The sequence below is a fragment of the Lethenteron reissneri genome, chromosome 18 (genome assembly GCF_015708825.2).
Source record: "Lethenteron reissneri isolate LAM-NWPU_2019-01 chromosome 18, ASM1570882v1, whole genome shotgun sequence".
Classification (NCBI taxonomy): Eukaryota; Metazoa; Chordata; class Hyperoartia; order Petromyzontiformes; family Petromyzontidae; genus Lethenteron; species Lethenteron reissneri.
Genome location: NC_083796.1, coordinates 12,564,616 through 12,708,794, shown reverse-complemented (window position 1 = coordinate 12,708,794; position 144,179 = coordinate 12,564,616). Strand labels below are relative to the sequence as shown.

The window sequence follows — 144,179 nt, the reverse complement described above, 5'->3', positions numbered from 1 at the left end:
TGTAAAGCTTTCGTGACTGCAGGGATTCATATTTTTGGTTATTTCGGTAAAGTCACGTAGAAGGGACGTTACTTTACCGAAAGAACCAAGATACGTATGCCTATTTTAGAGCCCATAAAACGCAGGGCCATATTCACAGTTGGTAGAGGACCATGATGCCAGTCTGAATGTAAGTTGAATTCCTGACCAACCTCAACATATTCCATCATTTTCATCGGCAAAGTAAGCACTACCTGGTGACACTGCACCATTTGAGGGGGTCTCAGCAGTGGCTGTGTTCTGTAAAAACTGTTCCAAGCCATAATAATGTGGAATTTTCACAAACCGGCTCAACACTATCCAATGTATGCATGCTTGAGCACACATGAACACTGACTTTTGACGTATGCCGTTTACATCTTGGTGTAACGGAGTAAATAAAGAAGAGGATTGTTAATATTGTTATGATCATGCACACATCCAAATGCCTTACATTTAAATTGTTATGGCTATACTGACAGACATAGCATATACAAACATTTCTCGCAATGGCAGATTTAACTAACAATTTGACATTTGCCAAAAAAGCTTTTGCACCGCATACTTTTACGTGCACATTATAAATCTGTGAATTGCATAAATATCCAGAATTTTGTTTTAATGTTTACGGCACGCAAATTCAATCTCAGCGTACCGTATACACATACAACGCGGTTGTCTCAACGCAGCTGCGTCTCTTTTAAAGCGCGGACGAGACCCTCGTTCAAAAGTGCCGAAATTTTAAATAACTCACACAAACGCGAACGACGCGCACGGCAAACACCACGGGACAACATCCAACGGCGTCCGCATGCAAGGTCGATGCCGCATGCACGTGCGCGCACGGGGAGAGGTGCTTGCTATATTGGCCATGGAATTGATATTTTTGTTGTTGTTGTTGCCGTTGCAATGGCAGGTCGTGGCAAGGTAATTCCACAGCAGTGTCGCTTTGCCTCTCGAGTGTGACAGAGCTCCGCGGCACGGTAACAAAGCAGAGCCTGCGCTCACAAAGCCACCTTTATTAAGTGAACACACATTGCTTACTTCCATATGGCCATGGCCTGTGGGTTACAAAACAAAACCGGGCCATATCGACGGGAAGAAGAACTTCTCACGATACAGGCAGAGGGAGGAAATACGCGTAAATGCATTGTCTTGATTGGTGAATTATTACCGTATTATTATGCGACGGAAAAAAATAAGGGCTTTAAATGGACTGCAAGGGTTTCCCAGGATAGCTTCCTTAAATAGAGGAACAATCCTAGGAAATCCAGGACAGGTGGCATTCACTACACATATATATATATAAATCATGGTGATGTTATGAGCTGTAACAGTAGGGTACTTAATAGTAGCAGGTTACATGATTATACACCTTGCTGATGAGAGAGTTGGTGAGGTCGGTCAGCCAGCCAAAGTTGATTTGGGTACACAAATGAAACATTGGTATCAATGAGTGCTCGATGAAACAAACCACCTGACTTTCTATTCGTTTTATGTACAGCATGCACTATTTACAGGCTTTACAAACAATATGTAATCGTGTGATCATAAATGAAGAAATAATAACTTACAGCCGTTTGGCAATCTCCAAGTTGGATGATGAAGTCTTCCCCACGCCATGGGGGGAGCGGTGGTGTCGCGGTTAGCGCGCTGCACTACGGACCCAGCACCCCGAGCTCGGTTCCCGCTCACGGCCAGCACCTGTGACGATTATCTGAACCGGTCCTGGGCCTCCCCTAGGTCAGCTCAACCTACAATCAGTACCTGGTGCGGTGTGTAGTAAACATCGCCACTAGAGAGACAAAAGGCGACCGGGCATGGTGCTGGCCACCCACCCCCTCGTGTGCCGTGCCGGCCTTCATAGGTGCTCGCTAACAGCACTTACCCCAACGGTCTGTTAAGGCTATACGGGGGATCTTTGTATTTGTCTGTGCATTGCTCAGTAAGTGACTCCGGATTCACCATCGTGCAGTGCTCTGTCCACCGCAGCACGGCTCTCGATTTATATATTTATTTATACGCACGTTTTTAATTGAAATCTGAACACATTAATCAATAAAACTGTGGACTTCCAATGGAATATATATTAAATATATATTTCAAATATATGTATAAAATAGGCGACTTTTTCTGCGGGGGGGGGGGGGGTAATGGGCCTCATTCACAGCATGCAGATTATTTGTGTTTTTTTTTCAGTATGCGATTTAGATTGTTGCAGAAGGCGGGATGTTAATAGCGCTGTCTATGTACATTATCAAGTTATATTTTAAATTTACTTTTTAATGAACCAAATGCGCACAGTGTACAATTGTAGTTTTCGTTGATGAAATGAAATGTAACACACTTTTGACATAGTCTTTTCCTACGTTCTCGTGACATTTACGTTCAACAATTACGACGCATGCATGTGTACGTACTCGTTTGCACAATGTACATGATGCTGCGATTACTGATGCTTTTGTTTGTTTGTTGTTGCTGCCAATATTTGGCCGGAGTACAGGCAAAGCGATGTTCTTGGACAGCCAGCCCCCTGCCTTTGCCTTCGTCTTACATTCGTGGGCAGAATGTTCAAAGGCGTGGACAAAGAGTTGTGCACATTGCCTTTGATATTCGGAGCTGTGGATCAGTCTTCTTGGCAGAACGCATAGGTTGGCAATTAGGCACCTGGGGTGGCTCAGTTTTAATATTTGTACAGCACCGGCAGCATGCTCTTGACTGCCAAACAGTTGTGATTATTAATTTACATTTATTCGGGCCGTTGGCATTTTGTACGATAAAATAAAAAGGAATCGGCCATTATTATCGGAATAAACATTTCAAAACGTATGTTTAAGTGGTCGGTTTGATCATTCAATAAAGTCACGCACAAAATCTGAGCGTTGCAGCAGAGGCACAAGAGTAAGACGTGTTGAAATAAAATCGGGGATAACAAAAAGGCACAAGTCTTTGTCAATCCCGATGTTGAATTAAGACTCTTCCGCAGACTGCGTCAGTCATGGGCGTTATTGTACCGTAACTTCACCACCCTGGTCGGTACAACGGGGTGAGTGTGACGGCCAATGGTTATAGCCGCGGGTAGGAATCAAACTTGACATTCATGGGTTCATAGCGCAGCATGCAAAACACCACTGGTCGCCAGGGCTTTGGAAATGTGTGAACGTTTTATTATACAAGTAAAACTACTAAACAAGTGGAACGTGTGGTCATTTTGGTCAATTGGATTCATGGTGACTTGAGGAAAATATAAAGGTTATTGATATATGAAATAATGTATACTGCATGCAGAGGGCTGCTTCAGCTCTTGACAGTACAGATGTAGGTTTCTCTGTGTGCAGTCAGCCGGGTATTCCAGCCCCAAGAAAGCTGTTTTTGGCCTAGAACATTAAAAGGAAATGGAAAACAAAAAATCTGATCTTTCCAAAAGATTTGTAATTTGTTGGTCCAAAGGAAATTGCAGATGTTATGTGCGGACAGATGAAATGTGAGATACAAGTTGTTTAACAGGCTCGCTGCATGCTGTGCCTTTGCACAGCATACCTGGGGGTGTTTGTAGCAAGGCCATTTCAAGTTCACAAAAACGAGCGAGGGACAATTAATAAAACAAATTGTTTCGATGTAAAGCGTTCGTGACTGCAGGGATTCATCTTCTCGGTTCTTTCGGTAAAGTCACGTAGAATGGAAATAATAAAATAATAAAAATAAAATATAATGAAATAATTCTCACGACGTTTCGGCCCTAACGCAAGCAGCCGTCCTCAGGTGGAGAGCAGGTCTGTCGAGTAGACATTCAGACTCTGTCTACTCGACAGACCTGCTCTCCACCTGAGGACGGCTGCTTGCGTTGTGGCCGAAACGTCGTGAGAGTTATTTTATTATGTTTTATTTTTATTATTTTATTATTTCCATTCTACGTGACTTTACCGCAAGAACCAAGAAGAAAAACAAATTGTATTGTGGAGGCTGATGCGATTGTTTGTTATTGCCGCACAGGGCTCAGAGTCTGCATCAAGCGGTTCGCACGGAGTCGCAAGCTGCGTCCGCGTCTCATAATCAAGTCGTTGTCATTGTAAGACGAAGCAGATGAAAAGGAAGGCAGAAGGAGAGGCGGGGCGCGGTGGTGGTGCGGTCGGACGCGGTGACTCAATGAGCGGAGTGGGGAGATATCGTGCGAGACGGGGGCGGTGTGAAGATGTTTGGCAAGGCCGGCTGACCCCCATTTGAGTGGGACAAACGCGTGGAAGGAGAAGACATCTTACACTTATTTATAGAGGAAACGTATGACTAATTCAATGATTGCTAATCTATTATATTATTACAATAAACCCCCACCCTCCCCCCCCGCCGCCTCTGATCTCTGGACCTGATGTGTTCAGTGATGACGTCGTTGCTGCTGCTCTCGTGAAGACCTGAAGCAGGTGGATTGCTCCACTATTCTGGAAAATCGCCCGATGATGATGCTGGATTTAATTACTACGCAAATTGTAAATGTTGTGGATTTACTCTCCAACACACCGGTGGGCTGAAGTAGTGACTGATTGTCGTATTGTTTATGTGACAAATCCCTTACTAATTGGCTATGTCGGGTGGTGGAGGGTTACGACACATTTATACTTACGCGATCTAACCCTAAATATTGTATTACTCGCCTTTTGCCCGTCCAAGGACGGTAAATCTGAAACTTTAAGCGAAAACCAGATCGCGACGTGATATTCATTGCATCCATTCGTGTGCAATTTGTAAGACACAGACTTATTTAATTTAAAGGTTATAATCCCTTGTTCATCACGACGTCCTTTTTACTTCAATGTATCAACAGCGTTACGGAGACCACGTGACGTGAGGGTTCTGCCTTTGTAGTGAGGGTTGTGAGTTGACGCCGAGGAGGGGGGAGGAGGCGCCTCGCCCCCCCCCCATGTGGAGTGACGACACCCGCTAATTATTATTCATGGCGGAGGGGGGGGTGTCCATTTGGAGGACGTCACCTTATAATGATTATTAATGAGGGGGGCTGTCGGATGTGGAGTGACGCCACCTGTTCATAATTATTAATGAAGGGGGGGCTCCATGTGGAGTAACGTCACCTGCTCATGATTATTAATGAGGGGGGGCTCCATGTGGAGTGACGTCACCTGCTCATGATTATTAATGAGGGGGGCTGGTCGACGTGGAGTGACGTCACACGCGGGACACACTGACATGCTTGGCTCATTATAGTAGTAAATTGAGGGGTGGGGGACAAATAGGAATAAGGGCCAATGCTGAGTAACCAAGGAGGTGACGTCACCCGCTCATGACTATTAATGAGGAGGAGTGGGGGGTGTCCATTTCGAGGACGTCACCTGCTCATGAATATCAATGAGGGGGGCTGGTCGATGTGGAGTGACGTCACGGACGTTAAGGACAGACATTCCTGGGTGATTATAGCTGGTATGAAGTAAACACATACTACCATTATGCAACATTCCCAGTCCTAATTCATACTACTTACGTAAGAACTGTTGACAAAGTCACAGACGACGGTAACAACCTGAACAAAGTTGCTACGTACATTTATAAATCAACGCCGCGGAATTTCAAATCTGAGTATGATATAGATTTATTTTTTACGTACAGAGCGTCTAAATTGTACGCATCTCAGGATATTCTCCATAAACAGTGGGCAGCGGGGATGGCTGATGGCTGAGAAAAGAAGTTCCAGATCTTAAGGACAGCAGAGAAGAAGCATTGACTCACCTTCACTGAGCGAAGGTTGACTGGGGGCTTTGCCAGAGAACCTTGATCGCTGGACAGGAGAGTGCGTGGAGGGGAGTGAGATGAGAGGGGAGAGGTGAGTATGTGTGGAGGGGAGAAGAGTGAAATGAGAAGGGAGAGGTAGGAGAGTGCGTGGAGGGTAGTAGAGTGAGATGAGAGGGTGGCTACGTACGGTGCGAACGAAGTTCAACATACATACATGTACCGCCTGGGAGGTGCGGTATAAATATTAGGTGACGATGATAGTGACTCCCCAATGGGGAGTTCGCCATTCTCTCCAACACCATTTTTTTGTCATTGAAACAAGAACTCCTGATGGGTGTCACGTGACAATGTCTCTTGTGCCAATACCATCCCAAGACGTTCCACGTGCCACATTTACAAGTTGTTTTTTTCCCTTTCCGTGATCAGGCCTCATCACACACGTTACCTCAAAGTTCACTCACAATTCACATGACCGAAGATCACGTGTCCCCGTGCACAGACACAGCATTGGGGCAGCACTGACCTCTAGCAACCCTACGGACGAACGCACTAAGAAGAAGCCAGCAGTGAAAATTCCACGTTTTTACGGCAGAGCCAGATTTAAAGATGCTCTATTATTACGTGGGAATGTGGTCCATCTTGGGAACAGAACTCCGCTTAAACGCGTTCACCCCTATTCGTCTCTGCCATAAATTCTGTGATGGAGGCTGCATCTGAAAAAGCGATCAAACTTTGTTTATCATTTTATTTTATGAGTAATAGGACTCCAACCTTTTTTCTTATGGTGACCGGTGCTTTTGTTAGCGTGGCAGCCAGGCTTCGGAACGCCTTGCCCATTGAAATCAAGAAGAGTCGGTAGATATATTTAAGTCGGCTTTGAAACTCCATCTCTTTAAAGTGGCTTTCCCTCTTCAGTTTGGTCGGTTGCCCCGAGTTCAATTTTTGTTTCCTGCTTTTCATGCATTGCACATTGAGATCTTCGGATGGAACGCGCATTAAACATTTAAATTATTATTATTCCCCCCCCCCCCTCAAATACCACCGCGTTTCTGTTGGCTTTGGACCCACAGTCTGCAAAGTCTGCTTCGATGTTTGCACCTTGAACTCCCAGCAGTGGCACATTTTTTTTTTTACAGAAATATTCCCACGGCATTCACGGGCTCAATCAACATCCATTGTGTACTCTGCGCCCAAACTATTCCGTTAATCGCCAGGTTTTTCTTCACACAAAGAATAGGAAACTAACATAAGGAGACCCGGCGTTCCTGTTGTTCTGTTTTTTAGAAAATTGGAATCGTAATAATTTGTGATATTATGCGCACCGATTGTTTATTGAGTTTTTTATTCTTTGGGTCTTTCGGTAAAGCCACGTAAATAGAAAAATAATCAAAGCTTTTAGTCAATATTTATTGAGTTTTGTTTAAAAAAGAAAAGGCGACTATGGTACGAAACTTTACCTCTCACGAAAAGTGCGCGCGGTGTTATTAAAGTTAGAAGCGATGATGTGGGGGTAAGGTAATTTTACGTGGGGTAAGTATTTGGCCTACTCTTCCACTCTGGCCAGATGTCTTGGTAGCGATGGGGAAACACATAATTTACCCAACAGTACGCAACCTGATGCGGTGTACCCATTTGTTTTTTTACATTGCTGGGTGGTGAAAGGCGGTGAAGTTTAATAAACTTGTCCATTTGTTTCCACTCCCTCGTCGTCGTAGAGATCCTTCATGCAGAGACTCATAAAAAAAAGAATCAGCATTTAAAATATCTAAAGCAACGACGTGCACGCGACTTCACATCCCGTGCATTCCACGTCCAATTGACAACGTGCCCTCCCGCATTCACCAAATTCTTCACAAGGTCACGTAACCAGCCTCAATAGCGTGGCGTCAGGATCCGCAGCAATATCGAGTTCGAAGACACGTGCGTGCCGTGCCGCACAAATAGGGCGAGTGGGCCTTGCCGCCTCGGAAGACGCTGCACGCCTGCCATTGGCCAAGAGGGAGGGAAATAGGTGGGAGTTGACCTTCACAGAGGACGAGCGTTAGAAAGGGTGGGAAGGTTGACGTGACGGAGAAGAAGGGGAGGGAAATGAGAGTATCTCGCCACCGTGGGCATCACGTTGGCGAGATGTTAACTACCTCGCCTGGTATACAGGAGGTCGTGGTGTTCGATCCCGACCCTGATGCCTGCATATTTGGAATTTGCGTGTTCTCCCCGTGGTCGCGTGGATTTGTCTCCAGATCCTCCTGCGGTGTTCACCTCCACATTTAGAAACGTGCATTTAGAGTAATCGGTTGCAATACACACGATAAACCACTTCGTTGAACTATCATATGTGGCCTGGTCGCTTCTTCAAAAGAGCTATATAGCTCAGTGGGCCTTACCTGGTAACATAAAACAAATGTTTCAGTTTGTTTCAATAATTTATAGTGGAGGGGCGACATGACTGCAGCCACCAATTGATTCGTATATGCTGTTGAATTTCCGCACCTCCGATTAGCGTGGTTGCCTACGTACGGTGCGAAAGAAGTGCAACATACATTTAAGTGGTATCCATCATCATTATTCATTGTTAATCAATCGCTGGATAAACGCCTGCTCATGCCGTTGCCGTCCAGTCACGGTCTTGCGACACCACCATCAATGCCACTCTTGTGCATGAGCTTATTTCATCGCTCAATCTCCAGGGCAGGCATCCTTCCAGGCATCTTCTATCCTTTAGCTGCCGGTCTGTCACTAGTCTCGTCCATCGGCCACCATTTCCTCGAGTGACGAGTCCTGCCCATTGCCACTGACTTTGATTAATGGTCAATGATGTATCCAAAATTGTGTTTGTTCCCTGATCCATACATTTCTCTATTCTGTCTCTCATTTTATTTCAAAGCATCACATCTCTCCGTACTTCTTTGTAAACTTGTCAGCTTGTGCTCGATTTTCTTTGTGAGTGTCCGCGTTCCTGATCCGTATTCCAGAGAGGGACATATATACATAATCACGTGCGTGGATGCGTGCCCCTTTCTCTCAACACGTGTGCACGGAGCAGGCTTTCTGAAAGTTTCTCCTTTGGTCCAGAAGCAATTTACGATTTCCTTCTCTGTCCAGATGTCTGCAGGTGGAAATTTTTTTTCAAAGGCGGTAAAAGAAAAGGAAAAAAAAGAAAATGGCCCATCTGAGTTCGACAGGAACCCGTGCCGGAGCTTAACAAAAATACATGGCCTGGAGGGATGACCTCAAAAGCCCGCCATCCCCTGTGGGTGACAGGTCAGAGTGTGGACTGTGAGCCCGTCGTGAGTATAGGTCCCCCCACGGGAGGTGGCGGGGAATGGCAGCAGCCACTCGGGAGTGAGGGGGCGGAGAGAGGAATTAGGAGCAACATGTCCACGTGTGCAGCTTTGTGGTTTCGCTGAGGCCTCTCCAAGAAGCAATTGGCCAATTTTTCAGCCCTGAATTACCCGCTATTAGTTTCTATTACATTAAAGTACGAGAGCGCGCCGAGCTTTGATTTAATTTGCTGCACAGTTAAATCTAATCATGCGTGCTAGCCGCACTCTTTGAAAGTAATGCACTTTATTAGCAGATGATGCCTCCTTTTTTTTCTCTCTCTCTCTCTCTCTCCGCGTCTCTGGTGACTCACCGTGGGCCCACTTAACAAGCGTGATGGCACGGTGCAGCAGGGATGAGTCCTGCGAGACAGAGTGCAAAGCAGCGTGCGTGCGCGCGCGCGCATGCCCGGATTGCACGCACACACAAAACACATATTAACACAACAACAAATGCCATTCGCCACGGAGTGTCGGTGACGTCACCACGGCGCTTGTGCCAGGCTATGTGCACGTTAAGGCCACGTGAAGTGTCGAACGCCCGTTGGGAGGAGGTCATGGGGGAGACCCTGCAGGTGCCACGGGTCGACTGACTGATATGACTGGCCGATGCACCACCTGTGCCCCCTACTGTGCCAACATTAACACACACACAAACACACATGCACACTGCATGCACACACAACACACATGTCCATGCACACACGTCCATGTACACACACACACTCTCACATGCGTGCAATACAAATCCATGCACAAGCACCACAGACAAAGCTCCCCCTTATAGCCTTAACAGACTGGTGGGGCAAGTGCGTTCGGAAATCACCTATGAATGGGGGAATGGCACGTGAGGGGGTGGGTGGCCAGCACCATGCCTGGCCGCCTCTGTATCCCCAGAGCTGATGTTTTACACATCGCACCATGTACTAATTTAACGTCAAGTATACCCAGGAGATACCCATATAATTGTTACTGGTGTTGGCCGTGAGCGTGAGCCGAACTCGGGTCGCCAAGAACGTAGTGCAGTGCGCTCACCGCTGCACCACCGCTCCCCACAAACAAACACCCATGCATGTACAATCACATTCGCATGCACACATGCGTACACAAGCATGCACACACACGCATGCAACCACATGAAGGCGCACACATACGATGCATGCACACCGTACACACATACGAGGAAAGAACAAAGATGATGTTGCAACAAGTGTAGTTGGCGAGCATATATTAAGTCTGGCATGGCGGGTGGCGTACACAATTCCCGCCCATCTTTATATCAACATTGCGAATATTGACATACTGCAAGTCAGTATTGCTTTGAGTCTGAGCTGACCTAAGGGAGTTCCAAGTCTATTTCAGACACCGAATGCCACCGGTGTTGTTCACGTCTATCGATCAAACGTGGATCGCACCACTACACCACTACACACACACACGAAAATACATCGTCCCATTTTACCGTCACCCGTATAGCCCAAAGAGACAAGTGCTGTTATTAAGCACCTTCCAAGAGTAACACACCACCGCCAGGGGTGGTTTGGCCAAGCCTGACTTCCCTCCTGCACCATTCACTCCTTCGAGGCTGAGCCCACCTGGTTGAAAATATTATTTATCAACGACCGCAGAGATCTCCCTACAGCCGTGTCGATCGTTTAGGGGCAAGTGCTGTTAGCGAGCACCTATTAAGACCAGCAAGGCAAGACAAGGACAACAAGAACAACAACAACAGCAGCAGTCGCCGTTTGTCACAAAGTGATGGTGGACTAACAACAGCACACTTGTGATGTGGTATGGGAGGATAATGGAGCTGATGGAGTTGCTGATGACTGGTACCAGTGTTGCCAAGGTCGGCCTCTGTGGAGGAGGCTCCCAAACGGATGTTACTGGGCATCCAAAGCTGCCATATCATCGAAAAAGCGGAGAGGCATATCAACTACGGTTGGATTGAGTTACTTCTAATCCACACTGCATTTTGTCTAGATCTCACTGCAGGTTTGTTAAATTCCCTTCGCGACAAAAAAACACTCGCGCAATTGGCTACGGAAGCAAAGGGGAAAACAAACTTTAGCCCATCTTATGTTTTTTTTTGTCCCAGTGGTTTATGACGCCTTTGGCAAGCAGGTCTCTCTGCACGAGGTTACACTTTGTTATTAGGAACGGCAGACAGATTTTGGCGATTGCTAAAGTTCCCATGACAATGAGAGTCATTTTCCAATTTCCATATCCTCAGGCACCGACTCACTTCAGACAAGGGATCTTTTTGGAACGAAACTATTGCTGCAGCCTCCGATGACACGTTAACTGTTTTGAAACGCATGCTCGGTTGTGATATTATGATTTAATGGATTTACACAATTAGAGCTTATCGCTGTTTCTCGATCGGTCTCCTTGCTAAACTAATTCTGCAAAATGGATCACACTGACACATTTTCAGTACGTATTGTGCATTTTATTGTCTTTAAGTATAACTTAGGGGAGTTCGGCATGTGTTACAAATTATTACGTGGTTAGCTGCTTTAAGACTTTTTAAAATGAATGTTCAGAAATATGCTCTGAAAAATGCTTTGATCCAATATCATTTATTCAAAATGTGCACGCTTACAATAAATGTAAGAAAGACCTGTGTTAGTACATAAGCAGAAACGTTTGATGTATTTATTAGACATTCGTTGTACACAGTTATAATATGCATAATCGTGACTGTGGATACCACCATAAGATGGCTTTATTTGTGTCAATTAAAATGCGAGAACGAGTAAAGGATGGCAATCCGTTTCCACTCAGTTTCAGTTTTCAGTTTAATTTATTTGGCATAGCCATTCGGCTCTTGAATCGGGTGCAACCGCAACAAACAAAAACATGAACAAGAAACATCTTAAAGTGACTACGTGCAAACAGAAAAATCCAGGAAAGCACAGCAAAGATTCAGTGGTGGCAACTGCACATTCCCACGACGAGGACCTGTACATACCGAGCAAGGCCTCCAATGATGTACCACCATGTGGTGGTACCTGTTCTTTATCAACCATGGAAGGATTATGGGCAGAGCTGACTCCCAACGGGAATTCGAACTGAGGAGCTTGTGATTTTATTGTGAGTCAATTCTCGTTTGCCACAACACCACCCAGCTGGATTACTTTGTACATCGGTCTCATTAAAAACATTCCCTTTCGGTATAGTACGTATAACATTGCACGCTGATCTGTTTACATTGTGGAGAAATATTCCTTCCAAAAATACTTGCAGGTAAAAATACATCCATGCAAGGCAGTGCAGTAAATCATGCAACTTACAAACTTTTCCTTAGGTGCAGAATTGCACGTTGTTGTGATGAATTACAGTGCATTCTTTCCGAGGAAATGATTAAGCAATGCATGTTTATGTTCGGAAATTGCTCGCAAGAAAATAAATGCTAAGAAAATAAACTTTTCTGAGCACAAAACACAACTGTTCACAGCTGAGCATTTAATTTATTATCTGCAAAACAGCACTGTTAAGAGTTTTGGAGTGGGCTCGAACACACACGCTGCCGACGTTTTGCTGGCAGGAGAAGGAATATCTTTTCATTTCTCTTGGCGACACTAATCTATCTATCCGGTAGAAAATTAAACGAAATATTTCCCGAGTACACCACCGTTAGTCAACTGGCAGGTCGCCTGCGGTGGAGTGAAGACACTGCTACGTCGTCCAAGACGTCCAGCCGATGTGGGGAAGTAGGCCGAATTGGAGCTCCCGCTCGTGAATAGCATCAGTGGTGTGAGAAGTTCATTGCAGCGCTGCATCTCCACTCCTAACATTTACAAAGGCAAAGGCCCCCCGTATAGCCTCGACACACTGTTGGGGGCAAGTGCTGTTAGCGAGCAGCACCTGTGAAGGCCGACACGGCGCAACAAGCCGGGTGGGTGGCCAGCAACACGCCCGGCCGCCTTTGTCTCCCCATGATAACCAGGTACTTATTCGAGGCTGAGTCGACCTAGGAGAGGCCCAAGAACCGGTTCAGATAATCGTCACTGGTGTTGGCCGTGAGCGGGAGTCGAACTCTGGACCAATGAGCACACACACAAACACACACACACACAAACAAAAAACACACACACAAACAAACACACACACAAACAAACACACACACAAACACATACAAACACACACACAAACACACACACACACAAACATACACAAACAAACACACACACAAACAAACACGCACACACTAACACACACACAAACCCACACAGACACACACACAAACAAACACACACACACAAACGCACACACAAAAACGCAAATCACATTCAATTAGGTTTTGCACTTAACTTGGTTAAACTCCAGCTCTGAGTGTTTGACCGCCACACGAGGACCAACTTCCCTGAAACGTTGCGTGCGATGAAGTGCGCCTCGAAGCGTGTGGCGAATGAAGGTTCCATTCGAGGCGTTTCAGAAGTAGTCCTTGTGATGTAAAGTGTGGCCTTGCACTAACCCCCCGCACTCTTTATCTCAAACACCATCGTCGTGCGTACAATTTAAACACATTCCTGCGGAGGGAGCTGGTAGGAACGTTGGGTTGCTCGGTCAATGGCCAGGGTCAACGGCGGCGTGGTGTATTCCGCAAATATGGCCGACTGTGAGGGCGGGCACAAGCCGGCGTGAGTAGGTTAAACGTTGAGTTTTATAAGGGCACCACGGGATGACCAGCCCCTCCCCACCCAGCCCCACCCCTCCCACCCCCACCCTCCCCACCCAGCCCCTCCCCACCCTCCCCTCCCCACTCAGCCCCTCCCTCCCCACCCAGCCCCTCCCTGCACGACGAACGGACACAATAATCCCCTGTGGGCTGGTGTAACCAGGAGGTTCCTACCAGTATTACTGTCAAAGGTCTTCGAATCAGGCTCTGTATACATCTGTAGACGATAAGATATTTAATGCCATGGGATGTCATGAATACGGGATATTGAACAAGTGCTGTCCGAGTTCCAAGATTTTGTGTCACAACACAAATGCCAAGGGCACCGTTGGAATGGAGTTTGGAAAAAAATTTAACGGGAAAAAAACTCCATCTGCTGAGAATGTTATTAGCCCACTTTGCCTCATTGCCAAGTTAGGAAATGTGTCAGTTATTTTCATGCGCGTGGGAACGACTTTGATTATAAACTTAATTTGGAGCTTTCGTGATTGCAGGAATTACTCTTTGGTTCTTTCGGTAAAGTCACGTATAAAGATAAAATAATAAATTAAATACTAGCATACGACGTTTCGATTGCAACACAAGCAATCATCATCAGGTATAAATGAAATAGAAACACAAATCTAGTATACTTAGAAATGTAATGTAATACAACAGAGAGTCGGGTAACATAACAGTCAACACCCTACCTGGTTGATTAGTTCTTCCTGAGAATGATAAATTTGAGAGAGAGAGATAAAACACAGAACCAGAGACATATAGACAGACATATAAGCAGACAGATATCACAGAGATACATAGAGAGAGAGAACAAACATAGGCACACAGAGAAACAACGCCTCTGTGTCGAGGCCTTAAATAGAGAGAGGGGGCCAAATGATGATAATAATTAATTGAGGGGCACAACACGAGGCTTTTGCGTCTGCCCACAAGTTTGCGCGACAGCCATTCCCTTCCGACTAGCTGTGTTCACGTGAGCGTGAGCATCACCTTCTTGGTTCTATTCGGTAAAGTCACGTAGAAATAAAATAAATAAAAAATAAGGAGACAGAGTCTTCGTGCCGTGACTCTGTCTCCTTGACAGACCTGCTCTCCACCTGAAGACGGCTGCTTGCGTTGTGGCCGAAATGTAGTGAGAATTATTTTATTATGTTTTATTTTATTATTATTTTATTTCTACGTGACTTTACCGAAAGAACCAAAAAGATGAATCCCTGCAGTCACGAAAGCTTTAAATCGAAACGTGATCATCACGTTCAGCAGAATTGAAAAGAGGGCTGGGCATTGGTTGTTATTCTGTTAAACACGTAGGAAGCTTTCGCGACCAATATCATCCACAATAGAAGTTTTTGGGGGGGGGGGGGGGTTAGACCGCGTAAATATATAAATGTGTCGTTAAAACCCGCCACCACCCGACACAGCCAACTAGTAAGGATTGTCACGTAAACAAAACTTGGCAATTCGTCACTAGTACAGCACACCGGTGTTTTGGCGGGTTTTAACGCCACATTTATATATTTACACGATCTAACCCAAAAACTCTATTATGGTTGTTATTCTGTATAATATTAATTAAAAAACCACTAAATTCATTTATTTTCATTGTATCGATTAAAATCTAACTTAAGGTCAAATGTTCAAAATATACTCCCTTTCTCAATTTCTAAATAAATATATACCGTATACCGTGTTATAAGGCGTGCGTGTTTCATCTGTTAAAGCAAAAGATGGTGATGAGTCTTGTAATCCAGTACCTGGGTGTGCGTGATGTGGTGTGGGGAGTGGTGGTGTAGCGGTAAGTGCGCCGCGCTACGAACCCGGTGGCACCAGCGACTATTATCTGAACCGGTCCTGGGCCTCCCCTAGGCCGACTCAGCCTCAAATGAGTACCTGGTGCGATGTGTAAACATCGCCACTAGGGAGACACAACAGTATGTTAAGGATATACGGGGTGTCCTTGTGTGATGTGTATAGCTGTATTGACACATCTTACTCCCCAAAGAGTTTTATAATCTGGACAATATGATAGTGCACACGTAAAAAAACACTAAATCAAATTCTTTATAAAGCTGACTTATATCACAATCATTGTTTATAATCAGTTTTTAAAAAATTCAAACCGTTCTCAGACAGCTGCTGCATATACTTTAATAGTGCGTCGTGCTTTAAACAACAACAACATTATGCTTTTTATTGTGTCCCAATGAAAGTCTCACTGAGCCTCAAGACGCATTGTCAGAAGTGTCTTGCATTGGGATGTTTGGCCAATTCCATTAATGAGCGTGAAGCCATGTTGGAGGAATTTTGGAATACCGGAGATATGTCGAACCCCATGCGAAAGGGGATTACACTAAAAAGCTACGTTCTCTAAATACGAGCTCAAGGTATTCCTCACACAGTCAAATGCAACCCGCAGAGACTCCCACGGCAAAAGTTACAAAGGCACAGTGTGAAAAGTTATCTGCCGTGTGTCTTTCTGGGAGATTTGCGTGCTGTGTGTTTTTGATTAGATAGGAATGGAGGCCTGACAGACTGAAAGCCCTTCATAATTAAGAACGCATTGACATGCGTTGTAAAACAAAAGGACACGTGAGTTAATGAATGAGTAAATAAACGAACAGATGGGCAAATAAATTAATAAACGGCGGTACAATAACACACCGGCTTAATCGAATCCAACCGGGCCTATAAAACAGGTTTGTCTGTCTTGGTGTGATGTCCTGTTCTTAACTTACAACAACAGTAAAAAAAAGGGGCAAACCCAGCGACCAACAAAAAAAAGACATTTACAAGAAACTGTAAATTCAAAACAGAATTCTCCCTGTCGGCATCAATGAGGCAGCATTGTTATGACAAAAGGTACACCACGTGACTCACATAACAACGATTACTTCTTGTGTCCAGGTGAAATGAACGAATTCAAATGCGCCGAGGGCATTCTCAGTGCTGGTGTTCGTGTACACCGCTTTCATATTTTACTCTTCGGCTGTATAACCTCATTCTGTTAAGAGGTCATTACTTCAAATGACTGTTTCTGGACAAAGTTTTAACGTTTAGCTTCCCATTTTTATGGGGCTATTTATTTATTTTTCACGAACGGTCAAACGCTTGTATTTGTTTACGCGGGCATTGTATGAGGTCTGTCTGTGACTGTGGCAGCAGAGGAAGAAGAAGCAGCGTGTTTACAACACCACGCAAGGGGGGGGGGGGGGTGGTGGGAGAACAACAGCAGCAGCACTCACAATAGCGGCAGCAAAAATAGGGAGAACAATTCACTAAACAACTCTGACATGAAATCAATCTACGGTGAAATAAACACCGTTCGTTTAACGGGCGTCATTAAACACCCCGTGTTGTTGTTGATTTGGGATTCTCTCTCTCTCTCGCTCTCTAAACATTCCACGTGGAGCGGGTTTTCACGATGACAGCGGAGAAAACGTGTAACAGACATTTGTACGAATTATGAGCAAAAAATCGACTCCAATATTGAGCGATGACAGCGAGACTAACTCCAGCGGAACTGGATTTCTTCTCGAGCACAAAGGTGGTCAAGGCAGCGCCGTACGAAGACATTTGGTAGAGTATCAATAATAACAATCAAGACCGCTTGTGCGGAAAGCTAACGGCGATTAGTCACATATTCACTTTAAGATGTTTTTTTTCATGTTTTTTGTTTGTTGCGGTTGCACCCGATTCAAGAGCCGAATGGCTCACAGGGCTATACCTAATAAATTAACTTGAATGAACTTGAACTTGATTAGCCTGTGGATATTGCTGCCTTCTGCCTTGGGAGTGTGGAATTTCCTCCATTGGCTCAGGACTGCCACAAGCGCGTCCCACAATGGGCCACTTGGGCAGGTTTGACGCGTGGGACGTGACGGGGAAGGAGACTGCCGAACTCTACCCCCCCCCCCCAAGTCTTACGCGTGTGTGGCGTTTTTATTTCCGTTTCGTTACGTTCCAGCAGAGGGAGACGATTTAGTTATTTATTTAACACGAGAACCATCGAAGCCGTCACGTGGAATAATTCAACACCGTCAAAAGTAAAATCTGCGAGAATTCAACGAGACGCATTCTCGAGAAGCCATTGAGGGATGAGCTCTCAGTGCGAATAATGATATTGCATTTGGAGGGAAAAGTATGGGTTTTGTGCGACCATGTACCTATCATCATCATCAGCTGTGGTCAATCCACAGCTGATGAACGCCTCCCCAAGCCGCCGCCACCACCACCATCATCAAGCACAGCGGTCAGCAACCAAACCAACAACAACTTCTAGATTTTAAGCTTTCGTGACTGCAATAATTCATACTCTTAGGGTTTGTCGTTAAAGTCACGTAGGTAAAATATAATTTTTGTATTATTATTTACATATTTTTGTTTTTTTATTATTACTTATTTATTTTTTACCTACGTGACTTTACCGAAAAAACCTAAGAGTAACAGCAACAACATTTCAAGAGCCAGCAATGCGCATGCGAATACGAGACGGTGGGTCCCCCTTTATAAATAACCGTCACGAAGCAGTCCTTCAAAAAGCCGCGGGTTTGCCGAGCCCTGACCGAGCACGAGCCCGTGCTGCGATCATTCACCAAGCGACCCACACGCGAGCTGATTTCCTCGATCCGTTTCCCTTGGCGGATGTCCTGAACGGACGCATTCCTTGCATTCCACGTAACTAAACTTTACCTACAATATTTGAAATTCCCGCACTCACGTCACCTTTGTTCTGTACCGATATTGCTCAGCGTTAGCACGCGTCACGGCGAATGCGTCTCGTCATCACGTGACGCTCTCCGCATTTCGTTGTGATGTGTCGTAATACCAACGTGCAAGTACAGCGTGCTTCAAATTTTTTTTTAACACTTCTGATAAATTTGCAAACAACGCCACCGCCACCACGAGAAATGTGCCTGAGGGCTCTGGAGACGACCTGGAGAAGACTCCAGGCCGTGCGTTAACAACGATGGCGAGCAAGTGGAGACGCTTTGACTTTTTGAAGCTATTAACATGACATTTGGTATCATGTTACAGTGTAATACCCGTTCTCTTTTCCCATTAAAGAACGATCGTTCCATATCAGTGTTAACATTTTTTTAAAGCGCCCTATATATATTTTGTTTATTCTAAGGAAGAAGAAAAAAACCCAGAAAGACTAATGACAGAAGAATAAGAAGATGAAGGGCCCCTGCTCTTTAAAGAGGAAGCCTTGAATCTGCAGAGCCGCCAAAACAGGAAAAGTGCTTGGACCGAGACTCTGGGCCAGACAGATCACGTGGGGCTGTGGTTAGAATGGGCACAAAGGAAGAAGGGTTGCTGGTGGTGGTGTTTGATGTGAGGTGGTGATTTAATTGGGGGGGGGGGGGGGTGGCAGGGGGGGTAGGCGATGGGAGCACGTGACGAGGCGTAAACAGTGGCCGGAGGAAAACTCCACGGAGCAACTTCGTTGAAACCTCTGGGCCACGTGTTGCCTTCCTACCGCTTGCCTCCCTTTCAGAATGCCATGCCTGGCCAACGCACGCATGGATTGATGCCGTGGCCTGATGTTCAACTCAGCCGGGGTTGGGTTGGTAGCGCAGCGTGGCTCACCTCTGCGGTTGTTCCCTGACGCGTACACCGGGGCGAGTGTGAACGCACAAAGTGCTAATGTTTCCGGGAAGGCTTCAGGAGCAAGTGCTGTTGGTGAGCGCCGAGTGTAAGCCGACAGAGTGCGCGAGGTGGGGGGTGGGGGAGGGGGGTGTAAACGGCACCACCTTTGTTTGCCTTTCCAGTTCTGTTGTTTCCACACCACGACAGGTACTCAGTTTAAGGTTGAGTCGACCAGTCGAGATACCACTCGTCGCTTATTGTTAGCCGTGGCTGTGTGCGGGAATTGAACTCGGGTCGCTGGATTTGTAGTATGGTGCACTGACCACTACACTACCGCTCCCCAGGCTCCGCCACAAAGACAAAGATCCCGCGGATAGCCTTCAACAGACTGTTGGGGCAAGTGCTGTTAGCGAGAACCTATGAAGGCCGGCACGGCACACGAGGGGGTGGGTGACGAGCACCACGCCCGACCGCCTTTGTCTCCCTAGTACACACTGAACTAGGTACTCATTTGAGGCTGAGTCGACCTAGGGGAGGCTCAGGACCGGTTCAGAAAATCGTCACCGGGTGTCGGTCGTGGTCGGGAATCGAACTCGGGTCGCTGGGTTGGTAGAGCGTGCCCGCGCCAACCACCGCACTACCGCTCCCCCATCACACATGCAGGCAACAGTCACATAAATAATCTGCAGTGGACATAGTGGTTGTCTCCCTGCAGAGGAAAGCTAAAAACAAAAGGGGGCTCTTTGTGCGATGATTTGTGGACCGTCCGGGTAACAACAAACGGAGAGCAGAGGAAGCAGAGGTTCAATGCTGTATATTTGGGCCAAATCGCCTTGCAGCTGGTTATTGAATATCATCTGAAACCACCAAGCACCGAACCAGACATTGTGCAGTCTAAACAGAGATTAACGTCCACACATCTTTATAGTGGCTCCAAGTTGGCTTTTGTAGAGTTTTATTTTAAAAACAATTCTAATTTTGAAGAACAATGCCATACATCTGCAATGAAAAATATATATGGGTGGAAGTTGTTTTAAGTTCATTCTTGGCTCTTTGGAAGGAGCAGGACAGACGCAAGTGGCAGGATATTAACTTAAATGATGATTTATTGAGTCGCGGAACTCGCAGACATTGGTGGCCCACTCGCGAGGAACACAAGACGAGATATTTAAGACCCCAAGGGTTAACAGGGCTGCATGGCTCACATCCCTCCCACTCTGGCTGGTTTAGCAAAAACGTCAAACTAAAGCTGAGCCGTGCAATTATTTAAGCGATTGATCACTTTGCCAATTATCATTTGACTACTCGTCTAATCGGATAACCTCTGTTTCCACATGTGCCACTGGACGGGAGGTGATGGGCGGGGCTTGGTGACATCATCGACATCTGTGGCAGCACCACATAGGGCATGGCTTCTAGGGGGTTTCGTGCACTCCGGAGGTAGAACGTGGGGAGGTGCCATCATTTTTTACGTGGCCTGAGTAGTCCACCAACAAAAAAAAGGTTCATCTTCTTGGTTCTTTCGGTAAAGTCACGTAGAAGGGAAGTAATAGGTGAAGACCAGGTCTGACGCTGTCTCCCCGACAGACCTGGTCTTCACCTGAGGACGGCTGCTTGCGTTGTGGCCGAAACGTCGTGAGAATTATTTTATTATGTTTTATTTTTATTATTTTATTACTTCCCTTCTACGTGACTTTACCGAAAGAACCAAGAAGATGAATCCCTGCAGTCACGAAAGCTTTAAATCGAAAAAAAGGTTGCTTACAACTTTCTGTCGATTTAATTAATCGACAAAGCATCCCAGCTCTACTTTAAACTGCAAAAGGCTCGGTGGCGCATTCTGGAGGAGAAACCCCTCACAGTTCCTGAGGGCACAACCCTTGAGTGGGCTGATTATGAAGCTCCACATGTTCACGAACGTGTAAAGATGCATGCGCAAAACACCGTTTCAAATGATCGGCTCGTGCAGTGTGCTCACCAATCCTTGGAGCCGCAGAGGGAAGCAGACTTTGTTAACGTCCGTCAATATGTTCGTTCCTCGTCGTTGTCATTTTCTTCAGTTTAATGCCGTCGTTGGTGCCATTTGGCGCCGTTTGCATCTCGAACACAGCAGTGCCGCCCTCTGCCCACTGAAGCGGATATCAGAAATGTGGTGGAGGGTTTCCCCCCCTTCCCCCCCCAAAAGTATTTTATGAACAAAACGAAATGAGGTACAAAAACAAATGATATGACACCAGCACCAACCACATTACGGATTACAGTGGAATGAAAACCTGTCTGAACCGCACAATTCAATAAACTGTTTCAATACACCCTCCAACCCCGTGGTGTCTTCCTAATGTGAGGGGGGGGGGGGGTTAAACAACACCAACTTCCCCTTTGTTTATATTCTTGGTTCTTTCGTAGAAGATACGGTAAGATACGGTAGGTTAAAAATACGTGCATTGTGAGTGTTCTAATTTAAATGCACTTTGAAGTGTGATACCAGGTTTTTAATTTAAGTGGAGCCATGCATTTAGATTTGGAGGAATTCTGTGATCTAACGAAAGGGTTCTTATGCCTGTCACAGAGGTTTTACGATATTCAATGTAAAGGCAGATTTAAAACAAAAGTGGTGTAATTGCCATCAAATGCTCAATTCATTGCTCCCTCCTAGAATTACAGACAGACCACCTTGAACATGTGTTAACGATTCCTGAGATTTAATCCCTTGAGCCTTTTTTAAACTTTCTTTTTTCTATATAAACTGTACTATTTCCATGCATGCTGAAGCCAAGAGTTCACTTGAATAATTGAAAAAACCATCATGATTTATGGGCTTGCGGTTTGTTACCACAGCTCCTTTTCATGAAATGCCCGTGTGGATTCATGAGTCTCATCACAAAGTCATATCGCCTTGGAGCTTGAGTTCAATTGAATTGTTGTGAATTTGGAATTTTCACTGTCATGGTGCTGCTTCGTGCTCACTGAAACAGCTGAGATGGGCACTCGGCTGGCACATAAGACGTAGGCTGATAAACGCAAGGTGCTTGGTGGAGGAATATATTAAACCTCTTTGACATCGACTAAATCCAAGCACTTTGTTCAACAGGCAGATGAAATTACTGTTGTCCAAACAGATCACTGCAAGCATCAACTTGCATACCAACACCATCATCCACTAGTTGGATGTATAGTAAGGTCATATTACGTGCACAAAAACACGCATTCTGACACAATGGCTTCACGTGAATTGCCCCCTGTATACAACGCAAAAGAGTCGAATTGACTCTGCACATTGCGGTGTGAGTTTGTTCCGCCTGTACGTACACTTGAGAGTCAACATCTCTCCCACGTGCTCAAATCAGCAGTGGGCAGTGCGAATCTACACCGGCCGGTGGGTGGCCGTGAGCCACCAGCGGAAATTCGACATCCACACGGCAGGACCAATTTCACCACAGCAAAGTGGTGTTTATTTGATTGACTAATGGTGGGGAGCGGTGGCGCAGCAGTTACCGCACTGCACGCTTGCTAGTCACGGCTGATATCATTGGCGAGTGATGCCTGAACTGGTTCTAGCTCCCTTTACCGTATGTATGTACGTACCTTGTGTGCATATCCAACCATGCTCATCGAAGGTGCGGGGAAGGACAACAAACTAAAAGCATAAAAAGCAAGTTTAGTTGTTTTCATTTATTTTATTTTTTACCTCCGTGACTTTACCGAAAAAACCAAAGAGTATGAATCTTTGCAGTCACGAAAGCTTCAAATCTAGATAAAGCAAGTTTACCAACCCGCACACAACCCCGATGACTGACACGGCTTAGAGAGGATGCTATCCAACAGCAGACTGACAAAGAGCTCTAAACGTTTATTATTATTATTTTTACGATGATCGGCTACGTTGACCTTTGACCTGGATTATAACTTGCAACCTTCCAATTGCGTGTTGAGCACTCAGCCACGCTGCCATACATTGCGATATACTGTTACATAAGCGTTATACATATATTGAGTACAATGTTCTTGGCTTGCGAATTATTAAGCTGTTTTTTTCTCTTTCTGATAAATGGCTCCATAGCGTTTAGGACTATGTGGCCGAGGAGTCCAGATTCATATTAAATTTACAGCTTTATTATTTGCTTTCAAAAATCTGGCATGATCTTGCTCGAGCATATCTCTGTGATCTCTTGAGAAGGCACTTTGTCAGAGTGAGATATTGTTCTGGGACACAGAGGTTTTTTTAATCATTCCCCATAAAAAAAATCAGATTCTAAAAGTTGTTTCACAAACATTTTACAGAAATATTTGCGACGTGAATAATTTTCATATCTTTAAAATCGTGTAATTCAATTTTAAATTTGTAAATATAATTGAGCTAACACGTGGTAAGCATCGTCATCATCCTTCATGGTCAATCCGCTGCTGAAAAAGACATCCAAAATCCGCTGTCACCTCTCACGATCGCGCAGTGAAACAATCATCCTAGAACCCGCACATTAACGGATTCATTGCTCCATCTCCTCGCCTGATGTGCTCCTGGATGCATTCCATTCCACAGCTGCCACTGTTATTATTGTTTGGGTTACATGTCCTACCCAAACCCACTAACCTTTTTCAATAGTTCGGATGATGTCACTAACCGGTGTATCTTCTCGAATCCACGTGCTCCTATTTCTGTCACTCAACGTGATTCGAAGCGTGCATCTCGCCACGATTCTTTGCGCACTTCTCAGCTTTATTGTTCCACGTGTCTCCTTCAATGGCCATCTATGCCTTTCGTCTTTTTTGTTTTCTTTGACTTTTCACTTTCTCAGTTTTCCTTGGTTGAGTCATCTTCATTCGTTGTCAAATCGGTAACCAAGCTGAACCGTTGCATTGTTCCGTGTGGAGCTTTGATCAAACGTGCATTTATAAAGGCATCATCGTTTAATCTACATATTTCACAGAATACTAATCCATCTCCAGCTCTGTTGTCAAATATGACATTCCCAAAGATAGAGCAAAGTCCTACCAGTGCATGGGCCTCCTCGTAACCTCCCATTCCTTCTCTGCAAATGCACAAACGGTGTCAATCTGTGAAACCCTCGCCAAGCTCTCTGTTAAATAATCTCTAGATACTGGCACCAAATGGCCGATGGATCCACGAGTCAGAGAGCACGCGAAACCCAACAAAGGATACGTGGTGGCATTAGCAGGAGTCGGATGAGCATGGCGTGTGGAAGCACGCACGCACAATCCTATTCCGAGCCAGCGTGGCAGATTGCGTGAGTAAATGTGTGAGAATTGCAATTGTCGTTATTGTGTGTACCAATGTGTTTCCAATAACCCGAGGTTTGTGGCTTTCCGCTTTAAAACGTTACACATCTGCCGATGCTTGGGCAGCCAAATGGTTTTGTTGGCTTAAAATCTGAGCTCTTTTTTAATGCGAGGTTTTTTTCTCTCCCCCCTCTCCCTATAGCCGCACTTTGTAATTCACAAGTATGGATATTGCCGAGACCGAGTGCAAACATCTGCAGGCAGTATAGTGTATGCAGATCACAGTTTAGTAGCCGGATATTTTAGTTTTTTTTTGTCAACGCTGGCGAATGGAATAATGTGAAATTTAATATGACGGCACTTTAGTTTGTCAACGGAAGACTTGCATCGGTAACGACCATCATTTACAGACTTTGAAACGCTTTCAATGTATAGCGTACTTCGTAATAACTCACAACGTGGAAACATTGCAGTTGTGCAGCTAATTCATAAATTAATTTGTTCGTTGCGCAACATTCCTTAAGGACCTTGTATTTGTTATCTGCAATCTTGATTTTGTTTGTATTTGTGTTGCTGCTGTGCTCACGCAGCACCACAGATCTCCCGTGTAAGACAGCCGGGCAACTGGCTGAACGGATCCATCATCATCATCATCCGTGTAACAGTTTCAAATAAACTTCACATTTAATAAACGTGTACTTTTGTTGGCGCACTTGTTAGGTCGTAAAAATTGAAGAAGGGCGTTTAATGTTTGTTTTATAAATCATGCATCGCGCGCTTTCAGATGTACCTGTGCGGTCGTCTGGAATGCTCTTCCTTCCGATATTAGGAAGCTACTGGAGCTATGCACTTTTAAATCTCGATTGAAAACTAATTTCTTTAAGCACTGCTTGTTGTTTTTAGTTTGTTGTCCCTGTCCCACCTCCGATTAGTGCGATTGGCTACGTACGGTGCGAAAGAAGTCCAACATCCATACACACATGCAGTCGTTGTCGGCGTTTTGCAGCAACTCCCACGAATAGAGGAGAGGCACTAAACATAGAGAGGATATTATTCTTTGGTTCTTTCGGTTAAGTCACGTCTAAAGATAAAATAATAAATTAAATAATAGCATATTACGACGTTTCGATTGCAACACAAGCAATCATCATCAGGCATAAAAGAAATAGCAACAAAAATCTAACTAGAAAACTATAGGCAGACATACAAGCAGACAGACATCACAAGGACACACAGAGAGAGAACACATCGGCACAAAGAGAGGATAGAGAGGATATTGATATTCAGTGCAGCCCAGGCTACTCAAACGCTTCACTGCAGAGGTTTGCAATCTGCATCTACTTGCACGTCTCTGCTCTTGTGTCACGAAAATAAGTAAAATATACATTTATGTGATTCATATTTACCAACATTTCCAAATTCAAATCGTGTTTTTCTCTCTCGGTTACCCCCATGTGTCATCTAATGGTTATGCAACGTGTGTGCACACACCCTGCATTGTTGTATTGATGTGGCTTACAGACACGTTTAAACATAATTTGGTAAAAAAAACGACTGCCTTCTATTATAGGGTGGCATTTATGTATTATTAATATGTGGTTGTTTATTTAAACAGTGTTTTAATTATTCATACACGCTTTTTTCATGCAAACGTTATTCATACAAAAGGTTCTTACCAAAATTTAACTTCACTTTTACAAACCGTAATCACATTATTGCTTATTTTCCAACCCAGCAACAATTACAATAAGTTCCACATGTGCTTTTGGAATCGTGCAAAGATATTACATTTTCATTCGCAAATATCGCAGCTAACAGTGCATCGCTGAGGCAGAGAATGGCCGTGTGAGATGATGGCAAGGAACCGGTGCTCATGTCAAGCTCAACATTCAGCTTCACAATTCACAGGGGATACAAGAAGCTAAATGTGTTGAAAAATCTAATTCAAGATAATGTTTTTTTTTGCACAGACGTTGGTTATTTGGCTCATGCCAACAACTGACGGCATTTGGAAAACGCTGTTTTGTCAAGGGTAGCTGTCTGGACTTGAACCCAGGCTGTCAGCCGTGCCAGCTCAGTGGTCTGACCCCTTTGGCTGCTGTCACTTCTACGGATTGTGTTGATAAAAAAATAAACTAATTTTGCAAGATGGAACTGTGGTTAGAGTGAGTGATTTTACATGCATACGATCGAGAGTTTAGTTCAGCACCCAGTCAGTGGTCGATTTAGCCCATCACTCCTCCTGTGTTGATAACAAAAAATTGAAACAAATGGAAACCCGGCTATAGTCATGCCATGGACTTGATGGCTTCTGCCATCGGAATGTGGAATTGTCATCACTCACTCGTTGACACTCATAGAGATGAGTGCTCGCAGTTGCTCATTTGAACAAGGGGACTTTTTTTATTTTGGCTGAAAATTAGGGTATTACGTCAAAGGTACAGCTCTGCAATTACCTGGTCGTGTTACTGCTGGTGGAAGGGCCTCCATTAGAACGAGCTCTAGAAAACACTACAGGGGATATTTGTCTTACTCTTTGATGCTGGCCAGACGTCTTTTAAGAAGTGGAGATTACCCACACCGTACTCCACCGCACGTGCCCTGCTGATTCGACTGACTGTGCGTGTGTGTACAATTATGCCGTTGGGTGGACGGGATGTGTGTGGGGTGGGATGAAAACAAAGTTGAGCATTGTGTCAACTGCTTTGCTGGGAAATGTAGCCGGTTACCTCTGGATGGTAAGTCCAGTGTGCTGACCATCACACCATGGTAGATAATAATTAAATAAAAATAAACCTCCATAGGTATAGGTATTTCACGACCAATATTATCCATAACAGAGGTTTTTTTTTGGGTAAGATCGCCTAAATATAAATGTGTCGTTAAACCCGCCACCACCTCTATTACGATCTCCATAGGTATACTTGCATTAATATCCTTTAGATCTTCCAGAGTGAGAAAGGGGTGGGTGGGTGGGTGGGGGGGAGATAGAGCGATATATAAATGGATGAGGAGATTATCAACAAAGTGAGCTGATGTAAATTATAAGAGAACGGGTGCAGTAATACTGTAATTTGTTGCAGGTATGAGAATAATCGCTAAATTAAAGGTTTCCAGCAGCCTTAGACATAATGCCCACTGCCACTGCTGTACATCAAAAAGTCCCAGAGCCGAGGCACAGTTTGACTTGGGTGACATGTTTCCCTCGCAGCAGCCCGGAGTGGGTTTGAGTGGCGCTCCCTTACGTTGGACCGCGTCGGGGCAGGAAGCCCCCACTGCGATTGAAGTCACGACATTTTTGATCGCCGGCCTCGAATCTGTTATCCGCCCCCCCCCACCACCCCCGTGCCCAAAAGCTATTCTCAATTGATGTCATTAAAAAGTCATCTCGATGGTAATGCATTCAAAATGAAATCCTTTTTTGGGTGGGGGGGAGGGGGGAAGGATGGGGGCTAGAGCTGGGTGGGTGTGTGTGGTGGGGGCTTTAAACGGAGGCACAGCGTTTGATGTGTGCTTTATAAGGCACCGCGATTATCTTAGCCGCTCCCATAAAGGGGACACCTGTGAAGGGTTCAAGGGTCAAGTGGTTTGAGGAAGAGGACCCAGGGGACTTGCCGCCTGGACCCACGCACACTGGGTGTTGGCTACCCCTACAAATGCCACAGATATCAGTGGCTTCTCGTTGTCCAGTTCCGTTCGCTGTAAGGGGAACTTGCTATGTGCCTGTCTCGGGCGCAGCGCTTTGCTAATTTACTACTAACAGCTGCACTTTTGATGACACTGATTTGCAATGAATAGTTCATAGTCTATTCTCTTTCTCGATGGTAGGGGCTTTGTCTGGCCTGTTATGGAATCTATGTATCTAGCATCTGTATACACTTAGGGCACAGCTGTCTAGGCTAGATCGAATGCTCTCCTAACTGCACATTTGACAGTGTAAATGACTTTTCCTTTTTCATTTCATTAGGATGATAAATACTTTCGGGCAGTTGAATAGCCTTTGGCCAGCGCACTTGCCAATGCGCCAGTTTCAATGTGATCGACAGTTCGATTATTCAGCCATCTGTTCATGCGGCAGGACATTGCAAAGCATGCCGTCTTCAATAAGAGTGGATATTACAGACCCTGTTACATTATTCTCAAGAGCGGGCCATTATTTAGCAGTGTTTTCAGCCCAAGATGTAGAACGTAAAAATGAATTGCATTTAAATTGCAAAACAACTAATTAGATTGTAATGGTATTTTCTAATACAGTTACCCAGATGATATTTGTATCACAGATGTTCCACAAATATCGACTGACTCCACATTTGTTGGAAATACACTGAAAGGAAATGCAAGATAAATGGGGCAGTGAGGAAATGCCGCAACTCTCAATGGATTTTAGTAGGAAGAAGCACCGCGTCTTACCCATCCCCACAACAGATCGACAGTGCAATTCACTTTGGATATACAGTATCATACAAATGCAACTTGCAGCTCAAAATTCTGCAAACAAATAGTTGTGTATCCATCGCTCGGATGGAAATGGGGGATGTTTCTATTGTCAAAGGAGGGTAGATTACACTGCTCAACACACTTTTTCTGGCATGAGGTATTCCAAGGGTGCTAAGGTAATTTTGGGGTGCTGATTCCAAATCTGGCATCAGTTTTTGTCTATCGCATCAGGTTTTTGAGATATCAAATATTGCATTTTCAATAAAAACTGCGGAAGAAAAATATTAAATAGATGTTGATATCTACATAAAATTATATTATAAACGCACTATCCTAAAAATACACCACCATATTTTAACACTAAAGCAGTCACTCACTCGCAACAACTTGCAATCATAAGTGACAGAGTTAATTTCGGGTAAAATCAATGAAAATGGGGTATGCCGATAGCATAACAATGAGATGCGATAGAGCAAATCTGAGATCAGATTTAGAATCAGCACCCTAAAATTAGTCTAAAACAGCTGCAAAAGTCCAGGCCAGAATTTTTTTTTTCTTGACCAGTGTCATTGAACTCGCATTGTAGATAAAAGACGGGCACATACGGGGCAGAAGAGGGAGGCCTTGAGCCTAGACTCGAGCAGGGGCAGGGCATCAGCAGCACGGGTGGCTGGGGCGGTGGGGGCGGAGAGCAAATTCTATACAACGTGGACAACAGCAAAGAAGGAGCAATCTTCCATTGAGTGGCGGTAGTTTGAGGGTTTTACCACGAGGCCCCGGCTGCTTGCGGGGAGAGAATGCCAAGGAGGATATTGAACCTCCTTCAGAGAGTCCAAAGTGCCCCCCCCCCCTGGCCTTGTACCAGAGCAGTGATACCAGGACATCAATAAGAGCATTTGATCAAGTACGTGGGGTTTCTATTGACTTGTGTGTATCATTTTCCATACCCCCCCCCCCCACTAACCCCAACAAAGTTACATAGATCCGTCAAATCAAAAAAGGTTCTTTCTAAAAAAAATAAAGTCTCATTCAAACTATCCCAAGCGACTCTTTCAAGTTCTGATGTATTTACCTCTTACGCATATTGTAAATCATACCGCAAGAAAACATGCAAACTTTTGCTTCGGATAGTGGAGGGGGGAGGGAAAAAAGACCCGTTTGCATAACAAAGTTGTGAACACTCTTCAACACGCAGATCCGGTTTCACCCCAGTGCATGAAACCTCACTCTGTGCCACTATTGCTTAGGCGAGGCCCAGGACCGGTTTAGATAACTGGGTGTTGGCCGTGAGTGGGAATCGAACTCGGGTCCCTGGGTTCGTAGCACAGCGCGCTGACCGCTGCACTACCGCTCCCCACATGTATGCAAATACAACAACAACAACAACCGCCATTCGCCACTAAGTGGCGGTGACGTCACTACGACGCTTGTGCCAGGCCAAGTGCACCTTGAGGCCACGTGAAGTGTCGAACGCCCGCTGGCAGAAGGTCACGGGGCAGACCCAGCAGGTGCCACGGGTCGACTGACCGAGATGACCGAGATGACTGGCTGATGCACCACCTTTGCCCCCTACTGTACCAACTTGCTGTGCTTTAGCCACCCGGCGCTCCGCTCGTTGTTGTGAGCGTCGCTCCTCCGCCCTCCGTTGTTGTTGTAGGGCGACTGCCTCCAACTAAACTACGATATGCAAACACACACACATACATACACACTCTGCAGTATACACGCTGCTATATTACATTGTATAGTTCCATAATTACTGCTTGAAACCACAGTGCTGGATTTGATTCCTCTTGTCAGACTGAGCGGAGCAATACAAGCGCTCAGGCAACAATTTGCATCTGTTGCCTCCTGCAAAAGGAGCGATCACTCCTAGTCCTGTAATCAATAATTACGTGTTTGAGGAAGGGGGCCGCCTTATTTATTTTGGCCAAAAGAGAATTGCAGGTTTTCACTGAATGCCGTGGTTACGCAAAAAAAGAATTGTACGTTACACGGCACCGACATTGTACGTGCGGTAAACATCCCGGAGGCGAGCAAAGTCGTCTCTACCATTGCTGAGCAGCGAAAGCGTAACACCGTGCAGCGGGCACACTGCTTCGCACTCTTACTGACAACGTTAACCCCCCGGGGTCAAGGGTCACGTGGCAGGGTCACGGGGTCGGGCCAATCACTGCTACGCCACGCGTTGTTCTTGTGACACGAGTTAATTGCATTGTACTTTCTGATTAATGTAGTTACAGTTGGAGTCATGAATGGGGAAAATGTTAACAATGTTGTATATATATATGTTAGATACACATTTTTTTTTATAACGGGGCAGTTGCGCATTAATTCTAGATATGAAGCTTTCGTGACTGCAAGGATTCATACTCTTAGGTTTTTACGGTAAAGTCACGTAGGTAAAAAAATAAATGAAAATAAATCAATTAAATCACGACGTTTCGGAGGCAACACAAGTCTCCATCTTGCAGGTGGAACCGTCACAGCCAAATTACTTGATACAGTAAATTTAGCTGTTACGTTCCCACCTGAAGACGGAGACTTGTGTTGCCTCCGAAACGTCGTGATTTAATTGATTTATTTTCATTTATTATTTAAAATTGTATTATTTTTTTACCTACGTGACTTTACCGAAAAAAACCTAAGAGTACAGTGGCGCATTGGTGAATGCACTGCACCAAGTGAACCCGGCGTCCTGAGTTCGATTTCTGACAATGACTAACATCATTGGGGAGGGGTTTGTGAACCGGTCCTGCACCCCTCTGTCTTTACCAACCGTTGTTGACCAGCATGGTGAAGTATGGTCAAATAATCCCCATGGATGCATGAGGAGGATTGTTGTCCAACAGTGGATAGACGAAGGGCTATCAAATATTTAATTATTATTGAGACGCAACACTTTGGGTGCTATTTGTCTCCGTTGAAATTTACATGTCGTTTTTTATTCACAATCAGAGTATTTATTTATACTGGAGAAATGCATACGCAGTCAGAGATTGACTCAGACTATCACTGCTTTGCAGTGAGTAAAGTCAGTATCGCTCTGTGGGAAGTCTTTTATAGTTTTCTTATGTAGAGAGGGGGTAGGGGGGGAAGTAGAGATGCTGTTCCCCCCACCCCCATTCATAGATGAGAGGTATGTGTTAAGAAATAAGGGAACGTGGGAAACACGTGGGATTACTTGTAAAATTAAAATAAATCAACATTAAATTTTGATTTAAAGCTTTCGTGACTGCAGGGATTCATATTCTTGGTTCTTTCGGTAAAGTCACGTAGAAGGGAAATAATAAATAATATAAATATAAAACAATAAAAAAAACTCACGACGTTTCGACTGCAAAACAAACAATCATCATCAGGTGTGAAATCCACAGCAAAAAAAAAACAATTCTTCCTGTGAATTTTTTTTCTTCACATTTTCTTGCTGTGGATTTCACACCTGATGATGATTGCTTGTGTTGCAGTCTAAACGTCGTGAGAATTTTTTATTGTTTTATATTAATATTATTTTATTATTTCCCTTCTACGTGACTTTACCGAAAGAACCAAGAAAATAAACATTACCTGAAAATATAACGGTTTGTTTAAGAAGACACCATTGGCACTGCATGTTGAAAGTATATTTTTCGTTGAAACTACCATTATTATTATTAAAGTGCCACAGCATGTTAAAGAATCCAGCCACGCGCCACACTCCCACCGATGGCATTGACCCAATGTCCCAATCGATGCAGGACTCCCTTGAGAGCGAGTGAGGATCCCGGGTAAATAAACGACGTGATTATGAGCGGAATTGCGTTTACGAGTGACAAAAAATAAACTTACTTCGAGGCTAAATCAAACAGTGCCCCTTACTGTTAATGTCTGGAATGATTCGTTACCGATTGCATCCAGCAGAATGACCCACTTGTGTTGTTACAATGCCACTGCACACTGATGCACGTTGTTCACATTTTTCCTTTTACGGCAGTTGATTATGTGTTCGAAGTATCATCAAACAAATGCTCTTTTCTAAAATCTATTTATTGAGTAAGATAGGGATATAATCGATTTTTGGGTCAGAGATAAATCTGATCCAAAACTCAATTTTGAATCATATTATTAGTTGTGAACGCCGATGTGTTCAATGCTACTGACTTTTTTTTTAAATGTCAGTCAAATTCTGTTGGAAGCAGTGCACTTGCATTGACTTAAATTGTTGCACTGAATATTTAAAAATCGCATTAAAAGTAGAGGCATTACATTGAAACGATCCGATACACAGCATATCCATGTCGAGTTGGAATAGACACGAGGACTTGATTTGAAGCTTTCGTGACTGCAGGAATCCATCATGTTTCTACCCACGTGACTTTACCCAAAGAACCAAACAGTATAGACATGAGTACTATTTGATCGGTCGACACACAAACCACATCTCCGATGGGTTGTACCGCGATGTCGTTCGGCACAATGTCCAACGTTTCGTTCGTATGTACGTACGTTGAACTTCTTTCGCACCGTACGTAGCCAGCCGTGCTGATCGCAGTGTGCGGGGGAAGGACAACAAACTAACACTCACAAGGCGCTCTTCTTCCCACCTCCCCCCTCCAACCCAGCAGCTTAAATAGACGCTCCAAGCTTGGTGGTGTTTCATTCTTCACCTGAGGACGGCTGCTTGCTTGTGGCCGAAACGTCGTGAGAATTATTTTATTATGTTTTATTTTTTATTTTTATTATTTTATTACTTCCCTTCTCCGTGACTTTACCGAAAGAACCAAGACGACACACAAAGCAGTTCTAAATAAATGTGTATTCAATTTCGATTTCATTTGTAAAAGTGCATAACTCCCGTGGCTGCCTAATATCAGAAGTAAGAGCGTGAAAGCGCGTGATTGCGGTGCCCGTCTTTGTACGCTGGCCAGCCAAAAGGTGCTGCTGCGAGGATGAGCGGAGTTCGCGTGATGGTGGTTCATGCTCCTTGGCGAGATCAGCGAGGCACTGTGGTTCAGTTGCGGCGAACACTTTGCGTTTAATGAGTGCGACCTCATAATGCATTCGAGGACCGGACGGACACGGTTGGATTTTGCGGTACCCGTGGCGACACGTGCCAGAGGACTTTGCAACAACGTCGCAGCAGCTTGCCGCGTTCCACGTGCTCGGAGCGTCTTCGCGAAGCCAATGGGGGACCTTTGTCTGCGTCGTTCAGCCCCCTTTGACCAGCGGTTGCGTTCGCGTAAAGGGCCGTCCATAAATGACGTCACGCGATTTTGGACGATTTTTTACCCCCCCCCCCCTCGTCACACGGCGTCACAAAAAGTCAGACCCCCCCCCCCTCCTCAAATATGACGTCACAAAGCTCTGCTCCACCCCCCCCCCCCCAAATATATGAAACATGCTTCAAATCGCTTTAAACTATTGTCATTGTAGTGCGCATTTAATGTGGCGCTGCACTCTGATGTTGTCGGAGATAACATTTATTAAAAAGTCTATTTAATTAAGTAGAAAGTGTTGTCTATATTTATTTAAAATTGCGCATTTTGATGTGACGTCACATTTCTCACCCCCCCTTCCTCGTCACACATCGTCACAAATGTCTGACCCCACCCCCCCCCCTAGGTCATTTATGGACGGCCCCAAACTTCTTCTGCGAGTTCAACAAGGGTTTGATTCACCCGACAGAGTCTGTAATTATTATTTATTATTGATGTTTAGTGGGTGGTAAACGGACCTTTAAATAGTTGATGTAAATTTTTAATTAGCCTTAGAGAGGCCTGGGTCTAAGCACCCAGCTGAGCTCTGTTGTCTGGACTTTAATTAAATGTTGTTTTTGTTTACTCAGATAATATTCCCTAATGAAAGGTTTTAGTAAGGCTCTACAACTACATCGTCATCAGGAGCAGCAGCAGCCATGGTCAATCCACTGCTGGATGGAGACCTCTCCAAGCTGCCATCACCTCCCACGATGCTGCCATGTAACAATCCACTTAGCGCCTGCACTTGAACTGAAGTCATCGCTCCATCTGCAACATAACCTCTGATGACAATCATCATCATCATTATTATCATCCAGCCCCTTGTATCAATGTATCGCTGGATGGTCTCCCATGACAGATTGGTAATTGGGATTGTTTGACCATATTTAACCTTCATCAAAATCAAAAGTGAACTAATGTTACTTGACGAAAGTGCAAATTGTCACTATTATATTGCACTCGAAATGTCAGTCTCTCTAGCGTATGGCAAGGCTGTGCAAATCACACGTCCAACTTGAAGTCTGTGAGCCAAGCGATTGCTTCTGGAGTTCGGCGACTAAACACTGCTCAGTCCGCCGGAGAGCGGGCGTAGGATGCGGTTGTTAGCGATTCGGTGGTTCCAATGTCCGGTTCGAGTGGCGGCAGTCACACTGGGTGGGTTGTCTTTAATTCTCCAATTATGGACGATGTGTGCGCAGCGACCAGTTGAGAAGAGATTGACGGAGCACCAATTCTCAGCGGTGGCTTTATTGCAGTTTATACTCACGTTAGACGCCTTGTTTTGCGACACTGCGTTGATGGCAGTGGTGCACGAGCACCAGCAACAGCTCTAAACTATTTAGTTTGTATTTTACCAGGCGAGTCCCACTGAGCTATATAGTTATTTTTCAGAAGCGACCTGGCCACAACTGATAGCTCGACGAAGCGGCTTATCATCATGTGCAAATCTATAGCAGCCAAATACTCTGAACGCGTGTTTGATTCTAAATGTGGAGGGAAAGACAGTAAGACCCGGATAAAAATCTACGCGACCGCCGGGTGAACATGCCAACTCCAAATATACAGCAGGCGTCAGGGTCGGGAACGAACCCACGATCTCCTGTACACCAGGCGAGGGAGTTAACATCTCACCACCGTGATGATAAATAGTTGGGGCCACTGCTTGAGAAGTAGCCTGTTACGGGCGTTTTCCCATTAGGGCAGTGTCACTGTTGAATGCGTTGTCCATCATTGACATTAGCATCGCAACATTTTGGTGCCTCTCGACCAGGTAATTGAATCGTACGCATAAAGCTGCTTGTGCCTACATGTGTGTAAATAATAACAACAACAAAGTGGCTGAGTTATTCCATACAGCAGGAACAAAGCCATCGCAGGTGCAGACGTGTGCTGGAAATGATCATCATGCAGACCCAAGATGTATAAAACTGATCTTCAGAATTTCACAAAAGTGCCGGGGAGCTATCACGGTACAGAAAGGAATCTATAGAGGGATAGTTTTTTTTCTTCAAATGTCGCAAGCTGCACTTAAAGCTGATTTTGAACATGAGTAGGTTGCTGTGTGAATGCCTCTAACTCCCCCTGCCCCGCTCACCCTCCATTTCCACAAAAGAGTCACTTAGACAATGTTCCACGTGACTTCATTTGAAGCATCGTGAAGACAACATTTGTCACTGTTATTAGCATTTTGACGGGCAGATGTTAATGAAAACACACAAATATGAAGGTTTGGTCGTGAACAAACAAATGGGATCAGTTACTTTGCAAACGCACCATTAATCGGATGATGCAACGCAGCAATGAAAGTGATTTGAGAAAGGATGTGATCATGGCAGGATGGGCTAACGGTAAGTGCAGTCGGCCCACTTGTGGTGTTTGATGTGGAAGAAGTGGTGAGCTATTAGGCCAACTCGATGACTTTGGTTTTGTTGATAAGTGTGAGTTGCGCCGAGCCAGTAGCACATCATGATGTTGTTGGTTGGGATAAAACTATCACGCGCATCGGTCTGACGCGAGTCGCGTTTGTTGTAAAAGTTCAGGAAGGTTCCAAGTGTGACTCTCACATCGATGATTTGTTGTTTAATCTGTTTTGAGCAAAACGTATTGAGGTGATGAGGTTTGTGTTTTTACCAATAATTCCTCTGGTTAAAAATAAAATGATATCACACAAATTTCTCCTGCTGTCAAATATATGACTATATTATTCAGTGACTGCAGGATAAGTCTAAGATGTCGTTTGCAAATGGGCAAACTGTGTGACATGATAGCCAAGCTATAGAAGGGCACGGCAAATCTACATCTCTGGGGGAAAAAACAAGTATTCGAGAATAGATTTGATTTAAAGGTATCTCTAGACATGTACTTACAAGTGAATTTTGTTGTTTAATTTGTTATATATTTGCAGAGCACATTATTTCCTTCCCTGAAGGATATTTACATAATGAGAAATAATGCAGAACATTGAAGTTTATATTACATTGTGAACAAAAATAATCATTTGATCATACCATGTATTAATTCCCAACACGAAGGCTCTTACGTTGTATAATCTAATTAGCAAATGGTATTTGGATTAAAATTAGTATCTGAAATAATGCCAATACACGATGCGTTTGCGGCTAGCAAAGTGCACGAGACAAAATTAAACGATTCCCCGCCCCATTTTCTTGGAGTTCCACATCATCAAAGCACATCTTTTTTTAGTTTGAACCTAACACACCCACGGTGACAACGTGTGTGTGTGTGCAGTTTTTCTTGTTCCTTCCAGAATGACGGGAAATCCCGAGGAGCTGTGGTGGTTATCCACTCGCCGTGTCACCACGATGCTCACCGACTTTTTCCAAAATCAATTTCCGAGAGTGCCGCTACGCCGCGCGAGGCCGACTGCTGTTGGTTGTAATTTGCTCGTCCCCAATTTAATTCGGCCAAATCGCCCGCGATTACGCGCGGGGGGAGGGTCTGAAAATGAGGGCAGTCAAAGCTCGCTTGATGAGAACGCCGCGCATCACCAAAACACAAAAAAGCCGGGGTTTTTTTTCTCTCCTTCCAAATGCTTGCCAGCACGGGCAGATGGAAACTATTGTAAACAGAGCTTTCATGTTAATAAAAAAAAGACAAAACAATAATTTAGTTTGTTCCGAAGCAATGACTTCATGAAGTTACAAATATAAACGTTGACACAAAAAGTTCAGCTCGATTTGAATAGAACGTCGTGAATATCAACAAGCGTAGTTCAGCAGAAGACTTGAAGACGTACACGGCTCATGAACTTACTTGCAAGCTGTTTGAAATGGTTCATGTTTATATAAGCACTACTGTGATATGGCGTGCATAGTGCATGCAAAATGTTCTTCCTTTGCAGTTTAAATGTATCCTTCTGCCTGCTTGGCAAAACTTTTCTGGCGAGGAAATTATGCAAAATTGAAAGCTGAAAAACGCAGAGATGCAGGACATGAATGAGAATGTCTGCTTATCATTGTCCAATATATAAATTGTATTAATTAAAATGTTTGACTTTTTCTCACCCAATTATATTCCAATCGTAACCACAGGTGTCAGGTAATAAGAGGAGTACATTCTCAGTTGAAACCGTCTTCTCGGCGAGCAGTGAAATATCACCGCTTCGAGAGCGAATACTCCCTGAAGGGACCACATCACGCAACAACTTCTGCAGTTCTTTCGATCGTTTCCTGTAGCCACACAAGAGTACACGCGCACGCACCACTTATACACTCCGGTTTGCCATCCGTTGCTGTGGGTTTGCGGTTCGAGGCACGCGGCCGCCCTGGTTAATACTGCGGGTGTACGCACTGAACATGGAAACTCATCTTCCGTTACAGTAGAAGCCCTCCTCTTAACGACGGTGATTGGTTCCACGAAACTGGTCGTTAAGCGAGTATAGGAAATACGTTCCGATAGCATCGAAATTCACCCCTTTTCACCCAAAAAAGAACAACATATGGCTTTGACGTAAGTAAAAATAACAGACATCAAAACCGTATCAACCCACCTTGCCATAATTATATAATCATGTATATTTATGTATATCATATATGCACAAGTATAATACATATACTACACATATTGTACAGTCAATGCGCAAGTATAGGGCATGGCCTCGTCGGATCGCGCTGACAGATCACCCAACCCACACTCAGAACAGTCTAAGTTCAAATTCCAGTTCGGCAACAGCTGAGCCCATAATGCCACCTGTCGTGGATAAAGTGAGTACCACTTTCACTCACTAGAGCATGAGGACACTCTTCCTTTGTAATGATGATTGGAGATCTTTGTCAATCCACTGCTGGATGAAGGCCTTTCCACGCCGTGTCAGTTATGGGGGTTGCTTGACCATATTTTACCACGCGGGTTTGTGAAGGTGGGTAGCATAGACACGAAAGCATATAAAACACATTCCTGCGGAGGGAGATGGTAGGAACGTTGGGTTGCTCGGTCAATGGCCAGGGTCAACGGCGGCGTGGTGTATTCTGCAAAAATGGCCGACTGTGAGGGCGGGCACAAGCCGGCGTGAGTAGGTTAAACGTTGAGTTTTATAAGGGCACCACGGGGTGACAGGCCCCACCCCACCCAGCCCCACCCTCCCCACCCAGCCCCTCCCCACCCAGCCCCTCCCTCCCCACCCACTCCCCTCCCCACCCTCCCCTCCCCACCCAGCCCCTCCCCACCCTCCTCTTCCCACCCAGCCCCTCCCTCCCCACCCAGCCCCTCCCCACCATCCCCTCTCCATCCTGCCCCACCCCTACTATTTTTGGATGCACGACGGACGGACGGACGGGCACAATAATCCCCTGTGGGCTGGTGGAACCAGGAGGTTCCTACCAGTAAAAGCGTGACCTGAGGACGCTCCCTCTCTCTACTGATGCACACATATCAACGCAGGTTTCCCTCGTTTTATGTGGTAGATGTGTCCCTAAAAAGGGCACGCAAAGCAAATCCGCACGAGGAGTGTGCTGCCTGCCGAGTATCAGAATCAGAAGCACACACACGGTACACCCACAGCACACACACACAGTACACCCACAGCACACACACACGGTACATCCACAGCACACACACACGGTACACCCACAGCACACACACGGTACACCCACAGCACACACACATGGTACACCCACAGCACACACACACGGTACATCCACAGCACACACACACGGTACACCCACAGCACACACACACGGTACACCCACAGCACACACACACACAGTACACCCACAGCACACACACACGGTACACCCACAGAACACACACACGGTACATCCACAGCACACACACACGGTACACCCACAGCACACCCACACGGTACACCCACAGCACACACACACGGTACACCCACAGAACACACACACGGTACATCCACAGCACACACACACGGTACACCCACAGCACACACACACGGTACACCCACAGCACACACACACGGTACACCCACAGCACACACACACGGTACACCCACAGCACACACACACGGTACACCCACAGCACACACACACGGTACACCCACAGCACACACACACGGTACATCCACAGCACACACACACGGTACACCCACAGCACACACACACGGTACACCCACAGCACACACACACGGTACACCCACAGCACACACACACGGTACACCCACAGCACACACACACGGTACACCCACAGCACACACACACGGTACACCCACAGCACACACACACGGTACACCCACAGCACACACACGGTACACCCACAGCACACACAAACAATGTTGTCCCACGTCTGACCACATAGCCACACATGAGTGAATTTAAACCGCATATAGCGAAGTTTGGGTAGAAATAGGTTCGCTGTTTGTATGCGAAATCGCGCAAACCGAACCCGTACAAGAACATTCGACTTACACATTTTCAGAGATACGAACAAACCTGTCCCTACGTCCAGTTGTCTGTTCGGATCTTGAGTCGTAAGTTCAACCGCCGTGCAACAGATGGCTGTGGTGGCATCTACATATGCAGAACGTGAAGAACCAGTGGCATCTACATCTCCAGGAGATTATAGAACTATTAAAGGAATTCTCCGTGTTTAGTGTACATGCCGTACAACATGTTTTGAATAGACAGCAGTAAATGTGGACTTACGAACAGACCTCTGAACCCTAACTCGTTCGTAAGTAGAGGAGTCCCAGTATCGCTCACGTGACATTGAGACTTGAGTTATCAGCTTAACGCTTCAACTCGAGTGTCTTCTAAAGGCAATGTCAACCAGATAACTTAATTATCACAACTTTGGCCTTCACATTAACCTAGTAATAAATGTACGCGTGTGCCTAAAAACTTTAGATACAATGTCAAGGATGTAAATCATTATAATAATCATGATTGATCTCTGATGACAGCGGGCAAGTTAAAGATAATTGAGCTACTCTTTGGTTCTTTCGGCAAAGTCACGTAGATAGAAAACATAACTAATATTTACGTGACTTTACCGAAAGAAAGAACCAAAGAGTATTAATTCCTGCAGTCACGAAAGCTTCAAATCAAGATTTTAATTGAGCTAGACAAAGCAACAACAGCGGCAAATGTCAAGGTTGATGAAGATGTCAATAAATTATGTTGACGATGACTGTGCATCAAGGCCGTAGCCATGGAGTCAACATTGGGGGGGACCAAATCTTCCAGGGGGTCTGGGGGTCACCCCCCAGAAAAAAAATAATCTGAATTTGAAAACGAATTTCCTCCCATTTCCTGCCTAAAATCTAAAAAAAATTCATTAACACATGGGATGGACTTTTAATTATTTTTTTACAACAATGTCTAATAGTGTATTGTATTTCATTGCTCTGTTTTTTCTTTTTTTACCTTTTCTTGTTTCATTGTATGTAATGGCAGAGATTAGGGATTCATAAAGTACAACCATAACCACAATCATATTAACAGAAATCTATGCATTGTTATATGAAGACAAGTCCAGATATTGTGGCCAAGGTTTAGCAAATTGTTATTTTTATTTACATAGCATCGCAATTTCTTTTTAATTTATCCTTTTATAGCAATATATTGGGAGGGACATTTTGAGCATGTTTGAATATTAGGGGGGGGGAGGGGATGTGCCCCCCCCCCAATATATATTATAATGACGGCCTTGCTGCGTATGGCGATTTTCGCACGCACCCTCACCAACAACCCTCACCCACGATAGGTGGATTTTAATTCCGCGTCAAACATCGTGCGGATTACAGCACACGGCGGCCGAAGCGCTGTTGTTAATGACAGCACCTTGGCTGCAGTTCAGTTTGCCGCAAAAAGAAAAAAGCTTAAACTATTTATTCGTGACTATCATTTTTTATTAAAGCATTTACTGGCACCCTAGGCAGCCGACCAATTCATTGTGCTTCGGAGCAAATTTTATGCGCCAAGAGGATTATTAGGAGACACGTCATTTTCCCCTAGTTTACCCCTCCGGGGCTTATGCTTTGTATTAGTTCAGCAGAACGATCAGCAATTACAGTGAATTGCTTCGTGCCTGCATTAAGTACCTCTGACAACACACTTCATTATCTTTTCATAATAAACCACCCCACTTGTACCCAGTAATTAATTTGAGATAAAATCGTAACGGCAGCGCTGGCCAAAAGCTCCTTTTGTTATTTATTTAATTGCAAATGACGTTGATTGCACTTTGGCATTTTAAATGCATATTTTTTTTAGTGCAGTGGGTTTGTGTGCTGTAAATAGGCACTCACGCAGGGAAGAGCTTGCAAATTACCATGTTTGTCTAAGAATGATTAAATGCAAACTACTTTACTCATAATGGGGTCTATGCGATGGGCATGCGGTAAGGAGATAATTGTGAGAAAAAATAAAAATAATGAAATTCACATCGCAGAAGACCTTACAGCATTTTCCTCATGAATATTCACCACATAATTAATGATGAAAAACAATGATGAATCACTTGACTTTCTACGTACGTATACCCAAGACGGCAAAACAGGCAGAAGAACAAAAAAAACACAACTCAACGTTTCTCCTTCTCAACGGCACGTGAACACTATGATATCGCCTTTACCAGTGGCAAAATATAGTAATAGGTTTTTACCCTTTTAACTGGTACAAAATCTGACACCTTTATACAAGGCATCATGTTTGCAATAACCTCAACACAAGAAGTCAAAATGCAAACAAAAATAAACAACTCTGATGATGATAATGATATGCACTGTCCTTGAAGTTGATTGGTCCACACCCGAGACAGCTTTCTTTAGAGCCTAGTCTCCATTGGTGTTGGACCAGATGACGCCAAAAGGCGTACAACTCAAAGACAGTGCACTATCAGAGTATTGAGAGCTCGGGGTAAGCATTTACACTATGAGATCTCATAGTGTTGAGGTTATTGCAAACATGATGCCTTGTATAAAGGTGTCAGATTTTGTACCAGTTAAAGGGCACGTGAACACATCGCCGTAGTCGCAATGTCGCGAATGTCAAAGCGTGTTCGTGCGACAATCAGCACGTGAGCGATGCGCTTGTTCCCATCGCTCTTCCCATAGCCGAACGAGATATACAAACTCTTGTGGAGCGGCCCCATTCATGAGCACTTCAAGCCTGCACAGAGCCCCTGCGTGACGCGTGCGAAGGTGATTGTTTCGAGGGAATGTAGCGCACGTTGACGGTGCCGCGCACGTGTATTTAAATCCTTTATATTAAGTTCACTTGCTTGCTTGCTTGCGCGCTTACGACCGTGCAAATCTTTCGGTCGTTTTTTAACCTACTTCCCGTGATCCAATCGAGCTGACATTTTGCACACAGACTCGTTGTGCGTGACAATCTATTTTCGTGAAAATGTTTTTTCCCAAAATTTTCCATTTTTAGGAAAAAAAACCCGTCATATTTAATTTAAAATACCAATGTGATAAAAATGAAACTCTTACTCAAGAAAAACAGAAATGAATAATACAATAAAACCGATGCCACGCATATAAAGGATTTATAGTGAAAAACTTTGTTTTTACGGGTTAATTTTTTTCTGCGTGAAGAGCACAGTGGTCAGTGCACCGGGGTTGCGATACTTCTGACTTGTTGGTCGATTTCCCGGCGTGGCAGTTGAAGTAATGGGGACGTTTTTTATTATTAATATAAATCACCCCCACTCACCCACACATCCCACGCCCCGCTTATGTCCGGCCAGCAGTATTAGAATCAGAATATGTATTTATACTGGAGGAATCCGATCAGCTATTAAGCTCTTTTTTCACAGATGTCCAGGAGATGTATGGGTGCTCCACCACTTTCAAGACATCTGGCCAGCGTGAAAGAGTAGGCCAAGTACTCCCTAGAGGAGCACGAGAGTTCCATCAAGTGGAAGCACTTCCACTAGCAGTGGCGCGGGGAAGATATTGCACAGCCGCGCCTTTACATTTTTACCACTGCTCAAATAGTTCCACGATATTTAGATGAAATAAAGAAATTGCCCAAAAACATTAATCCTCTAAAAAAATTAAATTAGGTTAATAAAAAATATGATTGGCCTAAGTACTACCCGAACGAGCGAGTGAATTGATTGAAGCTTCAATATGCCGTGCAAATTGTTCCGAATTAAATTAATATTCTTTATTAATTTAGGCATCATCGGGCTAGATTTCTATGCATCCGAAAATGAATCATCTATATTAAACTGCCCCGAAATGATCATGTAAGGAGATAAGTGGGTTTTTTTGCACAGAAGTCTAAAATACCAGAAGATTAAATTGGCACTATGGGAAAAAAACGAAAACATTAGGCAATGATTGTCATTCATTATTTAAAAAAAACTTTAATCTCACTTTGCCTCTGTGCAACTCTATAAAACTACTGCGCCCATAATCATTCCCTCAATCGCGTCGCCACCAAGTCCTATCATGTTTTTGCATTGGTGTTGTTGTTGTAACGTTCTTTCCTGCCCCATTGGACATCTGTGAAAAGAGCTTTCTAGCTCATCGGATTCCTCCAGCAAAAATTCTGATTCTGATTATCTCTCTCTCTTTCTCGTTTTCCAGCGAGATGTTCTCCAACATGGTGGACCTCCCCATTCCCCATTGCCAGCCTCACCGAGTTGGTGAATATTTGAGGCAGCAGTGAAACGTTTTTAATGGACCTCTTTGCGCTCCACTTTGTGTTGCCAATGTATGTATGTATGCATGTATGTTGAACTTCTTTTGCACCATACGTAGCCAACCGCGCTAATCGGAGGCGTGGAACGAGGACAACAAACGAAACACACGGAGCCGTTTTAAGGATTCGAGTTTTCAATCTTCATGTAAGAGTGCATAGCTCAAGTGGCTCCCGAATATCGCAAGGAGAGAGCGTTCCAAACGGCAGTTGAAGCGCATCCGAAAGCGCGCGATGGCGGTGACCGTTTTTGTTCGATGGCCAGCCAAAAGCCCTAGTCCAGAGACGTTCACTACATTTATCGAGTGCGTGCGACGAGCACAGCAACATTTTGGTGGAGAGGTGGCTTCTGAACCATGCAACAAATACCATCGTGTCTTGTTGCATTCCTGCTTCAAAAAGAAATTTAAAAAATCTTGTAAATGAAAAAAAGTCTGCATTGTTTTCCAGGGATGGCTAAAACATTATTTACAGAAAGGATGCTCAGATGTGGACGGTGCACTCAAATAGATCGGTGAACGGCATTTTGTAGTTTATGCACAAAAAACTGTCATCATCCCTGTGTGAACACTCAGGGGTGCTTCAAAGAAGAATACGCTGTAAATAAAGAAATAAAATGTTATAACCAAAAATAATAACAACGTGTTCACTCTTCAACGATGCACGACTCGCTGAATCCAATCTTGGCACAGCCAGCTGCAGAGATGTATAATTTGGATAATTGGCACCGCAGAAAACGTGTACTTTTTCATATGGATTCACCGACGTATGAAGCAGCAGCCTGGCTGTGTAAACACTGCCACCGTGCATTAATGGCTCTTCCGAAGAAGAAACGATCCCATCGAGACGACCACGAGCAATGCAGGTTTCGCGTTTTTGCAAACGGAGGTATCGGCGGTACACCGGTGCCAGCAGAACGCACCGGGTCCTCATAAAACAGCGCCACAATCAAAGTTCGAACTGACATTCGTCCTCCCGACTGTGTCCGACCTCTCGAGAGCTGATTTTGACGGGATAATGAATGATTATTGCGAAAAAAAAAATCATTTTTCGTAACACCGGTGTAGTACCGCCAATAAGTAAATTTCAATGCTCGTTCGGTGCACGTGGCGGTGACGTCTGTAACGTCTTTCCTCCACCTCTTCCTCCTCGTCTTCTTTTCTCTTACTTGTCGTGCTCCATCCAACAAGAGCGGAGCGTGCCGCTCTTATCGGGCGAGCACGACGACTTGGGATCGCGCGCCGCACACCGCGGATAACGGGCCGAGAAAATGAAAGGGAACAATGCCGCGATTCTGTCTTTTTGTTGTTGTTGTATCTAATTACGACAGCCAGGCACTCGAAAGAGGACCAGCGGACAATGGAGTGACGAATCACGCAAGGATATTATATCTTATATATATTCGATGAAGGGCCCACTCTCTCCACCCCCCTTGGGGGAATTGTTACACACAATATTGTCTTTGGTCTCTGCATCAGTAAAAGCGAGTTGAGATAAAACAACAACAACATTTGCGACGAACATCATAACAACTTTAATAAAAGGATTCAAAAGGGGGATACACAATTCTAATTCAGATTGACTATTGTCACAGGGATTAAAGCTTTGATGGCTGGGTGTGTTTGTTGAAAATTGTGGGACCACAGAGAAATGTCATTGGATCGTTCACCTTCAATAATCAGAATATTGAGCAGTGTCCAACAGAATATTGAGCAGTGCTCATTTATATTGGCAGCCCCCCATTAAGGTGAGTGGAAATTCCACATTCCTAGGGCAGGGGCCCAACCAATGAGTGAGTGTTTTTATACTGAAGGCTGTTGTGTCCTGACTTGCTGTCATGTGTATGCATATTTCCAGGTGTCTTATGTGCATCCAGTTAATACAAACCAGGGACAGAATTATGACATTGACACTTTGAATACACAGTAATAATATAAGCTCGTGTCTAGCTGTTTTGTCAAGCCACTGCTAGGTGAGGACCTCCCCATGCCGGGTGGAGTGTTTGACCATACTTCACCAGGCTGGTCAGTATGGGTTGGGAAAGATGGTAGGGGGGGGGGGGGAGAGCAGACTTAACTAAAAGTATTTTGCTGCGTGGCTCCCTGCTGCTCGCAACGCCCACTGCACCCTGGTGTGTCGAGCATGGTGGTCACACAGACCAAGCACGAGCCAGACTCGACCACGCTTGGCTTCTGAGAATTGATGAGATTGAGCACAATCTGGGCGATACGGTGCGAGGCTTTGAAGACAGTCGTAGTTATAATATTAATAATGCTAAATTATTATTGGGGTAGAGCAGTGGTTACCACATTGAACTATGAATCCAGAAACTTGAGTTCGATTCCTGGCCTTGTTTAACACGATGTGTGGGTATCTTGTCTCTCTTCACCATCCTGCACTGACCAGTGTGGTGAAGTTTGGTTGCAAAAAAAAAAAACACCATGGCCAATGTAGTATTGGGAGGGCTTCATCCAACAGTGGCTTGACAAAGGGAGGAGTTTTATTGACGCTCTTCATCTAACCAGATACAGCAACTTTTATGGGAACATGTGCACATGTAATAGACGAGTTAACGAATTCAGTTGTTCAGTTTTCTGCTTCATATCACGGTCAACATAGACATACAGTCCAACCCGTAGGTATGTGGATGATCTCCACTGATTGTATTCGTGATTTGGGTACAGAGAGGTCACTCAGCACCATTGTGGCACTAATGATGAACGTGCAGGCAAACACACTGCCTGGGAACAGTGGACTTGTTTTCTTCTCTGCGGATTGAATTGTTTTAGCGCTACTTGTGTTAAATTATAACCAGTGTGGGGGCCGTTACCGCACTGATAACGCCGATTAAACCCAATTATTCTCGAACAATGACGATCATTAATACAAATTCCATTTGTTTTATTTTCTAAATGCCATGTTTTTTTCTTTGTTCAATATTTCACGTTAACCACAACAATTGCTTTATTGTAAAAAAAATAAACAGCTGCGTGGACCCAATTTAAATGTGTGTTGTGGGACATTAATGTCCCGTGGTGTATTTGGCCAATAGCTCAAATTGGTCATTATCTCTCTGGTCCTGCCATTGACAATCCTTTAAATTTATTCTCAACTGTTTAGACGGGGGCGAATAATGCAGTTTGTTTTCCCACACTTAGTGGCCAAATTAGGGTGGGCAAGGGAGGAGAAGGGTAAATTACATTCACAATCACCATATGCGGGCCCTTACGGCTTGCTCGCCGTTCGTAGCAATTTGACGTCAATTTGAACGCACGCCGTAGGCTATAGATATTTGACCTCGGCCCAAAAAAAAAAGAGAGGCTCCATGGAGGTCGCTAAGAAAACTAAAATTAGAAGCATAGCCTCTCAGCATTGGCCGCGTCACGCTTTTAGCTTGCAACGTCAATCATTTTTATTTATGAAAAAAGACATGTGGGCGCCATATGTTGACTGTGACTCTGTAATTCCGTTGCGAATAGAATAGCATGACCTGGCACTTGCTTGCGATAATTAATTGCGCAGACCTGCCACGTGTATTTTTATTTAACGTGCATAGCCTTCATTTGATGCCTATGTAAATGATTATGGAGGGGGGAGGGGGTGAAATGACTTTGATTTGTTTTCAAGCATACATTGATACTTTTAATTAGCCGTTTTCTAAATGTCTGAAAATCAAAAGCAATAGTGCTGATGACTGAAATATAAGAAAACAACCATAATTGATGTTTTTTTGGGTTAGATCGCGTAAATATATAAATGTGTCGTTAAAACCCGCCACCACCCGACACAGCCAACTAGTAAGGGTTGTTACGTAAACAGAACTTGTCAATTCGTCACTAGTACAGCACACCGGTATGTTGGAGAGCCAAGGTACAACGTTAAGAGAACAAAGAAAAAATACTGATGAGTAAAAACTCTGTTGTTTACATCATAATAAAGACTCGCAATAGACAATGTACATCTTTGCTACTTAGTCTCTGGGCTACAAATTAAACTTGTTTCGTGTGTTTTCTCTGGGCTCTGGGATTGTGTTTGTGCCAGCTCGGATGAATTCCCTTTGGGTGAACACATTAAACAAATAAGTTACGGTGAAGGCTGAATGAACTTTCAAAAAGTACACTCAGTAATGTCATGGTTTAAATAGAATCTGGTGTGAGGGCAGATGCTGGGATGTGTCAGTCTGGGTAGATTAAGGGTCTAATGCCTATGTCCCAGCACTTGAGCTGACACACCACACACACACTGATCGAATGAGTGCAGCAAAGTTGATCGGACTTTGTCAGTTAATAAACAGCAAAAAAAATCTTCCAGAAGAAGCACCGTACACATGGGCGCGCGGGGGTGGGGGGGGGGGCGACGCCTCTGTGCCGAGGCCTTATGTGACTTTACCGAAAGAACCAAAGAGTAATTCCTGCAGTCACGAAAGCGTCAAATCAAGTTTGAAATGTTCGTGAGTTTGGAAAGTACACTTTAGCGGGGCATAACGGAATTAGACCAAAATTTCCATTGCAGTGATTTAAGATTAAAAAAATGTATATTTGACGTTACCCTCAACGTGCCCTGCCCTGACAAGACGCGTTACTGCGCTCGCTGCGTTAGTTCTGAGTGGAAGTTTCCTCATCTTGTGGCATGATGCCAGCAGCGAATTTGGGATATAATTGGTAATAAAAAAACTGTATGGAAAGTTAAAAGAAAACCGCAAGCCGAGATTAGAGTGATTGAAGAGAGAGAGAGATAGTGGAGGATAAAGATTCGATTTACTTTGAAGTTTTAAGGATCTTTATTATAACACAAGGGCAAAACCTATGGGCAAATATTTGCCCCAACCACAAGCCTGCTTGCGAATTACGCTTTCCTTTATATCACCTTCAGTGTCAACTGCCCTCGAGTCCGCATGCGAATGAATGATCACAAATTAAAAAAGAGAAGTGGAAAATGTTTGGAATAAGTGGGGTAGTTTAAAAAAAAACAATGATCAGAAGGCAATAGTTTTTTAAAGTGGGAAAGTATTGTAATCGAAAATATGCAGATACAATATAACTTTTGACAGCAGAGAAAATATTGCGCTAAAGTTCAGACTCAGGAAATACGGTGGACAGTAATGAAAAATAACCTCAGTAAACCAAACCAAAACACAATATGGAGCGGCGCAGTGTATTTAACAGAGGTCAAAGTGATAATGATTGCGCTGCTATAGCCAACAGCTATTGCCGTACCGCCTTGAGCGCCGTGCTGAATGCTACACTGAGCTCACAGCCACACGGGAGATCTGAGGGCAGCCGACCGACCCTAAGGCTGATGATACTTGCTGCCCCCACCAGTGAATCCCAGCAAATGCATGATTACAGAATAAATAGAGAAATGTACATCTTAGAGTTTTTTTTTTTAAATGTCTCATTCAAATAATTCACGATTCTGCGTTATTTTCTCGAGCCGCGCATTGCCCGCCGTGTGCTCATGCATTGACACGGGTGGCCGTATCGTCCCATGATGCTAAAGTCACCTCTGCACCCCTTGTATTCGTCGACACAGTCTGTCAGTAAATGAATGAATGTCGGCAGACAACGCAGAGAGTCTCTGGTGGACAATGCATCGCAAAGTAAATTACTCCGCGGGGAGAATGTCAAGGCTACTTCTGTCCACGCAGCCGCTAATGCTACGGTGAGATCAGTGTCTGGCCAGAGGAGGAAGTAGTCTTCCATCACCGCGTTGCTAATAGATCTTCCGATCTGAGTGGTGGTCGCCACGTAAGCGACAGAACAGATCTCATCAATCGGACCCGTCCGTTTAGGATTAACAGGTGCAAATTAACCCGGCGATATTATCCCAGCGCCAGCACGCCAAGCAGCCTACTGCTGTTGCTAAACAAGCGCGCATTGACATCGCTCTATTTGTACGTTAATAAATTTAAATAAAATATATAACAATAATAATACGATTACAGCAAATATTTTTTTATCATCACGGTCTTTTTTTAATACAGTATGGAAAGTGTACGAAAAAAAATGGCGTTCCCTTTAATGATTTCCAAAGCCCTGCTGGAAAACATCTGCTGGCTTCGTGCTTTATATTCGTGCCAAACAATTTTATGGCCACTGTGCCATGAAACCCTGACACACAAAGATTCATCACGCTGAATGATTAAGGAGGGGGGGGGGGGGTGCAAGGCAGTGTTACTAATTATAATATTAACCATGACGGGAATTTATCGCCGGAGCTATCGGAAAGTTCAGGTGGAATCAGCAGACTCGAAGAAAAAAAATATATAAAAACGTGTCCAAAAGGCAATGACTCGGCACAAAATATATATGTATCTCGGCCACTAATTGCTGCCCGATCACGCGAACCGGCTGAGCCATTATAAATCTCTGCCAGGCCGAGCAGATGCGGGGAGTCGTAAGTTTTTGGATTTTACGATGCACTTTAGCAGCATAAATCACGTCCGGTAATGGCAACGGCTGCTCTTCATTTGTGATGCAAATTCACTGGGAAGAGATTGCATTTCCGACTTTTCCTTTTGGCTACCGATCAAGATGCACAGGTACAAGCGGCGTGGCGGTACGCGCGCGGAGATGGCGAGAAAGGGATGTGAGCCGGAGATCGTTTCGAGGAGGAAAGCGATTGAAAATGATAAAGCATCTTCTCCGCTATTCCCATCTGCTTAGAATACTTCCATGGGACGCGAATTCTGGCTCGCGTGTTCAATTTTAACTCCAACGGGCACTTACTGTGGAGCGTTCCAACATTGATTAATAATTTATTGTTGTCGTCTACATATTTACCGGGGCGAATTTGGTAAAAAAATAATCATTCAGAATGCATCAGGCAGTGAAATGTAATGAAGAATCTTGGCTAATTGAGGGATGACTGGTACTGGGGTAGGTGAAATGATCACTATGGTATGTCTATATTTAAACGCATCCTTAATTTATCTCTATCAGGTACACAATTTCATAACTTCCATACGAGTCCACCCACACCGCACGAGGCCTTCCCGGAATGTGAAGACGGTTTAGAATGCGGGCGGTGTACCTTGCGAAGAGAGAATTGTCCATCATAAATTGCCCATGACAATGGGCGACTGCTGGATTAACCCCTCCCCGCGCCGCCGTCATCCTGTAGGACCCTACAATGACGCATTCCACCGATCATCGTCCTTTGCCATTGCTCCATATGTCACAGCAGATAACACGCACTGATTGAAAAGGTTCTTTTTGAAGCACAGCGTTACGTTGCTTTTCATAATCATTATCAAATTACATTTTCCAAAAGCGTCCCATTCTGCCCTCCTTCACCTCTCTTTGTGTCATTATTTTGATCTCAATCTACCATCAGTGGCTGCCCATAGTAAACTGATTAGGCGGTGTTTTCCAGTAGCGTCCTGCCAACAATGATGTTCTGTTATGTTGAGAAAACTTGTTGCATTTGACCTTTGTTCGCTCGCATTCAACTTGAGTGTGACCCTTTGCAGCCCTCCCTTTAGTAAATTCTTCATCTATGCCCTGTGGTTCATTCACATCGGATGTTATGACTGTCGTGAGCAAATATTGAAAATGTTAATATTCTCTCCACTCTGATTTTTGTGTTTATGTATTCAATATAATTTTCAGAAAACAGGCAACAGCTTATTTATCAATTAGTTTTTTTGTTAATTTATGCATGCAATCTCAGTGTCGATGTTATATATTTATTATATTAACGATCTTTTTTTTTTATAAAGGCCTTGGTCCGTGAGAACTTGAATGACTGCATCAATTCCAACTGAGAGAACTGCGACGTGGCAGTTTCCATTGACGGTGAATGATTAGGACATTAATGACGTCACGCACCTAGGGGGGGGGGGGGTCAGACATTTGTGACGATGTGTGACGAGGGGGGGGGGTTTAGAAATGTGACGTCACATCAAAATGCGCAACTTTAAATAAATATAGACAACACGTTCTACTTAATTAAATAGACTTTTTAATAAATGTTTTTTCTACAACATCAGAGTGCAGCGCCACATTAAATACGCACAACAATGACAATAGTTTAAAGCGATTTGAAGCATGTTTTATTTGGGGGGGGGGGGCAGAGCTTTGTGACGTCATATTTGAGAGGGGGGGGTCAGACTTTTTGCGACGCCGTGTGACGAGGGGGGGGGGGGGTCAAAAATCGTCCAAAACCGCGTGACGTCATTTATGGACGGCCCCTTACGGAGTCGAAATTCCACGTCGAAGAGAAATTCACGACGGCACGCGCCATGAGATCATCAACCGAGGAGCCGCCCGGCTGCCTGTGTCGTCATTCATCCGCGAAAGCGTCACGTGCCCCTGCAGTGCAGCAGCAACGCCTCCAAACGTCATTCCAACACGCAGATTTTGTTGACGAATTGCCCTAAAAAGGTGAATTATTTAGCTTTAAAATTGTTATTATTCAATCGTTTTCATGCTCGTGTCATTTATATATATTTTTAATCTTGTTAAAAGTGATATGGGATGTTGGCTATCAACAACAAGGCAACTCCTATGACTAATTGGGCATGGGACGCAAGCGTAGGATTGATCACCCTGTCGCTGGCCGCCTTTGGGGAGGGTGTATAGTGTGAAAGGCCGAAACACCCTAGGAACCAAAGGGTCACTACTGACGATGCGCTCCCCAAATTTCACCAGGCTCACTGTTCATGAACTCTTGGAAGTGCTTGCACAAAGGATAGTAACATCTCATCCTGTGTTCTTGGAATCTGAATAGATAGGTGGGATTTTTTTAAGGTTAGGAGTAGAGTTGGAATGATTGTCCAAAACACACCCCTTATTTTTAAATCCTTTATATTAAGTTTGCTTGCTTGCTTGCGTGCTTACGACCGTGCAAATCTTTTGGTCGTTTTTTTAACCCACTTCCCGTGATCCAATCGAGCTGACATTTTCCACACAGACTCGTTGTGCGTGACAATTTATTTTCGTGAATTTTTTTTCCCAAAATTTTACACTTTTTAGGAATTTTTTTAAATATTTAATTACCAATTGCTTAATGGTGGCAGGCAATCATCTGACCCATAGGTGGCAGCCATCTCAAGCCAGAGGACGAGAGGACTCTCGCCGCCACGCATGTAAAGGATTAATAGTGAAAAACTTTGTTTTTACGGGTTAATTTTGTAGTATTGAACCTTACGTGGTAAAATGATTTTTTTTATCGTTAATAGAGATGGCGATGGCTTAGGAAGGCCCTTAACCAGCAGTGGATTATTAATCACGGCTTTTGATGATAATGGTGAGATTTAATTATTTGTCAATTCCATAACAACATTTATTTTTGTAAGCTCCATGACCTTTTGTGCTTGCAACAAAATATTTGTTAAAGCTGGATGACTGATGCCACTTTCATCAAAATATATATTTGAAAGCTTGCTTGACATATTGCACTTTTAAGCTCATTACTGTCCGTGTATTATTTTATCATGTAAAACTTTAAATCCGGATTTACCATTAGCCCGTGTGTTTGAAAATAAACCACGGCAATCCTCGACTGACACTACGATGGTCAATCCTACACAAGGACGCAAGTGAAAAGTTTTTGTTGCGTTAGAAACGTTATTCCAGCATCTTCATCACACATGACTAGAATTACGACTCTTCACATGTCCGGCTTTAGGACATGGTCAGGTATTCCTATGCAATCACAAGAGATGGCCAGCGCTTAGGAGAGGCCGTCATCCTGAAGTAGATTGAGCATGGATGATGATGATGATGATCCCAGTGAATTAGTAATGCCATATGTTACGTCACGGTGGGACCATACTTATAGGCAAGCTTTGTGAGAACGTTGTATTTGTGTAGTTGTTTTATAAGAGCTATATCTAAATGTATTCAGACATGATTCCTTTTATATCATCGTACCTTCTAGATGATAAAAAAAATATAAAAGGTGGTTGGAAGGAAATTCTCGTTACAATTGTTTATACTTTCACTACTTTCCCAAATTTGGTCATTTTAATGGGTGCAGAATGCCTCTCAGAGTCTCATTCTGCAGTCACTAATCGCTTTATAAGGAGCGGTGTGTGGTGGTGAGATGTTAACTACCTCGCCTGGTATACAGGAGGTCGTGGCTTCGATCCCGACCCTGGCTCCTGTATATTTGGAGGTTGCATGTCTATCTCTCTCTCTGTGATCACGTGGATTTTTCTCCGAGTCCTCCGGTTTTTCCCTCCGCAATTAGAATCAACGTGCGTTTAGGGCATTTGGCTGCTACTGTAAATTAGCGCAAGATAAGCCACTTCGTTGGGCTATAATTTATGGCCCATTCACTTCTGAAAAAAAGAGCTATATAGCTCAGTGGGCCTTACCTGGTAAAATAAAAAGTAGTTTGGTTTATATCTTTGCTTGTACAGTGAACCTGATTGTATTAATACTGTGACGTGTGTTCATGCTGAATATACTGCTTTGACAAACAAGATTCACTTATTTTTTATTGTCCTGAATCGTACCTGAGTACCATTCTCAGTCAGAGTTTAAAATTATTCCTAAATGTGTTTGTGAAAAAGGTCTAATTCACGAATACAAAAATATATATTTAATTGAATGTAAATTCAACTAAGAAAAACATTCGACTCAAATGCATTCAGTCACTTTGCGTAAGATTTGTATAATATGACACTCATAATGACAAGTGTCAAATGATCTAATTGTAGGCTGTTATAGACAGCACATACATGCACTTGGCTTCACAAACATGTATGCGTACAAGCTGGTAACCAGCCCAGCCTATGAACGGGGTAACGATTTTTTTGTCTTTCTTCTAAAGCAGGGGTCGGGAACCTTTTTTGACTGGGAGAGCCATAAAAGCCAAATATTTCTAAATATATTTCATTGAGAGCCATATAGTATTTTTAACGTATAATAAATTAAATATGTATTACTTTTAATGCGACTTCTGGTGTTGCATGGTTTTGCTGATGGCCTTGTAGTCTGGTTCATACGACGTGGTGAGGTTGAGCTTCGTGCAGGCGTGACCTGTGAAATGTATCTTCAAAACTAATTTCTGTTTACTTTAAAATTACACAAATATTATTGAGCAATATCACAAGTATTTTTAAATCAGTTCCAAACTGATTTTTTTTTATTTTTTCAACTCAAAATTGTCTGGGAGCCATATGCCGTCACTGGAAGAGCCATATATGGCTCGCGAGCCATAGGTTCCCGACCGCTGTTCTAAATCAACAACGCAGCAGAAGCGATCCGAAACCTCATTTTGGCTCTGCACTTTTACGCAACCACCCGGTCCGTTTCTGTGCGTTGAGCGCAGTGCCACAATTTGTCCGCCAGGCGGCGCCACGGCTCGCTGCGATTTTGAACGATATACGTTTTCAGTAGAGAAATACACATTTAGTTTTTTTGTTTTCTCTCATCTAGGTCCTAAAGCCAAACGTAGTTCATCATCGATATCATATGCCCTTGTTTCCTTCTGGTAAAAATGAGTCATTGACTCAAACCGGTAAGCGCATTGACTGACGTCAGGGCCGTATTATCCAATGAACACCGTGCCTAGGGTCTACGGAAACAAATTTGACCGTGTTTTTCTTTGTACGATAAAACCAGTGGCGGATCCTGCAAAATCTCTCAGGGGGGGCAAATGTCTGGATGATTGATAAGGATAAGGTCCACCCATGCAATGGATAAATTAACAGCTTAAGCATGTAAAGGCAACTTCACTTCTTTAATATTAATGAAAAATAAAGTGACTCTTACAATACATCTTGTTTGTTTCTATACTCACTATTAATACAAACCACTCAAGTTTACTTTATTAAAGATTCCACTAGGTGGCCACAAATTATATTGTTGGATGAAACGTGCTTACGTATGATGACGTAAGCACGTATGATGACGTAAGCACGTTAGGGCGAGCCCTCCCGGAAGCCATAGAGAATGCATTGGAGCGCCCCCCGGTCGAAAAAAACCATCTTTGAATGTAAGTCTATGGGGCCACTCGGGGCGATTCTCAGCCGGAGTGAAATCGCCCAAAAAGAGGCGGTACTCCACAGAACGTGACATGACGCTGATTGGACTATATCCAGAGGCTGCAGTGACGGCTAGCGTGACTCTGTGGTTCAATGACATTGGTGGTGCGTCGCCCAATCGCCCTAATGAAGAAACCGCCCTTGGATAAAACATTTAACCAAACATATCTCCATGAATAAATATACATATGTAGCAAGGATAGGCACAGTGTATATACACAGAGGCAGAGTCATGTCAATGTCAATCGTTTATTATTTCATAAGGTGAGAGAAATTAAACACCCGACAGTAACTTTTAGAGATTTTGTTGTTGTTGCAAAATTAGCAATCAACATCTTCCAATGGTGTTTTTCGCACAATCTCATTCTCAATACAAGGGAAGACAAGCGTTGTTGTCCTACGGTTGATCGGAGACAGTTTTTTTTTAAGCTATCACCGAATGCCTACAAAACAAAAATGCCCAGGGCCTACAAGAACCCTAATCCGATCCAGACTGATGGACGAACTTGACCTTGACCCTGTCGGGCAAATGGAAGTTCTGCGAGGGCCAAAACACTTTCGTGGCTCCATAAAACCATGGAAGTGTTCGACATAAGCCTCCACATGTGACGTGGTGGATGAGTACCAGAAGTCCGCCAAAATAATGCTTGAAAAAAGCATAAACTTTGATCGAAAATGTCTCAAAAATCGTTATCCAAATGCTTGTGGGCCTCTTGTATGGACGATGTAGCACAGGTACTGTGGGCTGTATAGTGCATTACGAAATTGTTTGCTGGCACGGCTTTGCCCTTTCGACACATTTCCGTTTTGTTAGCGCACAAGCATGAACAAATATGATTGTGTACGGTTAATATGCTCTCGAAGCCCATTTACAAAGTGCTGAAAAATAATTGGTTTACCATTTCAAATGCATAAACGTTGGGATGGCAATCGCGAATCTATAATTACAGCTTAACATTTATTAAAAATACGTTCACGTGTTCGGGTAATGTTTTCAAATGATTGTACACTTTCACACAACTATGGAAACATGTGGGACGAGTGTGGGTGTGTGTATGCATGCAAGGGGGAAGGACAACAAACTAAACACAAAAAGCACTTCTAAAGGAATGCGTTTTCAATCTCTATTTTAAAGTGCCACAGCTCCGGTGGTGCCCTCATATCGGACGGAAGAGCGTTCCAGACGGCCGCAGAAGCGCGTCTCGAAGCGCGCGGATGTGGTGACCATCTTTGTTCGATGGTTTGATGAGGTACCTGCACATGATTATTGGTTTTTTACCCTTTTATCTGGCAACAAAACTGACACCTTTTTTTACAAGGAGTCATGTTTGCATTGACCACAATACCTGCGGTCGGAATGCAAACAAAAAACACAACTCTGATAATGTATGCACTGTCCTTGAAATTGATTGGTCCACACCCGAGACAGCTTTTCTTAGAGCCCAGTCTCACATGGTGTTGGACCAGATGACGCCAAAAGGCGCATTCCGACCGCAGGTATTGTGGTCAATGCAAACATGACTCCTTGTAAAAAAGGTGTCAATTTTGTTGCCAGATAAAAGGGTAAAAAAACAATGATCATATTTTGCTACTGGCAAAGGAGGTTCCAATGGTGTACCTGCACATGTTGACAGTTGTTTAAATGGAGTATTGTGTCATTGAGTACTGCGTGGAGGTATGAGGTGGAGCAACTAATCTGCTTGTGGAAGGTTTCATCCAGCGGTTGATTGACCATGGTTGATGATGATGATGATGAATTAGTTACTGTAATTAAGTTGTGCAGGCCTTTGAGGCGAGAACTACACTGCGCAGATCTTATTAAGGAGTTCAGTAAATTGAGTCATTGTTGTGTAATATAATCTGTCGATCAAAATTAGTACTTTAAAAGAGACAGCCTAGGTTATTCTTGTGATAAACGAATTAATTACACGTTATGCTTATAATATGTAGTACCTTTGAATCAAAATCACAATACAGGTATTTAGATTAAAGATAACAAGCTCACACTTATGTTTCCAACATTTTATATAAATCACCGCAGATGCGCCGGTTCATTTACATGCTGTCAACATCGAAAAAGTAAAGTCCTTGGCTGGCTTTGTTGTTGTTGTTGGAGTAACAAGTAAGCGTTCATTGCATCTGACACCACCTATCACTGTTTCTTTGTTGTCTCTGTGCGCATTGTTGATGTTTAAAGTAATCCCAGAAGATGCAGCCTTCCGTTGTGCGTGTTTTTTTTGTTTTCCAGCTGACAGACGCAACACAGCATGTGACTTTTAATCTGCCAATCCCAGAATTAATTAAAATTCAACTGTTTTATGCTTTTTTAATCCTTGCCTATTTGCTACATAACTTTCAAAAAACCTTCAAAATTTGCATTTATATGTAAAATAAAATTTCCCTCAGGTATATTAATTTCTACCTGATAATGTGTGCATTAATACATTCCATCATCAAAGTACTGTCCCAAAGGCACGATAAAACAATGTGATATACAGGCAATAAAATGTCATAACGCTTCATCAGCCAATCATATTTAATTGCAGTATAATTGAATAGTACACATTTTACAGCACAGTAACACTCTTATAGTGCACAATTTATTCTTTCAATAAAACTAATTTGTGACGGTGACAACTTGCGTGATATGGCTAACCACTGTAAACAGGGCTTACTTATTCCACAATGTAAGACATCGTGACATATTTAGCAGGATTATGGTCTTGGGTCAGGAATGAATTCTATATATATACAAACACACACACAGCATTTATTAGTAGACTGCAAAGGAATTTGTGGGAGATGATAAACTCGTGGTGAAAGATATGGAATCCCACAGGATTGCCTGCCGGATATTGAGTGCTGGCAACGGACCCAGAGTTGTGCTGAACTTGAATTTCTCTCCTCCTGGGGACCCCCCTGACCTCTCGTGGTAACCATTCTCAGAGCCACAAGAAGCTTGTGCATAGCTGGCCAGCACATGCTGTTTTTGGAAGGGATGCAAATGCTGTGTAGCTTGTGGCTGCCAAAAAAAATGAAAGTCCAGCGTGCAGCCAGCTGGAATAGGGAGCGAATGACGACGAGACAGAATGTACAGACACACAACGTGTCATACGCATTCTTATTTTCAGAGAAGACAACAATGGGCTGGTGTGTGGGACACGCTGGATACGCTCAGGGCTCGGGTCACCCCCAGTTCTGGATGTGTCAGGAGGGGTCCTCGTTCTGAGAGGTCGCTGACTTGTAAATCAAAATCCAGAACATTAAAAGCACTGGTTTTTGTCAGTTGTCAAACAATACACCACTCAAGACAATATATTTACATGTAGTTTTTTCTCTCTCTCTGTTTTTGTGAAAAATAAATTCCCATGGTATGTCCTGTGAAGGCAAAACCAACTCAAAACGAGTCGCCAAGTTCAAAAACGTGGCGAATAGAAAAACAAAGTTAGAACAATCCGCACTCATCAACTCTCTACACTTTTACCATCATTAAAACAAGTGACAGAGAGAAGAGAGAGGGGGGGGAGCACACGAACGGCTAGGAGCCAGAGTGGGAGGCGGAGATCAACAAAGACATAAAAAAATGCGGGGGGTGGGGGGGGAGGCGAGAGGCGGACGGGGAGGGAAAAGCGCAGCGAGGATGGAAGGTAAGCGTCGCTAATATGCAGATCCCCCTCGGTGCCGCAGGCTGCGGAAAAACAATTCGTACAAACGACCCCGCCAAGATGCCCAGCGGCAGGGCCAACCACCGCGGGCACAACAACAAAAATTGGTTGCAGCGGGATGAAGATCGGTCAGCGGAGCCCTGGGTTTTAACGAAGCACATTACAAGTCTTAAAAAAAACACACACGCGCCCATTAGCTGCTGTCTGCGAAGTTCGTTCACAACATTGACACGACAGCAAGCGCATCGTCGTCTTGTTAAGGCGCCAACGATTTTGCGACGAATAGCAGGGCCATAATGTGCGCGCAGCAGCGATGACGGGGTTTCTCCACCTCTGCACGTACGCAGTGCTGCAGGATTAAAATGACGCTGCGTCGGTTGATGGGTTATGATTTAAAATAAAATACGCGTTGAGTGAAAGAATAATGGCATTCTTCAGAGGCAGGGAAATGGCTTGTTTATTGTTGTGCTTGTTCTTTGCGTGTACACATTTCCTACACGGCTAATACATATGGAATGACAACATCAGTTATGAAAAAACATGTATAAGACTGCATGAAGGACATTTTGGTTAAAATTAGTTTTTTGGTTTGTTGTATCATATAAAATAACTAGTATTTTGTACTGCAACATTGATATATTCGTCTGTGTTTTTTATAATTATTCTAAAAGTAGCCAAACAGTCGATACTTGATGAATCTTTATTTAATCACAATAGCATTCTTTTTACACGCAGTAGGCTCTCACAACCAATATTATCCATAGAGATGTTTGGGGTTTGATCGCATATAAATATAAATGTGTCGTTAACCCACCACCACCCGACACAGCTAATTAATGAGGTTTGTAACGTCAAACAAAACGTGCCAATTAGTTACTACTTCAGCACACCATTGCGTTGAAGAGTAAACCCACAGCATGAACAATTTGAGCGCGACGTTTGGCTGGTTAATACAACATCCAGCTCCAGGGGATTTACCAGAATTGTGCTCCATGAAATGCATTTGTCATTGCAAAGGGATTACTGGCAAGGTGGCAGTGTTACTTTGGTTTTACGTAAAATGTTTAAGAATGCAAACTAAATAATCTCACCTTAGCCACCAGGATAAATAAAATGTAAGGTTAGAAATGACAAAATACGCAAAAAACTATTACAAATAACATCATTCATAAACAGAACAAATTACTAATACGCTTGAGCAATGATTACAAGCGAAATTTATATATTTAATGTTCTCAACTATTTTTTAAAAGTCAATCAAATGATGCAAGTTCATTGCTTAGAAAGCAGCTATGGAATGCGAGGGATACGTTTGGAACCTATAAGACATGCCAAGCAGGCCTCTCCTGCATCACTCCTGGGAGTGGGTTGCGAACTTCCCTGTATAAGAAGAGGATAATTATTTTCGCTTAAATATATAAATTAAATAAATTAACACGTGGAGGTGTCTTTTGGATTTGCCTTCATGAGCCTCGGGTCCGCTGCAGACACACAAATCATTCTAAAGAAACTATTAACACTCACAGAGACGGGTATGCGCAGTGTACCTGCATTTGAGTTGACACAAGTGCTGACAAGCAGCTAAACACACATTAGAACATCACACGGCACGATTTCATTAGCAAGGGGATGAACCGCAACACATTATTATGGCTCGGCACTCTCCTTCAAACATCACAAGGAAAGCCTCCTGTGTGTGAGTTGTGTACAATTCCAATCAAAGTGCCACTCCGCGCATCTCATTACCGCGGCGAAGCGGGTCTACTCGTGGGTATTTGGCACCGATTCGGGTCTTTTTTTTCTTCTTTATCATTTCAGCCGCCCCCGTCCACTTCTTGACGGCGGAGAGGAGTCTCCTCCGGGCACCGACGCATGGGGCTCGTAATTAAAACGGAGCTGCGCTGAGATGCCTCTCGGTGTTACCAGGCGAGGGAGACCGCCCTTCCCATCTGCACTCCACCCTTGCTCGCTGGCGCGCGCGCCGTGTGTGTGGGGGGTTGGTGGACCACTAAACGGAACGAGATGAATCGTTTTACTTGCGGCCTCGTGAGCGGACTCGCTTTGGGCAAGTGGCCGTTGTCATAGTAGATCGAGCTGTTCTATCAGATCGGTCCTCTTGGTCTCAGTGCAGATCAAGGACGCGGATACGTTGTCTACTCAGCGAACCAGATCGGTACGGGTAAGTTCTAGATTTAGAAAGAGGGGCGCGGGGGGTGGGGACATCTCCAGTCACGATCTTAAGTCGGAATAATTCGTCGCACATTACTATGACAAGCAGGAGTGATTTTTCGATTTAAAGCTTTCGTGACTGCAGGGATTCATCTTGTTGGTTCTTTCGGTAAAGTCACGTAGAATGGAAATAATAAAATAATAAAAACAAAACATAATAAAATAATTCTCACGACGTTTCGGCCACAACGCAAGCAGCCGTCCTCAGGTGGAGAACAGGTCTGCTTGCGTTGTGGCCGAAAAGTCGTGAGAATTATTTTATCATGTTTTACTTTTATTGTTTTATTATTTCCATTCTACGTGACTTTACCGAAAGAACCAAGAAGAAGCAGGAGTGAATCGATTCGACACCCGTTGATGGCTTTCAACGCAAAAGTGATGCAAGTGGAAGGAAAGCGATCGAGAGGAAGGCAGAAGAACAGCTGGTGGGGGGGGGGGGGGGGCAATGTGGTGCCATCGGACCACGGTGGCCCAAGGAGTGGAAAGAGAGATGGCGCAGGACAGGGCAGCATGGGCAAGGTTGGTCAGGGCAGCAGAGCAACTCCAAACGAGTGGGACGAACGCGTGGAACAAGAAGCAGAAGCAGAAGAAGGTGTCTGATTTCGCTCATCGGGAGGGGATGGAGGGTTGTATTGTGTCCGCTGCTACCAACAACTATTTGGCCAATGCTTTGAGCACGCACGTTCACTAATGTGCACGTGTATTGTTATCGCGCGCGGTTCTATTGACGCAGGCATGTATAGTTCACGTGCACATCTACCCTGCCAGTTGATGGCATTCACATGCAAAGCAGGGGGGTGGGGGGTTTACCTCCATCTATTGTTGTTAAAAGCATGTCTTTACGCATGTATTTGCCTCAACAAATCAGGCACAACTCAAAACTCGCATTCAAACCGGTGTACCGTGGCAAACATAACCATTTAGCAACAAAAAACAATAATCGTAAATTGACCCAAATGTAATGCAATCTAACTTCACTTCCCAGAAATGTGCCGATTCAGAAACCATTCCATTTTCATTCGCTCCACACTTCATCCGTTCCGCAACCTGCCCCCCACCCCCCACCACCATTCCCCTCCTTACATCCAAAGCAATGTGTTTGAATTAGTCATGCAAAATTTGGGCTACGTTGTATGCGATCCCCTTCATCAAAGTGGCAGTCATTTGTCTCTGTGCTGCACCTGTGCTTTGTGTAAGCACCATGGCTGCTTACCACGTGGGACTTGCTTGATTCAAATCAGCGTCCTTCTCGGTTAAGCAACGATCCCTACGACTGAACACAGCTCACTCGCTCCCCCCTTTAATTAATGTGATCCCCTTGCCTCTCTGCTCAGCCTCCCATCTTTCCCTCCGCGGCGCTCTCTGCTGTAATTACCTGGACACTATGCGAATGGAACTCCCCCCTTCTCAACGCAGCTTTGGCTGGACTATGGTGACATTCACTCGGCCAAGTGCACGTGCAATTCACGCGCGCGTTCGTACACGCGCGCAAGTGCACGCTCACTTACACGCATATTCATTCGTTTTCACAGCCTTGTCAATACACCGCTGGACAAAGGTACACACAGTGTCTGTCGGTCATGGAAGTTGCTTGGTTATACTTCACCACGCTGGTCAGTGCAGGTTTTGGTGTAGGAGGGTATCCAGGATCCGGCAGATATCACTCGCCACTGATGTTCAGCTGTGCTCGGGTTCTCTAGCGCTGTGCCCGGGATTCTGTGGCGCAGTGCGCTAACCACTGCGCCACCGCTCCGCCGATACGGTACTTAATACGTATGCATAAATAGATGCCACTGGCTGGCAATGCGGACCCAATGCTCAACGCACACGCGCGCGCACAAAATTCGTGCGCAAGTGCATGCATTGTGAGCCCCTTGTGGTGGCGCATGGGTTAGCCTCCGTGCCAGCATGACGCTTAATTACCGGAATGCAAATGTGATGGTCTGCGTGCATGCGTCTCTTCGGAGATGGTCTTGGCAACGGCAAGACAGACGTTTACCATTTTCCCAGTTTGCTCCGACATGCAGTAGTGTTTTGTATGGAGAATCAACATTAGTTATGGGATTAGAGCTATAGCTTGTTTACCATAGCGTTCACGCAGCATGGTGTCACTGTAGTCGAATACTTAATACATATTTAAGGCTACGCATGCACGTTATTGTTAGTCGATTCTTTTGATAAAAAGTACATCGGTAGCATATCGTACACGTGTGTGCAAATGTGCGGCATTCGTCCGGTACCCTGCATTTGCGTTGCATATATAAAAAAAATAACCGCAAACAATTGACTAAATAATGCGACCTACTGAGGGCACTGTCTGTGGAAGTGAATACGGCAGTGGATCGATGGTCTAGGACTCTGTGTCCGTGCATTGGGCTACAGATCCGACGAACCATCGCTAATTGAACTAGTTGTGTGCTCGGTATGTATGTATGTTGAACTTTTTTTGCACGGTACGTAGCCAACCGTGCTAATCGGAGGTGTTGGGGAAAGATAAGGAACTAAACAAAAAAATATTTCACCAAGACCCACTGAGCTATGTAGCTCTTTTTCAGAAGCGACCTGGCTGCAAATAATTATAGCCCAATGACGTGGCTTATCACGTGCACATGTTTTTGTAGATACATCTTTTTTTTAAACGCATGATTCTAAATATGGAAGGATCCGAAGAACAATCCACACAACCACGGTGAGAACATGCAAACTCCAAATATACAGGAGGCGTCAGCCAGGGTCGAGACCGAACCTACAACCTCCTGCATGCCAGGCGAGGTAGCTAACATCTCGCCACCGTGGCGCCCCAGACTGAACACCGACTACCCCTTCATCAACATGCACTAAGCAACTTGTGGTTAAAACGAATAACCCCATGACCAACACGGAGAGGGGATGAAGGCCTTAACCCAGGATGGAATAATGTCGGAATTTGAGTGATGTACTATTAATCGGTGTAATATACCAGTTACAAGAAAATAACCCCGGGTTTTCCTATGGTAATATTTATTGTGAATCTCATCGCAGTAATTTTTACCGCGAAACCCAATACTGCAAAAGGATAAAACCCAATTAATATCCTGTGCAATATTTACTGGCAATAAATATTGCACAATGTTTAGTTCAACTTCAAATGAAATTATCGGAAGTCTCGTGTATTCCTACTCATCCGGTGTAAAGTCAGCGCACACACACACACATAAGCAAACGTAGCCCGTGTGTAAAGTAACCCAGCTTTTGAAAATCATCGTCAGAAAAAAATATTATAGAGGCCATTTCCTCAAATGTGGCGACCACGTGGGGGCCGGTTGCCACATACACCTGATCCGGTTTCACTCGCTGTCTGGCAAATGCAAATTAAAAAAATCTCCCCACTTTCTTTGAAGTTCATCCGAAGTCTACAGGGGATTGTCAATATACCTACAATATGGGCGGAAAGAACGATCGCGAATTAAGTGTAATGGCGTGCCTCCCAATTAGCATATTTCCGTACTTGTTTGGCAGGCCTGTCACACAACAAGGATAAACGTTCGGCATATGTTTATTTGACATTTCATCCAAAATTCCCAAAGGAGATCCTTAAAACCGAGAACGAACCCACAGGATTAGTGGCCAAATATTTGCTTACTCTCTGACTGGGCTTGTATATTCACTGCATAATAATCATCATCATAAATTTGGATTCTTAAATACAATCTGCGATTGTGTACATAGTGCTAGCAGTGGTGTGTTTCCTCACACGTATCACTATGCTTCAACGATTTGCACACACAAGTGCGAATTTGGTATCTGAATATGTCATGGACCTCCGCTAGGTTAACTCAGCCTAGAAAGGGCACCCGGCGCAGTGCATCAACAATCCACATCGGAGATACAAAAGTGCCTGGGCATGCATAGTCCTGATCCCACCACCGTTTCACACGCATGCTATGCTAATCTTGATAGGTGCTTCCAAGAAACCCTTGTCCTGACATAGTATTGTGATGCATCAATAAAAAAACCAATTGATAGTTGAAGAGGCAGTCTACTCACACGAACACGTGGCGCTGCTCGTCTCTGTTGATGGCCCTGAAAGAGTGGTCGAAATTCCACGTTTTTATGGTAGGTGCCAGTCTATTCATAGAAGACCAAACGATGTGGCCAAACAACACCCATAGCCGACGCAAGTTGGATAGGCCTTCATCCAGCGGTGTCTTGACAAAGGACAGAATTTATTTTCAAATATCATTGCTTTTGTTTAGACTTTTCCTCCAGAAAATCATGGTCCGAGTCCACCCTCAATCAGGATTTTGAACCTGTGCGTCGAGTGCCCTTACCGGAGGACGATGCTCAATGCCATCGACATCCTTCTGCCTCTCAATGCGACTGCTCACAATTCACCAGAAATCAGGCGCCGGTTGCTCAACATTCATTGCGCTCTTCGACGCGTCCTCGGCTTGCGCGCCGCGTCGTCCGGGCACGCTGCCTGACATATCGCTTCACGCGCTCAGAGCTCCTTCAGAAATGGTGCGAAATCTGCTGTTGCATGGCATAACATGAATATGGTTAAATTTCGATTTAAAGCTTTCGTGACTGCAGGGATTCATCTTCTTGGTTCTTTCGGTAAAGTGACTTTACTGAAAGAACCAAGAAGATGACTATGGTTACACACGAAGGTTAGTGGTTTATTCCCACCCTTTGTATTACATTTCACTCACGGTTAGGTCATTATAAACTATTACGTAGCATACATCTCCGACAGGGTGGAGCTCTAGCGCAGTGCTCAGTGCACCGTGCCATTGTACCCTGGCGAACCGAGTTGGATTTCCGGCCAGGGCAAACATTAGTGATATTGGAACCACTTATCTGTGTTGATGGCCCTGAACGAATGGTGGTAAATCACGCATTACGATGGTGGCTGCCAGTCTCGTCATAGAGGGCAGCGGTATGGTCACCATAACTGACACAGTGCAAGAACGACCTTAACTGAGTAGTTGATTTATAAATGGTTTAACTAGCTTTGAAAATGTTATTACATTCAGTATGATACGCGAAAATGTTGGTTGGAATGTCTATCCCCTTGCACACGTACACACACCCACTCCCATATAATACATGTATGGGGTGTACGCATACTGCATGCTACTGCACACACGCACACACACATAAGTATGTGCATATTAATATATGTATATGCACGTATTAAAATGCCAATGTCTTGTGCATGCATGTGATATTAGCATTAGCAGAAAGCCAGAAAACGGAATATAGAAAAGACATAGAGGCAGAGGCATCGGTGATGAAGTGTGCCCGGGAGACAGATTGATTGCACAGAATACCAAACGAAATGAAGACTGACAGATGGTCACACGAAATTGCACAGCCTTAGCGCCGGCTTTATTAATATCACTGATGCAGACGAGTAATCACTAATTTGCGTTTTATTGCCGCTCCGTACGCGGCTACACATATCCAACAACAAGCGCGTGGTGTCTCTAAAGTAATTATGTGCATTCCATTAAAACAATTAACCCCTCACAAAACAATTGGCAAAACATGTTGTTGCACTGGGGCACAGAGAAACCCCCAAACCAATATCATGAGTATATGTTGCCGGCGACCACATATGCTTTATGTTTGCACGAAAACTCTTAAAGAGCCACAAACAGATGAACAGCGGCTGTTTGCAATGCCACCGTTCAATGTAAATGTTATTTAGGAAAATGGTTGGAAAGTTTATCCGTGTGCATTTGTTACACTAAATTTGCATTACATTTTCATCCAAACTGCACAGAATTCCCTGCGTACACACGCGCACGACATGACAGATGCCATATAACACTGCACCAATTGATTGCTGCCACAATGGGGCCAATTATATTAATTGTTGCATATTGTTACAATTGAAGTGCCGTGTGAAAATGTATTTGTGAAGTTGGAAAATGTTTTAAACAAATTCTGATGCCAGAGTTGCCACCAAAGACCCAAAGGCAAACCCTTGGTAACTACCTTCTCACAAGTCCCATGGAAAATTAGTTTTTTTTTACTGACAGAACTGTCCATCCTTTTGTTATTTTATGCACCACCAGCTATTCGGCAACACTATATTTATATCACCCATATAAACTTGGAGTGCTTAGCTCACAGACCTTCTGAGGTTATTTCTTACAAGATGGTGACCGCAGTGGCCTTTAAAAAAATCCCCGCATATCTAATATTTTTTTTTCATTGATGTCATTTTTTCCAGCAAAATCCCATTTATTAAAAAGTAAATCCACCATAACCTAGGCCAGAACACATTTGTTGTGCAATTTTAAACATTACGCTGCTAAAATGTGTTTAGTTATTTCTCTCTCTCTCTCTCTGCAGGCACTCAGTACTTTGGAATGTATTAAAATGTCATTTCCAAACAAGTTCTGTGGACGAAAAAATATGATGTGTTGAAGACCTTGTGGTTCTAGCCACACAAGCAGTGCTACAGGCGGTCTGTGTGATAAGGACCCATCCTCCACACTCTCAAATTGCATGTAACCAGGTCTAGCATTGGTAATTACAGAGATTACATACATATTTTTTTCTCCTCGGAACTTGCCGTGAGATTAATGTTCTGAGGGTTACCTTGCCTTTTGCATACAGTGGCCGTCTTCCTGAAATAACTATTCCCTTTCAGACTTCAAACCCATTTGCCTCAGAGCAGGTCGATGCATTTTCGATAATCGTTTGGGAAAATAATTTAAAGTGAAAATAAAATGTCAGAAATGTTTTCGTAACAAACCTTACGAGAGTTAATTTGCAGCTCCCACCGAGATGAAGAAGCGTGCTTTAAAAAAGAATTACCAATTACCATTGCAGCAAACCCGACTGTAAACCTATCGTGTGCCTGCTCATTTAACAGAGTTTTTCTCGTGCGTGAGACATTTTGCTTCATTGGTTCAAAAGAAACGAGCGAGCAGAGTGGGAATTACGTTGAACACTCAAATACGCTGCTGCGACAACAATTCGCGCGCGCATATATCGGAATGCAATTCCAGAACAAATTGGAATAATATCAAGATAACGCCATGCTGCCGCTCCCGTGACGCACCACGGGCGCGTTTTAGCTCGCATGCAGCTGCAGGCTGTACTGGGAATATCTGCGGCGTGAGTCGGGAGAGAGGGTGGCTTTGGCTCTGTGCGGGCGGGAATCACGGAGACCACCCAGTCTCAGGGAGGAACGCTTCTGTGCGGAAACATCGCGGCCGCGCTCCTTGAGCCGCGTGCCTCCAACGGGGAGGAAGGTGGAAATCTCGGCAAGGGGGTTGAGACGAGGGAGGGAGAGGGGGGGAGAGAACAAACATCCTGTTTAATGACCCGTACGGTATTAAAAAACGTAAATTATAGTCCCGGCACGACTTGTCTACGGGGAAACTAAACAACAGATCTATTCAATGCAATTTAGAATGCAGTACTATGATATGGTATGCTGAAACGTTAACATGTGTATCTCGAGCGCTCTATATGTAGTTAAGACAAATAGGAGATGTTTAGCGATTACAGAAGTTAATTTTTGATTTTGCACGAGGAAACTTAGCAGCCGGATTAACGTTTATGCATGGTTCAACAGTCGGTATGGCCTGACTGTTGAAATGTATTTTGATCAGCACTGCCTTGTCTTTAATATTCATAAGTTAGTGGCAGAGTACGAAATATTGTGCATGTGGTGGCATAAACGTATATATATATATATCTCACCGTCAAAGCAGGGCTTTTTAAATTATGTTTTGTTCATCTACCAATTATTTATCATCTGTATTATTGGTGTCATGGGACAAATAAATTTCCATTTGTATCTCCCACAGCCTGCAGTGCATCACCTTGTGTCAAGAGCTTGTCCCTGGAAGATTAAATCGCTGATCTACTTCTCAAGTGACTTCAATTGCCTCTTTAGTTACACGAGAGGGGCAACCGTTTATATGTCAACAATACCAAAGTGTGTATCATTATCATCCATTATCAGCGATGAGCAATCCACTGCTAGATGATGGCCTCCCCGGACTGCCACCACCTCCAATGATTTTGAGATCCAGAAATCCACCCCGCACCTGCCCGTGAACTGATTGAATCACTTAATTTGATTTCATTCGTCATTTTAATTTGTTTACACGAGCTGGAACAACGAGCTGGAACAAAAAATACAAATGAGGTGGAAAACTGCGATTTAGTCACGTGTGACACTTTCCGTGCAGTCACTGATGGCCGGGTTGAGTCCATCGGCTCATTACATTTGTGAATCCGGTTTCATTACAGCTGGCTGTCCAGATTTGAAACACGTGCAGAGTGGAGACGGCAGGTTGCTGAGCGAGGCATTGAGAGTTGGTACACAGACACACCGACTGCAGGGAAGGTGTCAAATGGACAACAGCTGAAGCGATCTGGCGGACGGAAGGAACGAACTGGGTGGTGAGGCGTCGTGTCATATGCATCGCTTGTTTTGACCTCTTGACCCTAACGCAGACATTGACACACAATCGTCTTTGTACAAATAAAGCGAAACCCATCCGCAATGTGCAGAGGAGGGTGTGAATTGATCCTCAATCCATGGGGGCATTCCGCATTTATCTGAACGACTGCACACTTTGCTGAACGGTTACACGTGCATTCATGTCTTAAACATCATATACTCTGCATAGCGCGGTTGGCGTACGGTGCGAACGAAGTTCAGCATACATACATTCCTTTGTCATCCACTGTTTGATGAAGGTCACGCGAAGGTTTTCAGCCATACTGCACACTGATGAGTGAAGGGTGATGAAGGGGGATGGGGGCGGGGGGTCTTCAGAAATGCTTCAGAGACACAGGCAGAAGAAGCGATACTCTGCCAATTGGTCAGTAATATTGCACTGTGGACTGCTAGAATTTGTTTTCTCGTATTTAGGGGGGGAGGGGGCACTCTTTGAGGTTATGTATAAGCTTCACTGCCGACATTTGTTACCTACACAGTTTGTTTTTCTTGTGCAGATCTTGACTCACTGCACCAGAGACAACTTACTGAATGGCAGTTGTCATTTGCGATTTACATTTTCATAAATGCAACGCAGGTCCCTGTGATCGTTGTAAATTGCATTCCGACTTATATCACCCGCTGTGTCATATGGATCAGAAACATGGGACAATGACGACACATTAACAAAAATCTGCAAAGTTTGAAAAGTAGCATGAAAAGATGCATGCTGGGAATTAAATATAGAGGAAGAAAGAGGAACAGGAAGTTCAGAGAACACAAATCAAGGGACAACATAATGACTGCTAATAAAAGTAAGTGCTCTCGGTTAGGCCACAACATTAGAAGGGACGATGCATATATGTACATTGAACTTCTTTCGCACCGTACGTAGTCAACCGTGCGGGGACGATGATTGCTGCCGGACGACACTGGCATCATAATAGCAGCCAGGGGATTGGATCATGCGTGAGAGGATGACCGTCATGTTGGTGGAGCAATGAGATTGGTTCACGTATGGAATCAAGATGGATTGGGGGCATTGCGGGCACGTAGGGAGAGGCGACGATGGAGGGGGAGGCCTTTATACAGCAGTGGATAGAACATAGCCGATGTTGATGATGAGTTGTATCCTGCAGCACATATTGAAAAACCCTCGTACACTCACTCATATAATGTGCAGTACTGTTACATAGCAGTTCAAGTGTCTCTGTTTAAATACGTGTTGAGCAGGTTTTTTTTTTAAACCATTGGCAATCCTAAGTGTCCCGTGTAAATTCCACATTCCTGTATCTAGAGACACACCACTGTTCATATTCCACAAATTGAAGACATTTTTTGTTGACCAAAGAGGGATGATTGGTAGTATGATGGCCCATGAAATAGTAATTGTTCCCACTGTTTTGAGAAATAGGTTGTGCTCAAATAATGAGAACATTCGGTACGAGAGCCGTTCGTATAGGGAAAGGCTACGAAGAAAAGCGCTGTGTGTCGCAGACGATTATAGTCTGCAGTAATTTCAAAGAAGTGAGCAGTGTTGCAATGTGGCATAACCGAATTAGGTATTTTGCAAGAATGTTTTTTAAAAGTAGACAAATATGGACCGGAACGATAGCATACATGGCCTACTCTTTAAAACAAAGAAAGAACATGGGACCTTTAACATCCACAATGAAGCAGGCGGCGCAGTGTTTTTATAAACACACCCGCAGTATTAACCTGGCGGTCGCCGGGTTTGAACCGCCGACCTCTGCAGCAAGCAGCAAACGCACGAATGCTCTGCCACACCACCGCGCTTCCCCTCGGCCCATGCTACGTGGTAGAAATTAATTGCTGTTGTTGTGGTGTGATTTAATCTGTCCGTAGGACAACCACTGCCGACTTCCCTCCAAGTTGTGATCAGTCTGCGGACTGGGACGTGAACTCCCGACATTCTGATCGCTCACTTTGCCAATTGAGCACTGATTGCCAGATACATAATTTAATTGATTCTCGTGTACATAAACATAACTTGACTTTCAATGTAGGAATGTACGTGACTCAATCTTCACTCCGAAGAAGATAGACTCGTTGTTTCGTGCAAGAGGCACATTTTATACGGCGTCCAGCCAGCGTTTCTCCTCGACAAAAGCCAAAGCATTGGCCAACGATCATCTAATGCTGCAATTCCTTAAAGTAATGAACGTTAGAAAATTCCATATTCTTATGACGGGCCGCGGAGAGGACCTTCGTTCATCGATGGATTGACAAAGGCGCTGTGTAACACGATTATGCATTCTCCCCGTGTGCAACTGTTGCTCACATTGTGGAAGCGAATGCAGAGCCCGTGGACTGGTCGTGGTCTCCCTCTGCTGGATGAGCCCGGATTTCGTAGCAGGTGCCCATACAGTTAAAAAAAAAAATGTTGGGGTCTCCCAAACAAAAAGCAGCTGTACTTGTCACTGGGGCCAGATTTACGACATCCTACTCAAAAAAGGCTGTTATAAAAGCCAAGCGAAATCCCTGTTGAGGGGAAAAGGCATTCATCATCTTCGGCTCCCACTGGAATTGCGAAAAGGCCCCAACAGCAGAGTGTTTCCACTGCAAGACAACAGGCCCCCGTTCCAGCCAACTCCCACTCTTCCCGTCCAGATCGTATTTCAGTTGGTGGAGTCATTAAGGAGATCTTTGGAACAGCTGCGCAATATTTAGACTCTTGAAGGAAAAATTCTCCAAAACCATAAATTACTAGTTAATGAGCTGTAAGTTGCGACCTTAATTATTGAAAGGTCAATAAAATATTAAGGGAGGGTTCACGCCAAATGGATTTCATTGGCGATAATTATCCAACGTATTTAGGCGCTCACAATTGGCAATAACAACGAATAGTATATGTACCGGCATTTTTTTTGTGAAAATAAAGTATATGTACATGTGGTAACAGAACTTGATAAACCTGTTTGGTAATACAAGAAGATAAGATATTCCCTCGTGTAGCCCAAACAGACTGTTGGGGCAAGTGCTGTTAGCGAGCACCTATGAAGGCCGGCACAGCGGCACACGAAGGGGGATGGTCAGCATCACGCCCGACCGCCTTTGTCTCCCCAGTGGCGATGTGTAAACACTGCCACCAGGTACTCATTTGAGGCCGAGTCCACCCATGGGAGGCCCATGACCGGTTCAGATCATCGCCACCGGTGTTGGCCGTGAGCGGGAATCGAACTCTGGTCGCGTTTACTTGTTCAGCTTTACACAAACGCTCATAGCTGCGTGCTTCATGAACTATATATATAAATATACTGGACAGGATATCCATGTCTCATGCATGCATATCGTAAAAACAGACTCCCAATGGGCTGACTCACAAGACGATGGTATTTATACGTACAGTATGTGGTTTACTGGTGTAAATATACGAATTACATTGCCTGCTGCCTAGACCTTGCAACTTTATATGAAGCATGCCTAATATGACGATTTCACGTTGCACATGTTGCCAATAAAATCATTTGCATTGAGCTGTTGTGTGTGTGTGTGTGCGCAATTACAGAACGACGCCGCATCCGAACGAGAGAACGGGGCATTACAAAAAAAAACACCTTCACAAAGTTTGCCTTATTTAACGAATACCGACAATATCCCTCCCTTTTTGTTTAAGAATAAAAAAATAAATAAAGCTTTCTCGGGCGAATCCCCCTGTGGTTGAATTTTCAAACGTGGAGCAGTCAAACTTGTCTACGTACCGGTAAATGTGAAGACAGCTGTAACATGAAGGGGGGGGGGGGGAAAACCACAACATCGAGTGACTACTGCGCAGCTGTCAGGGGTAACGGGGGCCTGGGGTTGGCACCATTGGAAGCGCGGTGGAGGGAACAAAGACAAAGGTCCCCCGTGTAGCCTGTAACAGACTGTTGGGGCAAGTGCTGTTAGCGAGTAGCAACCTATGAAGGACGGCACAGCGCCACAGCAACCGCGCCCGACCGCCTTTGCCTCCCCAAGTCGGCGATGTTTACACACCGCACCAGGTACTCATTTTGAGGCCGAGTCGACCGAGGGGAGGCCAAGATATTCGTCACTGGTGTTGGCCGGGAGCGGTGATCGAAGTCGGCTCGCCGGATTTGTGCCGCAGCGCGCTAACCGCTGCACCACCGCTCCTCCACGAGGGAACGCACGCACGTAATGCTCACGGAATGCACCCACCACCCACCCCACCAACCCACCACTACGCCCAACCACCACGAACCACCATCCACCAACCCTTTGAATTTTGTTGCAATTAATGATGCTTAAAAAAAAAAACATCCCCAGCGGTTGCTCCAAATTCCTGAAGGAACGAAGGCGATTTTAGATTTTTTTTTCGGGGCAGTATTTCGCCGGCCCCCTGTGCGTCTCCCGACAGAGCGCCTGATTGCAGACTTTTTTTTCCGAGAGCCACGAGGGGAAGGGAATGCATTTTCGCGGTGCGGTGTCTCGCTGTATGACAAGGCACAGGCAGGGCAGAGAAACAGGTGCAGCCGTGGCATGCGGAGAGACGGGGGTGGTGGTGGTGGTGCTGGGTGGGGGGGGTGGGGGGGGGAGACGCATTACACTTGTTTAATTTGAATGCTGAAGAGGCAGCGGTTTTCCCCCGGGGGTGCCTTGTCAAGCCATTTAATGCACGGTCCCAGCACTCCAGCTATCTGGCGAGTGTTTTTCCAACACAGAAGCAAATTCCTCTGCAGCCACTGGGAATGTGAAACGCACGAGAATGGCCGAGGAGGCACTGCTTTAGCGATTTGCACCCAAAGACGCGACCAGATACGCGAGCTCATTCCAGGCCACCCGAAGCGAGCGAGCAAGCGGACGCCTATTACCGTGTACGTTACGGTGTTGAAGATGAAGAAAGCCCTCTTGCAAAAGGGTTTATGTTTGCTCAACGATTGAATCGGTGCACTTAAACGAATTCGCCAGGTTTTGTAGGTACCTTACATAATTTATTGTACTAATGTTCATTGTGTTCTGTTGCATGCATAACGGATGAGGCATCCTTCATAATAAATAACCAGAGGAGCATCCCACCGGATGATGAGGCCATAAATATGTATCAGTAACGTGGTTTAGCCAGATGGAAATAATTTACAGTGTATGTCAAAAACCTTGACATCTTTGGCCACTTCCGATCATATTTCATCAATATGACGTCATGATTAAACTAGTGGTCAGTCTTCTCAAGATAAGACCATTTCCTACAAACATCATACTTTGCAATGGGAGCCTATATATATATGCACACACATGTACATGTTATATTTTTTCCCACAATGAGCCAGCATCACGCACTTGACATACGCCTTCTCACGTTCGAAGCCCATGAACAATTTTTGAGCTAAGAAGCAGCTTGCTGTTATTAGATACGTCTGAGCCTCCCGTACTGAAGAATGTGGCAATACTTTATTTATTTACAATGCACCCCTCCCTCAAATGAAGCTATGTGAAGTCATTATCAGCAGCCTGGATCCATCCATTTCTGAAAGAAGGCCTCCCCACGTCTCTCAATGCAAATCCAGAGTACAGGCATTCCTCTACTTACGAACGAGTTAGGTTCCAGAGGTATGTTCGTAAGTCGATTTGTTCGTAAGTCCAACTTGACTACTGTCGATTCCAAACATGTATCCCATGTACACTAAACACGGGGAATTGCTCTAAACGTTGTATATTCTCCTGTAGACGTAAATGCAACTGTTTATTCATGTTCTGCAGATGTAAATGCCACTGTTTCTTCATGTTCTGCAGATGTAGATGCCACTGGTTCATCGTGTTCTGCAGATGAACATGCCACCAGGGACCTCCTGTGTGGGGATGCCAGGACCCAGGGACCTCCCCTGGTGATGACAGCACACATGGACCTCCTGTGTAGGCTGACATTATCCACACCTTGGTATCCGTCAGGTACTCCTCTCACCGCTACCCCTATACACTTCTCCCCGATTTTTCCTTTTGACCCAAACATACTCCTTGGGACATCTCCGATGAAAGTCGGCACGTGATACAAATGCCAAAAACTTGACTCGCGCAGACGGCCCCACTGGATGTTGGGGGTGTTTTGTGAGAATTACTTTGTTGAGTGTTTGGCATGCGAGAGGAAACCGTAGTATCCTGAGAAAACCGACACGTAATCTTGGATACCACTCAAAAAACCATCGCGGTAAGGATCATGAACCCATTTGTTTTGCACTGCCATCTCCTCACCATCCCCCGTGTCCACAGAGTTGTGGATTTACACAAATCTGCTTGTTCCACAAGATCATGGCTGAAAATGTTTGGATTTCAGGCATTTGGCAACCACACCACTATCCACTGCTGAATCAGTTCAGTTCAGTGATATTTGGTGATGCGGGTGAATGCTATTCAGCCATAGGCCATAGGCTGAATAACATTCCTAGAGCTGTCACCGTCTCTCATGATCCTGCGATGCAATAATCTATATAATAATATGGCACCTCCATATGGCAAATTGCATATTGAGCTGATTTGATTGCTTCATGTCCACTCAACATGATAGCTTAAGTTTTGCTGTTTACATTACCCAACACAACGTTGTGGGCAGCAGAGGACAGTGCAGACAAAGCCATCGTTGTCCTGTATGTCTATGCTCCTGCACCAATACTCCTCACTTTCACCATCCCACAGCATGAAGTATGGTCAAATAATCTCTTTGCTTGCATGGCACTGAGATGCCCTCTTCCAAGGGCTTTACATGCACATACATATAGTGCAACATGCCTAAAGTGCAATATACATATAGTGCAACATGCTTATAATGCAATATACATACAGTGTTACATACTTATGGTGCAACATACTTAATCGGCAAGTGACCATAAAAAAGCTGAAAACAGTGCCTGCCTTCATGGAAAACCTGAAAATGGGCACGAGACAGGCACAACCCAAACAAAAGGCCACAGGCTACCGCCATGCACCAAGTCGAATCAATGTTGTTTGCTTTAACACGTGGCACAAATCTGCCACCCATCGCGCCACTGGAGAAGCTAAGTGTGCTTACACACCCTGACCATTCCCCCACTCGCCACCATGTCACCACCTCTAAGCAATCCACTCTCTTCAGCCCACTGTAAACACGCACTGACTTCCGACTCATAGCCCTCCAACCAAGTAAAAAAAACGTAAATTGTAGCTAAAAAAAGTTTTTATTGTTACTCGGTGCAACTTGAGCACATCATAAAAACATCTTTCTAAGTCGGTGGCTTTCCGTTCAAATCGAGCATCCGGTGGCGTTCATCTTCAGTTTACAGCCATGAGCCTGAGATATAAATTTCACATTCCTGTGGTTGTGAGTCGATCTACAGGAGACTCACTATCGATGTGCCAGTAGTGATGCTTATTTTGTTACTTAACTTGGAGGGATTGACTCACACGTGGAAGTTAAACTTGCAACTTTCAGATTGCGAGCCGCACACCGGCCACATCACTATCATACAATATTTTCACGAGAAAAATATTGTACATGGCTTAATCATGGAAAATTCTTGATTGTTCTGTCGCTGTTGATCCAGAGAAATATCATGCAATGGGATGTTTTATTTTGAACGGATGCTTAGGATCGAGTCTTAGTGGGAAAATTGGGGCCGTCAATTTGTTGCAACGCTTCGTGTCAAAAAATGAAAAATTCTTGATTGTTCTGTCGCTGTTGATCCAGAGAAATATCATGCAATGGGATGTTTTATTTTGAACGGATGCTTTGGATCGAGTCTTAGTGGGAAAATTGGGGCCGTCAATTTGTTGCAACGCTTCGTGTCGAGTAACTGCCATCTAGTGGAATCATCTAGCTTGTCAAATGTATGCTTCAAAGTGCCATGTACTAAATACGTCCCTAAGCAAATTACATTTTAAATGTTTTAACATCCAAATTTTTTCAGATTAATGCGAAACACCACCAGGAGTTACTGCATATGCAGGAGCAGTTGTGTATGTATGTATGCTATATATGTATGGGTAAATATATAAACATGCTCTTTACAAAACTAAAAATATACAAAAAATGCAAAGCAACATGTGGCCAAAATGTTTATTTACAACCGAAGTTTTCATTGAAATACGCCATAAAAAATTGCATTATTTACCCAGAGCTGAAACAATGCTTTAAAATTTTTGCACGAATACACAAACTGCAATGCGGATGATTGGCTTGTCAAATTTGGCAATGGCAAATCTATCGAAACACGTACACATTTCCATTTGCAGACACGATTTACATTTTGTATTTAGCAATGGGCTTCAAGTCCAACCGATGGCAAGTTGATTTCAACCAGCCAAATAGTACACATTATCGTTGCTTCCTCAGATCCACTATCTATTTGTCACCCACAATATGCAGGGAGATGGGGCGAGAGTAGTGTAGCAGCAACTGATGAGACTTCTTATTGAAAGTGCAGTCTACACAGACGGCTTGCTGCTGGGCTTGCTCTTGGCACGTATGCCGCTGTCCGTCGACTGGGCTGACGTTGCAGTAGTGGAGGTGGCAGTGCTTGCAGCAGTAGTGCCTGCTCCAGACTGTGACGATGAGGCTGGCATCCCGTGTGTTGCCACATACGTACGGTACGCCTCGCGAATTATCTTAAACGCGCGCGGGTTTGCGTAGGGAATGTCTGTGATGGGATCTCGGTAGAGTGCTGGTTTGTGAGTCACAGGACATATCTCCCGTACCGGCACACGCAGGGGCACCTTGGGCTTCGCAAAGATTTGATTGAAAGTCTCTTCCTCTGTGAACGTGATAAAGTTTCGGGAGCATTTTCCGGAGCTTGTAACCTGTGCAGATTCCGCTGTTGGCTGCGACTCCTGGTCCAACCTAGTTGAAACAGTGCACCAAAAGGTTTAGTGTTTTAAAGTATACACGTAACTTTTTTTTTTATATGGAAACATGCATTTCTTGTGTAAACTGTAAATTGAATGTTACGCTCCACGTTGCATATAGAGCATGCCTATGTCAAAACCATAATTTGGCTAATGTGCAACTTAGATGTTACATCCTTAAAAAAAGTACAACATATTTTAAGGAAAATAAATATTTTTAAGGTGCATTTCATCTGTAGATCCCAATGCGCCTTGTATGGAAAGCAGCAAATAAACAGCATCAGGGTAAACGGCCAGAACCAGGGGCTAAAGGCGAGTTTAAAGAGGTGAATTTTCAAGACACTTAAATAGCTACAACGACTCTGAGTGTCTTATTACCAAAGGGAGCTGCACAGTGAAGGCAAAAGCTACCTCCCCCCCACCATCACCCCAGGAACAGTGCCTTGACCTCGGAGTACTTAGAAGGCGAATTTTCAGCTTATTCACAGAAATACAATATTGAATTGACATTTGTCATATATATATGATTATTGACGAGTTTAAAATCCTTAAGATCTTAATAAGGATGTATGAAACATGTTCTGATAGATTGCAATAATAGTTTACTTAAAAGACAGAAAAACTGTTTTGAATATATTTTTTAACCTACTTATCCAATAACTAAATGTACATTTATTGAAACGTCTTACAAAATGGTATTTTATGAAATATATTTCCAGTACTGTGGACAGCAGCAGAAGGCAGTGCTGAAAAATCCATTGCTGTCAAATAACCACAACTACCCTTAAGAGACAAGGAAGCCCTCATCCAAGCAGTGTATTGACAACGGGGCTACACCACGTTCTTGATCAAACAAAGCATCCGATTTGTGAAATGTGCGCATTATAAATCGTGTTCATTATTATGTACGTGAGATAAAAAAAAATGTAAGAAGCTGTCGACCAAGATTTTAGGTTTTCCTTAAAAGGACGCCGTCGAAACGCAATATTGCCGTGCTTGCTGCTCATGTTATGTTCGGTCGCGTGCAGTGATGCTGGGAGCATACCCTTCCACATCTACATTCTCCTCCTTGATGGGGAGCTCAGTGATGAGTGGCATTGTAAGCGAGTGGTAACGGATCACTGGCCCCGTGTAGTGGTGCTTCTTCAAAACCTGTTTCTTCTTATCTGCTTCCAGTCGCTCATAGTTTTCTGCACGAGAATAAATATTAATGGAAAAATAAAACTGGGAAATATGACAAGCATTAGGATTTACATTTAAATTACAAAACTCACCATGTATGTGTTGCGGCAACGTATGCATCAGTTATTCACAGATGCCCTTGGAAAACGAAACAACTGCAATTTTCTGGTCGTGTTGTTTGTAAAAAGCAGAAACGGGTATTATATTCCTATATTAATGATGTTGAAAAAAACATTGTAAATGGTTAATTTGGCAAGAAATAATGTTATTTCCTCCCAATGCAATTAAATATGTACCATCATTAAAGTTGATACGTAACATGGTATCTCTATTACCTTATCCAAGCTTAACCACACAACTATATTTTGACAGCAAATGCCAGCAACCAACATTCTATCAGTCAAATTTATACACGCAGAAAGTAAATCACTAGTTGGCTGTGTCACGTGGTGGCGGGTTTTGACGACACATTTATCTATTTACGCGATCTAACCCAAAAAAACCTCGATTATGGATTAAAATTGCAGCTGTTCAATGAATCGACCTGCACGAGTTAAAATGAGACTAGCACAGTTTGTCGCCTCCTCAAACTGGAGCCTCAAGCAACCACTGCTGGGACACACAGCTTCACTCAAACACGTGGAGGTGGAAGCAGGTGGAAGCAGGTGGAAGAAGGCAGAGCGCAAAGAGCCACTGCGTCCGTACCCAGGGAGCGAAGGTTGAGCTCCTCGGTGATCTTGGCCTCCGCCAGCAGCTGTTTCTGGCTCACTCGGCCACTCTCTTCATATTGCCTCTTCCGTTGGCGCTTGGGCAGCTCCTCTCGTTCCTTCACTCGCAAGTATGTCTGTCTTGTGCACTCAGCTGTCGAGTGCCTCATCGCCTTCCGCGCTGTGTGAGTGCAAAGACACGAACAGCTGAGGTGTGCTCATTGTGATTCGTTCCTATGACACAGACCCATACTTGAGTAAGCAGTTATTTAATTGTGTCTGGAGGTAAAGGATGCTGGTATGCAGATCAGATTGCAGTGTCCTGATTAAAACCTACCACTCTTTTGAACTTTGTGGAACTTTTATAGCCTTCTTGAGGTTCATGGACCCCTGGTTGACAAGTCTTGCATTGGCAGTTTAGAACGTAACAATAGAATAGCATACATATCCTACGGAGAGCAAAGATAACTGCAACTTTGAATCAAAATAGCAAATTGCAGTTGCTATATATGACGAACCTGCGCTCACTATGAAGGTGATTAAAGAGAAAAAAGGTTCGTGTAAAGATGACACACTTATTCAGGACACTATAAATACTGAAATCAAATAGCAGCTCTTGTAACCCAAAACGTAATATATGGTGATCAAAAATAAACTGCTCATTTAGATAACTGACCAATGTCAGCATGGAATACCAATAAACATCTCAAATACTCTTTCAGATTTTGATCAAATGCACTGAAATATTCAAGTCGCCCCAAAATAAAATCAAGTAGTCAAATTAACCTTATGGCAGGATCCCAGGGTCCCATAAGCCCCCGGCTCTCGCATAAATTGTGTTCCCACGTCATTTTATGTCTGTTGAAGGCGAACGATACGGCAATCTATTCCTCTCAACGAGCTCTACAAAGTTTCAAAGTTTTGTTTCTTCTGCGCATTCGTCCACGCTATGCTTCGACGACATGACAACAGAATGATCCGCGCCAGGTGGGTCGCAGCGTTTATGTGCGCGGTGGGACGGAGTCGCCCAATTTTTTAAAATTAATTATAATTTTGACTTCCGTTTATTCGGGACCCCGGGGTCCCGCCATAAGATTCAAATCCTAACAGCGTGTAATGACGAATGATGAGTGCACACATATCCCATCCGATGACACCAACCTGTGCTTCCACTGAACTCGCTATGCAATTCTGATAAGTCTCTTTTGTCTTCAGGAGAAGCTGGCATCCATTCCACATCATCGCTCGACTTCCTTGTTCTTGATTTACTGGTTGGCTTGCTTACTTTGACGGGCTCCTGCACAGAATAAATTCAGACAATATTGCACATTAGATTTGTGAAAAATAGTACTTGATTCATATTTTGTGCAGTATTAAAATAATAATTTTTTGTCCATAAAGAATTAAGTAGCGCCAATCTATTATTAAACTATACAATTCAGATGTATACAGCATAATGGTTTGATTGAAAAATAGGACTATTTTACCCCACCTTGTATGCCTTTGTAACAACACGTCTCTTCTTCTTTGGGGCATCATCCTCTTCATGGTCACTAGCCGGTTCATCACCCTCATCAATATCAAAATCTGAATCCACCTCATCCTCACTGGCTGACACGTCCGACTTGAACTCATCATCACCGGATTCCTGCAAGGCAAAGCACACGCGTTCTCGATTGTATTGTACTGTTAGGAGAATTTCATATGCCCTCAGTCACCTGTTCTTGTCCAGGCTTAAGACTTAGTTCCACGATTATGTATTTGTATATTTACATCGTGGTCATGTCGCTTTATAAGAGTCCCAAATTCCTAAATTACATAATCCTAAAAGTAATCTTGATTCTGTCCACCCATAAATAAATACTGTATTCAACAGAGGGTGAAGCTTTAATGGTTTGGGATCGTAAGCCCGATTATTTTTTTCAGACATTTATGAAGCATCATTGCAGTAGTTTAAGAGACGATGTTATCAAAGCTCTCCCAAAATCGGGCCTTAATAAGTGGTTCGGTAATGGATTATTCACATTTGTATGCAGTCGTCGATGATCGGTTGAGGCTATCAACTTGTTAAACTTTATGAACATTGTTCAGCCACGGGTGAAGGAAACCCGGATTCGAACTCAGCTTAGCGGTGCCGGCTCAGTGTTATTTTGAGCCACTGACCTTGTTCAAGTGCAAGGTTTGTGATGCGCCCTGAACATCGCAATGTTTGTGTTGTTGTTGTAGCGATCACTCAACGTGAACTCAACTCAAATAACGAGAGCTCTTAACTTAATGTTACATTATGAGACCTCCTTGACCAGTAGCAAAATATAGTACTGTAATAGGTTTTTACCCTTTTATCTGGTACAAAAACTGACACCTTTATACAAGGGATCATTCTCATAGTGTAAATGCTTACCCTGCTTACCCTGAGCTCTCAATACTCTGCGTTGTAGCCGAAACGTCGTGAGAATTATTTGATTTTATTATGTTTTATTTTTATTATTTTATTACTTCCCTTCTACGTGACTTTACCGAAAGAACCAAGGTTTTTGAGTTGTACACATTTTGGCGTCATCTGGTCCAAAACCAATGGAGACTAGGCTCTAAGAAAAGCTGTCTCGGGTGTGGACCAATCAACTTCAAGGACAGTGCATATCATTATCATCAGAGTTGTTTCTTTTTGTTTGCATTTTGACTGCTTGTGTTGTGGTTATTGCAAACATGATCCCTAGTATAAAGGTGTCAGTTTTTGTACAAGATAAAAGGTAAAAAACTATTACGATATTAATGTTGCATTTCTGGCTCTTAGCACACGTGGGCGTAGGAGAGGACAGACGGGGAATAAAGGAACGGCTGCATGTGGAACACACGTTTATAACAATGTCCTGTTACTCTTTGGTTCTTTCGGTAAAGTCACGTAGGTAGAAAAAATAATAGATCACGACGTTTCGATCGCGACACAAGCAACCGTCATCAGGTGTGAAACAAACACACGAGGATTTCTACCTCCGTGACTTTACCGAAATAACCAAAGAGTATGGATTCCTGCAGTCACGAAAGCTTCAAATCAAGAATGCCCTCTTATACAATCACTCAGTGCGCCACTACTGCCACGCGCAACAACAATAATGTGATGTAAATGCACAATAAAACTCTGCTGCAAAAATGTGTCCACAAGAGGCCGCAAAGCCCGCGACGTCGCTCGGTCGGTACGCGGGCTCCGCGGTGCGCCAAGCGGCAGCGATATCTAGGCCAGACCGAGGCCGCAAGTGAGCACAGCGGACGCGTCCGTACGTCATTGAATCCGCCGTAGGTTGTTTTGTAGAAATCGTCGTCCTCCTCCGCGTCCAGCAGTTTGGACATCTTGTTGCCGGCATTTTTCCGCGGCTCTCTCGTCAACGACAAAGCCATCTCTCGGGCGGGAAAGGTTTGTTACAGAAGCTATCGTTTGAGTTGCACTTTCACTCAAAACAATCAGCGCGCCGAAGATGCGCGCTGCTACGGCAAGCCCGCGGTGGCGGAGGCGCTCGGCAGATTTTTGAAACGCGAAATTGGGGCGCTATTTTTTTTATCGCGATATCGCGTACCACGATAAGATACGATATTGACGCGCACGATATTACACAAACCTGTCAACACCTTATCAGTGCCCCCTACCTTATTACAGACCAATTCAGGCCGTATTGGTCACCCCGTGCCGCTTATAAATCGCAATGTTCTTCCTACAAAATCACAAACAAATAGACAAAAAATTTATCTTATTGTTTGAGTCTTTCGGTAAAGTCAGGTGCTGTAGATGGTTAAAAGAAAATAACAAAAAACTACGACGTTTCGATAATCATCCTCCTGATGACGGGCACTTGTATTGCGCCCGAAACGTCGTGATTTTTTTTATACCTACGTGACTTTACCGAAAGAACCAAAGAGTATGGAGACTCTTTGACCATTTGAAGCTATTAACATGCATTTTATATCACGTCTTTTCCCATTAAAAACGATAGTTCTATAATAAGCGTTAAAACGCGTTCCTTCGGAGTGGGCAGGTAGGAATTTGGTTGGACAGCGCATTCGTGCACGACAGACAAATATGCACGACAGACAGACAAATAATCCCTGGTGGGCAGTGTGGAACCTGTTGTTCCTACCTGTAACATTTTTAAAGCCCCTTTACAGAAGGTCGTGGGTTCAATCTCAAACGTGCCACGTCTGTTACGTGTGGAGTTTGCACGGCTCTCTCCTCGTGGACACGTGGATATTTTTGTTTTCTCATTTATAAAACAGGTATTTAGAGTACTAATATGGTTGAATCTAGATTTGAAGTTTTCGTGGCTGCAGGGATTCGTACTCTTTGGTTCTTTTATTTTATATCTACGTGACTTTACCGAAAGAACCAAAGAGTAATAGTATGGTTTTTCCCCTTTTTAAATCCTTTATATTAAGTTCACTTGCTTGCTTGCTTGCGCGCTTACGACCGTGCAAATCTTTCGGTCGTTTTTAACCCACTTCCCGTGATCCAATCGAGCTGACATTTTGCACACAGACTCGTTGTGCGCGACAATTTATTTTCGTGAAATTTTAAAAAAAAAAATTTCCACATTTTAGGGAAAAAAAATTTCATATTTAATTTAAAATACCAATGTGATAAAAATGAAACTCTTACTCAAGAAAAACAGAAATGAATAATTAAATAAAACCGATGCCACGCATATAAAGGATTTATAGTGAAAAACTTTGTTTTTACGGGTTAATTTTTTCGTATTTAGAGTAATTGGCTGTCGTAAATTTCCACGCGATAAGTCATTTCGTTCAGCTATCATTTGTGATAGCATGGTCGCTTGTGAAAAAGAAGCTATACAGCTCAGTGGGCCTTATCTGGTAAAAAATAAACACATTTGTTTAAATAGTTTTTGTTTTGAATATTGAAATCGATCCAGGATCTGGACATCGCTTCGATCATTCAAACCCCCACACGTGAAACAAACAACAAAAAGCTGATTTTTTTTTACTTAAAACTTTCGTGACTGCAGGAATTAATATTCTTCGTTCTTTCGATAAAGTCACGTAGATAGAAAATAAAAAATTCATTTAATTAAAAATAAAGGCAAAAAACCCACGACGTTTCGATCGCAACACAAGCGGTCTTCCTTAGGTGTAGAGAAGCTGAAGACCGCTTGTGTTGCTACAGAAACCTCGTGGGTTTTTCTCTTTATTTTATTATAATTAAATTATAATTTTATTTTCTATCTCCGTGACTTTACCGAAAAAACCACGAATAACAAAAAAAAACCCAGCCACAACTCACGTACCCTTTACATTTCACACATCGGATAGGCGCAGACGCGGCAGCGCGCGCATGCGCAGAGCGCGCATGGGCAGAGCGAGAAAGGCCCGGCCGCCTATCCGCGCTGGGAAATAAAAAACCGCCGCCGCCGCCATTTTCCTTTACGGGGATTCATCGTGAGTGGAGAGACGCAGGCGAGAGGCCGTTCGTGATCGCTCTCCTCAGCAGCAGCAGAGCCTACGAAGCCGGTGAGTGCCTCCGATTTGTCTTTCCTCGTCCCCCCCCCACGTTTAGTTCTTGTAGCATCGGCACGGAGAGGTGTGTGTGTGTGTTGCAAGGTCCTTGACTTTTGTGTTTCGCCCCATCAGCTGGTTTTGTCAGGGCCGCTCTTTGAGGCCCAGCGGCTGAATTCGCGGCCCTTGTCGAATAAGATTGTTTCAAATTTGTATCTTTATTTTGTTCGCACAGCGGCGCTATACAAGTTGGTAAACTAGAAGTTGTTGGGTGAGCTTTGTCGCACGAGAAGAGGGTGACAATGCGGGTTTTTTTTCGCCAGTGCTGAGCCCTACAAGCGGGGAAGTGAACGAGTCCCCTGGCCCCACGTGGGACTCGATTAAAATAACACAAACCAAACTAAGAAGCAGCATCTTTACGTAAACGCATCGTTATGGGTGACAAGTAATTCGGTGGTGGGTGTCTTGCCCGTAGGAATAGCACGGCAAGGGTTGTGTTTGAGAGCCTTCGCGATGGGGTTACTGATGCGCTTTTGCTAATTACTGTACGTGTATGCCCGGCTCTACATTTGTTGTATTAAAAAGGAATCTATTGTCACGAGCACGTTGGGTTGTAGTCGTTGTTTAGTAAAATTGAATGAATGCATTCATATTGCCATGACCGATACGGAATGCGGAGGCTTTCATTCAGCAGGGGATTGAATGGTACCCCCCAATTCTAGAGGGACCCTCTTCGAGGGTAGTGTTTCGTAGGGTGATAAAGGGCTGTAACTTAATAAACGCGTGTGACATGTGCAAGAAAACGTAAGGCATTGACATTGTGCCAAGACATGCACGTATTCTTATTACCAGAATATTATATATCTCACCCAAAGGCAGTTAATGTCATTCATGCAACACTGTTTCCTCGGTGTCTGAAAACCACGTTCATCATCTGTGATATTGTTTTTTGTGATTGTTTGATTGAAACCTAATTGGTGGTAAAATCTGTTTCTCGGGGACTTGTGCTTTCTGTTGTTTTTCTTTGACTTAATGTAACTTTGATTTAAATTTTTTTTTCCTTTTTTAGAAAAATTGTTGAAGATGGCAACTCAACAGGGGGCAAAGGTTGTTCTGAAGAGCACCACCAAGGTTTCCTTACACGAGCGGTGAGATTAAAAAGTCCCAAAAAACTAAAGATGTCCAGAGCAACCCACACAAAATTATCCAGAAGGATTGTGTTACCGTCCAGTCCACATATCTGTGCATGAAGGGTTGCAAACACCGCGACCGATGTGTGCACTGGTCCTTGCCAAGGTAATGCAAAAATGACGGAGGACATCTCTGCAGATTGTCCCAATGTGTGCACAGTCCCCAGCACATGGCAGATGCAAAAAAAACTGCGGAGGTCCGTACGATTGCTCTCGCACTGTCCATGGTCATGCTGCCCACAGGTTGGGTGTAGGCATGTCAGTAAGAGGCATGTGGAGAGCACAACATTCTGTCCGAAGGATCTCTGGGTTCAGAGACCTTGTAAGTGGCTTGCATTTCTTTTACATCTCCCACCTCTCGGTGGTATTCTCCCCACATACATTTCTATTGGTACACGTTTTCATAATTCCACAAGCTGAACAAAACTTGAATCAAGATGAAGAGGTTATGACACTCCATGTCATTGATGCCACCCCACTTCATCAATTCCTTGTCAACTCCTGCAAGTTTCAGTCGACATCCTGACCTTCAAAGTCCACTTTTATAGCATTCTGCCATCCAGCTTTAGGTCTTACCCTTGGTCGTCACCTTCTGGATCTCAATACAATTGCCTGTTTTAGTACATTGCCCTCCTCCACTATTCCTTGCCAATCAAAACATCCTCTTCCCTCTTTACACCTATGATATTTACTTGGCATGTTCTATTCCAATTTCTGAGTTGTGCACCATGTCCTGCTATGAAATTCCTCACATTCTTTTCAGTTGCTTGGTTGAGCTGCCAATTCCCTTGCTTAGATATTGCTTCTGCCTTGAATTAGTTTATTAAGTCAATATATTTACTTGTACAAAGTGCTTTATTCCATCAAGAATTTGCCCTTCTAAAGCAAGATTTATATTAGTACTATCCACTGTGTTGTGGACATTACTACTTTGAGGCAATGGTTTTCTCTGCTCAGAATTTTCAATTGTTCTTCCACCTCTGCTGATAATGTCCTAGTGTGAAATATTATTACCTAATACGATTTGCACTGCCCCAGCCAAACTTATAGAAGCTAACAAAAGCTACATAATATGCTTACTCGAAGTCCTTCAGATGTAAATGAATAGTGCATTGTGATTCCTGGGTTTCCAACTGTCACGAATAAAATCACCTAGTCATACAGTCCTAAATCCCACCATACACATTCTTAAGCACACTAAATCACACCACTTCAAACTCCACTGAAGCTGTATCTCAGATATACCACATTTCTAGTTTTGGTAGTATTTGGATATTCTCCAGTTGAATGTCAACTTTTTTCGACTTTGCAACTCTTTTTTTGGATAGGAAATTTAGAAAAATTTTGTATATAATTTTAAATATTGTATTTTCTAAATTTGTCGTAACAAGTTATGGTTTTAGCAGTAACCTTAAATATTTAAGTGCGTTGCACAAACCTATTTTCCATTTAAATAAATGATATTCTAGTACCCTTGTCTATATGTCTAAAGCATCCACATAACACCTCTAGGAGTGGAATGATTAGCATGGTGTACCAGCCATCTTTTTTAATACCTGTGCGATACTGTATTTTACTTTTCCACCATAATTTGATCACTTTGACTTGTCACAATAAAAGTCCCTTCGTATAACAATATGAAACAAGGATTCAGAAACATCTTTATCCATGACTTTCAGTTTTGCATATGAAAACCTCATTACATTTCTTTACTGCTGTTACTTTTGATGACATTTCTGTCAATGCTGGGGACGGTAAAATGCATCTGCCTCCTGCCTCTAGCAGTGTTTGTGCTGGGGCTATGGTCTTGTGCAGAGACGGTAACCATAGTGCGGAATCGTAGCATTTCGCACCATCGTGGGACACCGATGTTGAAGTTGCAGGGGATTGTGGGATTGTCTGCTGTTCATGTGCAACACTCGTGACAGACCTTCCCCTCGCTTCTGTCCAACCTTCCAACCTTGAAGCTTTACTAACATGATGAGGAATAAGCAACCTGCACAAGTGAACGTTCAGGCTACCCTGCAACAACAGCATGCTGCTAGTGCCAAGAACAGGCGACTGGCACAGCAAATGGAGAATCGTCCTTCAGTTCAGGCAGCTCTTAAAATAAAGCAGGTGAGTTTTAATTTGGTAAACATCCATAATTGTTACGTGTCAAAGTTAACAAATTAATGGCTTGTAATATTTAAAAAATATTAAACGGTGCATATTTGAGAAGAATGTTATAGTGTTGGTAGCCACCTACCCAGTTATTACACTTTTGGTTGACATTGTAATGCCGACTTTAATTGATTTAAACAAACCAATGTGTCGTGAAATGTTTCCATTTCATATTTTGCCATGGTTCTAATTGTGTTCAATAATCTTTTATTAGCAGAGGAGTCTGAATCTGAAGCAGCGGCTGGGCCCCAGTAACATCCAGGCTCGGCTGGGTGGCCCTGTGAACCATGGAGGCATGGGCATGGGAGTCGGTATGCCTTCGGGTGGCATGGGTGGCATGGGCAGCATGGGCGGCATGGGTGGCATGGGTGGCATGGGTGGCATGGGCGGGATGGGCGGGATGGGTGGGATGGGCGGCATGGGTGGGATGGGAATGGGCATGGGTGGACGGGTGGCCATGGGTGTGCGAGGCCGTGGTGGTCTGGGCATCCGAGGTGGCATCCGGGGAAATCTCCGTCTAAACCGTGGAGGACCCCGTGGTGGGATCCTGATGCGCGGAGCTGGACGTGGATTGCTCCGTGGAGGAATGCGCGGTGCAATTACAACAAGAGGTTTGCTTTTTATTTTTGCAATGCCCATGATTACATGTTTAGCTTTGTAAGTCTTGCCAATCTTACATTCTAAACACTTATATGGACATATTTTTTCTGTCGGTTGAGTAATGTCATCACCTACATATGGAAGTTGTCAGAGTTGTAAATTCATTATAAGACAGGATGCTGGATAAAGGACTTTCTTAGCCATTACCAACGCTTATGGTCCTCAAATGCAAACATCCATTTAGCACCTGCACACAACTTTATTTCATTTATCCATCTCCTCTGGTGGACAAACTCAAGCATGTTCCCTCCATTGGCCTCCACTCCATTGTTTTGACCACCATCACTTGTGACATTCCCCATTATCACCTTTAAAGAGTGCAATATGCGAAAACTGCCTTTCTTATAATCCATCTGTTCTTCTTTCTGCCTGTCTATTCCAAGCATGCACCACTTTGTGATTTATAACTTTTGAGCTCGTTCCATTTTTTTTGTTGGTGTCCATGTCAATGTTTGCAAATGTTTGTGCAAGTTCTGGCTGTTAATCTTCCTTGTTGCCTCCAGGCTTGTTACTATGAACACAATGCTGCTTTCCGGTGGTTTATTTATTTATTTTAAACTTGGAACTGGAAAAGTTACTCATTTTAAATCCAGTTATCTGTTGGGGGTTGATGAAATAGCTGCTGCTTTGTAATAAATTAACATTTGTCATACTGGGGTCAGTGTCTCCACTTGGGAGTAGTATACAGGTGTATTGTGTTGTGCTTATACCTCCAGAAAGAGCTTTTGTTTGGTTTGAATCTGCAGAAGGAAAGTGTTCAAACAAAGATTGGGCCATGTGTGATTGTTTTGTGGTTAAGGTGCTGGGCGTGGTGTGGCGCTGAAGTTGGGGCTGAGGAGAGGAGGGATGAGGGGCCGGGGTGTCGGTGGCCGGGGAGGAGATGTTGGTGGCTTGGGGGGAATGGGTGGCAGAGGCAAGCATTTGTAAAACAATTGCTACCAATATTTCACATTCCTATTTCAATTTCCGTTATTTAAAAGCAGGAGGGATCCATATGAAAGTGGAGCTCAATTTTGAATCCCAAATGTCGATATATTAAAAATATGGGCCGTGGAACTGAAAATTTTACATCCTATTTCACAGTGCTATGAAAGAATTGACAGTAATTTTGAATGATGTAGGAATTGGCTCTGCAACAGGTATGCTCGTGGTTTTAGTCTCCCAAGAGTAAACGTTAAATAATGTAACTATACTATATTTGATTCCTACTTTTTTTAATCGATGCTTCACTTTAAAATGTAAATACATATATTACTGGCTACATGAAAAAATTGGATGTTTCCTGTCATTCAGGAAATCGCAGGAATAATTTTTTTTTAAACATCCATCAATAGCTTTAAACACAAAGATGTCCAATCAATACAGCTTTTTAGTCGACTTAAAACTCAGGCAAAATATCAAAGCATTCTTACATTTATTCATTTTGATTAATTGTCATTATTTAGAGTTGAGTTGATTCAGAAATCAATTATTTTAAAATATTGAGGTGAACGTAGCCGCCTCTCGCGGTTTCAAGTGTCACAAGCAACATGCCTATCAAAAATAATCTGTTAGACATGCAATTTGTGTATTAGGGACTTGGAGAATCAATATTTTCTGATTTAATAAATGCATTTTATATCATTAGAATGTAATTATTTATTTCCCGATAGTATGGAAGAAGTGGCATGTGTATATACATGTACATGGCATTTTAATAAAACACTGCGGCTCCGTTGGCTGGGTAGCTAGGCATTTTTGCCTCTGGGTTGTTTTGCCAATTACTTTCTTTGTTCTTATGACAGCTTGAGGGAACCTTAAATGGACACGTTACTAAACAATATTAATTAAACATTGTCCAATCCTCCCTATCATTCTTTCCCTCTGCCCTATTATCCAGTTTCCCCTCTGCTGTTTCTCCTTTACCCCTTTTCTCACAATGGATATCTGAACCAGTCTTAGGCCCTCCTTTTACCAGCCTACACTGATTTGCGTGGTACGGTACGGCCAAATAATCTGCATGACTGATGTGACATGGGAAAGCCGTCCAGCAATGGATTGACAAAGGCTGTCCATTTTATCATGCATATATTAAGTGAATCTTTATTAATTGTACGAGAGCTCTTGCTCAAATGTAATTTCAACATTAACACTCAAACATGCGAGGAAATACGTGTAGTAATTTTACGCTTTATAGAAATTACTATGCATATACAAATAGGACCGTTGTAAGAGAGTTTGCTTGTTTATTTCCATTCTAATTTTTGCAGGTCGTGGTGGAATAATAGGGCGAGGTCGTGGAAGGGGGTTTCTCGCGAGAGGGAGAGGGATCCGCGGGCGTGGAAGAGGTGCCCCGCAGGTCAACGTGACGAGGGAGCAGCTTGACAATCAACTGGATGCCTACATGTCAAAAACGAAGGGTTACATGGATGCAGAGTTGGATGCCTACATGGCTGAGGCTGATGCTGATGAATAAGCAGGTGTAACCTTTTAGACGTGCATACTTTTGTCTAAGTTGTATTCTACAATGGCACACTAGTGTTGAAGATGTGATGTTAGTACATAAAATCAGTTGTAGAGTAACGACAGTTGTGCTTTCCAATTTTTTTGCAGTTTTCATGTGGCTGAAAACACAACTCATAACTTACTTTTTACGGGCAAGACATTGACATTTTGGCAATGTACATTGACTTAACATTTTTGCATGACTTTTGTCTAGGGGTTCACCAAATGGCTAATTAGGCATGTGTCTGGATCCAAATTTTAAGTGGAATAAGTGTTTGTTTTTTACATTGATTGAACCATCCAGCTGCATCCTCCAGCCCACACCTATAAAACATTCCACACCCATGTGCCTCACCACTCTTCACGACATCATACTCTCCGATCGACTACGTACGGTGCGAAAGTTTAATATACATCCCCTGTTAATGTTGTTTTTCTCCCCCTTTGTATTTATCGCTCCCTCACCGTCTAACTTCCCTGGTCATGCTTGTGGTGAGAACTCTGCTGGCCTATTGCTAACTCCTGGCCCAGCCTTCAGCAGTGTGGGCCTTGCTGGTCATGTGAATACAACTATCCGTAGACATTCATATTTACAGTTTTTATATTAAGTTTTACTGGATCTCATTAGATCTGCATTCTCATGAGATATCTGGGGCACTCCTACTCTGATCTTTTTTTGAATCCCATAAACATAACATGCATAAATGTGATGGTATACTGAAAGAGTTGTATTTTCTTCAAATGTTAAAATTGATCATTTTAATTTGTCGATATTTGTTATCTAAATCTATCTCGATATATACAGTTAAAAGTCCGTTAAAGTTTTGCGCTGAACTGCAAACCATATTCTGAAAAAAAGTTTCTTGTCACAAGTGTTTAAAAGCTTGTAAATAGCATTTCATTGTTATAGGTAAACACTGACACAAGTTTGTGTTTTTACATTTGGGGGTGCCACATGTAATGAACTTCATATACAGGATGATTTGCTTCAATACTGTAACCTTTTTTCCAGTGAAACTGCTTCCGTAAATAATCAGTATATTGACATTTAAATGTGGATTTTTATAGAGGCCACTTTTTTACATTTCCAAGGTTTATCAACTACAGATGTGTGGGATGCGAGGTTAAAATGCGTGATATAAAAAGGTCAATACTTGGATTCAAGATTAAGCTAGTAACTCCAACAAATCTGTAAAGCTACATATTTTACAATGTCTTCAAATCGAAGAAGTTCTGAATATGCTTTTACATGATATAAAAGTGTCATTCACCAAGCTATGGTTTTGTGCTTTCTTAAAAATATCTGCCGCTAAAAAAAAATACAACGTATGTATATGTACACAGTGTGTGCAAAGATTCTCTTAAGACTTGTTTTTCATTTTCGATTATATAATTGTTTCTGTCTTGTGTTTTTCCTAAGCTTCAAAGTTCTGCATGTGATTTGTGCTAAATTCTCAGTAGGTGGCAGCATAACATCGTACTTTCATGTTACAAATGACTGCATTCTGTAAATAGCATTTGTAAAAATTACATTTCCAAATTTAGAAGTGTCTTTTTTTAGTTGCTGTTGTAGCAATGTAATTGATACATTACAATAAATTTGGTTTATAGCTTGGTCAAACACCTAGATACTGCAAACTACACGTGGTTAGTTTTACACAAAATGTGCTATTGAACAAAGGAATTCGCTAAAAAGCAGTACTGTATAACATACCACCTGCACGAGACGAGGTTAATTAGGTTCATTGGGAGACTCGTTCACGAATGCAGCCTATTAATATGGAAATTAGCCTGAGGAAAAACGCAGATCAGTCGAGTGATTGCCCCTGGACATTGGAACCCTGAGAAAGTGGGAGGTTTAGGGGGAAAACGTTGACATGTCCAGCTTTGAATTTACATCGATGTCCTATCGAGTCGAAGCTCTGCAAGTGTAAGAACATGGACACTTGTTTAAAATTGGAGACCGTCAAACTGTCCGTGATTAACATTCATCTGGAATCGTAAAGGGAATCCCCATTACATCCATGTTAACAAAATCACAGTTTAAATAACGAGAACTTGAAATAAGCCACTGGATAAAAAAAAATGCTTTACATTTGACCTACATTGGTAAACATTTCGCTTTAGAACGCTTCACAAGTTCGGGGTAAAAAACACTTTCAAATGTTTAAAATTTACATCCATTGAAAGTGACCGAATGCAGTATACATCTGTGACTTTTCTGAAGGCCCGGTACCTGAAACGTTGGGCTAGTACATGCTTCATATGTGGTTTAATGAGTTCACTGCATGCAACATGTGTGCAGACAATGCGAACAACAGTTACAGACATAACATTTGCAGATTAAACGTTCTGGAGGTTACATCTCTGGTTAAGAGCTAAAAAACACTTGGTTTGAGCAGGCACATATGCAGGTCAACCTTGTGTGATATGAAGGTAAAAATTTATCTGATTATCCGGAGCTACAACTTTTGTTCAATGCTCGAGGTAAAACCTATGATGTAGGCATATTTGCTGTCCTGTAACAATGCTAACTGCCTTTGAAATACTGGAGATGCAAACCAATCCAGAGTTTGCTTGTTTAATCCACGGTTTATTAAGAGCAAACTGGGCGATATATTGTGTAACGCAGCTACACAGACGATCCCAACACGGAGCCCCATCTCCGGCTTTGCTACGCAAGCTGTTTGACAAGCGCAGCGACGGAGAGTCTTCCAGAAGATCAGCCACGTGGTCGGAGACGAAGAGATGAGCAGTGACGCAGCCAGGACCCGCAACAGCCACGAACCGCTGGTTCGGTCCCCCTTATATCTGCCCAGGCGCGGTCAAGCTCCACCTCTGGCCATGCCCCCTTTCCAGAACCTTCGAGATGGTTCCCGGAGCTTCTCGACTGACTCCACCTTTACCCCAGATATGCCCCCCTAATAATAAGGCATTATGTAATGCAGCCATGACCGTAATTACCACTCGCGGCCGACAGGTGTCACCCTGTCATTACAGATGTATAGAGATACGGAATGGAACGCGTTCTAATAGGATATCTTCCAATGAGATTTCGCGATGAATTCAGCTCGTGTGCTGGTGTTGGGTGCATTTTTACATGATGCAATGATAAGCGTGCACAATATTTCACGGGCATGAATCAGAATATATTTATACTGTAGAAATGCGATGAGCTTTTAAGCTATTTTTTATAGATGTTCAGCCGGGCGGGTAAGAACGCTACAACAATACCAAAATATAGGAGTGGGAAATACAAGAAAGGTAAACGCATTTAATCCTTGATCGTTTCTGCGTGGATTAAATATCGGCCGTTCTAGAAGAGTCGGAGGGGGGGGGGGTGTAAAAAGTACGCGTGCGTACAGGTAGAGGGGTCAAGTTTTGACAGATTTTTGCGAACCTACTAAATGAATGACCCCTTAAGGGGAGCTTCGATCAGCAGTGACTTGACTGATTGTTTCATGCGAATGATCATCACGACCTACCTGTCAAACCCACACGGTTTTAGCCGTATTTTTGTACGGAGAAATTGGGTTTTCAGGTCCATACGGCGTAGAAGCCGTTCCAATACGGGCAAAAAAGTAGTTTTTTGTCTATTTATTTGTGTTTCTCTCTTGTGATGGGATTTTGTTGTATGAACGTTGAGATTTATAAGGCGCACGGGGTGACCAAACACATTCCTGCGGAGGGAGCTGGTAGGAACGTTGGGTTGCTCGGTCAATGGCCTGCAGGGTCAACGGCGGCGTGGTGTATTCCGCAAATATGCCCGACTGTGAGGGCGGGCACAAGCCGGCGTGAGTAGGTTAAACGTTGAGTTTTATAAGGGCACCACGGGGTGACCAGCCCCTCCCAACCCAGCCCCTCCCCACCCAGCCCCTCCCCACCCTCCCCACCCAGCCCCTCCCCACCCAGCCCCTTCCCCACCCTCCCCACCCAGCCCCTCCCCACCCAGCCCCTTCCCACCCTCCCCACCCAGCCCCTCCCCACCCTCCCCACCCAGCTCCTCCCCACCCTCCCCTCCCCACCCAGCCCCTCCCCACCCAGCCCCTCCCCACCCAGCCCCTTCCCACCCAGTCTCTCCCCACCCAGCCCCTCCCCACCCTCCCCACCCAGCCCCTTCCCACCCAGCCCCTCCCCACCCAGCCCCTTCCCACCCAGTCTCTCCCCACCCAGCCCCTCCCCACCCTCCCCACCCAGCCCCTCCCCACCCAGCCCCTCCCCACCCTCCCATTTTTGGATTCACGACGATGGACGGACGGACACAATAATCTCCTGTGGGCTGGTGGAACCAGGTGGTTCCTGCCAGTAAACGTTTTTTTTAAATATTACTTATTTCGTCTAAAATTGTCTGGGGAGAGGTGGGGGGGGGAGAAAAAAAACCTCTGATCTGGCATCGAAGCCTAAAAGCCCTCTGAGCTGGCATCAGCCCCGTGCGCTCGGAAGTCTTCGCGGTGTTGTCGAGGGCTCCACGCTGGATGCCGTTTCGTCTCCTCCTCCTCTCCCTCCTCTTCTTCCACGGCAGTAACCTGTCTCTCTGCCCGTCTCTGTCTCCGTTCGGTGTACCGCTCAGCAGCGTTGTTGATAAATGGCCAACGAGGAGCGCAGGTTGGTGAGAGTGTTTCGTTTTTTGTTGTTGTGTGAGAGGTGGTTGGTGGTAGTGGTGGTGGTGGTGGAGCGGAGCGGGGCTTTTGTTTACGTTCATCGTAACACACGGCGAGACCACGGGAAGCCCATCACAGTCACTGACACCGGCCACCAAAGGCACCATTGTGTGTGACAACACGTGCCTGTAACAACTGCGGTGTTAGTAGTAATGCCCGCTGTTGATGTGACGAGAGAGAGTGTGTGAGAGAGAGCGAGTGGCTGGGTGGTGGGGGGTAGAAGGCCTTGGTGGCATGGCGGGAGGGCTTCTGGGTTGTTGGCCAGGGGAGCGGCCCCGGGAAAATGCCATGCGAGCACTTGCGCGTCCATCATTTTGATGTTGTTGTTGTAGTTTTCTTCTGTGATAACAAACAAAAACATCCCCCTACTTTCTTATTGTTGCAAGGAATTTTGTCTTCGCGAACGTTTCCGTGAAATGGGCCGTGTCGCGTAGTTGCTGTGTCTCAGTATGGCGCCGCCTCATGATGCAGTTTTGCAAGTAACGTTGTTTTTGGATATTTACTTTTGGAGTGAGTGGGTTTGTGCGAGTGATTTTCGACTTTTGCACGGGTGTGTTTGATGAATAGCCGTCTAATAACGCACGTGAGATTGTCAATGTGATATTGCTGAGGTTTTAATTTGGAAATTTGGTTCAAATTTCCCAGTTTTTTCAGGGCCCCAATCAGTATTAAAAGTGCAATCTTGTGATCTCTCATTTACTTGATACAGCTGTCGTGGCTGTGACGGTTCCACCTGAAGACGGAGGCTTGTGTTGCTTCCGAAACGTCGTGAATTTTTTAATTTGTTTTATTTTACTTTTATTAATTTAAAATTTTTACCTACGTGACTTTACCGAAAAAACCTAAGAGTATGAATCCTTGCAGTCACGAAAGCTTCAGATCTAGAATTAATGCAATCTACAATTTGAATGGTTATGTTTGGTATTCAGTCAAGAGATTAAGGAGATTTGGAGCGAATTCAGAGTGAAATGGCCCATAGCCCGATATGCCAGCCTGGTTTTTTTTTCTTTCTGCCAAGGCAATAATTGCTGACAAATGTTGATGAAGTGTTCACTTACCAATAACATCTGGCTATCCAGCAGAATTTGATGAACGATGCCAGTGTGCTGATGAGACCCAGCATATCGAAACCTGTCCAGTGTTTGCTTGTTGAAATCAATGCTGCTGGATAATATTGGTCTTGAAAACTAATTCGCTGATGTACTAAAGCATACTCTGTATATACAGGGTGTCGGAAAATGTTTTCTCAGAGTTTAAACACAAAATTAGATTAATTATTGTAAATGATGGACGACATGTAGAAGTTGATTAATACCATAACATTTTAAGTGAACTAAAACTTGTAAGTCTAATGCATATATTAATATCAAATTTACGCCAGTATCTCGAATAACAAAAAAAAGAGAGATTCAACTTAATTTTTTTTTCGATTTAAAGCTTTCGTGACTGCAGGGATTCATAGTCTTGGTTCTTTCGGTACAGTCACGTAGAAGGGAAATAATACAATAATGAAAATAAAACAATAATAAAATAAAATTCTCTCTTTGGTATATTACGCTCGTGTGCCACATTGCCGGCCTTTATCGGTGCTCGCCAACAGCACTTGCCCCCAAAAGTCTTAAAGGCTATACGGGGGATATTTGTATTTATCTTTGTCTTAATGTATAGGTGCCCTTTGTGCAGATAGAATGGAGCTCTGGTTTTATTTAGTTTTTGTTAACGAGTGTAGCAAGTTTGTCTCGGCCGCTTTGGTGAACATTCTTGGTTGAAATTGTAGTGGTTTATTTATGGAGTTTGATTGGATACTATGGAGAATGTCACTTTTGTTTAAGTGGTCTAGGAAGTGTTTACTTACGTGTACTTACAGTTTAGAATTATATAAGTCATAGCTTAATCATGCAACTGTGAAAAAGGTGATAGTTTGCGAAATATGCACTTAAAAACCTAACTATATTGGACGAGTGACTTCTTTTAATCGGCTTATTTCCGCTTTTTATCGGCATTAGAGTCAGACTTCACGGAATGTGTTTCTTTTGATAAGTGATGATGGGGATTTGATACGATTACGTTTTACGCACGAGACTTAAAGCAGTTTAGGAATTTTGATTTCACTGGTTTAACGATTTTGTAGTTTTCATGAAATTACTTTTAAGTAGCCTTGGATGAATGGAATGACGTAATACTTCCTGGGCATAATAGAGTATTGCTCTCCTTAAATGTCAGTCATGTAATCTTCAGTATCAAGCTAATGTATTCTATGAAATCGTTGTTGAATGTGTGAAAGCAGCCTGCCATATATCAAGTGAAATCGCATCTTGTGCTGAAATGGTCTCTGTGTCAGGGTGTTGGTGCGTGCTGTCAGGGCAATTCCTTAACTTTTAAACGCACTCATCGTTATGAGAACAATAATTTATACAGCGCTTATTTGTCAGTAACATGGACTTTAAAAAGATGATTCTTAGTTTTTGCTTAAAAAAAAGATCTATAATTACATGCAAATATTTTCAGTATGCATATTCTAATATAAGGTAAGTATTTTTTTTCTATTGTACTGTTTACCTGGCACACAGTGATTTTGTGTTTTATACAGCATGTAAAATAGACATTGTCTCAGCGCATCAGAACACGCTGGTATAATCACTAGCCCAAAAAAATTAATAAATGAATGACACATCACGATATGTTCATGGGAAGCCAATCTCGTGGCGCTTGTCCTTGGCGTGACGCACGTGTACGCACGCACACGTATTGAAAAAGCACGCTCGCTCCGTTTCTCCATTGCAGCCAGAGATTCTTCCCACCGCTGGCTGTACCACATTGAGTGACACCGCCAATTCGGTTGCCACCACCCTCTGGTGGCGTTGACAAAACAAGGTAAGCTTGGAGAGAGGGCTCGCTTGACCACCCCCCCTCCAGCCACCACGACCACCTGCCCCGCAAGCATTGCGACTGAGCGAGGAGAGCAAACGGCACGGGTCGGAGTTCCTTCTCGCGTGGCAACGCAGCGGCGAGGAAGACAATGTCCCTGGTAACGCCGTCGAGCAACGATGCTTGCCTGAGCATCGTGCACAGCCTCCTGTGCCATCGTCAGGGTGGCGAGAGCGAGACCTTCGCTAAGCGCGCCATCGAAAGCCTCGTGCGCAAGCTCAAGGAGAAGAAGGACGAGTTGGACTCGCTCATCACCGCCGTCACCACGAACGGAGCGCATCCCAGCAAGTGCGTCACCATCCAGAGGACCCTGGATGGGAGGCTACAGGTATTATCCGGCGCGCGTGTACACGGTCCGCACGCATATGCCCCAAACTGCGCTCGCTGCGTTTGAATTATTTAAACCGCGTGCCTGCTATGCCAGATGAGTACGTAATAAGGTATGTGTTTTTGCAATTGTTTTACAATTTTTTGAGAATAAGATTATTCGAGTGCTTCCTTTGTTGGGTCATTGATGGTATCTAATAAAATGCATTCACCTTCATATTTGTTTGGTGTTGTCAAGAGGACTTTGCATGTTTACCCGTTTCTACAATTAAACATTTGCTTGGATATAATTCCACTTTGAGTTGTAACCTTATGATAATGCTTTTGAAAAAATATATATTTCAGTTTCATTTTACTGAAGTGCATTTTTTTCTGTTTACTTAAACTATTTAAAGTGCTGAATTTAAACATGTTCAATGTTGCTACTTACATGATTTTGCAAAGTATCGTTGTACCTTGTAGAATGCCGTTGCTGCCAATATCAGTCAAGGAGTAGTATATTTTTGGGATTTTAAATACATGTACTGTACTTGTGTGCGTGCAGCGAAAAGGCAGAGAGCATTTAAAACCTGATTTCTTAGAATATATTTTAGAACAGAAATCATTTATCAAGCTTACTGCTGAGCTCTGACTTTTATGTTCATTTATAATTTATAATGAAGTGGCTGTACAACATAGGAAATCAATAGGCTCTCTTCCAAGCCCAAAAATCATACTGCATTTTACAAACCGCAAGCAATGACACGTGAAAGCGCTTTTTACATATCAACAATGTGAATTTTAATCGCGCATATTTAATTTTTCTAAATATGTTATAAGTTAAAGGAAACCAATACTTTTAAAAAGTACATTGCATTCTATTACAGCAACTTTTACTCTGACATTTTCATTGGCTACTTGCAGATACTAGCAAAACATCTTTCAGTTAAGTGCTTTAATTGGAAAGTGTCAGAATAGGTTTTCATTTCAGGGATATACATAATGTGTTATTCGGATAATTTTTTCAGGTTATGAAAAATAAGACCAAGCAAAACATAGCTTTTACAGAGTACACCACGTCAGGTGTGACCGATGGATTTTATGTAAACCATATGGGAAAACTATCAATCTCTCAAGTAATTGCCAATGTAAGGTGGAATGAAAAATATGGACTGGCTCATTTTTCTTTGCGTGTGGGCTGAAATTGAATCGTGAATGTGAAATGTAAAACATGTTGATGGGGGAGTTGAGCAATAAGAATTTGGCACTAGTTCTTTTTCACATTACCAGAGAAGTGTTTTTTTTGTAATCTAATAATTTTCAGGTAAAGTTACTGGAAAAAAGCTTGTGAAGCAAATTAAAATGATAAATTTCTTCAGATGTAAATAAAATAAATCTGGAATGCCACTTTGAATGTCATGATATTCACATTTCCTTCTATGTATGCTTTGCAAATATTTGAGAAAGCAAATTTTAAATTTAGATGATTATATTTATTTCTTTATCGAGACCTTATTTTTGCAGTACTTAACACCTTTTTTTGCGATGTTATGGATAGGTTCAGTGCTGAAATAGTAACTTAAGGATATGAGTGGATCTTATTGTTGTGGCGTGTGAGCACTTACTAACAATTTGGTAAAATGAAATGCTAACTACACTCATGTAGAAAGGTTTACTGTCGTGCGAGTAGTTTTGCTATCATGCATTTGTTTTTGTCAATGACCTTTTGACTAAAGTTATTCATAAGCATCATTTTATGGGGACGTATTGAGAAATGTAACAATATTCACTCAAGGGACATGTAGAGTAACTGTCAATATAACACTGCAATACTAGACAATGACATTACCTAACTACACCACATTTTATTTGCATAGAATGTATTTTATATACATTAATTGAATTGACTATTTCATTTTCTGAAATTGCAGCTATGCTCTTAACCAAGACTGTCATATTTTAATAAAAGATGCATACTATTTGATCGTTTTGTCATCTAAGAATATGAACTAATTTGTGTCTTTTTCTGGACTGCCACTGCTGACAACAGCCCCATAGCAGCTTCAAAGTACTGTCCAGGTTCAAGATTGCATAGCTTCTGAGATCTGATGAGATTATACACATTCTGGATGATGTGATAACCGGCTTCTTTTGAGTATTGGAACATTGAATAAAGAAAGCCGATGGTGATGCAACTTTTCTCAATTAGTCGTGCACTTGCATTGAACGAGGGACACTAATGCATTGGTAGGCACGTATACGCGTTGTGATGTAAGCCAGGCGCCCTGAGGTCTCATCTCATGAAATGGCTTCAGTGTGACGGACGTTATAATGAGGGCGCTCTAATGACAGTGTGCTTAAAAGTCACCAAAGCTGTGAAATCGTGTTGGAACAGCTTGTGACAACACAGACCTAGGTATGTGTTGTTCACAGTTATAACAAGCTGTATTTTTTGGGAGTTTTGTTTTCCCTTAATTTCTAAAATATATAAGGTGGAAGGGAGGTGTATCTTGAAATCATTCTTATGTAACTCCACACGTTTTGTTGCAGGTTGCAGGTCGAAAAGGCTTCCCCCATGTGGTCTATGCACGCATCTGGCGGTGGCCCGATCTACACAAGAATGAGCTGAAACATGTCAAGTTCTGTCAGTACGCCTTTGACCTAAAGGCTGACAGTGTATGTGTTAACCCTTACCACTATGAGAGGGTCGTTTCTCCTTGCATTGGTATGGAAATATCTCCTTGTTTCAAGCACTTCTTCACTGATACACTATTGAATTGTTTTAAATCCCATTCATGTTGACTGTAATGTTAACTTGTAAAATTGTTCACAGTTGCACCATGTGATTGAATGTATATACAAAATTTGTATTGATTAAGAAAGAAGCAATGGTCTCCATATAGTGTTTACAGCAAGTTATAGTGATTGCAAGTGAAACTGACAAATGTTCTCTAGCCTAATTTATCTTAATTTCTGTTTGTCCCATATACAATGTATTCGAATGGTAACAGGCATAACTGTGGTGAACAATTTATGGGAAGGGAAAAGCAAGCCCATCATGGTCAAAGTCAAAGTAATAAGATAATATTTTTAAGCCAGAAAACCATTAGTTCTCACGGTAAAGTCAGTACCGAAAGACCCAAAGAGAATGAATTCCTGCGGTCACTAAAGCTTTAAGTCAAGATTCAGAAGATGAATGTTATACTATAGCTTTATCAAAGTGTCTAATCTCCATTTGTTATATCTGCTGGTCATGAAGTATTAGTTGGTGTTGGTTGCATGAATGATCTAGAGGAAAGGAATTATGTAAGCTTTCTAGTCTTACTTACACAAGATTTCCCACTCGCTTGTGATGAAGCACCAGGCTGTACATGATAATACTTAGAAAAAATGTCCCAGAAGTTGCGTGGCTGGATTATTTGTTGAGAAAGTCTATTCAAATGTCAAATTATGATGCATGATGGGACTATGCTCCACAATTGATTTATACTTTGAGCATCCATGGACTCCTACCATTGTTATTTTAGCTGACTTGATCAAAACATCCAATCAGGGAATCTTCGTGCCATATTTATACAGGCTGTAAATGTAACAGTACAATTGTTAATTTTTCAAAATTTTACTAAAGCATTTGTTGAATGTGCAAATTGGGTCATTATTTTTATGCTAATATTGTTTTAATTATGTTTCTGCAATGTTGGTACAAAAATACATGTATTGCATTGGTTCATTTAGGTATCGTGGAGTTTTAAAAATGTATAGTGTAGTTAAAATATGAAGTAATCCTCACAGATTTGTTTAAAAAGGTCCTGCTAGACTTATTATTTTTTCTTAATTATTTTGCAATTGAGCACGCATTCCACAAAAAACACACATTTCACTGCGGTGTGAGGTGTTTCAGATGATTGCTCTATATTTTGTCATTCCATCTAATTTATGGAAAATTCATATTCAACGTTATTTGATTTTCATGAAAAGCCACTTTTTTTTCTTGAATTGGGCCTTCGCAGGGTGAAACAAGACCTCGACCAAAGCATAAGCCACTGGACTGCGAAATATCACACTTCAATGGTGTGGCACAGTTTGGCAGCATGCCCAGATGGACAGATTGGAAGGAAGGGTTTTAGATCTTTGTTTTTAATTTGTTGCCACCTTTCCCAGTAACCTGGACCACTTGGAAACATACTTGGTTTTATATTAGCATTGTTAAGCAGTGTTGGAAATTCTGTTTCAGCAAAGCCCGCTGTATTTAGATATGGGATGGGCTTGCTCGGTGCACTGTGTTATGCGGATGAGCTAACGTTTTTAGCGTGGCAAGATATGTGCAATTTAATTTTACTCCCTCAATCCACAGCACAGCTCCATAATGAATATCTTCACCTTCCTTAACCTTGAGAATACTTAGCCCACACAAGTGGATCTTGGTGCCAACTATACTCCTGAAAAGTTTGTACTTTCTAATTGATTCGGTGCAAAGCAGGCCAGTTTTTGTTCATATTTAACTAGTTTTCATGTTAATTGAAGGAAGTAAATGTTATCAAACTGTTAAAATGTAAATATGTATTACAAATATATATTCCAATTGTGTTTTTGGTGTTGGAGTATAATAAGATTAGGACATAAACTTGTAAAATTAAACTTTCTATGCTTACATGAATGAGCAAATGGGCACAAATGCTGATCTCAAGTGCAGCCTCAGAGCCAGAGAAAGTTGTTCAGACCTGTAAGGAACATGCCGACAGCTGCTAACAAAAGCTAAGTTTAGAAAAAAACAAACCACGTTTACTGATGTCACTCTTGGTGTTTGTTTACTTGAATATTTAATTGTCAATGGCATTCATTGTGAATATTTCCGACGTCCATCACAAGCAATTAATTATTTTGTACGATTTTTTTTTTTACAGATTTAGCTGGATTGACTTTACAAAGCACAGGTATGTACATCTGTTAATTTTGCAGCATGATATATTAATGTGGTGGATAGCAAAATAAAATTAGCATTTGTTTTCCTGATAAATGCTTCATTCATTTAAGACTAAAGTTACAATACAATTAGGAATTAAACGTGGCTAATTACATTTTTTATATTCAATATTTAAATATTACGTTAAAACATCGTTCTGCTGCGATCAGATGTTTTTACAGCATGTAACTTAGCGGCCACTTTCTAGTAGAACTCGAGTGATATTTGGCGTCGCTCTGTGTGTTGTATGATCCTCGGAGGTCCTTCGAGTCTGCTGGTGAAAGATGAGCCCATCCTCGACTGCTTGTCGGCAGACAGCCCCTCGGGCCGGCTCGCCTCCGAGGGGGGCCACGGCAGCTTGCAGCTCATTTCACACCAGGCTCAAGCTCCTCCATCTGTTGCTCGGACACAGCTGGATGTGTTCACCGGGTCTACCATTCTGCCCCCTGCCACAACGCAGTCAATCTCAAGCCAGGGCGACACCTCCATCCCAACTACCTCCGCTGGTTTCATCCCCGCTGGTTCGTAGTCGACACACACACGTGGAGGGGCGGTTCAGCTCGGTGAATGTAGCCTTCATATTACTATGTGAAAATCTTTTAAAAACACATTTCAGTCCACTGCTGGATAAGGACCCCTCCCATGTTGTGAAGATAATTATTAGATCATTCCAGTCTTTGCACTTTGTTGATGGTGGGTAGCAGAGACATTTATGCATAACGGTACTGCCCTCTTAGCGACTTCTGAAAGAGGCATCCGCGTACAACTACATTCAAGGCAGAGTGATAATTTCAAAAAAACAGATGGCATAGATAACGTATATACAGAGGTCCATATAAATAAAACGTGCATATTTAATATTGATTTGCTTTTGCATCAAAACAGGCTTTCCTGGGAATTTGTTTAAATATGTAATTAAAACACATTTGAACCTACCTTTAGTGCGTTATATTTCGTTTCTGGTGCCAACTAATGTATTCGTTTTTTTGCTTTCATTTCACCTTCGTGATGTGAATGTGTGTGTGGAAAGTCGCTTGAGTTTAAGCAGTGCAGTTGGATCTTTATACATATAGTTGTTTTTTCATGCACGTTGATTCATTTCAACTGTTAAAATTCCTTGAAATTGGAAATTGCTTTGAATAAGTGATTGTAAAGCTTGTCATTTTGACAGAGGCTAGGACACAACTCAAAGCATGTCTAATCTTTTCTGAAATCAATTGTGCTTTATTATTTGTGCGATAAAAACAAAAGTAGATTTCTTCATTTGCAAATTATCATTCATTTGTCAAATAATTGCCAGCTTTCAAATAAGTAATAATATAATACATTTCATTTTTGTGGTAAATGTAAACGTGTTGTTAAGCACACCACCACCCGACACAGCCAATTAGTAAGATTTATCACGTAAACCAAACGTGTCAATTTTAGTTACTATTGCTCGTGAAAGCTTCCGTGTTAAACATAGTTAAATAACCTGGTTTTATGACGAATGATTTCCTACTCGCTATCAGTTCCATGGACAACTCTGCTACCTTATTTCAGCGGCTGCATTTACATAGTCTAAAAAAATCATGTGTAGACTGTACTTTTTACTGGCGCAATGTGTCATGCCTAAATTGGTACATGTGTATAATTCGTTTTTTTGCTAAAAAATACAATACAATTGGAGTGCACACTTTTATCCAGTAAATACTTTGTGAGTGAATCGACTTCCATTTGGCAAAACTACAAAGGGATTTGCTGATAATTTAAATGGATTAATGCTGATGAATAGAATAGTCAGAGATGTCTCTGGGGTCTAATGCATCGTGTCAGAGTACTGAGCTAGCAACTTCGTCATCCTGGACCTTGGCACAGACAAGTGTGAGATTTAAGTTGTCCTTTTGCTCTGGATGGGTTGACGGGTTTGCATGTTCAGCAAATTTCATGTCCTCAGCCTGTGCTTTTTTGCTGTTTGTCATTTTTGACCCTCTGCCAAAAATGACACTGTTGCTTATTTTCCTTAACTTGTTCGATTTAAAGCTTTCGTGACTGCAGGGATTCATCTTCTTGGTTCTTTCGGTAAAGTCACGTAGAAGGGAAGTAATAAAATAATAAAAATAAAACATAATAAAACAATTCTCACGACGTTTCGGCCACAACGCAAGCAGCCGTCCTCAGGTGAGGACGGCTGAGAATTGTTTTATTATGTTTTATTTTTATTATTTTATTACTTCCCTTCTACGTGACTTTACCGAAAGAACCAAGAAGATTTCCTTAACTTGTTCACACTCATTCATTTATTTTAATACTAAATGCTGTCGGAGGATGACCCCATTCTGAATTCTCTTTTAAAATTGCTGCAAGATCTACAGCAATACTGCATAGATAGGTAGCCTAACTATTTTGTGTTTTGTTCATGCAAAAGTCGCGAGCCTTTTTTTATAAAGAAGTGCCACACCATTTCACATAGTACGAAGGGAGCCTTATAGTACTCCCCATCCCCCACACTGTACCATGTCATGCTGATTTATTGCATTAAGGCATTGAGTGCCATACAGTGTGCTTACAGAGCCATATATGGGTGTCTGTCTAAGGGTTGGAGCTGTGTGCTCATGAAAAAAAAATGAAGAGTATAAGAGGAAGACGTGGGCTGCTCTTTGTCGCTGAATAGATGGGGACCGTACAAGAGTACAATAGAGCATTAGCTACGATGGGCCGGACAAGAAAATCATTCTAAGGCAGTCTGCTAATATACTCATGTGTTTTATTATTCTCGTTTATTTGGAAATGTGAAAAAAAATCACATTCAACTTCTGCTTTTCTTGGCATGGCTAAAAAGAAAATAAATAGCCATGATGAACAATACATACTCATTAAATTGAAAGCTTTGACAGTAATTGCACACTTAAAAACTAAAATATAAATTGATACCACAAGAAATGACACGTACTCTTTAAGGTGATTCGTTTCGTGAGCTAAGCCTGCTTATTATCACGTGCATTTGTACTCCATTAGCACATCGTTAATCTGGTGGTGTTATTGTAGGCTTCCCCCCTGCTCCCACAAGTTATAATTATCCGCGATGATTTTTATCCCCGTAATAATGTGCGGCGGCTGCTGCTGCGGCGGCGTGTGACATTCTCTTGCAGGGCAGAGCAGCTCTTTGCTGGCAGTGGGCCTCGGCGATCGAATGGTCGCCGTGTCTGGTGGACAGCAACCGGTCACGCCGCAGAATGGCTTCTCGAGCCAGCCTCAGCCTTTTCACAGTAAGCCCTTTGAGAAGTGAGCGTGTGCACTGGTTTCTCGAGAAGAAGAGGTATGCCGCTTGCGGATGAAGAGGGGGGGGATGCAACTGCGGTGTTATGTTTAAGCGCACACTGCAATTGCAATCGTCGGTTCAGCCTCCCGGCATGGTAGTTGTGCAATGATAAGCAAGTTTCTTGATTCTCCTTTGCTCTGGTCGCCCAGCAGTGTAAGGGGTACACCACAAGTTATAGTCGATCGACAGGTCGTTTGTGGTTGGTATAAAATGTGGGTACTCCCACCGGTTCAGATATTTCTGGCCAGTGTGGAATAGTAGACCAAAATACCGTTGCGGTTGGCTACGTACGGTGCGAAAGAAGTTCAACATACATACATGGAAGGGCTCTTTAGAGCTCCCTTTCGTGGAGGGCCTTCCACCAACAGAGGCTTGAGCAAGTAATTGCACGGCTACACCTTTACCTTTAACATATTAAAGATGGGATGGGAGAATCCTGTGTCTGTATTTCGTACATAAGGCTGTTTTTTTATTCATATTTTACATAATAGCTTCACGGTTTATATTTTAACATGCCTTGAAAGGTAATATCAATATTACTCATAAGATTTTTTTTATAAATGAACCTTATGACGGTACCATGGAGTACCATACTACCCCGGCTCTCGCATAATGTCCGTGATGCAGTCATCTTTAGTCTGTTGATGGTCGGCGGTGCGGAAATCGACGAGCTGTACACGATGCACTATGGGGCATACACGAGCGTTCAGGGTTTCAGCGCAATCGTCCTCGCTGCGTTTCGACATCGCGGAGTAGCACTGATTTCGGATTGATTGGTACTCCAGTCGCGGAGTGAAGTACACCCCTGGAAAAAATAGTGTCCCAGAAATAAAATATTTCATTGCCTCGGCCATTTTGTACTATTTGGTACCCTGGGGTACCACCATAAGGATCAAATAGTGAGCTTAAGTGGCAATTATTTCTTCAGGTTTTACAATTTCTCAACATGTTAAGGAACATATGTTTTTGTGTATGGTTTATTTGAAATGCATTGTAAAGCACAGGAAATGTAATTATTTTCTAAATTATCATTCATGAAAACATTCACCTAGATTTAAATTGATTAGACCAGCATGATGCAGTATTTAATTCCACTTGTATGTTTGACACCGTCATTGAAGTGATGAACCAGGCTCGCATTCATACATTTTTCCTGTAAATTTTGGGCGATTGTTTTGCTGCTTTTTTTTTATCCAGCGTTTCCTTGTGAATAATCCATTTCATTCTGTTTCCAGGATGACCACATACATTATACACATTGGTAACTGTGGAAAGATTTATCAAAGCCTGAGCTATGAGCCAGTAGGGTGACAGAAACTGTTATTTGAATTAAAGAGCACGCACGTTAATTTCACGAATGCTACGATTAAGTGCCATTGCGCAATGAGTCGCCTATTATATTTTACCGCAGCGTTTGTAATGAGTGTGTTGGGATTTTTGCTGTTTGTGACCGTGCACCACTGCCAACGCTAAGATCTTCCACGAAGCTCATGGTGCACCCTAAACTGTGTACACACAAACCATGGCAGATGTGGATACCTGTTGCACAAATGGAAAATTAAAACACACTCCAGTGTGCGACTGTGGTCATCCAGAACAGACCGTACAACATATAACGATGGAATGCCCAATCCACAAATACGATGGAGACATCACAGTGATACACTCCCACTGCTCCTGATGTGGTTGTCTGGCTTGAGCAACCTGAATGTGAAATTTAAGTTGCTCTGCATCTACATCTACATCAGCCATATTGCTGTCCATGTAGATGGAGCTGCACCCACATGGACGGGCAGCAGTACGGCCACCTACACGGCGAACATGGTCCACCACCAGAATGGTCCTCCCGTTCCTCACCACCCGCCCTTGCATCATCCCAATCATTACTGTGAGTACAAACAACGTCGTCTGATTTTATTGTTTAGAAGTAAATAGACTTTTTTATTATTTCAAGAATTGGCCATTGGTCGTTCAATCCCCTTTAAGTTTGCAAATTATTCTATGGCTGAAATTACACGTGATTTTTGTTGCAGGAATTATTTCTCAGTGCTTTTTACAATTTTTTGTAAAACTGTTCCAAAAATGTAGTATTGTCTAGCAGTAGTACACGATTTTCATTATTTTTTTTGTGTGCAGGCATTATTGCGTTTATTTTAAATATTGACATTGTTGCTGCAAGGGATGTTTTTATTCAAATGGAATGTTTGTTTTTACAGTATCTGTACAAGAAAGTTTACATTTTGTTGAAAGTTTTTTGTTGCTTACATTTTTTCCCGAACAGTTTCTTGCGTTGATGGGGTGACCTCATCTTGTAACGGCAAAATATTGTCACAAAGAACAAATGCATTTGAGCATCTTTGTGCTCAGTGAATACGGAATTATATGTTCGTGCCGTGCAAGCCATATTATTTACTCTGCTCGAGCAAGGTCGTCTTGTGTTTACAGGAAAATAATAATGTGCTCTCCAAATGCGAGCGATTGCTTCCCGTGTATCATGTTGCATGAGCTTGGATTAGAGGAGCTCTAGAGATTTCCCTATTTTCTTTTGTCGATATTGCCCAGCTGTGTTTTTTGCTTAAACAGCCTTCTTTTTTTCCATTTAGCCATATTTGTGTTTTGTTTTGTCCCCACTTGAAATATTTAGTGAGATATTTTTAAACAATATATATGTTTCTTTAATCCCCCTGCCTACGTCTACCCAGCGGCACAGATGGGTGCACCCACAGATAGTCGATCGTTAGGCTAAGTGTGGTGGTGTAAAAGCGGGGATTACTACCTCTTCAAAATTGTTTGACCAGTGTGGAAGAATGGGCCAAATTACGACAAGGGGGCTCACTTGCTCTCTCTCTTATGGAGGACTGTCTTCTAGAAGTGGTGTGAGCAAGCAATGGCAGGGCTGCACATTGTTTTATAAGTATATATTATATTTAAATGATATATGTACTTTGTATACTGTGTTCATAATTACGTGGATGATATGAAATCTGGAATTATAGGTCATAATACAAATCAAGTATTACAAATTCTATAAAATTGTTGTGTTTCTTAATACTTTATATATATTTATGATTTCATATATTTATATATTAAATGTAGCCGATCTTTTTTTTTTAGTCCATAGTGTGACGAATTTTATTTGTACATTTTCTTTGAATGAAGAATGTAGTGTATGCAATACTTTCTAACAACTATGTGCAACATCTGATAAACAAAAATAAATTATTCTTCAACAGTTGCAGGTTACTCTGTACCCTTCCATAACATTGTCATAAAATTATTATTATTTAATGAATTGAGGTTAATATCATCAATCGATATAATGAAAAACCAAAGTAGTAAAACTTTTCCCCTTGATCTATATTTTGTTTGTTTCTTCAACATGCCATTCATTATAATTTCATTGTAAATCATTTAAGATGTATTGCATTTGCAATAACCGTTGTTGTTCTTGAGAATTATGTATTCATAACAATAATTGTCTCCAAATGTGGTTGTTTAAAACATGTTTATTTTTTATTCTTGACCTCCTTAAAGAATTATTCAATTGAAATGGCAAATATTTGGCAGTGCTCCATCCTTCTACAAGGCATGGGTTGGCAGATTGTAATAATGTTCTCAGGGCCAAATTTTGAATGCTAAATAAACAAACCACATGAATCCATAACAGTTGTCTCAAGGCACAGCATGTAAATTTCTTGGAATTGATACAATAGTCGTCGTTGCTTGGCTCATGCAAAGGAGTTTTCCTTTTTTCTGCAGGGCCTCCACACCACAATGAGCTCTCTTTCCAGCCTCCCCTTTCCACCCATCCAGGTATTACAAACGGTTTCAATCATTTACTGTTTCTTGACCTCACTTAGTATGTAAAAATCCGTGGAAAGTGGATATCCGTTGATCACTAAGATTGACTTGTGTATGATAAAAAAATAACCTAAAATTACTGAGATAACCAAATGTACCTAGTTTTTGGGTCAAAATTATGATTGATATTGGTAATGATACTTTAATAGAGAGCTGTACCTTTCAGTTAATAATGTCATACAAAATGCGCGCCGTCACTTAAAAATGGGATTGCTCACTTTGTTTCATGTTGTGACCTCATCATTGAATGATTCCTAAGAGAAATATGAGCGGAGTCCGAATTATTTTTAAGGTTCCATTTGTCAACAATATCCTCCAATATGATCAATGAGCTTTCTAATGTATTCTGACATTTTTAAATGCATTTTTAACAGATGCACATCGGTCAAACTTACGTTTCCAGCGTAAAATCGGTGAGGAATAGCCTTTCATTGAGATATTGAGGTGATAAAACAATAATGTAAAACAATTATAACAATTAAAACATAACCACTTGCATAAATCAAATTCGCTTTTTTTTATTTAACCAAAGCATTGTCACAGAGATAACATCACGGGTAGCACGGGTTTGCTTGTAAGGAGGTGAATGTCAAAGGTGAAAGGGGGGGCGTACATGCTGTTTACCTCACGGAAACTTTACGAACGTAAAGCCTTACAACGCTCATAGAGAAAGGTATTTGACTCGTATATAATTAACAAATGTGATGGATAAGTGAAACTCCCCTTTGTAGGTCCAGAGTTCTGGTGCTCCATTGCATACTTTGAGATGGACGTCCAGGTGGGCGAGACATTCAAAGTGCCCTCCAGCTGCCCCATTGTAACGGTGGACGGCTACGTGGACCCTTCGGGCGGGGACCGCTTTTGTCTCGGCCAGCTCTCCAATGTTCATCGGACTGATGCCAGCGAAAAGGCGAGGCGAGTACCTTTCGAAAACATTAAGTGTTCCCTGCATTTGTAGAGAAGAAATGTATTTCAGTAGTGCCTGATCTATATACATTTGTAAGTCTTTTTCTTTGCCCATTGACGTGACAAAGACAAGCTTCACTAATCGCCGTCTGTGTGCAGGCTTCACATCGGTAAGGGCGTCCAGCTGGAGTGCCGGGGAGAGGGGGACGTGTGGGTCCGCTGTCTCAGCGACCACGCTGTTTTCGTGCAGAGTTACTACTTGGATCGGGAAGCAGGCCGGGCACCCGGAGATGCTGTGCACAAGATCTATCCCGGCGCATATATAAAGGTCACTTCACGTAAAATCTTACAGCATTTTGAAATAGAATCATCATCATCAGATCCCCACTGGGCGAAGATCCCGGGGCCGGCCCAGGACACTGCTGGCGGGGAACTATGTTACTCGGTTGGCCTGGGAACGCTAGGGGAAAGGGGAGGTCTGGACCGCCCTACTCAACATGCTGCCACTGCGACCCTCGCCAGGACAAGCGGCCTGAGAAAAGAATGAACCAATCGTCATAGCTGCATCAAATGATTGCCATTCTTCGACTTTTACCCTGTAAAGATTGATATTTTTGCTGTTGTAATTATGCAAAAAAACATTTAAAAAATGTTGGTGAATTTTGTTTTTTTGTGTGTGATCTTTTGTTGCCCCTTGGTGATGGCAGGTGTTTGACCTCAGACAGTGCCATCGGCAGATGCAGCAGCAAGCTGCTACCGCACAGGCAGCTGCTGCCGCACAGGCAGCTGCCGTGGCTGGAAACATCCCCGGTCCTGGCTCTGTCGGAGGCATTGCTCCAGCCATCAGTAAGTCTCCCCCCCGTGGCGCAAGTTCGTGTTGACGTGTATTGTTGTTACACACCCTTCAGTGTACTCCACGTAAAAGAAAAGGACCGAGATATTGTGGAATTTCAAAGACTTATATTTCGATTTAAAGCTTTCGTGACTGCAGGGATTAATCTTCTTGGTTCTTTCGGTAAAGTCACGTAGAAGGGAAGTAATAAAATAATAAAAATAAAACATAATAAAATAATTATCACGACGTTTCGGCCACAACGCAAGCAGCCGTCTTCAGGTGAAGACCAGGTCTGTCGGGGAGACAGCGTCTTCACCTGAGGACGGCTGCTTGCGTTGTGGCCAAAACGTCGTGAGAATTATTTTATTATGTTTTATTTTTATTTTTTTATTACTTCCCTTCTACGTGACTTTACCGAAAGAACCAAGAAGATGAATTTCAAAGACGTTCATACTCAAGCAAGCAACTATGTAAGATGACATATCTGTTTCCAGATGGGTTCATAATCGTGGTTTTATCTTGCTGCAAGGTAGCTAAGAAATGTGTACTTTTCAGTGTGTGAATGGATTTGGAATACATCTTCCTTTTGGAGGCCTTATGAATTTTTCATTACCACTGATAAAAACATATATATAGCCACAAATAACAAACCGATGTACATTAAAAAGAAGTGTTTTTAATCGGTGCATACTTCCTGTATGACATGGTAATTCTCAATAACATGCAAGGTAACTAAATATTCTGCAAATAAGCAATGAGAGATTCACGCTTGGAATTACATTGAGAGACAGCAAGACATGGATCACCTCTGAACATTTAAAATATTCACAGCACTAGAGTACCGTCATATAAATTCAAATAGCTTGCCTAATGTTGAAATGGTTTAACCGAGAATGCAACCGCGGATAAGTCCATTTCACTCGTGCAATCTCGATGATAAAAATTTACCCGTAAAAACAAAGTTTTTCACTATAAATCCTTTATATGCGTGGCGGCTAGAGTCCTCTCGTCCTCTGGCTTGAGATGGCTGCCACCTATGGGTCAGATGATTGCCTGCCACCATTAAGCAATTGGTAATTAAATATAAAAAAAAAAATTCCTAAAAAGTGTAAAATTTTGGAATTTTTTTTCACGAAAATAAATTGTCACGCACAGTCTGTGTGCAAAATGTCAGCTCGATTGGATCACGGGAAGTGGGTTAAAAACGATCGAAAGATTTGCACGGTCGTAAACGCGCAAGCAAGCAAGCAAGCGAACTTAATATAAAGGATTTAAAAACATAACAAAACCCTGTAAATACTTACGACTGCCCCCATCGCACGGCCGTCAGGTTTGTCGGCAGCAGCGGGCATCGGCGTGGACGACCTACGGCGGCTCTGCATTCTGCGCATGAGCTTCGTGAAGGGCTGGGGTCCCGACTACCCACGGCACAGCATCAAGGAGACGCCCTGTTGGATCGAGATTCACTTGCACCGGGCCCTACAGCTTCTGGATGAGGTTCTGCACACCATGCCCATGGCCGATCCTCGGCCGCTCGACTGAGGACCGTTTCTCCCCAGCTACGCGTCCAAGGGATTGCACCGCGTTGATTTGCGTGTGTGTGTGTGTGTGTGTTTGTGTTGAAGCAGCATTATTTTGTCTTCGTTGGAAGAGGGAAACTTTGATCGTTACCAACGTGTCGATGGCCTTGCCTTGCAGATGCCCTGGGCTCATTTCCTCTTTTGTGTGTTCACTTGAGGATGATTTCAAGTTGGTATTCTAGTCATGAGTGAAATGCAATGTGTCTAGATCTCTGGGGACTTTTAGTATGTCCTAACTTGCAGTCCTAATCGACGAAAACTCAAATTGGCAAATTCAAGTCAACATGTTGCTTGACTGGAGTATCCCAAGCCTCGTTATCTGGCTTTCAGATTTTCAAGTGCGATAACACGATGAAGTTGCAACAAATGAGAATGGGTCTTTGTGTAATTGCATTGTTCGTGGGGCATGCATCATGCACGTTTCATAGCTTAAAATGCGTCTTAAATCCATTTAAAAGTCATAAAAATGTATAACTACATACAACTTAAATGGATTTATGAAATGTTACATACGATTAGAATAATGCAATGAGATGCAAAACATTGCAATGATTAATGCAAACATTTGCACCATCCATGTCAAGAAAATCAATATATATGTTATTTTTTTATATTTATGTTTAAGCTAGTGTAGTCTTGGGCATTTAATCATAGCTTAGTCTTGACCTATGAATTTTTCATTATGTTGGCAGTATCTGTGTACAGCGTAATGTATTGTAGCATCTGTAGTGACGTGTACATAAAGGTAAGGTATGTTTACAAATAAAGCCATCTTTAGAGCCTTTAAATTGTTTATTGTGACCATGTGGTTGCAGGTGATGTTCTGCCTACTGTTAAATGCTCTATATTCTTGTCTTGTAGAATTATACAAAGTAATGTTTGGATATTGCATATACATTTTAATTGTTTTATTTTGCTGTCTTATTTAGATTTGCTCAGATTGTTTTGCTGTTTTATTATTCCTCGTGTACTCTTTGGTTCTTTCGGTGAAGTCACGGAGGTATAAAATGAAATAAATCCCGACGTTTCGATCGCAACACAAGCGTCCGTCATCAGGTGGAACAGATACAGCAGGAGGACTGCTGACATAGGAGAAAGAGCTGCTGCAACAAGAGTTTATATAGGACATGCTAATCTCTCACATTGACATGCTAATCTCTCACATTTCATTTATGTACAAATTCCTTCTCTAGCTCCGCCCACTTACCCTTGGGTTGAGCCCACCACAATCCGATATAAACTCTTGTTACAGCAGCTCTTTCTCCTATGTCAGCAGTTCTGCTGCTGTATCTGTTCCACCTAATGATGGTCGCTTGTGTTGCGATCGAAACGTCGTGATTGATTTTATTTTCTACCTACGTGACTTTACCGAAAGAACCAAAGAGTGGATTCGTGCAGTCACGAAAGCTTCAAATCAAGATATTTCTCGTGTATTTAGCATAAAAATTGCATACACTTGTAAACATCAAGAATTGTTGAAGGCAACCCTTATCCATACAGTGCATGATTTCTTGCATGGGTGGCAGACCTTTGTCGTAAACACTTTAATGTAAGAAGTTCACATACAGGAGGTGTGATAGCTGCTCAATGAGAACGACGTAAAATTGTCCGTTATAAAAATTATTGGTTGTAGTACACAGGCCATCCTTGTTGATATTTCATACATTATTTAATACACAACAGTGTAATTTTTTATCACTTTTACTTTTTAAAAACACTTTAAGAACTTGTTAATTTAAGAAACAACACCATATTTCTGCACATACTATAACTTTTACAATATTCGTTGTGGTTGTGGGGCATTCCAGGAGATTAGTATTGTCATACAAAAAGAATATCACAGACCTGACCGTGGGCTTATTTTGAAGCCCCGTTATATGCTACTCATAACGCTGAACACTAAAGTTGGCACGTATCATTTTGGAAAGTGAACTAGATGGTTTGTATTTCCATACTTTCATGGTCCAGTTTGATGCATGTCCTCTATGTACAGCATTTGCATGCATTTACACACATACAGACTTGGGAAGACTTTAACTTAAAAGTTTGAGATGGGTATGGATCGTAGTCTTTGACTTTACCTGGTTCACATCTCCAACTTTACCAGACTCATGGCCACAGTAGTAAATTTAATCAGAACATTTGCTGTGCCAAGGCTGCGTTAAAATGGTCTTCATTCGCCTGTTATAAGTGACACCAATGTTTTAATATGAATAAGAACAGATGTTAACCTTCCCAATTGTTCATGTGAAACTTTATTAGGTGGTAATGGGTTTCTGGGGGTTGGGGCGTATCACGAAAGTGCCTTTTTATGGAATTTTTTTTTCCAGAAGGGATTATATTTGGGAGGTGCAGGGGAATCTGCTTATAAGATGCTGCTATCCAATCCTACACACTATCCAGTTGAGGCCGAACCATATTTATTACTCACACTTCTTACATCACAGCATTCATTGTAAATTCATACGTGGGGGGGGGGGGGGGGCCTTGGATGTAGAGAGACCTTTGCTATTTTCTGGGGTTCTCTTTGTACTGGAAATTACACTTAGATGTCGAATTGCTACAAGCCAGCCTTGCAGATTGATTGCCAATTGAGTTAGCAGTATCCTGCTATTTTTTAATGTTGCTTTTTTCATTTCATTCTTTAGCTATCAATGTGAATACGTATACTCTGCCTTGAAGTGGTTGTCCTCAAGCCATTTAAAGTTGTTTTTTAATAGAAATGAAACATGATGCATATGTAGCCAAGGGTAAAGGTTTAGTTGGAAATCACTGAAAATGTTTATGCTACTTTGAATTCAATTATAATAGCTGTAATTGCAATTGTCCTTGTGTTAAAATAAATGTAATTTTGGTATTTTTGATATATAAAAAGGTTATTTGATTATAGGTGTAGGATGCCATTAATTCGGAATAAAAATGCATCATTTGAGTTTCTCAATTTTTTACATATCTGCAAGTCATAATTGAAGTGTCCATTCAACCTTTCTAAGTAGAGACTTCAACACGTGGTTAAGTAAACAGTAATTATATTATTCGCCATTTGAAAGAGTATTTGTTAAGATATGGAATGTTAAGCATTTTTCACATTGCTAGAGTGGGACATTGATATACCCCTGGACTTGTATTGTTGATATTTAAACAGAGTTTAGGGTTTAGTTTTATTATTAATACTTTATCAATGTTTATGACTAAAAAGATCAGTGTTGTATTTTAGCACACTTAAGTATTACTTCATAATGTATCTTTCAAAGCATTTGAGATGCTATGCAATTTGAATGAAAACAAATTGACAGGTTCTTATTATCTTAGAATAAGCCAAACAACTTAGTTATTAACCTGTTTATGTCTGTGCTTAATCTTATGCCATATGATATTTCACAATGGTTAGTGCATTTGTGCAGTGTTTCAATGGTTTGCTATTCCCTGTACATTGTGATAAATGTGATTATATTGAAGGTATTAAAAAAAATCTACATTTTCACATTTGCATGTACATTTGACCCATTTTCAGTACCATGGTATGCTTGTTTAGTTTCAGTCACTGTATCTTAACTATACTTAATTCATTTCCAAACTGCCCCAATCTTTGTCATGCAAGCTTTGAGCAGTGATGATAATTGCTTTTTCGGGTCCTGGGTAGTAGAAGTCCCACTGCAGTTTCTCTTCAGCACAACCGCTGTTGATTTCCAACCAGTTTGTACTGACTAGAGGGACACTCTGCTTAAGTTAACTTCCAGCTGGCATTTCAACTTGTGGGTTTGTGACCATCTCCTCTACCAATTGAGATCTATTGCGGCAAGTAAAACAATTATGGTCGTACATGTACAGCCCTTTTGTCAACCCCACGACTGGACGAGGTTCTTCAGACGCTGTGCAAATCATCGTGGTTATTTGACCATACTTCACCTTGGTCTGTGCGGGCTGGTGAAAGGGGGCAGCATAGATAGTAAAGCATATCACAGTAAAGCAATGGTCTTACCGCACTGCCCTCTGCTGACAGTTTTGTTCTAAGTCAGTGTTGTGCATGATCCACTCATACACGCACTGTCCAGGTTCCAATCAGCTTTTCTTCTGAGATCGTATAAGATCCGGCCTAACTTTGGGTGATTCGGCCATAGGCTGTGAATCATTTGGGTTAATTTATGATAACGATTATGGTTATTTGATTCGTTCATTTATACCATTATGGCTTAGTTTAAGCTTTCAACCATATTAAACAGATTTATAATCTCTTGAATGTAGATTTGCATGATTGAGACGAGCATGGATATTTCTTTCATTGATTAACCATTCTGACGCTGCAAAGCTGCAACATTGCAATGGGCTGGTTTACTGTCTCCGAACGGCTAAACAACCTTTTTCAAACCCACGTTGAAAGAATATTTGTGCAAGTTATGAAGATATTTCGTTCTCCATTTTGCAACTCAACTTTGCAGATGAATTATGAGTAAATATGATGCTTGGAGTATGCAATGGCATGTAACGTTTTTTTTTATGTAGGAGTGAGGTTGAATTTTTAAGTTAAATAAAAATGTCTGTGAGGTTGCCTTTTCATTTTGTACATTTTTTAATGTCGGCAATGTCTGAAATATGCATTTACTGCCTATCAATGTTTGCCACAATATTGCATTGCACCTTCAGGCTTTTTTTGGGACTTTAAAGTGACCTTGTAAGTCAAACTTTTGCTTTTCACTCTACAAAACATTAATGTAAAGTTTTATTTTTTAAATCTATTATAGTTATTCTGCTAACACTCCATTTGTCAATTAAAAATAATTACAGTGTATCAGGATTCACATAACCAGAGTCCTCACCACAGGCGAATCAATCTGTGCAACTATTACCGGGCTAATTAGGCATTTAGAATTGAAACTTTCCCTTTTTTATATATTTTTGAGGTAGCAGTGTGTAGTGGCTGCAACTACAATTTATCACCAACCATAAGACCATTTTCAATGATGTTTCATGTATCGGTTGTAAAATAACTGATTGTTTTCTGGGATTTTTGGTTTGTCACGCATATATACCTTTCAAGCAATGCACACAAGGTGGTACACGATTAGTCGTCTTGTAAAGGTTGACATCTTTCGATTTAGAATTGTAATCTTGTGACTTTTTATCTAACTTTGCATCCCAATAAATTTATTTTGGGAAGACTGGAAGTGGAAGGCCTCCAAAAATGTTGGCCATAATTAGTCGGCACAATGCTATTAAATGTATAATCTGTCTACTAAGTACGTTTTAGAATATTTTCAAGAGCAAATACACCACCCAAGGTGTTTGAATACAGTATCTCCTATGCCCATTTAAACTGTCAAATAGCTTGTTTGTGTATAAGCTTGTGCCACCTGGCATGTAAAATGTATTGTATACATGAACACGTCTTTTAATCATATATATGCACAAACATTACTAATGGATGGGTACATAATGTTGATTGCAATTCTGAAATGTCAACAGCCTCTTTTTTTGGAATCATGGATTTTGGCATTTGTGCATTTTAGCTAATTGATGCATCATCCATTCCATCCTATTTCACTAAAAAATCTTATTCAACAATTACCAAACCTCAGAGTTGCCTTCGCTTTCATTCACGAGTTACCTTCAGTTTTTAAAACTAATTCAAGTGTGCAATCTAAACTTCAAAGCCCTGAGATAGATTATAAACTTGGCCATGGATGATTGCATTTTGGCATTCGTAATCACGATATTAACCTTTTAACTTTTTACAGATTGTGTACTGCATGGAGAAGTATTATGTATAACATGATATTTTTGTTCTGTACAGTTGTGTAAATGTATGCTGAATTTTTTGTGCTCTGGATTTTAAACTGTAGGTAAATTTAGCAAATAATTTAACAGATAACTCTGCACTGTTTTGCTTTTGTATTGCTTTTGTATATATGTTTCTAGTTTTATCTGAAAAAAGTTTTGCAAATAAAACGTAATTGTTGTAAGCTTCACATTCTAGATTTACAGTCGTTAAGTATTGGACATTTTGTTAAAAAGTGCTATAGTGACTTGTTTCTTGACCTGGAATGCGTATTCAGTGAGCAGTTTTGTTTTGTTGCCTATCAAGTTATGGAATTTGAAGTGTATTCTCTTTAACCTGGTCTTTATATTGTATCTGCTTTTAAATTCTCAATAAAAGTAAAGAAAAATGTGGATGTTTGAGTGATATTCAATGTTAAATATCAACATGCTGAATAAAAAACATTTGTGATGTGCATTGTCAGCATATACCGTATGAACGCTCCAAAGTCTGTTTTTTATATTAAGAGCCAAATACTGAGCCACATTTAATTGAAAGTAAATATGTACCTTAAACCCATTTTGAGAAGTGGAGTTGAAAAACCAAGATAAGCAAAAAAACACCTAGTCCAGCAGGTAACGATGTCGAGACTAATTAACCGAAGAGAAGAAATTAATGTCACCACTTTAAATAATGCTGGCATCGTAATAATGTTTTGAATGTTTAGGAAAATGAAAGCAAACTAATTTGTCTGAAGCCACAAGATATGTTGGCAAGGAGGAACAGCGAAGACTACACAGACATCCGTAAAGCAATGAAGTATGAGACGCTACATTATAATGAAACAAAGATTGAAAATATAGCAAGCAATGGGAGCAACAGCAAAATATGCGTCGATGATTGGCAACAACAAATGGAAGCCCTTTGGCATGAAGATGGAAGTATAACTAATGATTTTTCTTTAGCATGGATTCATAGCAGCAGATTATAGATGTAATTTTAGATTTGTTATCCACTCAATTATCTGTTCAGACGCAGAGTGGATTTCGTCCGTCACTCCTCTAAAGGAGTGCAGTGATGACGGCAGCTGTTTACGATGCGGTCCGATCGTTGGGGAGATTTGTGGCCGCGTTCGAAGGCCGCCGAATCTTCGATGGCGCCGTTTGCGGCATCCCGTGGCCCTATCGGCCCCACGGCCCGCTCCTGATCCGGTTGATGGTCGATCATTGGCGGCGTGGAAGTTTGAAACCGGTAGGGTCGCTGTACGAGACGTTGATTTTTTTCGAAGTCGGTCGCAGTCCAGCCTCGCTGCCATCTCTCGTCTTCATTTGGGGCTCGGGTGTGAGGCTGCTGTGATCCAGAAAAGGGTGTTGTGATTTTAGGCGAACAGGTGGCACTTGGTTTCTGTCCCGATGTATCGATCGGAAGGTGCGCGGGGAGGGGGGGTTAACGAGAATGTTTTGGTTTTTCTGGACGGCCGCTCTTTCACGACGGCATTTGCGGCGGGGCGATGCGGGGTGAGCACCGGGAAGAACTTGGGTCGGCGTCGACTTGAGCGTGGCTGAGATGGCCACGCATTGCGATGTTCATTGATACAGAATCTTGAAATGAGTGGAGGAGGAACGCTGTGCAGATCTCCAGCAAAACAGTTTCGGTTTTCAATTTTCATTCATTTGGTATAGCCCTGTGAGCCATTCGGCTCTTGAATCGGGTGCAACCGCACAAAACAAAAAGATGAACAAGAAACATCTTAAAGTGACTCCGCGCAAACAGAAAAATCCAGGAAAAACAGCAAAGTCTTCTAGAAAAAGCACCGTGTATCAATGCTGTGTGCAAAAAATCCCAGTGGGATGCAAGTCAAACAATAACAACCATAAGACAATTTCAATTAAAGTTTTCAGTCTAACTCTGTACAACAACAAACAAATATGGCTAATCCAAAACGTTTTCGAAATCACCAAAATAAAGCTATAAAACAATGTAACAGTGATCATAGGAACTGTGATTGAAATGTAACAATAAACGATATACAAAACATGTACGACCAAACTTTGCAGCCATAGCTGGCAGCATGAGTCACTCCATAACAGCAGAAGTATCAGTAGGAGTATCAGATGGCCACGCATTGCAATGTTCATTGATACAGAATATTTAATTGAGTGGAGGAACGCTGTGCAGATCTCCAGCAAAACAGTTCGTAACGACCAGGGATCATATGCCATCTCTGAGACGTGTCATACTTGAAGGAGTAAACTCTGCCCTTTGCGGTATGAAAAAGGGCAAAGCTGGACCTGCTGCTAAAACGTTGGATATCATCAAAAGTGGGACCAATTGTTATTAAGTGATCAATAAACCTTTGAGCCATTGGCCCCGAAATCACTTATCGGTACCCACTCGGTGTGACAAATGTTATAAAATATTTCCTGGAATATGTTTTTCTCTCGATCACAATGATGTATGATAGCAAGGTCAAAGTGGTAGCTTTTGATGAGAAATAGGAACTAAAGATACGTTCTACGGAAAACATAGCTTTTGAAAGGTATCGTTTTGCAACAAGAATTATCATGCGACTATGAAACACGTGCAATATGAGTATACACGGGAGATGTTTATGTGGTGGATACCGCAATGGTGCATGAATGACTGTGGTAGCGTTCGTCATCATCCCATGTGGTACCGGGCCAATCCCTTGGCCCACGTGCTTGTTGGTGCTGCAATTTAACCACCAGATGGTGCTCCAGGCATTCCCATCGCTCTGCTTTCCACATATCTCCAGCAGCTATCGTGCGCCTCAAAAATACACGAGGTTAAATATTCTGTTTTCGTCACAACTGGCATATTTTGTGTCTGCATAGTATCCGCCTTTAAAGAAGTGAAAGACGGCAGCTGTTAACAATGTGGTCGATCGTTGGGGAATACGTATATGTGTCTCAGTGCAAATATTGTATTGTGGACCGAATAATAATGAAGTGGGTGAACAGTATTTACGTTACGATGTTCATCAGGTGCAAGCTTTTGAAGTTGGTGGTTTAAGGATTCAGGCTTTCATCCCACCACAACCGTAGTTCTTGTACCGTATGTACTGATAAACACCGGACTACAATCCTGGACTCGTGGGCTTGGGTATCACTCGTCATCACTGGTTGGTATCTGAACCTTACCTGGGCCTCACTTAAGCCCCCCCTCCCCAGCCTAAATGAATGGTCACGGTATGGTCCGTCACCAGGGAGAGAAAATCAAGTCAGGCATTTGGTACTGGACACTTTCCTGGATAAACAAGCATTATAAATCATCATCATCACCACCTTACGTGCCTTCCCAGGTACTTGCTAAAAGCACTTAGCAAGAGTGTTTATGAGGCTATTAATGGGATTTTTGTGCGTACATTAGCACACTATATATGGTGTCATTAAACCTTTAGTCAAGATACCTATAATTTAAACACAACACATTTGTCAATAACAATTCCCTTCAAGGGACAAAGGTGGCATTTCTGGGAATGGCCCTTCTTTCAAAGTTAAATTGTGCTTGTGCACAAACTGGCAAATTGTGGCAATGCAAGTACAGTATCACAAGAAAATGTACGTCTTAAATTATCGTTAGGCATTGTGGCAAAACAAACAATTCCAGGATTTTATGAGACGTGGCCACACAAGTAAAGCCCGCATACATATCAACTGGTGCAATACCATTTGCAGCATCGGTTAGTATGGATGCTTACATTTAAAATATAAGAAGATTGTGTGTTCATACCTGTGGCTGAATAAAACGGCTAAAAGAGACAGAGAGACGAAGGGAAAACAATATTTAAAGGTCAGACTTCTTCGACAGGCTGACATTTACTGCAGTGATCTGGGTCGTCGCGGGGCCGTGCATTTGATGCCTGTCCGATGTGACGTGAAAGAACATGTCGAAAGCCAGGGATCGATGGTGCTGGATGGCCTGTGGCTGCACCAGTGACTCTGCAAGCAAGCAAATATTGCACACTCGGGCTCCACGCAGTGCGGGACTTGCTGCCCAATGGGTTCGCATTCAAGAAAAACTGATTTAATTGAGCTCTACGCGAGACAAATGTTGCACGCAACGATGAGTAAATGCTGCTCGAATGTGTATGGCACCAGCATCGGAATGCTAAACTTTGTAATGAAGTGATGAAATGTGTTGCACGTACCACTGCATGTCACTTAGGCAGGCTAAATGTTGAGCATGCTAGATTTGTTGTTATCAGCGTGTCAAAGTAAATATGAAGTTTTAAATAGCTCCATTTATCATTCTTAAATCGCTGCTCCACGTGTTTTAGTTCAGTATCGGATGCTCCGACACGAACTATATCAAATTACTGATGGGTAATTGCTGTTGCAGCATATAATAGATAATCATGATGCTTCATCGGGAAACTGTCACGTTGTGATGGTAAGGCTGATTCCATGGGTTAAGGTTAGAACAACCCTGCTGTCGTTCGGAAATTAAAATGGTTGCTCCCAATCTCGAGCCCGTGGACTGTTAACTTCTCGGTGTCACCAATGGAAATGTTTTAAGTAGCTTGGCTGTTTCACCTCAAGGGTCAGACGCATTTTCCTATGAAAAATTACGGAACGATAAGGCAGTGTTGAGAATTGGTACCCAATATCTTCGTGTGTGCACTGGGCGGGAGACCCCGGGGCGGGCCCGGGACTGTGTCTCTGGGCTGGCCTGGGAACGCCCAGGAATTGCCCAGAAAGAGCTAGAGTCGGTGTATAGTAGTGTAGTGTATAGTGTAGTGTATAGTGTATAGTAGTGTAGTGTATAGTGTAGTGTATAGTGTGGTGTATAGTGTATAGTAGTGTGGTGTATAGTAGTGTATAGTGTATAGTAGTGTGGTGTATAGTAGTGTATAGTGTATAGTAGTGTATAGTAGTGTAGTGTATAGTGTGGTGTATAGTGTATAGTAGTATATAGTGTAGTGTATAGTGTAGTGTATAGTAGTGTATAGTGTATAGTAGTGTGGTGTATAGTAGTGTATAGTGTATAGTAGTGTATAGTAGTGTAGTGTATAGTGTGGTGTATAGTGTATAGTAGTGTGGTAGCCCTTTAATGGGTGGAAGCACACCACCAGAACCATCGCTGCCCACTACTACCATCACCTCTAGCAGCAACCTCCACCGTCAACAGTGTGAGTTTGTAACGCGAGATGCAATGATTACCTGGCAGCCCTTTAATTGGTGGAACCCCACCACCAGCGTCGTCGTTGCCCACAACTACCATCACCTACATTAACATTAGCTGCCCCGCCCATGCTGATGACACTTGGGCTACGCCATTTTTTAAATCCTTTATATTAAGTTCACTTGCTTGCTTGCTTGCGCGCTTACGACTGTGCAAATCTTTCGGTCGTTTTTGAACCCACTTCCCGTGATCCAATCGAGCTGACATTTTGCACACAGACTCGTTGTGCGTGACAATTTCTTTTCGTGAAATTTTTTTCCCTAAATTTTACACTTTTTAGGTAATTTTTATTTATTTAATTACCAATTGCTTAATGGTGGCAGGCAATCATCTGACCCATAGGTGGCAGCCATCTCAAGCCAGAGGACGAGAGGACTCTAGCCGCCCTTTTCAAAGACCAATGTGGGCTGGGTTGTGGCCCATTGAACACGCATATAAAGGATTTATAGTGAAAAACTTAGTTTTTACGGGTTAATTTTTTTACCTTTATAAACAGTTTGCCTTTTTCTGATGACGACTGCTTATGTTGCGATCGAAACATCGTGGTTTTAATTTTTTTATAATTATTTGTATTCACTTTATTATTATTTTTCTATCTACGTGACTTTACCGAAAGAACCAAAGAATATAGTGTGTAGTAGTGTATAATAGTATATATTGTAGTAGTGCTGGAGTCTGCCGCCAGGGAAAGGGAGGTGTGGATAGCCACTACTCCACACGTTGTAGCCCGCGACCCTCAACCAGGGCAAGCGGACTGAGAAACGGACGCACAAACAAATGTATAAATTACTTATTTACCCAGGAAAGTCAGACTGAGTTCAACGACTCTTATTTAGTAGGGTCCTGCATTGGTACGGTTGGTCAACATCAATTTCACTGTAAGTTTTAGCTATGGGAGGATACAGGAAAATGCTGAGGAAAGGAATGAAGAACAGGGGGAGAACATATAAACTCCACGAAGGCACCCGAATCGGGAGTTAAACCCAGGACTTTGTTGCTGTGAGACACAAGCGTTTCAACTTTCGCCACTCCGCTTCAACAATGAATAACTTTAAATGGTTGTGTAAAATACCAACAATGAAACGAGCAAGAAATGACGACGCTTAAAACACGAAATAAAATACTAATGTGAAGAATGTAAGCTTTAAAATAACTATGACATAGGTTGTTTCACCACGTGTTGTAGTCGTAAAAGTGATAATTTAATCTCTCACTATGACCGGGAATAAAATCAGACCACAGCTCGTGATTTTCATGAATTAAAAACTATCCGCCCGCACCTCCTTTAATGGTGTCCCTCCCCTGCAGCCAGCCAGACGGCGAGCAAAACGTATTTTGAATATACGGTAGCTGCTAGTTCCCAAGCATTTGCGCAGAATACACGGTCGGGGTGGGGGGTGGGGGGTGGGGAGGAGGGAGGGGGGGTGGGTGGGGAGGAGGGTGGGTGGGTGGGGAGGAGGGTGGGGAGGAGGGTGGGTGGGTGGGGAGGAGGGTGGGGAGGAGGGTGGGTGGGGAGGAGGAGGGAGGGTGGGGAGGAGGGTGGGTGGGGAGGAGGAGGGAGGGTGGGGAGGAGGGTGGGTGGGGAGGAGGAGGGAGGGTGAGGAGGAGGGTGGGGAGGAGGGAGGGTGGGGAGGAGGGTGGGGAGGAGGGAGGTGGGGGGGGGAGGGTGGGGAGGGAGGGTGCGGAGGAGGGAGGGGAGGAGGGTGGGGGGGCCTCAATGCTATTAGATGCGTTGAGCCCAGTTCGTGCCCAACTAGGAATCCAGCGAGTAAACTTTTTTTTAACAGTATGATATTGGTGTTTAAGAAAACCACTGTACAGGAATTTGATTGTAAATTATATGAGAAAAAGATATGATGATTAATGGACTAACAGGTGAATGTGTTGACGCAGGCCCTTTGCTTGAGGTCTAACTCAACATGTCTGCCTCACTTCTGACTCATTTCCCGACTTCATGTCTCATCTTCAAGGTTCCCATGTGTCCATCCTAAGCAATGCATTTCTATGCTTGCTTATTAATATCATTTAGATTTTGTTACAGCATTTAGGTGCGAGAGAGAGTCAAATTCAACCCAATAATGTGTTTACCCCGAAGTGAACTTTAAAGAGAAGTATGCTTTACTCATTATTAAAACCCCATATGATATATTTCTGTTGTTTCTTTGATCGTTCCAAAAAAGATGTTCTTATTAATGCCATATGTGCATGAAAAAAATCGAGGTCTCCCTTGAAAAAGAGGCAATGTTTCAAATGTCTCGATGGGTCTATTTGATCTCCGAGTTAAACAAAGCACACTGACTGACTGGGAAGGACTAGCGCTACCGAATAGTTTACAATTGATGGCTCGCATTTGTGTGCACAACTGCGACTACCAAGTGCTGAAGCAAACGATGCGTATCGCTATGGGACCTTTTTGCCAGTATCAAAGTATGAAAAAACAAGAATAGGTTTTACCCTGTCTGGCAATATAACGGGTGTTAAGATGTTCAAACACCAAATAGAATTTTTTTTCAAGGAGTCAACTTTGCATTAACAAAAGAATCAAGTCTGTTAATGCAAGTTTGATTCCTTGCAAAAATGAATCTATTTATTGAACATCTTAACACAACTGTTTCATTGCCAGAAAGGGTAAAGCCTATTCCTATTTTTTACATAACTCAATTGTCAGCCCTGAGTCAGTCGTAGAAATTACACGTTCGTATGTAAGATGCTAATCTCTTTCCATTTTGACACATCATTGTTGGCTTCCCGCAACGCTTGTTGTCCTTCCCCCGCACCTCCGATGAGCACGGTTGGTTAGGTACGGTGCGAATAAAGTTCACCACACATACCTACATCATTCAATTGAAGCCTGGCGACATTGAGAGCCTTCATGTGCCTCCACAACCTTTGCGAATTGAGGACTTGACGTAAACTATCTGGACACCACGCAGTCAACTGGCAGGACGAAGGTTTTACGATGTCTGGAACATGGAAGGGCGTGGAAGAGTAGGCCAACGCACCCTCGGGGTGGGGGGGGGGGGCAGTGGTGGCGTGAGCAAGTTGCCCTTTTACGTTTACGTACGCGAGCAAGTATCAAGATAAAATAAAATGTCAATATTTTCTGGCCTGTGCATAGCAGGCAAAGTGGCTTGTTAAACCCCATTTCCAAATCTTTTTTCCCCTGAATATGGCCAAATAGACCTCTGAGATTAAATGTATTTTTCTCAATGATACCAACATGTGCATACACGGCTCTCCTTTATGCCCCCCTATCTGTAGCGTTTCACAAATCGGCCAAACATTTTAATGCAACACACACTACAATAGGCGGCAGCTGCATGGCTATTTTTCTTGCTTTCCATGTGTGGGTCACGGCCAGTGCAGAACTGTCTAAATGCGCAAAGCTGCTCTTGAAAAAAACAGGTGCTCATGCATCAACAACCATCATTCCAGAATTCGTGGAATTTGTAAGAAAAAAAACCCCCCAGAGCTCAGCTGGCTGGAATGGGCTTGGGATAAAATGTTCAATGTGTTTGGGTCAGATGTATGTGAAGGCGGGAGATAAGACAATGCAGTATTTTACGAATATGTTTTGAGTGTGTATATTACGTAGCACGTTGTAATGTATCCGGGAGCAGGGGGATTAAATATCCATCCAGGGACTCCTCTACTTACGAACATTCGACTTGCGAACTTTCAGAGATACGAACAAACCTGTCCGCATGTCCAGTTGCCTGTTCGGACCGAGAGTCGTACGTTCAACTGCCGCGCAACAGATGGCGGTGGTGGCATCTACATTTGCAAAACATGAAGAACCAGAAGCATTACATCTACTTGAGATTATACAACTTTTAAAGCCATTCCCCGTGTTTATTGAACATGCTGTTCAACATGTTTGCAATGGACAGGAGTAAATCTGGACTTACTAACAAATCGACTTACGAACAGACCTCCGAAACCTAACTCGTTCGTAACTCGATGGGTCCCTGTATTGATATCTGGACCATGCAGTGACCAGCGTGGTGAGGTATGATCAAACAACCCATGTGACTGACACAGCAGCACGTGGAGGTCATCATCCAGCAGTGGATTAAAACAACACTCCTCTCACACTCTGGTGGCAGTGATGGCTCCGTAACTTACAGAGGAGAGTGTGAAAAGGTTCACGAAGTGTCATGAGATTGGTCAGAGACATGTAGATGTGCTTTTGAAAGAAAATGTAGTGATTTTCCGTGATAGTGTACGTTTTCGGAATGAAAGCTGATGTTTCGTTCCATACTCAACAAAAAACTAATATTTATTTTTATTTTACCAAGCCCTCTGAGCTATATAGTTCTTTTTTTAGAAGCGATCTGGCCACAAATGATAGCCCAATAAAGTGGCTTATCATGTGGAAATTGATATCAACCAAACACTCTAAACGCATGTTTCGAAATGTGCAGAGAAAAACCGGAGGACCCGGAGAAAAATCCACATGAAAGAGACATGCAAAGTCTAAATATACAGCAGCCGTCAGGGACAAGGTTGAACTCACGACCCCTGCATACCAGGCGAGGTAGTTAAAATCTCTCCACCGTGTACTCTATCTAAGACGGCCCCGTCACATTTTTATGAAGAACAATGATTTTTGTCTGATCGATTGAAATATGAAATACAGCTGAGTACAGTGGCTAAATTCGCCCATCTGGCTCAGCCGTAGAGCGATCGGCTTCCAATCGGAAGGTTGCGAGTTCAAATCTCGAGCATTGACTCGGCCCATCATACCTCCGGAGTCGATAAAATGAGTACCACTTTGTAGAGAATATCAACAGCGGTTGTTCCCATGGAGAAACTCTTCTCCGCAATAGGAATGTGTAATTTACAGCAGCGGCTCAGGGCTCTAACAAGAGATGAGAACAGCTTCGATGATCATTTGAGCAGGCAATCTGATTACACTTTTTTGATATTGGCTTGAAAGAAAGAGAGCCGTGGAGAAAATGTGTTCGGGCCCTCACGACTGGGCTCACGGCAGCGGTGGCACAAGACATAAGCAAACAAAGCAGATGCTTAGTCAAGTCAATTTATTTTTGGGCAACGTATTGGCGCCTTCCTGCCACCCAAAGCGCCACAAACGCAGCTTTATGAGCAATAATGTGGGCCCATCAGATATCTCGAATTCAAAACCAAGTAAACCCAATAAGCGCTAATTGGCTTAAACACAGCTGGTAGGAACGTTGGGTTGCTGGGCCAATGGCCAGGGTCAACGGCGGCGTGGTGTATTCCGCAAATATTGCCGACTGTGAGGGCGGGCACAAGCCGGCGTGAGTAGGTTAAACGTTGAGTTTTATAAGGGCACCACGGGGTGACCAGCCCCTCCCCACCCAGCCCCACCCCTCCCACCCCCCACCCTGCCCCACCCTCCCCACCCAGACCCTCCCCACCCTCCCCTCCCCACCCAGCCCCTCCCCACCCTCCCCTCTCCACCGAGCCCCACCCCTCCCATTTTTGGATGCACGACGGACGGACACAATAATCCCCTGTGGGCTGGTGTAACCAGGAGGTTCCTACCAGTAAAATACGAAATGAATCGCTCCCATCTCTGCCTAGTCCGCATTTCTCATCTCACCCCATCTCGATGTTTGTCTGTTTCTTTCATCTCAGTACGACCACGGTGCCTGGTGGATAGCTCTCGTGTCAACTCGCTAGAATTTTATATATTTAAACAAGAGGTGGGTGGGGGGGTTAGATGCAACATCATTTCTGCTTAGGGCTCCCCAATGGGCCTGTACCAGGGATGGCAGGGACAGATGATGGGTGCAATGACTTGCAGAGGTGTTTCGCACACCACAGATACTTGTCGCCGGATTCTCCGCGGAGCATATGCGTGTCGTAAAATACGCATGTTGTGGCGAGCGTTGGGTCTCATTACCCTGGGCTAGCTCCCGAGGAGACCAGCAATCGTTGCCTTGTGAGCATCTGAAGTGGCACGGCTGCTTGGCTGCCCATTCATGCAGTGACACGACCACCCCTAAGGTGTAAGGGCTCACAACCAGGCACGCTCCATTAACATGCTTAACGGGGCCTAATGTCATTCCGGTTCAGCACTACGGCTGCTCACGCAGGCGCAGCGTGCCGTCAGTGGAATAACGCTTTGCTCGGGTTTTTTTTTACTTAAAGTATAATGTAACGATCTCTTTACCTTCAATTAATGTCACGTTAAACCGCAGCGAACATTACGTTGCCTGGGATTGCATCGTGACTGAATGTGTGGCACACGCCTAGCGGGGTGGAAATGGAGAATTCGTGATTTCTTTCCCCTCCAGTTTTGATTTCTCCTCCTCTTCATTTCCATATTTCACGCCATCGTACGAGTTTTTTTGCTTTCTGATTACCGTACGTTCAATTCTTTTTTTTGCCATTAACAGAGAAATTAAGTGAGCAATTGTAACGCAATGCCCTGCATTTAAACGTGTGCATTTCGGCACTTTTGCCCGGTATTAAACAGATAGCAACAACATCCCGGTGACCCCACTAGCACTGCCTCTATCTCTCACGCGTCGATAATGACAATGAGCCAAGAGCAACGAAATCCCACCCCACAGACACACTCACTCGCCGTGCTGTGGAGATGCATTGGGAGGTAGGGGGTGGGGTGGGGTGGTGGGGGATACCTGGCACGCGTCCACGCATCAACAGATGGAGACTTGTGTTGCCTCCGAAACGTCGTGATTTATTATTTAATTTCTATTATTATTTCTATTAATTTTTATTTTTTTACCTACGTGACTTTAACGAAAAAGCCTAATAGTATGAATCCTTGCAGTCACGAAAGCTTCAAATCTAGAACAGATTATTTTATTTCTATTATTATTTCTATTATTTTATTATTTACTTATATTTTTTTACCTACGTAACTTTACCGAAAAAAAAACAACTAAGAGTATAACAGTTGGAGACTCAGGCGCGGTCTTCACCTTATTGGCTCGTCGGCACGCTCCGCTCGCACGCCACTCGTGCCCTGTTGTGTACGTGTGTAGGCCCTGTTGTGTACGTGTGTAGGCCCTGTTGTGTACGTGTGTAGGCCCTGTTGTGTACGTGTGTAGGCCCTGTTGTGTACGTGTGTAGGCCCTGTTGTGTACGTCTGTAGGCCATGGCTGGGCGGTGGTGGTGGCTGCCGCTTGCCAGTGATTTTTTTTTACTTTACTGCGGCTATTGTGTGTCCGGAACATAATTACCTTTTTTATTTTTTACAAGCCTATAAAATTATATGAAGATAATGTTTTACTAGCTTCGGCGTAAAACTCCGGGGAAATAGACGCTGCTTGTGCGCTGTAAATGTATAATGCTTATCCCGATCAGTATTACATTATGGGATTGGGTTTGAGGGTCCTGAGTGTATTATTTTGGTTAATTTCCCATTAGCTCTGGCATATTTACCACTCCAGCGGTCATTGTGGTAATTGCCAGTTTGAGAGACTCCACCCACAGAATACGATGCTTCAAATGTCCACCGTCACCAAAGACATGCACAGGTCCCGAGTGGCATGCTCCCTCTCGCATAAAGCCGCAACTTGGCCACCCGCGCGCATGAAGATTTTAACAAAAGGGCCTTCACCAAATCAATCTTAGATTTGAAGCTTTCGTGACTGCAGGAATCCATACTCTTTGGTTCTTTCGGTAAAGTCACGTAGGTGGAAAAATAATAGATCACGACGTTTCGATCGCAACACAAGCGATCGTCATCAGGTGGAAAACCACAGCACGCCACAGCAAGAAAGAACATCATTGCTGTGGTTGTCCCACCTGATGACGATTGCTTGTGTTGCGATCGAAACGTCGTGATCTATTATTTTTCCACCTACGTGACTTTACCAAATCGTGCCGTAGTTTCAGAAGGTGTTATCAGATCTGCTTTGCACACACACAAATAAACTAAACGTGTACACGTGTCACACCCACCATTGCACCCAAATGCTCATCTTGTCTTCTCATTCGGCCAAACGCCTGATGGGCATTCTAACGTTGTTATTGCTGTTACGCTTGTTTACCCAGGATAGCCTCGCTTTTTTCTCAAGGCTTCTCTTCAGGAAGGGGCCTGCCATGTCCGCGCAGTCGTTGGGGCGACGATTGCTGTGCACATTCAACTCTAGTCAATTGGAATGTCCAAACAGAGTTGCACGAAGCGAACACATTAATCCAGTGGCTAACCTTGCCCCTTTTTTTTACAAGAAGCCTTCGGACACGCCCCCCCCCCATAGAAAATCTGTGCTCGTTCCTTTGAGATGTTCTAATGTGAAAGCAAACAGCACAAGCATGAAGGACAAGTGGCTTGTTCTGCACAAACCAAAAATTAACATCAACGGGATGTGTGCGATGCCTCGTTGGGGATATATCCAGCCATCAAGAGAATGCACACACGTCTCTAAGCTCTCGTGAAACCTCTGCAAACATCCATTCGCTGCGACACAAGTGCCCGAAAGGCACTCATATTAACACTGTTTACCGGTTTGATTGAAAAGAGTCTAAATGCTTTCACCTTGGCTCATTCCAATCACTCCCGTGTCCACAGTGGTGGGACAACACTCGCTGATCCCCGTAATTTTCGCACAAATCACATATAATTAGAAAATAAATAAACACATTTTGTTTCAGCATGCAGCGTTCTAAGTCAAAACCTCAGTGTGTACCGAGCATTTTTTTTTATTCACAATTAAAATCCCTGGACTGTCGCTAGCAAACACATCTACAGTGCATCGTAATCCAAAATAAAAGGTGCCCCAACCTAATATTTTTGTTAAATGAATAACTACCACAATGTTGGGAAGTGGTGGCGCACTGGTCAGCATACCATGCTTCGAACCCAGCAACATGAGTTCAGTTCCAGACCATTCAAGTCCACTATTTGTGCATTCAAATTGGTCACGTGTCATTTTCCTATTATCGTGCCGCATACGATTCATCATGATACTCTTAATGAAAGAAAAGCTTCCCGAAAATTACATTGTGAGGTTAGTCAGATGTATTCGATCAGTTTTGTGTCAGCTTTTACACTGACCTCGGCCTAAAGGATCTGGCTTCGACTGGCCCTGACTGACCCTGACTGGTCTTCACCTAAAATACTCCTGGCTTTTGATTTTGGCTTCCACCTCAGCCTCATGGATACCGGTCTTGAATCAAAGATTGGCAGTTGCCCCATTTAATCATGAAGATGGGGGAACACGTGTACACGAAATTATTTCTGCCCTTCGATTGCACAGCACTTGCATAGTTTGTCTACGCCATACATTGTCCTTAGCAGCCATCAGAGGTGGGACAAAGTCATTGTTATGCAAGTCCAAGTCGAGTCTGAAGTCATCAAATTCATGACTCGAGTCTGACTCGAGTCCAAGTCACATGACTCGAGTCCACACCTCAGAGGTGGGACAAAGTCATTGTTATGCAAGTCCAAGTCGAGTCTGAAGTCATCAAATTCATGACTCGAGTCTGACTCGAGTCCAAGTCACATGACTCGAGTCCACACCTCTGGCAGCCATATTTATATCCACTGCTGGATGAATGTTTCCCAAAGCCCTCCCCATCGCTCATGGCCTCGCGATGCAACAATCCGCCTAGATCCTGCACACAAAGCCATTGCCCCGTCTCCATGGTTGGTGTTCTCTCAGGAGGCTCACTCTCTTTCGTTCGCTGCAACTCCATCGTGAGTCTCAACCATCAGCCACCATCCCTTTTCAAGTGATATTTCCTGCCCAAGCTATACTGAGCCTGACATGGCATTTAGGGATAACCGTAGGGGGGCCTGGGTAGGCGAGAGAAAATTCTACTGACATCTAAGGCTAATGCTTAAGTAACGCCTTTTAACGGCGATTTTCGTCGATACAGATTTGCTGGGATCGGGGGTCGATTCGAGCTGGCCCATATTGACAGAATTGCTATTGTAACTTGACCGGGTAATACAAGCGTAATAATACTAATACATAATGTATGGCCGATACCTCGAGTCGTGTTCGAACAAGACGGGATATCCCTAGGAGCCTGGAAGGCCTAGTTGAAGTCAACTTAAGCACAGTCCATGCACAGACTAACTAAATCTAGGCTATAGACTTGGCTATACACTCAGCTGCCCTGTGTACCCTGGCTTTAGATAGGTTATAAATCTACTTGCTGTACTGCATCCTACACACAGTGATATAATAATTAATGATGCATTAAATAATAATGAAGAATTATAAAGCGCCCTTAAACAATCGTTCTCAGGGCGCTATTATAGCTAAATCTCTCCACATCTAGGGCCCCCAAATTCTGCCTAAAGTGCTACCGTGCGCCGCTCAGATGTCGTATTTTACAGCAAAATATAAAAGTCATGAGTGTAAAATCTTAACAACCCATCAGTATGGGCTGGTGAAGGGAGATCCAGGACAGGTGTAGGTTAATATTGGTTTCAAAGAATATTTGTAAGCCCAGAGGAATGAATATTTGTTTCCACCAGGGGTGCGGGATTAGGGTCAGGGATATCCTGAAAGGAAACTGAGCGTTTGTTTCGCAAATAAGTTTGGAAAGTGGTCTTCAAGTTAAGCGTTTAGTCGAAATTGTGTGGAAATAGACTCAGAAATAAGGAGATGTTACTTTAGTACCAAAAAATACTTTCGACCCTTTGTAAATCCACGATTGGATGCAGGACCCCCCCATGCCATGTCAATGATGGGGTTTGTGTTGCCATACTTCACCACGCTGGTCAGTGCAGGTGCCAAGGACCCTATCATTTATCACTCGCCACTGATGTTATGCACGGTCTGGAATTGAACTCGGATTGATTGGCTCACTAACCCACTGTGCCCACATTACTCCCCACAAAAAAATAATGGGTACAAAAACAATTGAGAAGGGTAACCAATATTCCTGATCGTTGGTTTCTATGGAGAAAGAATAATTCTTTCCTGGAGGAACAAATATGCGTGACAATATATATATTCTCTGACACTGTTTCAGATATGAGTCGTCACTGGCGTTAACCATGGCCAGAAATCAAACCTAGGTCTCATGGTCCATTGCACAGTGAGTTAACCACTGTGCCACCGCTCCAATATTTAATATTCAACTTGCCTAAAATGTTTACATTTGACTGCTGCACTGTTAAATACTGCTCCGTCGAAAGGAGGCGCTATTGAATCATACACCAGGCTTGGTTACCCTCTCTTTCGACTGAAAATTAGCGGTATCATGATGCACAGATGTCATCCAAAAACAATCGTTCGATTGTTCACGATTCGTCCATTGAATCGTGTGTGTGATGTTTTTTTTTAAGTTAACGTTTGTAAAAAGCAAAATGGTGTGTGTTCGTTCCCTGATCCACGCATTAATTGCAATTAAGACCAATGAGCGGGTTGGATCGCTAGACGGCACGATGGCAGATGGACGAGACTAGTAACCGAATGGCAGTCGAAGGAGCGAGCGCCCCCAAGGACAACGAGCAGAGACGGAGCGGTGAGTCCAGTCCACGTGCAGGGCTGGTACGGATTGTGGCGTCACTGGACCGTGAGGCGATGGCGACGACGTGGGGAGACTTTCTCATCCATGGGATGGATCAGACAATGGCTGGTTGATGACACTCGAAAACGAAATGTTCTATATTTCCTGCGAATGGATAGGACATAATTTCTAAAAACGAGGCAGAAATAAGAACAAGGAATCTGTGCCGTAGATGGCGAGAGCGAGGCACACGAACCAACAGAAAATAATCGATCTTTGAATCGAATCGTGGCTCGAACCTCAACATTCACTTGGCCGTAGATAAAAATAGAAAATAAAAATAAAATAATAATAAATGAAAATAAATCAATTAAATCACGACGTTTCGGAGGCAACACAAGCTTCCTTCATCAGGTGTAAAAAGGCACAGCAAAATAACTGTAACTGAAAAAAACCTAAGAGTATGAATCCTTGCAGTCACGAAAGCTTCAAATCTAGAATTCACGTGGCCGTGAATTTCGAGTTGGCATCCTCAGCCTCCTCCCAAGCGATTCCTTTGGTGGTCACCGCCAAATTACTTTCGCAATGAGTCGTGCACCCTTACGTCCGGTCCCGATTCTTATGATTGAATTAAAACTAATGTGTATATTTGCACAAATAGGCAAAGATGTGGGTGTTTTTTTACTTAAATGTAATTAGCTTATTGACATATATTAGTATAAAATAACTTGGCAAAACTGAGTTCGATTCCCAGGCATGGCTATCATGAGTGGCGAGTGATATCAAACTTGTTCCTGTCCTGCCCGCTCACCCCAGAGTGGGAAGGTCTTCATCCAGCAGTGCGTTGACAATGCTCTGTAAACGTTGTATTACTTCAGTGATAGGACACGTTTGGACCGTGCTGCTTTCAACGACACGGCTTTGTGAGCGGTAGGTGCAAAGTAATCGGTGTTGTGCAGTTTGCAAGAAGAGGTTTGCAAAGATGTAAGGTTAAATTATTCGGGTGATAGAATCACGCGCATTCAAATGCGGTGCCTTGATATGCGTTTGCATCTATACTCTATGCAGATAGAAATTGGTATTATTTATCATGGGTATGCATATTCATGCAAGAGAGCGTGGGCAGTGGAGCATTTTAAATACAGTTCACGAAAGGGTTGATACTTTTCCATGACATTCGTTGCAGGTGAGTGTTTTGAGTAGTATAGCCTTCATGCTTCACTTCGGAGTGCACACGTTGATTTACTTGAATAGGATTGTGTTGAAAATGCGAAAGATACATAAAAAATGCGAAACGAATGAACAAATACGATGCGTAGCTTGATTGCAATTTGACAATGAAAGGCGAACAATACCGACACGTGTCAATATGTTTTCACTCGGTACATATTGCCATGCTTTGAGATGAACGTACGTTGGATTTCTTTCGCACCGTACCTCGCCAACCGTGCTAATCGGAGGTGCGGGGCGAGGGGTGGGTGGGAGAGACCGACCAAAGAAAAAAAAAGGCTGAAAAGTGAACAAAGAAGCACGAGAGATGGACGGCAATTCGGGCATCAGACACTAAACACCAACCAGAGAAATCTTATTGACTCCTAGGGCGTTGCCGCGATTTGACAGAGATGTGGGGAGGGGGTGAGTGGGTTGGGCATGAATGGGGTCACAAGAAGGGGAGCAACCGTGAGAGTTGGGGAGCGGCAGTCAAGAGGGGGGCACAGGAAAGGTGTGGCCGCAGAAGTTAAATAGGAAAAACTAAATATCGGCACGCTTCAGAATTTACCCAATATTTGCCCTAAAATTCAGATTGTTTCGAATGTTTCAGCGGACACGAAATGCGTGGTGCGCGTTTTTTTGGGGGGCGCTTAGGTCTACTTCATGTTCACGTAGGAATCATCATTTAGGAATATAAGTGGGTTTGGACAGGACACACAGCTTAGCCACGGTGGATAGGAGAAGTTAACTACCTCGCCTGGTATACAGGAGGTCGTGGGTTCGAACCCGACCCTGACGCCTGCTGCTGTATATTTGAAGTTTGCGTGTCTCTCTCCCCGTGCTCTGTTTTTTTTCCTCCACATTTAGAATGAACGTGCGTTTGAAGTATTTGGCTACTATAACTTTCCACGTGATAAGCCACTTCGTTGAACTACCATTTGTGGCCAGGTCGCTTCTAAAAAAAAGAGCTATATAGCTCAGTGGGCTTTACCTGGCAAAATAAACTAAAAAATATTATAATTTTCTAAAAAAATAAAAAATAAAATTATATAATTTTAGTTCATAGGTCTATTTTTTTAAATCCTTTATATTAAGTTCGCTTGCGTGCTTGCTTGCGTGCTTGCTTGCTTACGACCGTGCAAATCTTTCGGTCGTTTTTTAACCCACTTCCCGTGATCCAATCGAGCTGACATTTTCCACACAGATTTGTTGTGCCAGACAATTATTGTTCGTGAAAAAAAATTCCCAAAATTTTACACTTTTTAGGCAAAAAAAAAATATTTTACATATATTCAAATAGAACTTTATTCTTGGCTTTGGTTGAACGTCACAGTATAAGAGCCTAGAGCGTAACCCCTCCACAGGCCGTGGCGGAGTAGCGCAGTTGATAGCGCCCTCGCTTCCCATGCCAAAGGTCGCGGGATCGATCCCCGCGTCCTCCACAGGTGAGTATATTTTTAAATCCTTTATATTAAGTTCGCTGCCACGCATATAAAGGATTTATAGTGAAAAACTTTGTTTTTACGGGTTATACTTATCACAACCTCAGTCTGCCAGGCAGGGGGCATTTAGTCCCACTTGTGCTCCCCGCCTGCCCTACCTGTGTAGTGGCTGTTCAGGAGTCTAAGTGGGGTTGGGAAAGCATGCATCTCTTGCGAGGGTTGATGGTGGAGACTGACAATCGAGTGATGGAGGGTACCAACTGGAGAGACTTTTAAACAACTTTTATTGCCGCCAGCAGCAAAAGCACTGGAGGCGATTTCGATATTAAATACACAGTCACCAGCAAACAAATACACGCTACAAATCCACGCGCTGTAGCGCTAAAAGCACCGCGCACAACACGAAAGAAAAGTCACGTGGTGGTGGTCATCGCGCACGCCACGGTGACGAGCGAGCGCTTCAGAAGGTGAACACGAGGAACGCGAAGGTGGAGCAATGATATCGGCTGGTGTGCAGGAGTGAGATGCATTAATTATTATTCATAATTACTGGACCGTTAGGGATGGTGTTGGTAGATAATTTAGTAAAATTTGGGTTCTCACGTTTGCTTTAGACGATGTGATACAATATCGCAGAGAGTTCTGTGTTTCTGTTTTTCTTTCCCATGCGACTTTGCTGTTATATCATACTTCAGTCATTCACAGTGCCAACATGAAGTCGTGAAATAATATCCCATTCATGCCACCACGCTTTGCCATCACGTTCACGATTTCGACTGCCTGATTATATCTGCCTGATTCTGTCTGTATGATGGTGTTTGCCTTATACTCTTTGGGTCTTTCGGTGAAGTTACGTAGATCGAAAAAAAAATCACGATGTTTCGATCGCAACACAAGCAATCGTCTTCAGGTGAAAACATACAGCAGGCGAACTGCTGAGGCAGGAGAAATACATTTGATTATTTTTCTATCTACGTGACTTTACCGAAAGACCCAAAGAGTATGAATTCCTGCAGTCACGAAAGCTTTAAGTTAAGGTGTCTGCCTCATTCGATCTGCCTGATTCTATCTGCCTGATTCGATCTGCCTGATTCGATCTGCCTGATTCCATCTGCCTGATTCTATCTGCCTGATTCCATCTGCCTGATTCTATCTGCCTGATTCCATCTGCCTGATTCTATCTGCCTGATTCTATCTGCCTGATTCCATCTGCCTGATTCTATCTGCCTGATTTATCTGCACGATTCTATCTGCCTGATTTTATCTGCCTGATTCCATCTGCGTGATTCTATCCGCTTGATTTTATCTGCCTGATTCTATTTGCCTGATTCTATCTGCCTGATTTTATCTGCCTGATTCGCAGAACCGTGGCACAGTCAACGCCCAAACACGCGGGTTCGCTCTCTCAGTGTATGCCGCCATCTGGCTTTATCCGGATTTTCTGATTGATCGCTGACCTTTGGATACCCACTCCAATGCCCTTCTCAGTAGCCTGTCCTCTATCTTCCATACACGCCCCGCTGATTACCAATTACCTCGTGATTACCGTTAATTATTGTTTGTAAGACTCGCATTCTACACGCCGATTAACGAGGTTTTTACGTTCCGTTGAGTGTCATCTCTACAGGAGCAGGTGTACACAATGGGTGGGGAGGGTGGGGGGAGATGTAGGCAGGTAGGCAACCCAGAGAGGCAATATGAGTAGCACCCAGAGGTGGGCGATACGGTTGCCAACGAAAGCCAACACGGTTGGGATGCAGTGAGAGCCCATCGGCGAGCGTGGGGTGTTGATTCTTCAAGAGCTGAGAACATCGAGCGGAAGGAAGGGATCAATCAATGTGACTCTGAC

At 43.2% G+C, this 144,179-nt stretch overlaps 3 protein-coding genes across 6 annotated transcripts; 2 read left to right on the top strand and 1 right to left on the bottom strand.

The window, feature by feature from the left end:
- Window positions 1-79,262: 79,262 nt before the first annotated feature.
- On the bottom strand, window positions 79,263-85,603 carry VPS72 (vacuolar protein sorting 72 homolog). Its single transcript, XM_061553845.1, has 6 exons — window positions 85,232-85,603; window positions 83,445-83,600; window positions 83,114-83,249; window positions 81,951-82,133; window positions 81,109-81,253; window positions 79,263-80,058 (listed from the first exon to the last, which is right to left on the bottom strand). Exons 1-6 carry the CDS (start codon window positions 85,346-85,348, stop codon window positions 79,647-79,649), a joined length of 1,149 nt encoding a protein of 382 aa, XP_061409829.1. The 5' UTR covers window positions 85,349-85,603; the 3' UTR covers window positions 79,263-79,646.
- Window positions 85,604-87,332: 1,729 nt separating this feature from the next.
- Window positions 87,333-95,222, top strand: CHTOP (chromatin target of PRMT1). 4 transcript variants are annotated; one of them, XM_061553843.1, is made up of 6 exons: window positions 87,333-87,466; window positions 88,521-88,599; window positions 90,609-90,759; window positions 91,022-91,415; window positions 92,264-92,377; window positions 93,714-95,222. In XM_061553843.1, exons 2-6 carry the CDS (start codon window positions 88,535-88,537, stop codon window positions 93,917-93,919), a joined length of 930 nt encoding a protein of 309 aa, XP_061409827.1. In that variant the 5' UTR covers window positions 87,333-87,466; window positions 88,521-88,534; the 3' UTR covers window positions 93,920-95,222. The 4 variants fall into 4 exon arrangements, with proteins under 4 accessions (XP_061409827.1, XP_061409825.1, XP_061409826.1 ...); XM_061553841.1 differs by lacking the exon at window positions 92,264-92,377; XM_061553842.1 differs by lacking the exon at window positions 93,714-95,222 and having other exon boundaries at window positions 91,019-91,415; window positions 92,264-93,701.
- Window positions 95,223-98,407: 3,185 nt separating this feature from the next.
- Window positions 98,408-123,454, top strand: LOC133343877 (mothers against decapentaplegic homolog 4-like). Its single transcript, XM_061553839.1, has 12 exons — window positions 98,408-98,553; window positions 101,394-101,865; window positions 104,394-104,568; window positions 106,748-106,777; window positions 107,067-107,327; window positions 109,938-110,054; window positions 111,876-111,995; window positions 113,867-113,920; window positions 114,700-114,883; window positions 115,034-115,202; window positions 115,582-115,720; window positions 117,040-123,454. Exons 2-12 carry the CDS (start codon window positions 101,629-101,631, stop codon window positions 117,249-117,251), a joined length of 1,698 nt encoding a protein of 565 aa, XP_061409823.1. The 5' UTR covers window positions 98,408-98,553; window positions 101,394-101,628; the 3' UTR covers window positions 117,252-123,454.
- Window positions 123,455-144,179: the final 20,725 nt, after the last annotated feature.

Bases quoted from the DNA above. Each gene is read 5' to 3' on its own strand.
- VPS72 (XM_061553845.1), bottom strand. From the start codon at position 85,348: ATGGCTTTGTCGTTGACGAGAGAGCCGCGGAAAAATGCCGGCAACAAG. The intron at 83,601-85,231 runs GTACGGACGCGT...TTTGCCTTGCAG, and splicing joins CCTACGGCGGATTCAATGAC to GAATCCGGTGATGATGAGTT. The intron at 81,254-81,950 runs GTACGGACGCAG...ATTCTCGTGCAG, and splicing joins GCTCAACCTTCGCTCCCTGG to AAAACTATGAGCGACTGGAA.
- CHTOP (XM_061553843.1), top strand. From the start codon at position 88,535: ATGGCAACTCAACAGGGGGCAAAGGTTGTTCTGAAGAGCACCACCAAG. The intron at 90,760-91,021 runs GTGAGTTTTAAT...TTTTATTAGCAG, and splicing joins CAGCTCTTAAAATAAAGCAG to AGGAGTCTGAATCTGAAGCA. The intron at 91,416-92,263 runs GTTTGCTTTTTA...TTTGTGGTTAAG, and splicing joins CGGTGCAATTACAACAAGAG to GTGCTGGGCGTGGTGTGGCG.
- LOC133343877 (XM_061553839.1), top strand. From the start codon at position 101,629: ATGTCCCTGGTAACGCCGTCGAGCAACGATGCTTGCCTGAGCATCGTG. The intron at 101,866-104,393 runs GTATTATCCGGC...GTTTTGTTGCAG, and splicing joins CCCTGGATGGGAGGCTACAG to GTTGCAGGTCGAAAAGGCTT. The intron at 104,569-106,747 runs GTATGGAAATAT...TTTTTTTTACAG, and splicing joins GGTCGTTTCTCCTTGCATTG to ATTTAGCTGGATTGACTTTA.